The sequence below is a fragment of the Dermochelys coriacea genome, chromosome 2 (assembly GCF_009764565.3).
Source record: "Dermochelys coriacea isolate rDerCor1 chromosome 2, rDerCor1.pri.v4, whole genome shotgun sequence".
NCBI lineage: Eukaryota > Metazoa > Chordata > Testudines > Dermochelyidae > Dermochelys > Dermochelys coriacea.
Genome location: NC_050069.1, coordinates 75016292 through 75120943, shown reverse-complemented (window position 1 = coordinate 75120943; position 104652 = coordinate 75016292). Strand labels below are relative to the sequence as shown.

Genomic DNA, 104652 nt, shown 5'->3' with positions numbered 1-104652 from the left:
CGATTAAAGCAACCTTCATACTATTTGCTTTAAAACATTAGCATAGTTACTGTTCAGTTGTTCATTCCAGATGTCTCACATTCACAATCTTTGTTTAATCCTTAAGACTGTGAATGGCTAGCCAACTACAAAAGCAGTTTCTCCTCCCTTGGTGTTCACACCTCAACTGCTAGAAGAGGGCCTTATCCTCCCTGATTGAATTAACCTCATTATCCCTGATTCTTGCTTGCATATTTATACCTGCCTCTGGAAATTTCCACTACATGCATCTGACAAAGTGGGTGTTCACCCACAAAAGCTTATGCGCCAATACGTGTGTTAGTCTATAAGATGCTACAGGACTCTTTTTGCTGCTTTTAGTATAAAATGCTAATTTTGGAAGCTGAATAAGAGTTTAAATGGGAATCCCCATCTGTAGCAGAATTCTGCCCTCTTAAGTGATGCTGTCGTTTCCCCCAGCTCTCTCCTCTTTTTTTAAAGTTAGGGCGGAGAGATCATGGAAAAATTGCAGCTTGTGGCTGGAGCCTCAGTTGGAGCATGAGCTCTGAATGCTCTCTGGCTTTTTTAATAATTTATTTTTTTCTGCTAATAATCATGAATCATAGATTCATAGAAGATTAGGGTTGGAAGAGATCTCAGGAGGTGATACAGTCCAACCCCCTGCTCAAAGCAGGACCAAGATCAACTAAAACAATTATACACCTAACTGTAAAATTTCACAATTAGGTGTATAGGTTTATTATTATGAGCATAGGACCTGAGTCGCTTGCTGGTTTGAACTAGAGTAAATTGTGGATTCTCTGTAACCTGAAATATTTAAATGAAGATTTGAGTACTTCAGTAACTCAGCCAGAAGATATGGACCTCTTGCAGGAGTGGATGGGCGAGGCTCTGATGCTTGCGGTGTGCCAGAGGTAAGACTAAATGATTATAATGGTTGCTTCTGGTCTTGAAGTGTATGAATCTATGAGGCCCAGGCACGGAGAGCAGTGCCATATGTGCTGTCTCCACTTTTACCTCTTCCAGCCAGCTCAGATGTAACAACTCCACAATTAAAGTTTTTTACATACCAGATTGGGCTTTGTCCTTCAGTGGTTTCAGGCAGCCCCTATATTTCTGATGTTGCTCCTTCTGTATCTGTTTTCTATATCAACTAATTTAAGCTGCATTTCACTCTCTCTGTGTATTCCATCAGTGCCCTGTGGCTCTGCAGCTCTGTTTTTCTCTCACTTGCTTCTCTGAGGCCAGTCTGTAGCACAGTGACTTGCTCTTCCAAGTCTTCAACTTCCTACTTTACAGCAAGAAGTTGTTCATCAGATCATCTCTCATGGCCTTATGCTCAGAGATCATCTCCAGAACGTCTGTTTTGGTTGCCATTTGAGTTTTCTCAGCTCTGGCATTTCTGTCTGATTTGGCTGCAAAGTCTTCATGTGGAGTCTGAGAGGTTTCTCCACGCTGTGAGCCAGAAACACTCTTTTCAGTGAGGTAGGTATCTTTTTAAATTTTTTGATTTGCTTGGCAAATCCATCCTTGCAACTCTGTGCTTTTCTTTTGTGGAATTTAGTAGGTTTTGGGGGTCAGTGGAGACAGATTCCTTTGCTATCCCCTCAAAGCTCAGGCTATAGGCAGCCATTTATTCTAGCTCTCTGCTGATCTCCTCAACACAGATATTTTTAATATAATCTTTCTATTGTTTTCATACAAAAAACGCCTGAAACAAATTAAGGAGTGAGAATTAATGGGAAAAATCTGTTCAAATTTATTTACCACTGTGTGTTAGTAATGGTTACAATTCAAGATGTCTGACGGGTATACAGAAATATTTAAGACTCAGGAAGGGAATTGCTGGTTAATTGCTATGAAATCGTTAACACAAGATCCAGTATTTTATTGTGCACACAGTCTGTGGCAGATCTGGATGTTTCCCATTTATATAGTTGCGTGCCAATAGCCAAAGGAGCCTAAGTGACTTTTAGAAATTAGACTTAGGAGCCCAAGTCATTTTTGGCACTTTTGAAAAAATTGCCCTTGGTCCATGGTTTCATCCTCAGGATATAGTAACTGAATTTTATTTTCCTAGTTATTATGTGATAAAGCAAAGAAACTTCTGGAGGAGCTTTCAGCGGAAGAGTCCCACTGACTACCCAAAGACCTCACTGAATAGAAAGTGCAATGGTCTTACTTATTTTTGCCAGGCTTCTCGGCTAATAGGGCTTCCCACCAGCCAACTGTTGAAATCGCTACACAGCCTGAGTGATACTGCCAGTTGTAAGAACGATTATTTTCTCACTGTGCATAATTTGCTTCTCTCCTTAGCTGACCATGTTTTGATATGGAAAATGAGAACTCCTTTCTTCTAGGGGCACATGTTGTCATTGGTGCAGGGTGTGGAAAAAGTAGGTCAGATTGAGAATGAGGCTTGCTAATGGAAGGAAGGAGAGTGTAAAGTTTGGAAGTTGGAGTACTAGTCAGTGCTGGCCGCAAGGGAAAGGGGATTTGGAAGTGCTTGGCATTGCAGGAGGATTTGCAGACATGCCATCTGTCATGAATTTATCATGAGAGATGTGATTTCTAAGCAAAATTTAGCCTCACTCATGATCTCACAATAGAACTCTCAAATCTCAGGATTTTGTGCAGTGGGGCTCTAGCTGTCAGTCTGGGATGTGGGAGAGGGGACCCCACTGCAGCCCCCCGAAGCCTGGAGAGGGTGAAGAACCCTAAGAGGAGGAGAGGTGAGGCTGGGAGGGCTGAACTATGGCTTGGAGGCTTCAGGGGGGCTGAAGTGAGTATGGTGGGATCTGATGGGGTGGGGGATGGTATTGATGGTGGGTTCTGAGCATATGGAGTGAGTGATGACAGGGTGAGCTATGGGCAGTGAGGTTTGATGGGGTAGCGGGCTGAACTGATGGGGTAGTGATGATGGGAGCTGGGGGCTGAATTGAGGGAGGATGGGTGGGGAACATAACTGATGGATTGGAGGACAGGATTAATTGCTGGGTAGAAGACAGGCAGATGTGGGGGTGAGAGCACCTGCAGCAGGGGTCAAAATCATGTTATCCAGTACAGGTGGAAAAGTGGGCAACAGTAATTGTCACATGCACACACCCTGGTGATGGGAAGGGGGGGGGGCTCAAAAATGAGGAGAATGATCTAAAAACACAATAAAATGGGGTTTTTTTACAGTCATGATTTTTCAGGCCAATCTCATGATTTTGGAGGGTCTCACTCATGATTTTGCTCTCAAAGTTGGCGATACTGGATTTGGCAGATGGAAAAGTGAGGTCAAGTTTAGAGTGCTTATCACTTTGAGGGTGCCTGCTTGTGACTTTTCCTCCTGTTCCCTGACTACCCAGTGGTCTTCCAGCTCACCTCTGGGCTTCCATGCCACCTCCAGAGATTTCCATCCCCTTCTTTTTTCTCCTGACATTTTTTCTAAGTTGGTTTCCCTTGATTTATATTCATTTTATTATTGTACTGGGTGGCAGGGAGGGAAGTGGATATGCATTAAATCTAAAACTATTACTGTATTACCATATTATCTTGAGTATGAACTTGGGCCTTTTGTCTCTGCTGGGCTCTTCTCAGTTAAATCATTGGGTGCTCTATATGTAGTTCAGACTCTAAAGTGTACCAGATTCTCTGGCAACAAGATTCAGAGGGTCCCAAATACCAGTGCATGTCAGAGTGTGGAAAAATGTAATAGAGAGAGGGTTGGGTGTGATGCTTCTTACTGTGGATGTGTGACAAGAAAAGGAGAAAGCGGTGGATTTGTGTATTGTTTAAACTGTATCTCCTGCTTGTCTGACAAGAAGAGTAATGATTGAGATGGAACTGCACAGGAACAAAGGAGCTCTGATACTGTGAAGCATGTTACAGAGAAAGTGGTGAGGGTTGCGGTGCTTTTATTGGAGGGCCAGAAATAGGTTTGCAGACTGTCCTGACCCCTCCAATCCCATTGCCACATTAATATCATAAAAATGTAGGACTGGAAGGCACATTTAGTCCAGTTCCCTGCACTGAGGCAGAACTAAGTATTATCTAGACAACTGCTTCTCAAGCTATCTGATGTGGGGGACCGGCAATTTTTTTTCCCCGATATGCACGCAGACTGGCAGCTGATGGCTCGGTCCATGGACCACCACTTTGAGTAGCACTGATCTAGACTATCCCTTTCAGATGTTTGGCTAAACTGCTCTTAAAAACATCCAATGACTGGGATTCCACAATTTACATAATTTGTTCCAGTGCTTAACTACACTTAGAGGTAAGATGTTTTTCTTAGTGTATGTCTATACTATCCGCCGGATCGGCGGGCAGTGATCGATTCAGCGGGGATCAATTTATCGCGTCTAGTCTAGACACGATAAATCGACCCCTGAGCGCTCTCCAGTTGACTCCTGTACTCCAGTGCCGCGAGGAGCACACTGAGTCGACGAGGGAGCGGCAGCAGTCGACTCATCTTAGTGAAGACACTGCAGTGAGTAGGTCTAAGTACGTTGACTTGAGCTACATTATTCACTTAGCTGAAGTTGTGTAACTTAGATCGATCCCCCCCACCAGTGCAGACAGGCCTTAATGTCTAACCTAAATTTCCCTTTCTGTGGATGATTATGTTCATAATCATCTCACATACACCCATATATGACATGTGCATTTCAGATTTCCAGTCAAACCTTTGTCCCTTGCTAATTCCTTTCATATTTTTTCCCTTTGCTAGTGTCTGATTGCCCTTATGCCACAATACCTCGCTCGTTGCGAACTTGTCAGGACAGGAGAGTGAGATTGAAACCTCTGAGACACAGACCTATGCTGGGGGAAAAGAGTAATAAGGAGTCCAACCCTAATTCTGGGGACACGCAGGGAGAATAGGGACTTCTCTCTGGGAAAACTACTGTAAAATTTTGCAGCTGTCTTGGTGGCAAAACTAGGCTGGTCAAAGCACTGAAGAATATACTATTGGTAGGGTACAGTCCATCAACCTCAATGAGTGCAGGATTAGGTGTTTAATAGGCTTCCATTTTTAACGTCTGTTTCTTTGATCATGGCAAAGATCTGAGTTAGTTTGTAAGGCCCCTTCCCCCATACAGAAAAGAGTTAAAATATACGATGTCATGCCATGAATTTTATGTCTCATGGGAAGTGGAGGAGTTGAGTTTTATTTAAGTATTTGGTTCTACAGAATCTATTTTAAATCAGTGTCCTGGGGTAATTTCAGAGTATTACAATAGAACAAAGGTAATCCCATTTATAAGGGGAAAATATATATATTTAGGTATTATATATATATATACCTATATATATATATATAATATAGTATATAATATAATATATATACTCAGCTATTCTGCAAAGACTGGAGTTCAGTTAATGTGCTCACTGGTAGTATTCTGAATACTGGAGAGGCAGTGGGAAAAGAGGGGGAATATATGGAATGTTCCTACATGAGTGGTCCCTCTGCCATAAAGAATCTCAGTCAAATCAAGAAAGGAAACTGAAACAAGAAGTGTTTTCTTTAGGGCATGTAATAAATATAGTCCTAAAGTTCCGCCTCTCCAGGGTCAGAGGAACAGTGGAGTTCATAGATTCCTTTTGTCTCATGTGACGAGGCAAGGCCAGATGACTATAGAAAAGTAGCCTTATTGGGATCCGGAAAGTGGGCGGGCGAAGCCCGTCCACTGCTAAAGGATCCCCCCCAGCCTAAAAGGGGGATCCACAGGACCTAGATACCCAAAAAAATTCCGGGGGACAACTAATGAAATTAACAGGGACAGGAGTGCGATCAAAGGGTCAAACGAAGGGAACCGGATGGGGACACCGAGCAGAGAACCCCGGACAGCGCCCACTGCTCCTCAAAGGCGTCAAGGAAGTCAGAGGATGCCGCCCAGAGGAATTCTGCCCGGATACATGAATGGACCGAGGATCGGAAATAGGCCCCACAGTCATAGGAGACTCCATCGGCCAACCTCCTCACTCTGGTTTTATAGATGGCCATTTTTGCTAGGGCCAGGAGGAGGTTGATCAGGAGATCCCGTGACTTTGTGGAGCCACGGATAGGGAGTGCATAAATGAGAAGGTGAGGGGAGAAGTGTAACCAAAAACGTAATAAAATATTGGTGAGGAGCCGGAATAGGGGCTGCAGCCTGGCACACTTCAAGTTTATATGTGCCAGGGTATCCCTCACGCCGCAAAAGGGGCAGGTGTCTGGCATTGAGGTGAATCACGCCAAGTACACGCCCGTGCTCACGGCTCCATGAAGGAGCCGCCAACTGACATCCCTGGCGGGCCTTGGGACCAAGGTGGAATATAGGCTGGCCCACGGGGGCTCCTCACCCTCCAAAGGTGGCAAGAGGTCCCGCCATTTTGTATCAGGGCGGGACACGAGGGTGCGGGCGTGAAGGGTGTGGAGCACGAGCATGTAGAGATGTTTTCTTGGCGCGGTTTGAAAGCAGACCGGCTGCATCTCGTGCAGCCGGCTTCCAGTGAAGGGGTCGGTTGGGTCCACGGGGCAGGGGTCCAATTAAAAGGTCCGGCGATCCTGGGGTAACGGGTGGGCAGGGCGTGCCCTCGTGCAGGACCCGGTCGAGATGAACCCGAGTAGCGGGCGGCAAAGCGGCCTTCACCTCCTGAAGTATGCACCGGGGAGTACAAGGTCTGGAAATCCCCATGCGCTGAGCGAGCGTTATGGGATTCAGCCAGTCTCCCCGGTCATAGTCCAGGAGGTCTCCGACTCTTGTGACCTCTGCCAGGACCAACCTCTGGCGCACCGAGCGAGACTTCGCCACCTGCACACAGAGCTGGGGGTTGTGTAGCAGGGGCTCCGTGAGGAGATCTGCCCCCTCGGTGGCCGCCACGGATCTGGTCGTTGAAAAGAGTTTCCAGGTCCGGAGGAGGTCCTGGTAGAAGACCGGCAGCCCGGAGAGGTCTCGCGGAAGACCTCTCGGATGGAGATAAAGGAGCTGCCGGTAGTATCGGAGCCCTCGGAAGCAGCGCAGGAAGGCGTGCGCCAGTATGCTCCACGCCGGACTACCTGCACCATAAAGGAGCCTCTGCAGGGTCTGGAGGCGGAAGACATGGACCTGAGTGAGCAGACATTTTAGGCCCTGCCCTCCCTCCTCCAGAGGTAGATGAAGAACTCCTGCAGGGACCCAGTGCAGTCCTGACCAAAAGAACTCCAGAATCGATGTCCAGAGGTTGGCCAGGAAACCCGGAGCTGGGACCAGGGTGTTAAGCCGGCACCAGAGCATGGACAGGACTAGTCGAAGGGAGAGGCACCGGAGTATTCCTGTCCATTTCCGGAGCCGCTTTATCACCCCGCCCTCTAAATTCTGCCAGTTCTCTGGCGGAGAGGGATGCGTGGCAGAAAGGTAAACGCCGAGATAGAGCAGCAGACCCGTGCTCCACCGGATGGCCTGAAGCGCAGGTGGGAGGGAGTTCGCCTGCCGCCAGTCCCCTACCACCAAGCCAGAGCTCTTGACCCAGTGGACCCGCGCGGAGGAGGCTGCCAAATAGATGGCCTGGCAAGCATCCACCCGCGCCAAGTCGCCCGGGTCCTGGACCACGAGGAGCACGTCATCAGCGTACGCCGACAGGACCAGCCGCAGCTCCGGCTCCCGCAGCACCAACCCTGTCAACCTCCTTCGGAGGAGACAGAGGAAGGGCTCTATCGCCAGAGCGTACAGCTGGCCCGAGAGGGGGCACCCCTGCCGTACTCCTCGCCCGAAGCTGACCGGTTCGGTCAGGGTCCAGTTGAGCCTGACCAAACACTCTGCGGAGGCGTACAGCGCCCGGAGAAAACCCACAAACTGGGGTCCGAAGCCAAATGCTTGCAGAGTGATCAGGAGATACCCGTGATCCACGCTGTCGAACGCCTTCTCCTGATCTAAGGACAGGAGGGTGAACGACAGACCATCCCTACACCCGAGTTCCAAAAGGTCCCGGACCAGATATAGGTTGTCGAAGATGCTGCGGCCCAGGACGGTGTAGGTCTGGTCTGGGTGGACCACGTCCGCCAGCACGGACCCTAGCCGCAGCGAGATTGCTTTTGCCACGACTTTGTAGTCCGTGCTGAGGAGCGAGATGGGATGCCAATTTTGTAAATCGCGGAGGTCCCCCTTCTTCGGCAATAAGGTAAGCACGGCTCGCCTGCACGAAAGAGGGAGGACCCCGCTCTGCAAAGACTCGGCCCAGACGGTGACTAGGTCTGGGCCCAGGACGTCCCAGAACACACGGTAGAACTCCACGGTCAGCCCGTCCATGCCTGGAGATTTATTGGTGGGCATGCGACGGAGGGCTTCCAGAACTCGGCCAGAGTGAGAGGCAGCTCTAGCCGGTCTCAGTCACCCGCGCTGACCGTCGGGAACTCCTCCCACAGCACTCTGCAAGCGTTAGGATTGGTCGGATCCGGGGAGAAAAGGCTTGCGTAGAAGGCTCTCGCCCTCCCGCACATCTCCACTGGATCCGTGAGGCCAGTAGGCAGATGATATGTTTCTTAGCCCCCCTCTTTTTTCTCCAGGGCGTAGAAGAAGCGGGAGCCGCGATCCATCTCCCAAAGGAGACGGATGCGGGATCGAACAAAGGCACCCCGGGCCCGATGGTCCTCGAGGGTCCGGAGCTCCTCCCACTTCTCCCGGCACGCTCCGCAGAGGGGTGGATCCTCGGGGTTGGCGGCCAGGGGAGTTGCACAAGCGCATGGGAGGGGGCATGCACACACGGAGCAAGGGGCTAAGTGGTCTGGAGGTAGAACAGGGAAACCAAGGGGCTAGCTTCAGAGGCTGGGGCGGGGCAAACAAACAAAGGCTGCAGAAGGAAATGGGCGGGGCAGGCAAACAAACTGAAGTTAGTAAGGGGGGCTGCGGCAAAAGGGGGGGCAAAGCTACAAGTGGCAAATGGGGCAGGTAGTAAAGGGCAAAGCTGGGGGTAGGCAGTCCGGGGGGGGGCACGTGCACCCACGAGCGCTTGCACAAGTCTTTTTAGGCTGGCTGCTGCTTCTGGCCCAAAGGGTGGAAATAGGGCGTGGCAAGCCAAGCAAGCAGCTGAGTCCAGAGGCAGGAGCTGAGGCAGATGGTATACAGCCAGTGGGGGTGGTGGAGGGGGCAGCGGTGGTGGTAGTAGTGATGGGGATTGGGGGGACACACAGATGGATCGGGGGGCAGCTCCATGCCACACCCCGTGTCCCTACAAACACAGTCAAGACCCCCACCACAAGAGCACAGTTTGAAAATTACTCAGTCTTAGGGCCCCCTGCACGGTGGTCTGCAGAGACTCTACATACTCCCCACTGGTAGATGATCCTCTTCTTCTCCTCCTCGGGCTTCAGCAGCTCCAGGCAGCGGCCTCTGCAGCAGCAGCAGCTCCAGGAACTCCAGGTGGTGGTCCAGGCAGGCAGAAAGGACCCCTCTCAGGTGGTGGTGGTGGTGTCCACAACAGCAGTGGCTGGGGTCCCTCACTCCTCCTCTCTGGGGAGTGGGCTAGCAGCCCCCTCCCCGGGGCTGCAGTTGGAGCAGTAGCAGCACCCGAGAGTGGGGGGTCCAGCAGCCAGGTAGCAGAGAAAGGGGGGGGGTTGTCTGGCCCAGCCAAGGGAGCAGCTGGAGCAGCAGGGAGAGCTTAGGGCCTAGTAGCAGCAGGAGTAGCAGGTTCCCACCTCCCTCCAAGCTAGAAGGCTATGGGAGAGTAGTAGTGGGAGAGAGAGATAGATTAGCTCCAGGCTAAATAAATCCCTAGTACCAGGATAAGTGAAATGGCAGCTGCTCCAGGTCAATTAAGACACCTGGGGCCAATTAAGAACTTTCCAGAAGGCAGGGAGAAGCTAGGTTGATTGGGACACCTGAAGCCTATCAGGGGCTGGCTGAAACTAGTTAAAAGCCTCCCAGTCTGTCAGGTGGGGGTGCATATCAGGAGCTGTGAGAAGAAGTTGCGCGATTGGAGAGGCTGAGTAGTACACACCATATCAGGCACAAGGAAGGAGGCCCTGAGGTAAGGGTGAAGTGGAGCTTGAGGAAGTGAGGGCTGCTGTGGGGGAAATAGCCCAGGGAATTGTACATGTCATGTTTCTAAAAGGTCAGCTACCATAGCTGATGCTGTTAGGGTCCCTGGGCTGGAGCCCGGAGTAGAGGGTGGGCCCGGGCTCCCCCCCCACTTTGCCCCCTGCTTAATCACTGAGGCTGGGAGACAACAGAGACTATGCAAGGAAGGATAACTTTTCCTCACCTCCCTCGCTGGCTTATGATGAAAATGGCTCAGTAGACTGTGACCCTTATCTCTAGAGAGAGAAAGGTTACGTGGATGGTCACAGTGAGCCTCTGAGGCTCGCAAAATCTGCCAGGAAACGCGGGACCCACGGAGGCAAGGAGAGAGCTTTGTCACACTCAGGATTAAGCAAAACTCCTTAATTCTCTCTTTCTTCTGGGTCAAAGCAAACAAATAAAATCACCCTAAACTCTTTCCCACATCTGCATTTCTCCTTTATTCAGGACAGAAACAAAATTCCCAAGTTTCCCTTTTTGGAGGGGGAAGGGTTAAACAAACAAACTCACAGCTATTTGGCTCTCCAGCTGCTTCTTTCTCCTTGTACATGTTAAGTGAAAACACACCATAGTTTTTCTATAAATAATTAATAATAGACATTTTGAATAAGCAAATACCTGTCCAAGTGCTTTAGGTTTAGCCTGGAGAATCCCAAATGTGTAAACATAGAGGATAGGTAGCACTGACCACAAGGAGGTAGAGGAGTAAGCAGAGAAGGAGCTGGAAATTTGATTTTTGTGGACATCAGTGTCACATGTGTTACAGTGTCGCAGCACAGTAGGCTGGCAAAGTTCCCATTCCTATACAAACTCTGAATGTGAAATAAGTAAAAATCCAGGACTCCATCCCACAATACCCAGCCCTTCCATCCTTAATTCATCCCATCACAGCCTCTTTTAGTATCCCATTTATCTTGATGGCAAAGAAAGGCTAATGGTCTGAGATACATCAGTATGAGATGAGAATCTGAAGTAACGAAATAGATGTAAAGAGTTATTCTTTTTACACCAATGTGAGAATAGTCATGCCTTATAATTGTAAGCAAAAGGGAGGGAAATCCTCCTTTCTGAAACTGACCTCTGACTCTTTTTTTTTTTTTTTTTCAGAGAGCTGGAACACCAAGTCAGTGAGCAGAACTGCACATGCAATCTCACCCAGTTCTGAATGTATGAATTCTTTCTTTGTTTTCAAAATGAATATTCTGAAACTCTAGCCAAAAACTATCCAAGCACAATACTGTACAAGAAAGGCATATGTTACAAATTTAATTCTGATTCATCCACTACTTTATGATTCAGTATATTTCTATAATACTTACTCCTGCAGCTGGGCACTGGGGAAAGGGTGTGTGTGTGTCTGGGCTGTGGTGGTGGTGGTGGTGGCGCAGCGCAGCTGGGGTCTTGGGGGAAGGGTGCAAGTGTCTGGGCCTTGGGGGCACCCTGTGGCTGGGCTCTGGGGGAAGGGGTCTGAGTGTCTGGGCAGGGGGGTCACCCCGCAGCTGGGCTCTGGAGGCTAGTGGGTGCGAGTGTCTGGGCTGGGGAGGGGTGTGCAGCTTGGCTGCGAGGGGTGGGGGCGACTGTCTGGACTTGGGGGCACCCTGTAGCTGGGCTCTGCGGGGAGCGGTGTAGTATCTGGCTCCCTGGCTGGGCTCTGAGGGGGAGGGAGCAGAAAAACAGGCACTGAGTTGTCATATGGGTTTCTTTAACTCTCTTCTGCTGGGGGGATTTTTTTGTCTGTATTGTTACAGATATAGTTGCTGACAGGTATTTTGAAATAAATTACCAAAATAGTTGAAACTGGTATGATTATATACAGTTATTTTGCAAAATAAAATATGCAGAATTTTAAAATATGTGCAGAATTTTTAATTTTTTGGCTCAGAATTCCCCCAGGAGTAATCATTGGTAATATTTGACCAGGAATTTCTAGTACTAATATATTGCCAAATAATATAACAAATTACCATCCTGTTTCCCATATTACCAGAACCCTTCATTGTACAAGTAGAACACATTTAAACAAGTGTCCAGGAGTCCAATATGAAAATGAAATGTTTGCTATATGAGGTTTCATCAGTAAATAGGACTACAAAAATCTTTTCAAGATGAATTGCAATTATCTTGGGTTATGCAAGAGACTGATACTTCAGGCTTGGAGAACCTTTCGAGTCCTAATTTTAAGAGATTGGTATGTTGATATGACAGAAATTACTTCCAAAGAGCTCAATAATTAGAAGATGAATGATAACACTGATGAATGTAATATATGAGAAGAATTTGTTTCATCGAAAGGAAAACATAGATGTACAAGAAGCCACAACATCTCTAAGGGGAATAGATGTGGAACAGTTCAGGATTTAGCTTTTGTAAATCTTTGCTTTTTACTTGCCTGTAGCTTTTGAAATGTTGATGTATAATTTTATATTGTGTTAAATCCCATGAAGACATAATACAAATAGTTCAGTACATGTATTGTATTTCTAAGTCCAAACAACATGATACAGCTTAAGTGTCATAACTGTTCAGTTGTGCAGATGAGTTTACAACTTGTTTGGATACGCAGACCTTTTTGAAAAGGTGTGTGATCCAGTTACAGCTCAGTTAGATAATTTGTAAACAGTCAAATGCTGAGATCTTGACTCATATTTTACTCAAGCAAAACTCAGATGAATAAAATCCAAAGCAGTTTGTTTTTGCTTGCTTGTAAAGATCTCAGGACTTGTCCTAAAATAAACAATTTCTGCAGTCTCATTGGAGTCTATTGTGGTAAAGAATATGGGTTTTAGTCCCACTACCAATCAGCTAACAATTTGAGCTATGTATTCTTACTCTTGGCTGCAAAGCAGAATGTTTTATTCTGAACTAACTTGTGCTTGAAACTCAGGATTTATGGTGGCTGATCACATTGCAGTGTCATTTCTGCTGAGTCATTCTGGTAATGAGGTGTAGAAAATAGTGACTGAGAGAGAGCTGATTTTTTTCCCTTAGTAAGGGGAATTAGCTCAAATGGTAGAGCGCTCGCTTAGCATGTGAGAGGTAGCGGGATCAATGCCCGCATTCTCCAGTAAGTTTTTTTTAAATCAGAGAACATTTATTTCAAAAGGACCCATTTTTTCAGTTCTGAAGAATATGCATATTTTAAGTTACTTCTTGAGGCTTTCTAATTTTATAAAGTGGTTTTTGGGGGGTTTTGTTTTGTGGAAAGGTTGGTTTTGTAATATTCTCCTATCTTGAAGATTATCACTGGTGCATGCACACAAGAGAGAGGTAATTCTTGACAGCTGAAAAAATGAAACAAAAGGACAGCAAGAGTTGCCACTTCTTGCTTGTGATTTTTGTCTCTGATATTTCACCCCTCTAAACATTTGTCCTTATTTTCTTTTTAAAATCTAGATGCATCCTGGTCTTAACATTTTTGTAAGGGATCAAAATACGTGTACATATTAAATCAATCCACCACATTTTAAGAAAGGGATGTGCACAATATGCTTGAATTATATTTTTAACTGGTTATGGAAGATAAACATAATTTTGACAGCACACATTATTTTCTTTTATAAGTACTGAAAGAATGTTCACAATACAAAGGATAATGCAATTCAGCTAAGTTGAGGTATAATAGGTTGAGTTATAGTAGGTATAAATATTATTTTTGTGAAAGCTATGTCAGGTATGATTTTTAATCAGGTCATCCCATTTGCAAATATGGTTAGGACAGGGTTGTGTCATGTGTCTGTTCTTATAGCATCGAAAAAGCAAGGCGACCAGGAGGTATGTGGCAATTCCAAGAGAAACTGGTGTCCATAATAACACCTTTAGCATTATATTAAAGAGGCAAAAAGAGTGAGGTAATTTCTTACTGTGCCATCTTCTTTTGGTGAAAGAGACAAGCTTTCAAGCTTACATAGAGCTTTTCTTCAGTTCAGGGAAAGGTACTCAATGTTACAGCTAACTATGAGGTGGAACAGATTAGCATTATTTAACATTATTTTATTCTTCTATAAACTGTGTTCAATTGTCATGGAATGTGAGCATTTTCATATCTAATACTGAGACCTCGTTCAGCTGATTATCCACCACCATCTCCAATCCTTTTCAGAGTCTCTGCTTCCCAGTATAGAATCTCCCATCCTGTAAGTATGGCCTACATTCTTTGTTCCTCGAAGAATACATTTACATTTAGCCGTATTAAAATGCATATTGTTTGTTTGTTTGCCAAATTTACCAATTTATCTCTTCATTATTTTCATTATTTTTTTATTTTTATAGTTTTTGTCTCATCTGCAAACTTTCAGTGATGATTTTGTTTTCTTCCAGGTCACTGATAAAAATTTTAAATAGTGTAGGTCCAAGAATTGATCACTGTGGGACCCCACTGGAAACATACCTGCTCCATAGGTGCTGACTCCGTGGGTGGGCTGGAGCTGGAGCACCCACGGGGAAAAAATGCCCCACTATTTGCTCCCCGTAACTCTCCCCAGCGCCTCCCGCCCGCTGGCAGGCCCAGTGGATCAGTGCCTCCCCTTCCCTCCCTGCACCTCCCACCTGCTGTAAATGGTTGTTTTGTGGCATGCAGGAGGCTAGGAGGGAGGGGGGATGAGCGGGGACACAGCGTGCTTGAGGGAGGGGGCGGAACTGAGCAGGAAGAGGCAGAGCGGGGGTTGAGCAGGGGTGGGAAGAGGCGGGGCAGGGCTGTGGGTGTGGGGCCAGGGACCTGCTCAAGGATGATATCTCATTTACAATTGCATTTAGCCAATCCATTAACTGTGTGCACGTAGTATTCTCTATCTTAAATACATAGAATGTCTTGCAAACTGGCATGTCTTTTCAAAAATAGAAGAAACTTTTCTTGTACAACCACTGTAATTGAGTTGTTAATTACCAAAAAGAGACCCCTCCTGTGGTCTTGTGATAGGCGTGGCTGGGGAGACTGACTGAGAGTGGTTGCAGATTTTGCTGCTATTGATCAAAGAATATTAAGCCAGTGACACTAACTGTTACATTGTGTTTTATTCTGAGAATAAGATGCATGTTGGTAAACCTCAGTGGTCAAGAGACAAGTGAAAGCAATGCTGTGAAGATTTCTAGGGTCAAAATATAGCCTGCAATGAGAGTAATCAGATGTGCTTGCTTTTAAAGAAGAGAACACTTACTTTTGAATGTGGAAAAACGAATTGAACAGACAAAAGGATGAGAGCAGGTGAAGATGACAGTTGGTGATCTTGATGACAGCCTCTCAGAGGTGACAGAAACATTGTAGTCTTTGAAAGCCTTGTAGTTCCTGAGTAGGCTGAGCAACTATCTGAGAGTCCTTGGTAGTGCTAAATGGTGAATCATCAGACACCATTTTATTCTCTGATTGAAGAGCTTGCAGTGTTTGAAGACAACTGCTTGAAAACATTTTATGAACAACCTAGCCCATAAAAGCCACAGATGGGGAATTAGCTCAAATGGTAGAGCGCTCGCTTAGCATGTGAGAGGTAGCGGGATCGATGCCCGCATTCTCCAGCAAGTTTTTTTTTTGGGTTGTGTCAGGGAAGGGGGCAAATAGCAATTAATTGCAAAACGTTTTTTCTTTACTCTTCCATTTTCTTGTATGTGATGTTTTTTGTTTTAATTTGCATTTCTTATTTCTCAAGACTTGTCTGTGCAACAAACAGAAGAAAATGCAATTAATATTTATTTATCTGAAGAAGGCTCATACACAAACAAAGCTATTAAAACACAATTGATTACTTGATTTTTGTTACTGAAAAATCAGTTAATACAAAATGATTTGTCCCATTGATTATTTAATAAAAATAACTCTAAAACATAATCAGAACTCTTTAAATGATTACACATATCCCAAAAACCTTTTATTCTGCTGTTCTCATCTTTCCCCCATGGCTTAATTCCAAAATGAAATACTAAACATTGCAGTTGTAAAGAAATAAGTGAATAATATTAATAACCTTTACTACCTACTGTTCGGAAGCTAGATAAAAGGTACATTTTTTCTGTTGTGAGTAGAAAGATCAACACAACAGCAACAACACTGAAGTTATGTACAGTTGAAATATGAACTATTACTGTAAAATATATGCTGGAGAAGCACACATTTTTGTGGTTACCAACTGCTTTGGCATACTTCTGCAAAAAGGGGAATTAGCTCATAGGGTAGCCTACTTGCTTAGCATATGGGAAATAGTAGGATTGATACTCATGTTTTCCTGTATGCATTTTGACTGGATTATTTATTCTAAAACTGAAAATCAGTAAAAGAATATAAACACTTTTAACATTAGCTTTATTCAAAGCAAAAACAACTATTTTATAATGACACAGTCACATGCAACTAGCAGAATTTCTATATTTCTTCCTTCATACTGGGGAGGGGGACAAAAATTTAACTGTAAAACAAGAACCAATACACATCTTTGGTATATACCCTAAATTAAGACTAATCATTAACAGGAGAAATGAAAAGCTGTTTTGAATTTGTTTCAGTCCTGATGTGAAGGATTTGTATCTACACTGTACTCTGATTTCTCTTTGAACGTCTGATTTTTATACATTGTAACATGCTCCTGTAAAATTGTTCCAGTGCCAACACAAAAAAATATATTTATGCTTGTAGACATTATTACAATATGAGTGATTAAACAGTCCATCATTTCAATTAAATTCTGCTAAACTAAATAGTTAGCTTTTGAATTTTTATTTGGCCGATAAACTCCGGTGTCAAAGAACTTGGGAAACGCTAACCCTCTACAACCTTTGTCCTGCTAATCTGTTCCTGTTTAAATGTACCAGTTCTCACCACTGTCACCTTTTGAAAAGTGACCATTTCAGGAATGACAAGGAGTCCAGTGGCACCTTAAAGACTAGCAGATTTATTTGGGCATAAGCTTTTGTGGGTAAAAAACCACTTCTTCAGATGCATTTCAGGAATGGTAACTTCATTACATGCTTGTTTTATCCCTCACTATAAAACTACAAAGAATTTTTGTTAAGATTGTAAGGATGTCTACACGACAAAGTTAAGTTGACTTAAGTTACATCAATGTACAGGCACCACTGTAATTAAACTGCTGTGGTGTGTCTACACTATGCTCCTTCTATCAGCGGAGTACACAAAACTGTATGCTTTACAATATGCAGTACACAAAACTGTATAGTGTAGACATGGTCTAAGATTCACTTACAGCCAAAGATTTTTCAGTATTAGTTTACCCACCCAAATCCAACATGAATGGAAGATCAGACAGTGATAAAGACAGAATCATACATTATCTCTTTTTGAATGATGCATTTGAGTATAGTTGCATCACTAAGGTCATGTCTACACTACAGTTTTGTCCACATCAGGCAGCTTATGTTGACCCAACAATGGAGATGTACACATTGTAGTGCTCCTCCCGCCATTTTAACTCACTTGCTACACCAACATAATAAACTATTAGAAGTTAGAGAAACAGTGTCAGTTGCTACCCCAAAATCTCTGTTATGGAATTATAAGGTGGTGACATATAAATAACAGGTTCAACTCCTACCAGCATCTATCAACTGGGAGACTTAGAAATCCTTATGCCTTCCACCCGTGTTGCATTGAAATAAAAGGATAGAGAGAATATAACCTTAAACAGAAAGAAGATTTATTAAGGGATAGTTGCAACTGGGGCCAGGAGGGCAGGTCCACTGAGGGGGATCACTACAAATACCCAAGAATAAATTCCAGCAAGGGGCATAGAGCCCAGACCCTTAAACGGTCCTTGGGTTAAACTATTAAGTGCCCAAAAACAATTACTGTCTCTCTTTCACTGTAGATGGAGGTCACCTGCAGCTGATGGACCATCTCAGAGTCTCAGGAACATCAGAGGATCTGGCTCTCTACCACCGAAGCAGGAGATCAACAGATCTGGGCTGATGGCAAAGTCTTCACTGGATCCTTTGATAGAATACAGGAATCAGATATCAGGTAAGTATCAAAGTCCTTAACAGGTATTAGTGACTGAAGTCTTGATCTGATGCCCGTGCAAAGAAACTGGACGTGGCTGCCTCCATGGTGGACAGCCCCTGTGTCACCGCGGACAGTTCCTTATATGCTCTATGTGGCACGAATTCCTGAAGCACACTCTGGCAGACACTGCCCCCAACCGGTTCCAGCCAGCTCTCAGTCCCTCAAGTTCTGGCAGGAAACAGAGTTTTGGTGCGAAAATGCCATGAAGAAAGGATACCACGATGGAGTTCAAACCTTTCTACAACATGCCCCATCTTGAATTCTTTAACTCCATTTTGAATTGTACCAACATTTATTATAATACATACCAAAAGTATAACCATACACCAACACCACCTTACACAGGGTAAACTCTGCATTGCTTATGTTCCCCTAAGTGGCCTCCAAGGGATATCTCCCAATACCCACCGTGGCCACCATTTTGAACTGCATCCAGATAGACAGGTGAATACCCCTCCCCTGTTAAAGTCCCAGGAAGTTTTGAACTTGCTTTTTCTGTTTGCTTGATGGGGAGAGTTCACATAGCAACAGCCCAGTGAAACGAATAGTACAGGCATCAAAATTAGAAACTAGTGATGAACGGAAATGACATTTTCCCACCTAAACTGCTTTGTTATTCCATTCCTCCTGACTTTTCTGAACTAATCTTATGACACGATGCTTATTTTTATTAGTTCCCCATTTATCCCCTTTTATGAAAGCATTCTATTCCAAGAGAATGGAAATTTGTGCTGTCCCATTGTAATTGCCAATGCTATGTCCTCTAATGGGGATGTGGAAAGTAACTTTAACATTTGTCTTATACCCTTTTGTCAAGGTTCCTTTCCCCCTCTGAACTCTAGGGTACAGATGTGGGGACCTGCATGAAAAACCCCCTAAGCTTATTCTTACCAGCTTAGGTTAAAAACTTCCCCAAGGTACAAACTTTGCCTTGTCCTTGAAGAGAATGCTGCCACCACCAAGTGTTTTAAACAAAGACCAGGGAAAGAGACTACTTGGAGATGTCTTCCCCCAGAATATCCCCCCCCCCCCAGTTTTACACCCCCTTTCCTGGGGAAGGCTTGATAATAATCCTCACCAATTGGTACAGCTGAACACAGATCCAAACCCTTGGATCTTAAGAACAATGAAAAAGCAATCAGGTTCTTAAAAAAAGAATTTTAATTAAAGAAAAGGTAAAAGAATCACCTCTGTAAAATTCCCCCCCCCCCCGCTGCTGGTGATGGCTTATCTTAAGTGATCACTCTCCTTACAGTGTGTATGATAAACCCATTGTTTCATGTTCTTTCTGTGTGTATATCAATCTCTCCTCTGTTTTTTCCACCAAATGCATCCGATGAAGTGAGCTGTAGCTCACGAAAGCTTATGCTCTAATAAATTTGTTAGTCTCTAAAGTGCCACAAGTACTCCTTTTCCTTTTGCGAATACAGACTAACACGACTGCTACTCTGAACTCTGTAAAATCAGGATGATAAATACTTTACAGGATAATCAGATTCAAAACACAGGGAATCTCTCTAGACAAAACCTTAAGTTACAAAAAGACACAAAAGCAGGAATATACGTTCCCTCCAGCACAGCTTATTTTACAAGCCATTAAACAAAAGAAAATCTAATGCATTTTCTAGCTAGATTACTTACTAACTTTACAGGAGTTGTAAGACTGCATTCCTGATCCATTCCCAGCAAAAGAAAGAAAGAATCAATCAATCAATCCACCCACACCATTTGTTTCCCCCCCCCTCCATATTTGAAAGTATCTTGTCCCCTAATTGGTCATTTTGGGTCAGGTGCCAGCAAGGTTACCTTAGCTTCTTAACCCTTTACAGGTGAAAGGGTTTTGCCTCTGACCAAGAGAGATTTTATAGCACTGTATACAGAAAGGCGGTTACCCTTCCCTTTATATTTATAGGTTTCAGAGTAGCAGCCGTGTTAGTCTGTATTCGCAAAAAGAAAAGGAGTACTTGTGGCACCTTAGAGACTAACAAATTTATCTGAGCATAAGCTCACAAAAGCTTATGCTCAAATAAATTTGTTAGTCTCTAAGGTGCCACAAGTACTCCTTTTCTTTATATTTATGACACCTTTTTACTACTTTATGCATAAAAGAGCCTGAATAAGGTTTTCTTGCTTATTATTGATATTAGGAATGTCAGATCTTGGACAGACAAGAGACTGCTCTCCCATTGCTGTGCATTCCATTCTCCATTTACAGCTAAGTTTAATCACGCACATGGCAGGGTAGCATAAAGACATCTTAATAAATTGGAGTGAACATTGGATTAATTGAAAACATAACACTATTCCTTTATGGAGACTTCACATGAACAGAAATTCTCAGTCTGTTCTAGCAACCATTTGTGGAGATACTTATGCCTTTCTCTTCCCAGTTTTTCCCCTTTCTCCTGTATATTTTAGGATTGTTGTTTGTGATGGGAAAGCATTAGTTCATATAGGGAAGGATCTAATCTTATAATCAGAACCTTCAGCAAAGAACACCTTTCAAATACAATTCTAAAATGTTTCTATAATTTTATTGACCTAGTTAATGTGGGACTTGAGAGGTTCTCACCCATCTGTTTGTGTTCACATGTAAGGTGTCACCAATTATTGTGTACTAAGAATAAATTCTTCAAATAGATCTGGTACTTATGTGTAAGATCACATAGAAACTTTAAGAGCCACCTCACAGTAGCATGCAGTGATCTGGAAATTTATTCCCCAGTGCCAGAGAATTTCCAATTTGCTTCCTTCACAGAATAGGGACATTTGAGCAAAAGTATAAGAGTCAAACAAGTGGGAAGCAGCTACCTCTTTCTTCTAAAGATATTCTTTAGAACAGTAAGGATTAGAGGGGAATTATTTTTAGGATAATACATTGATTATGAATGCTGTGAATATGAAAACATAGGCTGAAGATCAGGAAAAGGTTTCTAACAGCTTGATTAGGCTCCAGCTTTATTTCCTAAAATAAGTACTATAAGCCTTACTTGCTATTTTTGAAATGGGGGACAAAAATATCAGCAACTGGAGAGTAGGGAAAACTGCTGAATTGAAAGGGAGCTGAAGTTCAAAAGTTGGAAAACCACATGATTAATTAGTGTTTTGTATTTATTTTAGGGAAAAACTTTCCTGGCAGTGTTTTTGAGAGGCACGTTTCAACATGCATTTTAAGTTCGTTATAGGTAAAATGTAGCTTTAGGTTGTAAGCAAATGAAGCCTGCTATTTCTGTACAATTCTTTCTGTTCTTGAAGACAGATCTTTAGTTTAGGGATTTCTCCTCCTACAGCAGTAACCGGGCATGTTCTGTTTTAGTTCAAGTAAAGACACCCACAACTTTCTTCTTAGTGGTTAAATTTAGAACCCAGCAGCCTATATCAATATTTCACATTATTCCTTCTAACATACTTTCATTCCCAGGCATATATCAGCATTAGTTTTTGTGTGCCTAGCTTAAGTGCTACTGCTGACTAACAGTAGTCCTTTACAAGTTCTGTCCTCCTTGCTATTTACCCCTTTTCAATAACTTAGTGCTGCAGAACTCTGGACTACCCTCCTTAAATTATTTTACTGTACTGAATGTTGACAAATTCAATACAGTAGGATTAAATGATCAGTTTCTAATGTATTGAACTTTATTCATCTTTAGCTTGTTTTCAGTTTTCTAGAGAAACTTTCTTTGGTCATGTTCAAATATGCTCTTGCTCTCGTTTACAGGTAGGGAAGCTGTGCATAATCTGAAACAGTGAGAACTGACCTTATGCTCTGAAAGCACATGAGGAGCATAATTAAATAGCTAAAGGCCACTTTTCCACATATATAAAATGTCTGTAGTAATAGTGTTATGCCTACATGCTGCATCCTCTGATTTACATTCCCACCGCAATAGAAGAGAGAAAATGACCCGGAAGACAGTCTGAGCTGTCCTATGAATTATAAATTATATATACAGCAATATAGGTTTACTGTAGGAAAGTGACCGAATGTGAAACTTGGACATAACTGTAGCTTGTTATGGTAAAAGTTCAAGTTCAAAGCAGAAAGACATCTTTGAATAGCAATTACAAACATTGATGGAAGGAAGAGAAACTAATCTAAAGGAAAAATAGTTACTTGGTTCTTTTAAACTCTAGAAAACAAAATGAAGTCTGCTTGCAGTTGCTGGGCACTGGGTTGAAGTGTTCACCAAGGTTTAGCTTCACTTTTTGAAATGCATAGAAAGGCAAATAAGCTATTAATAAAACCAATGGATTTTAATTTCCAAAAAAAAGTCACAAGCACTAATCTCTCTGTAATAAAAGTACTAAAGCATAATATGCACTGATTTAAATTGCATTTATGTCAGAAAGCAGTGGTCCTAGATGAATTTTGACATTTGGACTTTAAAATGCATAAAAATTGGGAGCTTGTTTTACCAAGCACTTTATTGAAAATACACAAAAATGTTAGTAACCCATTTTATTCAAACAAATATAGCGGTGTGTAATTTAACCTTTTTGCAGTCCTTCAGAATCTAGTTATTTACAGTGCTGATAGTGGTGTTCACCAACAGGTCACCATCATGAATTTTGCCATGGAGAATAATATTCTTAAACGTGATACAGGTCTCAATGGAAGTACTTGGAAAAAAACAGTAAAACTCTGCTGTTAAGTTTGCTGTAATGAAATGCTATTTAACAGTCTTTCCAGTAACAGTCAAAAAATCATCATCAGCCAAGGCACGAAGTGCTTCTTCGAACATTTCTTTTGTGACAGCCTTAAAGAAAAGAGAAAAGTTTGAGAACATATACAAAAGACTATGTTACAAAGCCCCCAACAAAAATCATGGGATTGTGCTTGTCTCACCAACTTCCATATCAAGTTTGCCAAGTTTTAGGTGAAAGTTTTGTCTTCTTAAGCTGTTAAAGTGGGTTCTTTCTGGCTTGTGTATCCTCAATGGCAATAAGAGATTCTGTGATCATAGCTTATGATTTTGTTGATGTGCAAACCAGAATAGACACCTACAGCTGACAAGAATAATCAGCTTATTTTTGTCAGCAAGACAAGCATGTAAGTAAACAAAATCTCTTCTATTCCACAGGTGAAACTTGCGTCTATGAAAAAAAACACTAATTGAAACCAGAATTAAGCTAGTTAATCAGGAACACCTGATGACCAACTGACTAGCAGGCTAATCTTATACCTATTGATGTGTCAGGTGAACAAGTAAATAGATTTCAAGGCCAGAAGGATCCACTGTAAACATTGATTACCTGTATAACAAACGGCATACATACAATTTATAGAGTGTATCTTTTAGAAAAACATCCAACCTTGATTTATAAGTTGTCCAACTTCTATTAGATCATATTATATCTTTCTCTGCTAGATTGAAGAGCCCATACTTAGTATTTATTCCCCATGTGGATACTTAGACTGCAAATCAACTTACCCCTTAACTTTCTCTTTGTTAAGCAATATAGACTGAGCTCTGAGTATCACTTTAAGGCGTGTTTTCTAATCCTTTAATCATTCTCAGGGGTCTTCTCTGAATCCCCTTTAATTTATCAACATCCTTCTTGAACTGTGGGGATCAGAACTGCACAAGTATTCCAGCAGCAGTTGCACCAGTGCCAAATACAGAGGTAAAATAACTTCTCCACTGTTACTCGAGATTTCCATTTAGTTTTCCTATTCAACTGAGATACAACTAGAATCGGTACTGAGGACCCTGCTGAGTACACAGAAGATCCCCCAGGAGATGGAAAAGTTTTTTTTAAAAATCAAAGTAGTATACAAAGAAAGCAGAAACTTGCTGCATCAGACTGTGCACGGAGATCATCAAAAAGCTGTTGGTATTTTAGAGCAGGTGTTTTACCCTTTGCCTGGATAAGCTTCTTCAAGGCTTGAGCCAGCTCCTCCTTACGTTTACAGGCTGTGGCACCTATCCCTTGGAAAAAAGTACATAAAAAGTTACAAAGGATATAATGTTCTGCTTTAAATATGAGAATGTCAACATTAGAAACTGAATTCTTTGTAGCCGAAAGAGGCTAACAATATAGGCTGCTGTATCAACTGTTCGTCTTAGGTATTAGCCATGTTTGGGGAAAGTTTTGCAGATTTCAAATAAAGTTTTTCAATTAAAAATCAGATTTCATTGTAAAATGAATATACTGACCTTGACATAACATCCAGGTTTGACATTTATTACCTGGATTGCTCAATATCCAATCTGAAGCATTTACAAATCCACAAACCAATCACTGAAGATAACATCACCAAACTGAAATAGCATACAGTTTGCTCAAGCCAGACCCATTAGATACTAATTTATCCTTATATGAACACAAACCTGTAGTGAGAATGGATATGTCCACAATGCCAGTTCTTGAATCAGTAGCAGACTGTTTCAGAGCTTCCCGATGGAGGCATTTTGCTTCTTCAACATCAACTGTTTCAACCTTGTTGGAAAAAATGTACTTTAGCATGAGCTTTTGCCAGATGGATCAGAGACTCAAGCTGTCTGGGATATGCAGAAACCATTCCTCTATCACTGCAATCTTTTTCATGTCCACATAAGCCTGAAGGAGAAGGAAGGGGGGAATGTTATGTACAAGTAATTCACAGATGTATTATGTAGGATGTATCCAGACTCCATCCTTCAGAGGATTATCAGCCTGGGAAAAAAATCCAAATATTGTGTATCCCCTTAAACATGAATGCCAAAAACATCTTCACTATTTTCCTTGCCATGACTGACATCTACCACAGCTAGTAGGTCTCTCCTTGTGCTTGATCCATAACAAAGCCATAATAAATTGGGCAGATTATTCCTGCACCCTACACAGTATCTTTGGGGATCATTGTACTAAATTCATGAATGTTGAACTCTTCCAGAGCAGTTCCACTCCTGGTGGTGGTTTGCATAGACTGGGTCAGGCTGTGTTACACAAAGAAAGGGCTTTGATATAAAAGAATGAGCATGACTCATGGCCTTCGTTTTGATTCAGCAAATGAACATAACTCACTGTCCAAGGGGAGGCCGGACCTCTTTGCAGAAAGGTGGAACGGAGATGGGCCCATCAGCCTCCCCATTTGGAAAATTAGTGACCTTTAGTGGGGATTTAAATCTGTTTATTGTTTCTGTTTTCTCTATAATGCTTTTGCCCTGTGGATAAATGTTTGCTTGGAAAAGCTGTGGGGTAACAGGTAAACATCACTATTATTGTCCTCAGAGAAAGCAATGCATGCTGGCTGGGGATATCACAGTAGATGGCAGGGAGCTGTGCATCCTTAATATCCCTTGTCAGAAGGGTCCCTATACAGAGACAGGTGATGGCTGGAGACTTGATTGGGCATTTCCAGAGTGAATCATGGAGAGAGAAATACAGTTGCAGTTACCGTGAAACTGAGACAGTTATTAATGTTAAATCTGGTCTCAAACCACAAAAGAATGTGGAATGCTAAAGCCTATCACTACTATCTGTACAGGTATATCTACACAAAAGCATGAGAAGGTTCAAGTTATACTCAGATTATGTGATGGCCCTGTAAGAGTATGGGAAACCTGCTCAGGGACAGACTAGTTAGCACAGGATGACCTCTGTGCAGGATTAAAAGGAAGGAGAGTAGTCAATACAGAATATAGATTTTAAAAAGATTTCAAGAGCTAATAAAGGAAATGGTGTACACAGTTCTGGTACATTTTATCCCCCCCTTCTTTTTAAATCACGTACTTAAAATTTCACATCCACAACTTTTTACCTCAATAAGGGCCTGACTTGCTTCTTCACTTAGTCTAGGATTAACATAGCTACGAGCATACGCAATGTAATCCCTCAATACTGCCATGTCCATGTACTCTTCTTCCACCTGCTCTTCACTTTGGTAGTACAGCGCAACCAAGTAGTGAGCAAGATGTCCGTCGTAGGCTTCATCTCGCGGGTCCAATATTAGAAAGATCAGATCAAATCTGCATGGAATAAAGATTCAATACTTAGTGCATAAACTTTTTCCACCATTTACATTACTTGGTTTCATGATTTTGATCAACCAAGTGGAAGCTGTGTGAAATCTAAAATCTGACATTTTATTCGTTACATCACGAGTACCGGATACTCTCAGAACGTAAAAAAGGGCGAAAAAAAAAATGTGATTTAGCTTTCAGTCTACAGAGTTGAGTATTTGAAGGCAGAATGTTTTCAGAGGGCTTCCAACCAGGGAATTTTCTCTCATCATGCGCCTAAGAATGTCTGAAGGCTGGGACCTACAAGGCATCACGTAAACTTCATTTATTCAAGCTTCTGCCTGATGAGGTGATGGAGTCTACATACGCTTCTGGTTTGATCTTGAGGGGAAATGTATTTACATGTATTACATGAAGTCTGTCTACTTAATGTATTGAATAATTCCTGAGTGCAACTGTATTCTGAGGAGGATGCGATGGGCATATTTTTAGTCAGATTTCAAAAGATGACAACTACCTGTAATTTATTAAATTAATGGAATTAGACACTCAATCATCCATAGTTACTTATTTTCTACACTGCCTAAGAGAGTTCTAGGTGCCTCATGGTATGAGGTATGGTACATATTTTGAGAGGTTAAAAATCTTAATTTATCATCAATAGGCTCAGGCCTATAAAAGACAGAAAATGGGGTGACACTTGACATTAGAATACAAACCTACACTTGTATATTATTATATTTGGCTTCCTGATTGGTAAAGCGTGCAATGGCTGAAAGACTAATTTTTTATACTCTTCTGAAGATGTGATGCCTCTATCATTGTTCATTAAACACTTACTCCAGCTACTAATACAGCTTGACAGGAAAGAAAAGGCAAGTCAGGATATGTCTACGCTGGAGCTGAGGTGTAACCTCCAGCTTGGGTAGACATACCTAGGTTAGCTCTGAGTTAGTGCTATAAAAAAGGCAGTGTTGCTGCCTTGGCAGAACTGGCTAGCTGCCCGAGTATGCACTTAAGAGTTTCAGATGGGATCATGCTTGGAGCACCTATCCTGTTCCACTGATGTGGCTACACTTCTATTTTTAGCACTGTGGCTTGATGACCATTACAGCAGGTATATCTACTTGAGCTGGAAATTACACTCCACCTCCAGAGTAGACATGTCCTTCGAACTAATGTAAAATACTCAAGATTTGAAAATCCCAGTGCCTGTGCAGTGACAGAATCTTGAAGCAAGCAGAACAATGGACACAACAAAACCTTAGAGACACTGCCGAATCCCATTATTCAATACCAAGCACTATACACTAGAAACGGTCAGCCATTTACAGTCCTCTGCTACAGTATTAGTTAAGAACATTGCTTTTAAAGTCAATTTAGAAAAAAAACCTTTTGCTTTCTACATTGCAAATGTCACCCCCAATCAACATGTTCCTGCACACGCACACTATATACACACACACACACACACACGGGTAGAAAGTTGTTTTGTAAAAACCAAGCATGCAGCATGGAAACATAAGTCTAATTGTAATACCTGGATAACAACGTACGAGGAAGTTGGATGTTTTCAATAGTAGTTTTCTTTGGATTCCACTGCGACTCTATAGGGTTAGCAGCTGCTAGGACAGAGGTGCGAGCATTCAGTTGGCAAATAATTCCAGCCTGTCAAAAGGAAACACATTTGAGAGCAAACAACCTTTCCTAGTGGAAGGAAGATTCCAGCAGCTATGTTAAGAGTCCAAAGACTTGCTTATTCTAACAAGAAAGCCTTTAAAGAATTAACTCTTGCTGGGTTCACCAAAAATGCTTTATAAAAAGGGTTCTCTAGATCAAGAGAACATACCTCATTACAAAAGCTTGGGTACAAAATAGAACAAGGTTATCTGGAAGGAGTATTACGTGCAGCCATATATGCCGAGTCTGCAACATGCTAAATATTATCACTGAAATACAGCTCCAACATCTATACTCTTACTCAACTTTGAGGTTGTATTTCTGTCAGTAGTCTTCTCTCCAGTTCCTACATTACCTTTTCAATTATCTTATTTTATCATTAGGGCTCTCAATTAATCACAGTTAACTCATATGATTAACTCAAAAAATAAAATTGTGATTTATCCCAGTTTTAATTGTACTGTTAAACAGAATGCCAATTCAAATTTATTTAATGTTTTGGATGTTTTTCTACATTTTCATATATAGTGTATTCTGTGTTGTAACTCAAATCAAAGTGTACATTATTTTTGATTACAAATATTTGCACTGTAAAAATGATAAACGAAAGGTAGTATTTTTCAATTCACCTGATACAAGTACTGTAGTGCAATCTCTGTCGTGAAAGTGCAACTTACAAACGTAATTTTTTTTGTTACATAACTGCACTCAAAAACAATGTAACACTTCAGCACCTACAAGTCCACTCAGTCCTACTTCTTGTTCAAACAAGACAAACAAGTTTGTTTACATTTACGGGAGATAACGCTGCCCTCTTCTTATTTACGTCACCAGAAAGTGATAACAGGCAGTTCCAGGGCACTTTTGTAGCCGGCATTTTAAGGTATTTATGTGCCAGATATGCTAAACATTCGTATGCCCCTTCATGCTTCAGACAATCTTTTTAATCGTTTGATAGCCCTATTAATCATCTAACAGATATTAACCTGGGTAGTGTGGTACAATGTTGAGCTAGAGTCTTACCTTGGCAATAGAAAGTCTGTTGTTCCATTACTTCATGCAGTACTGATCTTGTGCTTTCATTCATTTTATCAAATTCATCAATGCAGCAAACGCCATCATCACTGAGAACCAGAGCACCTGTCTGCAGAACCAGCTGCCTTGTCTCTGGTCCTTCATTACATATGCAGTGAGCCATTTCCAGATGTGTACTGGTCACTAGGAACCAGGTTATAGACATACTGAAGCAGCTGTGATTTACTAGTGCCAGAATCACCAAACAGAAGGTTTATCTCAGCATGAAAATTGCCTCTTCTGGTATGACTGAAATCTTTTCTTGATCCCCCAAACAGCTGAAGAAGAATGCCCTATAAAAATAAAAGGAGTACTTGTGGCACCTCAGAGACTAACAAATTTATTTGAGCATAAGCTTTCGTGAGCTACAGCTCACTTGTAGCTCAGTTCATCGGATGAAGTGAGCTGTAGCTCACGAAAGCTTATGCTCAAATAAATTTGTTAGTCTCTAAGGTGCCACAAGTACTCCTTTTCTTTTTGCGAATACAGACTAACACGGCTGCTACTCTGAAAGCTATAAGAATAAGAATTTTTCCAAATCAGACACCAAAGTTCTTGATAATTACATGAGCCAATCTCTGACTGAGTGAACTGAAACTTCAAATGAAAATTCTCTGAAATCATTAACAGAACACATGTAAAGCTGGAGTACTGTTTTCTGTCAGTATCACTAAAAAGGGTCATGGAGTTCTATCTTTGAAGCTTCAAAGATTTTCCAGGTCAAATCTGCTTAGATTACTTTTTAAAATTAAACCGCCAGCCCTGCAAAGTCAATTTTGAATTTAAAACACTGAGCTAGGTTCTTTCTGGATCTCTTATCAACAAAGACTCTACAGTTGGTGTGATGCTGTATAAAAGAAAGGTGACCATGTATGACCCCTGTTGCGCAATTGTGATCAATCTTGTACATGTGTCATGTAAGGTATAATTGGAAAAGTTATAGTCTGCTAAATATGATTATCCGGTTAGTATGCATGTATCATCATTGTATATGAAGTTATGAAACTTAGCTGTGTGTTTGTATCTCAAACCTGTTGTGTTTCTGGGTAACACCCCCTCGACAGATTTACATCAAGGCTAGCCAGCCTGCTTGATGGCCCATTAAGGAGAATCAGCTCTTCTGAGAATCTGCAGCGGCGGCTGCAGAACAGTCTGGATTGTAACAGCTCCATTCCCGCTGCACATACACAAATGACTTTTCTCTGGCTTGCCAGCATGGGCTCAAGCCACATTATAGATTCAATTTTTACCCTGAATAATTTAAAATATTGCTTCCCCAAAGGGGCAGCGTGTGCCAGATCCTAGCTGAGATCAATGCCAAATAGGTTCTATTTTTAGCAAAAACACCAAATAATTTTAGAAGTAACATGCCAGACAGGAAGATGCTTAGAGTGGAGAATTGGAAACATAAGTCCATCCAAAGCAAACTTAATAGCTTTCCATGCAGGTATCTGTGTAGAATATTCAAAGTAAAATGAAGAAATCCTTGAATGGGCACAATTATAACAATACAAATAGTACTGAAAAATAGATGGACTTATTTGGGGCAGCCGATAAAAGGCTACCTACACAAGCATTTCTTTGGCTACCCTAGGGCACAAGTGCACATACAAACCAATAAGCTTTTAAACAGTAAGCTACTCTCAACCTGAACTATAGGTGTGTTACTGCCCCACTATAATAATTAAAGATTTAGAGCCCCACTCGGTGGACGGTCTATAATGTTTCCCAATGTTTGTTAATTGTGACTGCATTTCTCAGTTATCTGGATCCTGTTGCAGAGCAGAGAGATGGCCAAAGAAAGTAGAATTACTGGCTGGCCAGTTTCCTTAAAGCCAGCCAATAGAAGAGGAGAATGAAGCTAAAGGCTTCCTTCCCTATTACCTGAAACCCCCGTTGCATTATCTAAAGTTTCCCGATTCCCAAGGCCCTCTGATAACTGAAACTTACTGTAAATCCCAATTAAAATAAACAAAGGCCTGTGTTTTTTGTTATATAAAAAGACTCCATATATGAGTATCATTTCCAAAGAAAGTATATATTTTAAATGGAGATGTGCATTTATACTATCTAGTCAGGTGTTGCGGTAGGCTTGTAAAATTTTGTTTACTTTTTTGATGTCTTCATGTTCATAAATGCTTGGAGCCAGAGCCAAAGAAAGTCTTTCAAAAATATCTGGTTTTCTGGAGAGCTCTTTCAGCATTTCCACACGTTCCTCTGCAAACATTTTCTGCTCAGTTTCTTCATACACGTTTTGAATCGGTTTTATGGTCATGAATGACATCAATGTGGGTTTTAATAGACCGATTTTACATTGCTCACTCTTGGATTAACTCAAATAGGAACCGCTCTGTAGATACCTAAACCTCCTTCCCCCAGGGAATTACAATGCAGATATGAAATCAAAAATAAGCTTAGTTCAAACGCTGGAGGCTTAAGGGACTTAGCTACATTTTTACTTTTCACTTCAATTCTACAGAATTAGCGACATCATGGAGCAGCAATTCTCTAGAAAGCTTTCCAAAAGTTGAAATACTTTGACCAGGCTATGCTCCTCCTGATGTCAATGTTACTTGTGCTTTTATCATTGAGGCCCTGATCCTGCAAACACTTAAGCATGTGTTTACCTTTACTACCATGTCTCATGATTTCAGATGGGCTACTCATGGTAGTAAAGTTATGGCCTTAAGTGTTTGCAGGATCATCACCTAAAGTGCATTAGAAAATCCTACCCTTCGAGCCTAACTTTAGCCTTCTCGATTTTGGCTTGCACATATAAGAAGTTGACAATTCAGTTGTTTAGACTTTCAGTGCACTAACAGTTTAGTATCAACAATGAAGCAATGATTTTATGCTAGTAAGAGGAAAAAATTATTAAAAAACTATTTTAGTCTGCAAACAAACACGTAAATTTAAACACGAGTAGTACTATTTAAGTACATCGGACTGTTCACATGAGCAAAGTTAGGTACCTGGTTAGGCAACTGCAGTATCAGGATCATAATTTTCAGTGTTTAATTTAAATTTTACAAAACTGCTATAGACCAGACTAGTGACATTAAAGAAAGCACTTATAGTTAATTCATTATAAATTCTAACCTAAAGTTTCAAAAGTACAATTTTTAAATTAGTTTCATAAAGCCGCAACCCAATTTAAATTGCATTAATTGAAATAATTTCAACATGCTTCCTCATCTGTTCAAGAACTAAAAACTCTAAGTACATGTGAGCTTTTCAAAAGCTGTTCCATGATAAAGATGCTTGTTTCCCTTTGAAGTATAGGTTAAGAGATGTAATCATTAATTTTTAGAAATTGTATAATACAAACGTGGCAAAAATATATACGCCCTTCCATCTACACAGACGGTACCTATTGGTAGCTGTAGTTAAACTTTTGTTGATTTAAGAAAGGGGGAAATATTCAGAACTCTAAGGTATTTTACACCAAAACTAAGATATCACTATATAAATCAGACAATATTTCCACTTCACAGTTTTCAGTCACCAATTATGATGTACTCAGTAAATATTCAACAGACACTATTCCAGACCAGGGTGGATAAAAAAAAATCAATGATTTAAAAAAAAAAAAAAATCCAACTTTTTTGATAAAATAATTTGAGGAAAAATAGTTTTAATTAAGATATATCTTTGAGTTATAATGCTTTATTATGGAATACGGATTATACATTCTAATTCTATAGTATGAGACAATATATTCATGTAATGTTTAAGAAAAGTTTTTGTAAATGAGTTCCAATAATTCATGGATTAGGGACCCAATTTTATGGGGTTCCACGGGCTTCTGAATAAATTATTTAGGTTAATCTTTCTATCTACCCAATGGGACTCAGTGCTCAGTCTAGATGATACCATCAGAGATGCTTAGTTTTGCAGTTCTCAAACTGTGGATTTGTGTCTCCAGAGATAACATTCTTGTTAACAGCAAAAATATTTTTAAATAAATAACAATATACAAGTGAGAAACAACAGACCTCAACTCTATTGTCCCTCTGCAAATTTGTGTACGCAGAGTCAATCCCTTACTGCTCTCTAAAAGTGCAAAGTTTCATAAAGTTCAATGAATAGAAGATTGTTGGGGGCGGAAGAGATCTGGACAAGGATAAGTCTGGAGATAAATGTGAGAAGCAAGGGACGTATGCTTGTTTTGTTAAAATATTGTATGTTTGCTGTTGAATACTTAACATTGTTGTTTTAGTTAAATAAAACAATTTAAATGTCTGTCTCATAATGTTCTCCTCCTAATACAGCATGGCAAGAAAATCCTCCAAATATTAATGATTAACCTGTTGAATTGGAGATAGTTTACCGGCCAATGACTTCATAAGTATCTGCTTCAATTATCTGCTTTGATAATTGAAATAACCAAACAATCAATCATTCATTTTCTTATACAGCTGTAAAACTAATCTGAAAAGTTTTCAAAATAAATCAGTGTTTAAAAATGTATAGTGTGTACCTTCTAAAAATGAAACCTACATCTATCTCCGAGTTGTGAAGAGTATGTATTAAGGTTATAACAACCAACAAGAACGCACTTTTATGTAGAAAACCATGATTAAATTGAGTCTTCTTGACTAGTGATTTAAATCATGATTTAAATCTATTTGATTTAAATCAAATCCTCCCTGATTGCTTCATAGGAAAAATTATGAGCAGCAGCAGAATCAGACCCTGGAGCTATTCGCTGGGAGTGGAGGGACTCAAAAGAAAGGCAAGGAAAAGAACTGCAGAGGCAGCCCCATGGTTGCAGCTGTAGCTAGGTATATAACAGATTTAAGACAGGCACAGAAAGACTGATGAAGATCCAGTGACCATTACTTTGTCATTCTGGGATTCAGCCTTGAACTTATTGTCTTTTGAAGCTGCCTGCTCCCTCCACACACCTACATGGCAAAGAGAAATAAGCTGGAGCACTGAGCAGGATCCATGGACTACAAACTGGGAGGAATTCCAGCAAAATCCCCTTTGTCAACAAATTTGGAGAGTGGAATGGGTAAGCGTTCTGAGCTTCTCATGGGAATTTGCTTTGGACAGCACTCTCCCTGAGCTCTCTGGTATCCGTATGTGGTTCTGAAATGTCTGGTAAATATTTTAAGACCTTTATGTAATAAAATATATTTTATGCAGAAGTTTGTATACACAAATGTTATACTATCTTTCTAGATATTTATAGAAGTGCTTAAGCACTGGGGTATGTAGCTATAAATACTGCTCCCTCATTGAGCGATAATCTAAAACAATTACAGACTAATTTATGCTTAAGTAATGCAATTAAAAAAAATTGAACTCAACTAGAAGAAAGCCTTTAAAAAAGGCCTGATGTTACCTGTGGATAGCAGATCAGCTGTCCGTATAGATTTGTGTCAGAAGATCTCAGGTGGTCACAATTTACGTTTAGAAATGGTTCCCCATGTTTAAAAATGCCACATTAAATCACCAGAATTTAAGTCTGAAAAACAAGTTAGTTTTAGCTATATTACAGTAGTACTCCTCAAGTCACTGCATATAGAGTGGTTCATTAAGATCCAAGCCAACGTTCTCTTCCTCTTTAGCTAATGGATCAATAAAATGCTGAAGAAATCTCTGAATATTGAGAATAAGATAAAAAAAAAGTTATATTTAAGAATGCCCAAAGGGACAGAGCTGTGATTTCACTGCTACACCATTCCTACACTGGATGACATTTTCCTGGCTCAAATTACCCTCAAAAATACTCTCTATATTGCAGGTACTCAAAAACTCCCAAAGGGTTGGGATACCCCTAACGCATCCCCCTACAGGATATTTCTCTCATGCACACTACAGATTCCTTAATTCCAACAATATCTTTCAAATTTCATACAGTAAAGCATACCAATCACTTTGAAAAAGCCTCATCAAGCTATTATCCCTTTTTATCGAATTAATTTTTAATAATTTTACAAATACAGGTTAAAAACAATTTTGGGAACAGGATAACATGCTAAACATATTACCATTAAAAAGTATGACATTTTACTGAGGATTTTAACCTCTATTACATCCTAATGCCTACAAACCTTACTCCTGAACCAAAATCCGAACATTGTACAGAACAGAATAAAAAGAGCTTTCCTAAAAAGCTTACCATCCAAGTACAAGACAAGAGACAACAGATGGATACAGACAGGGACATAAAAAGAAACAGGGTAACTGTTTGGTCAGTATGACAGGCAGTGGCCTCAGCACACCAGCAGCCTAGTCGTTATAAAAAGAGAGCCTTAAGAAGAGCTTTAGAGAAGGATAATAAGATAGCTTTATAGATATTTACAGGGAACTCCTCCTAAGTGTAAAGGGCAGCATGGGAAAAAACACAGACACTTATTTGAAAATTTAACAAATGGATGATAGAAGCGGTCCAACTGGAAAAGAAAGTAGACTTTTTCAATAGTTAATGAGAGTTGATGGGTAAGGTGAGGATACGTCATGACAGACCTTGAAAGTGAAGACTAAGTAGCTTATGCTCAATGCAGCAGAGAAGGGGGAGCCAGTGAAGACACGGAAAGAGAGGGGTGATCTGCTCAAAACAACATACTAGGAAAATATTTGTGGCAACATTCTGAACTGGCCTAAGCAGGGAAGATTTGATTTCTTAAGGCCAGAGAAAAGGCTGTTGCAGTAATCAAGAGAAAAGTTTTAGGCCAGGTCTACACTACAGACCTATACAGGAACAACTGCATTGCTCAGGGGTGTGAAAAATTCACGCCCGAGCAACAGTTATTCTAGTCTAATCCCCTGTGTAGACAATGCTATGTCAACAGGAGATCTTCTCCCATCAATGTAGCTATTGCCTCTCAGGGACGTGGATTAACCATGCTGACAGGAGAAGCTCTCCCGTTGGTATAGGAGCACCCCTACAGCATTTTAAGTGTAGACCTGTCCTTAGATGGATGGACAGAGAAGGCTGTATCTTAGAGAGGTTATGCAGGTTATGTTTTCTACATGATCAAGAAACAAGGTAGCTGGGAGAATTTGAGGGGAAGATTAAGAGCTCCGTTTTAGATATGTTGAGTTTGAACTCACAGCTAGACATCTACAAGGAGATGTCAGAGATATGAGCTGCAATTTTAGTTTCAACACAAAGACAAGTCTGAAGTAGAGAGAGGTACAGCTGAGTTTTCTACCTAGAAGGGAGAGCTGAATTTGTATTTGCAGATGAGATTACCCAGAGATAAGGTGGAGAGGGAGAAGAGAAGGGAACTCAGGACAGAACCATTTGGAATTCCTACAGAATGTTGGAGGGAGGATGAGGAGGATCATCTAAAGGACATGCTGAGGAAGTGATTAAAGAGGTAGGAGGAGAACCAGTAAAGGATAGAAGCCATGGAAGCCAAGGAGGACGAGACTTCAATAAGAGCATGGCTGACTGTGCTGAAGGCAGCCGACAGGTCCAGGAAAATGAGGATAGAGTACTGGTTCTGAGCTTTAGCTAGTAAATGGTCATTAGAGACTCTGAGAAGAGCAGTTCCAAGGGATGGAATCCAGATTTATGAGCTCTATGGTGGAATTAGAGGAAAACTCCAGACAACAAATTTACTTTTCCTCCTGTTAAGAACATTGTACGAAAACATCAGTGTTCTTCAAACAACCTGGGATTGATCCTAAAAATAATTCAATTCTGGCATTTGCCAGAATCAAATAAGCTTTTTGTGAAAGAAATGGAGGTATTCACACTTGTTCACCTACCTGGAACTTTTCTTTGCATAAAGCTAATTAACATCTGTTCCCCAGATTACAAGGTTTTGTCCAAGAGATTGTTCAGTTGCCAGTGCATCCTCTGCTGGTTTTGGGAAGAAAAAAAGCCATCAGCATGGATAATATAAAATACATTTTAAAAGAAAAATTACCAGCAAAATCTGAAACACCTACCTATCACATAAGAATGCAAGTCCACCTGCCTGGCTTTGTGGGCGGATCCAAGATCTGGCCTCTGCCTGACTGGAGTTCCTCGCACATCACTCCTTGGAGTACCCTCCAATTTAGAGCTGGGAGTGCCATAGGTCAGAAGTGAACCAATATCAAAAACAAGTGGAACTGCTACAAAGAAAATGTTTAATTATACTTTACTTAATTAGGGCAAAGTGTATTCATTAATATTTTAAACAAGTAGTGTTTGTCATCAGTCAGTGTGATGGCAGACTACCAAAGTTTGTAAGTCTTGTTAATTTTATAACTGTATTTTACAAGGCTGTACTAGCCATAGAATGTACTGTATAGATTAAAATTTTTATTTCTCCAAGCCAGAAGGAACACACTTTGCTAAAATAGTGTATTTTAAACCCCAACAATATTTTAAAATATTGCAGAGCTTAACAAGCAACCTTCACTCAGGTCAAAAAGGGATGTTTTAGGATGAATTTATTGTTACTGGGTGTATGTTTTATATGCTAAAAATCAATTAATTAAATTAAAAGTGAGACACCAACTAACCTGTAATTGAAAACAATCCTTTTAATTCAAAAAAGCCCTTTTTGTTTTTAAATTGACAGCTACATAAAAGCCTACATTAAATCTTTCAATATAGGCCATTTAATAGCCAATAGTACGCAGATATCAGCATTTTGCTCCTACTACCGAGCAGCATACCTGATTTCCGAAATTGTGGTGGGTTGGAAAACAGAACATCTTGAGCATTTGGGCTTTGCCTGTCAACTGCTGGGGAAGTTGGCACTGGCTGTAGATCTCCTGTAGATCTGGAGTCATCTGTTCAACGTTTTTGTGAAGGAGGAGCCTGAGCATCTTCAGTGTGTGCTGGAACAAGATGAAAGCTGGTAAGCAGCTATTTTATATATTAGCTGCAACATTCTATACAGATTAATGTTAAAAGACCAAATCACAAAATAGATCATATGATACAATAGCAAAGATCTTTGCTTTTCAATTTTATATCAGCCAAGTGCAATATTTTGCTGAAATGAAAATGAAGAGTATTTGTGAGATTCCAAAAGTGGAAAATAGCTTAAGACAATTTAAAATAATTAATATTGCAATTATCTTCCTAAATGCCCAAGAAATTAGAGCTGCTACTAGTAGTGCTTTAAAAACCTAGCTCATATAGTGCTTTTCATGAGTAGACTCCTTTGTAAAGTGCTTTGAGAGCAATATCATTATCCCTATTTTCCAGCTTGGGAAACTGAGGCACAGAGAGGCGTAAGCGACCTACATACTGGTGAGTATCAAAGCTTTTCAAGTGCAGTGCTAAGTTTCACACATCATATTTGTAAACTTGCCTCTGTTTCACTTTTGAAAAATCATCCTCTTGCACCAATGCATTGTTGAAGACTAAGGCCGGGTCCATACTACAAGCTATGCCAGTGATGGATGTGAAAAAACATAGCCCTAGCCGTGCCAGCAAAAACCCATAGTTGTAGCCACAGCTATGCTGACAGAAGAGTTTCACAGAAATGGAAAAGACTGCCCCACAGCAAGCTGAACTTACAAATGACATTACCTACTTTCCCGTATAGCTGTGCTGGCAAAGCCCCTGTAGTGCAGATAAGGCCTTATAGAAAAAAACAAGTTTAGCCCAGAGATTAACAAAGATCAATAATGCTTAAGTTGTCGTGCTCCTCTGAAAAGAGTCTAAACTAGTAACTGCTTGCATCCTGCATGTCCAAAGACTTAAATTCTTGCTTTAATGACAAAAGGCTGCTTTTATTGGTCTTCCCAAGGTGTTAATCCTGCAGCAGAAACATGGGTGAAAGTAAGTTAGTCTCCATCTGTTCTTGGGCATCAGCTGCTTAGGCCTAGACTTTCAGGGATGTGAAAAAGCCACACTCCTGAGTATACCTAGGAAGACCCAACCCTGGGTGTAGATGCTGGTAGGTGGGCAGCTACTGTCACTTGGGGAGGAGGAATTCCCTCAGCATAGATGATGCCTATGCTACGGACCAGGGTTACAGCAGCACAGCTACGCCACACCAGTACTGTATAGTCATAAATGATCTGGAAAAAGGGCTAAACAGTGAGGTGGCAAAATTTACAGATGATACAAAATTACTCAAGATAGTTAAATCCCAAGCAGACTGCGAAGAGCTACAAAAGGATGACTGGGCAACCAAATGGCAGATGAGAGTCAATGTTGATAATGCAAAGTAATGCATGTTGGATAATCCCAACTATACATATAAAATGATGGGGTCTAAATTAGCTGTTACCACTCAAGAAAGAGATCTTGGAGTTATTGTGGACAGTTCTCTGAAAACATCCACTCAATGTGCAGTGACAGTCAAAAAAGCTAATAAAATGTTGGGATTCATTAGGAAAAGAATAGATAAGGCGATAAAATATATTGCCACTATATAAATCCATGGCATGCCCACATCTTGAATACTACGTGCAGATGTGACCACCTGATCTCAAAAAAGATGTATCAGAATTGGAAAAGGTACAGAAAAGGGCAACAAAAATGATTAGGGGTATAGAATGGCCTCCATGAGGGGAGATTAGGAAGACTGGGACTTTTCAACTTGGAAAAGAGACGACAAAGGGGGCATATGATTGAGGTCTATAAAATCACGACTGGTGTGGAGAAAGTAAATAAGGAAGCGTTATTTACTCCTTCTCATAACACAAGAACTAAGGGCCACAAAAAGAAATTAATAAGCAGCTGGTTTAAAACAAACAAAAGGAAGTATTTTTTCACACAACTGCACAGTCAACCCATGGATCTCATTGTCAGAGAACATTGTGAAGGCCAAGACTATAACAGGGTTCAAAAAAGAACTAGGTAAGTTCATGGAGGATAGGTCCATCGATATCTACTAGCTAGGATGGGCAGGGGTGGTGTCCCCAGTCTCTGTTTGCCAGAGGCTGGGAATGGGCGACAGGGGATGGATCACTTGGTGATAACCTGTTCTGTTCGTTCCCTTTGGGGCACATGGCACTGGCCACTATCAAGACAGGACACTGGGCTACATGGACCTTGGTCTGACGCAGCATGGCCGTTATGTTCTCCGCACTGCGCACATACCCTTGCTAAGCGCCAAACAGAGAGCGGGGGGCTGCCCACATCCCCCACGCCGGGCACTGCTTGGCCTGCCCAGGCCTTCCCGGCCGGACGCTCATCTCCTAGTGGAGTTCGCAGGGCTGCGGCCGCAGTCAGCTGCCCCCCGCCCAATCCCGACGCACCTACGCCCGGCAGGGAAAAACTGCACTTACGAGTCGGCGGGTTGCTGCCCCGCCCGCGCTTGCTGCCGCGGCGGCTCGGCGTGGAGGCCGGCGAGGACATGACGCTGCTTTACCGGCTGCGGCTGCTCCCTGCGCGGGGGAGAGAGAAACTGAGGCAGCGCGACCCCCCGCCGGCCCGGAGCCCGCACCGAGCCCCCTCGCCCGCGCCCTGCACCGGGAGCAGGCAGCCCCGCTCTGCGCCGCCCCCCGGCACCCGCTGCGAGCCGGGCCCTGAGACCACCGCGTTACCGCGAAGTAACGGCACAACACGGAGCCGCCCTCTTCAGCGCCGCGAGCCCCCTGCCGCCCGCCCCTCGATCCCCTTCGCGCGCAGATATCCGCGGGGGGACATGGCGGCGTCTCGCGCTCTTACCCCCACTTCTCTTCCGCAAGCACCTTCGGCCAGCCCGCGAACCCCGAGAAAATTCCGCGCCAAACCGGTCACGTGGGTGGGTGGGTTCTGGCAGGTTTTCCTACCCTTAGTTGCTCAGGAGAGCCCAACTCGGCCCAGAAAGGGGGACGAAACCAACCGTTTCGATTCTGGGTACGGACGCACGCTCTCTAGGGGTTCTGTGAGCCTCTCTGCAGGGACAGAGCAGACTCTGACAGGAGCCCGATTCTCCCACAATACCGGGAATTCACCCACGTAGAGCCTACATCAGATTCGCAGGCAGGCAGGGTTCCCCTCCCCTGTGGCGAGAGATGGTATCACCCTCACTTGACCAAGTTTCGAGGCACAGGCCCTCCTCCCGCCACTACGCCCTCTTATGAACGTGGGACCAGTGTCTGTTTCTTCGGCCAGACTGGCGAGTTTTGCGGCTGTTACTAGGAAGTGACGCATTGCCCGAGGCGGAGGTGACGTGCGTTGCGCAGGCTCGGGCCGGTGGGAGGGGTTTGGACAAGATGGCTGGCTCTACAGGTCTGTGAGGGGGGCTCGAGATGGGCCTGGGGCGGGTGTGGGGAAGCGGGTTTCCGTTCTATGGGCTGCGAGAGCCCCGGGGTGGGGCTGTCGCTGTCTCTCCCTCTCCTCAGCCAAGGGGAGCTGGTGTCTGGGCTGAGCCGCGGCGGCAGGGCCCGGCGCCAGCCAGAACTTGGGGGTCCGCAGCGGAGCCCCGGTGCAGGGGGCGGCACGGCAGCGCATTCCTCCTCAGTACCTGGGCTAGGTGCGGCAGGACAGGAGTTCCACCTCCGGGCCTCGGGCGGCGCGTAAAGGGCGGCGGGGCGTGGGGGGTCCCATCTCGGGCCCGAGGGCGTCGGGCCTGTGGTCTTCGCCTGGCAGAGCCTGAGAGAGCGGAGCCCGAATCCGTAGGGCGGGAAGGGAGCGGTGCTCGCTGCCCGTACAGAGGGTAGGGAAGCGGCGGGGCAGAGCCACGGGGAGATGATGATTTAGTGCCCGCTGCCGGGGTGTGGGTGCCTAAAAGGCAGGGCCGAGTAGGAGGGACAAAATCCATCTCAGTGCCTAATGCAGAGCGGCTTATTGTACAGTCAAGGGGGATGGGTACCATCTCTTAGTTTGCTGCTGATGGAGACGGACTGTATGGTAGTACTTGGGGATGCGGTATCCCACCTCGGTGACCTGTTTGGGTGGTATGGCGTAGCTTAGTAGCCCAGCCTGGGGGAGCGGAGCACACCTTATTATTCGATAAAGGTATTATTAGGCGCAGGGCGGAGTATAAATCTGGGCTTCAGTGTAATGCCCAAGTGAGGGTTTAGGAGGCAAATGCATCAACGTGAACGAATAGGGGGAATGGCAGGGAAGAGCCCAGGGGCAGGGGAACGAACTGATTTCAGTACTCTATTCAGAGAGTATGGGGGGTCAAGCTGATTTGAGTTAGTGTCTCATCTATTGAGCTTTTGGAGAGCTAGGGTTGCAGACCAGAACCTTGTGATGTAGAACTCCCCTCTGTCTTATGCAGGTGGTGTACAGTGGAAGAGGAATAGAGAATACTAGGTAGAACTTGGGGGAGAAAAGCCCCCCTCACTGTGCCAGATTTAGGAAATAGGGTGTGCATGGCAGATCCTGTAGAAAGGGGAGAGAGCAGCTCTCAGTACCTCAGGGAGCTCCCACTGCAGCGACCTGGTGCAGCTGTACCTTGGCTCCAACGGAAAAGGCTGCATTACCCTATGTGGGCTGAATTGGGGTAGACTGCCATGTGAAATGGATGGGTATTCTGAAGGAACTATATATTTACTTAGTTGTGGGAGAACTGTATTTTGTTACTCTTTGTAGAAATGCCTTCTGGTGTTTGAGTTAAAATAAGTCCCCCCCCCCCCTTCTCCCCCCAAGTACTTTTGGGGTAGAGAGAGTTTCCAGATTCTTTGCACTCTTGCATGTCTCTGAGTTCCTGTAATAAACAGGAAGTAAAGTTGGTTTTGCTTGTGAGCGAATCTTTGCTTCTTGCAACTTTTTGCATTCAAAACAGTTGTTTCATTCTGGCAGTCACTAAAAATTCATGGTGTTGAATCAGAAAACTGTCCTCTTCCTGCTGCGTACTCACTCAGTACTTGTGGCACCTTCGAGACTAACAAATTTATTTGAGCGTAAGCTTTCGTGAGCTGTAGCTCACAAAAGCTTATGCTCAAATAAGTTTGTTAGTCTCGAAAATACCACAAGTACTCCTTTTCTTTTTGCGGATACAGATTAATGGCTGCTACTCTGAAACTGGTCACTCAGTTCTGTAAGGTAGAAATAATAAGCTGCTAAAACACATAGCATTTTCTATCCCAGAGCGCTTTGCATATTAACAAATAGAGGGTATTTTGTAAAGTTTGTATGTGTATATGTACATTTACATCAATTATTTTCATTATTGAAATGCAGCTACTTTTATAGTAAAACATAGTTGGTGCTTAACTGTACGTATATACGTTTTCATCTCCAGAGATCCTAAAGTGCTTTATTCCATACTTCGCTAGCACCACTGAAAATCAGCCATCTTTTCAGTAGAGGGGGCAGCCAGACAGAGTCAGAGAACTGCCAACAAGGGAAGTTATTTTTTTAGGATCTCAGCCAAACACACATGTCCCTTTCCCAGGAAACTGCATGGTACTCTCTTGAGGCAAAACGCACTGCAGGCATAAGCAGATGTGACTCCAGTGAGGTCAATGGGATTCTACTTACTTTGTCATGGCTGAATTTCATCCTTATTTCAGAGAGGAAGGTTGGAGCTGAAACTGCCAGAATGTGTATTTTTTGTTTGGATGAATTCTAGGGGGTGTAATCCTGGCCCCATTGAAGTAAATGGCAAAACTCCCGTTGAATTCAGTTTGGCCAGGGTTCCACCCCATGTATTCCTTTCCTGAGACTTAAACCACTAATCAGCTATCTGAGCACATAGGAAAACTACAGAGTATTTTAGAAGAAGAAGAAATGTTGTTTGACAGTAACTGTCCCTGAATATGCCTTAAAGAAAATATGTACTTCAACATGGTCAGTTATATTGTTGTTTGATAGCATCCTCGCCATAACCAGTTATCTACCTTTCAAAACACCCTCATCTGTTTAGTTCATGTGCAGATGTTATAGCTGTTAAGCAGCTCCTCAGTCTGGCCTTCAATATTACAATTATTTCTGTTTGTAATTAGACCCATTCAGAACCCTACATTAGTTTTGCTGGCAACATTAAAAGCTTTTGAAAACTCAGGTCAAGATGTTTCTTTAGGAAAAGGATGGTTATTGTTAAAGTACACTTAAAATGTTGTGGTTAGATGGGACTCATTGCATTCAGTTCCTTGAAATACATTGTACATTTTTTTGGAGGGCATAAAATTACCAGCCATGGGGAAAAAACAAATATTTAAAGCCTTTTATAAAATTGGAGCAAGAGAGGGGGGGAAACAATGATTTTTATAACCAATTAAAATACACAATATGTAACTATGTTAATACAACCAAAATTCTGGCAATGCAAAAGCAGTCTCTAAATATATAATAAAAAGAAAAGGAGTACCGGTGGCGCCACCGGTACTCCTTTTCTTTTTGCGAATACAGACTAACACGGCTGCTACTCTGAAATCTAAATATATAATCTACACTCTGTTTGCATTATAATAGTTATTAAATATATTATTTTTCAGATACATGTTTTCTGCAACTCTGGATGCACTTGTATCTAAGAGCCATGATGAAATAACTTAACTCACGTGTATTATGATACAGTTATCAGGGTTTAAACTGTGCATTTCTTTAATTTTTTTATATTCTATTTCTAATTGCTTAAAAATACAGCCTTAATGATTGTTTTGCCTTTAATTTATTGGTGATTTAGTTTTTAAAAGGAAATGAGATGGAGAAAGTTATCAGGTCTTTAGTACCTACCAAATGGTAAAAGTCAACTGGTAACCATTAGTTTCAACTTTGTAAACTTATAACTGGTAGGTTTTAGCCAAAGATGGTTGTTTTAGATTTGAAGGCTTACCTCTATATTTAATTAGAGATTTTATTAACAGAGGAAAAGTTTGAAAGTGTGTTTTGGAGGAGTCCAGCTAGCACCTCAAACCAATATTACCTTTCTTTATCAAAATTGCATCTTAAAAAAAAAAGTGTCTCAAAAAGACCTGTTAGAGCATTCAACCTGTTCCACACCACTACATACTCCTGTTCCATTTGCCCTGCCCAAATTGCAGTATCCACACACAATTCTTTCCCCCTAAAATTTGAAAAAATATTAAAAGATTTAAAAAAACCCCACTTATTCAGTTCCCACTGGAGAAATCAGTGTGCAATCATAGCCTAATTTGTTTTTACCTCTTGCATATCTTTAATAATTAGGGAACATAGTTAATTAGGTTGGAGGTGTAAACTGGGGGGGGTGAGCATGAGTGTGTGAAGCATTGTACAGCAGTAGAGCACCTTGCTGAGGGTATTTCTACACTATGGAGAATGTAGCACCCTAGCTGTGTTGGCATAGCCTCATAGTGTAGATGTAGCCTACATTGACCATTTTTCAGTCAAAGTAGGTTTACGTAGCTGTCTACTCTGAAGATCATGCCAGCATAACTAAGAGGGGTGTCAAAACCACACCCAAGACTGATGCAGATATGCTGATAAGACTTTCAAGTACAGACCTAGCCTCTGACACATCTTATGACTCTTCAGAGCAGGTCTCCCCTCCTCTACACTTCAATAAGTCTGTAGGAGGAGAAGTGGTGTTACACTAAACTGAAAACTTTGCATGCTTAAATACATAAAATGTTAAACTTCAAACACAAACAGAAATAAGTCTGCATTTTCTCTTTCCCTCTATATATGTATTCCTCTGTGTTCTATGCCTCTATTCTCTATGCCTGTCTCCTTCCTCCCTTGGTGTTCCTCATTCCATGACCAGGTAGCAATCTCTTCCTGAAACACTGAGGGGGAGATTTTCAAACTAGGTGCCCAGCTCCCATTTCATTTCAATGGGAGTTGGGTTATTTACAAGCCCTTTGTGACTTTGAAAATCTCCATGTGTAAAAACATCCTTACAGCAGCAGAAGTGCCTCTCATCCAGCTATATAGCCCCATGGTTGTTTTGTTGACCTCCCTGAAAAATGTTCTGCAATTTGTGTTGTATCTCAAACTGCCACAAGGTATTTAAGCTGCATAAGCAATTTATACTGATACAACAATTTAAATAAATTTAAACTGTTTGTGGCTTGAAGGTTTTAGGCATGATTAGATGTCAAGAGGACAATCTGTGGGGGCAGCTGTGAGGCTAATCCTGGGGTAAGAGCATACCACTGAAGAAACTATGTTTAGAACAGTCTTGGTTCATGTCCTGTTTCCAAATGCTTTTGCTCATTTGAAAAATTGTCACTAAAATTAATTCAGTGTCTGATTTTTCCCTCCCCCGCCCAATTTGTCTTGGATCTTACTGAGATTTAATTCAAGCCATATTTTGAAGAAAATCAGTGCATAAATACTAACATGAATATAAAGTGGTCAAGCTAGTTTTGAAGAGTGCACACTTTGTTTTTGTAGTCTTTTAAATAACATGTGTAGTACATTTCAAGTGCATGGCTATAAATACTTCTGTTTCACATTTTGAAAGGAATGGAACATCCAACTCTGATTTACAACGGCAGAGCTCAATTTAATTTAACATACAATTAATTAGTTTATCAGTTGTGTCATTGAATTAGGCCTCTCAAAAATGAGGAATTAAACATACTAATAAAATAAACTAGGCAATCAGATAAATTTGCAAGGCCATATATCCTAAGCCCTATATCCCTTTTTAACATAAACAATTGTGTTAGAAATACATTAACTGCAACCAAGAAGAAAAAAGTTGCAGAAATAATGGGGGAAACATTACTGCTCATGCTCAGTATGAAGCTTTTAAATGTTCACAACTTAAGTAAATCAAAACCACCTTTTTCTGGTCCAAGCAAAAGCAATGTCAATACTATGATTAAAGTTTCAAACTTCTTTCACGCTGGTTAGAATTTTTTAAAAAGGAAAAGTATTTATTTTTATCCCTTGCTGAACTCCAATGCATGAAGTGGTTGTGCAAACATTAAATCGTTACACCTTTGATCAAAGGCAACCCATCAGGCCAAAATGTGACTTTCAGAAAGCAAGGAGTACATGAAAATTGGATACAAAGCAATTGTGTTGTAGCCTGGACTGTATAGTGGGTGGTACATAGTTCCTGCTATAGTATTTTTAGGCAACACCTACAATTATGCAGATATATAAATGTTTGTGATCTGTGATTGATTTTACAAACCTAGGTTACGGTTCCATCTGTATGGAAATATAGTAAATGCATATGGGACTCTCCTTGAGATGACTCACTAAGGTTGAGACTTATTATGCTTGCTATTACAGTGATTCCTAATCTATTTAAGCAACTATTCTAGTTTGCTAAACTAAGACCCTGCAACATTATTTGCATGAATGGGCTTCCATTGTGTGTCACTATGAGGGGAGTGTCTCATGGATACAATTTCAGGGTCAGGAATTTTGACTTCTGTTTCCACCATCTAGTGATATCCTTTTCCCATGAAATCTCCTTCCTACACCTTCTCTTAAAAGGATATTATCAGGTTTAAAATTATAAATTGAAAACAAACAAATCTTTACTTATACAACTACCACCACTGTAGATTATTAAAAATGAATTTTAAACTCTAGTTTACTTGTCACTATAGTCCTTGTTTACTTTTTTCATTCTTTATTTGGCCAGTGAAAAGTTGTTTCACTTACAATTTTGTATAGTTGGTTTCAGTTTTAGGGTTGCAATGCTGGAGTTAAAATTTTTTTGTTGGACTCTAAAAAGATAGAATGAAAACATTAAGCTTTATAAACTTTTTTTAAAAAGTTACAAATTTAATTTGATGTCTTTTAAATGATTGGGATGGAGACTGGGCCCTCAGCTAAGCCTTAGTTCACAACTCCTGTGTCACATTCTGCTGTACAAAAATCTAATAAAATTGGCAATTTGCCAAAACCCAGAATGTGCCATTTCGTATACCAGGAATGCAAATAGTAAAAAGCATGGAAATAAGCAGTGAAACTATTCAACATTCCATCTGTGCTACAATCATTAGCTCCTCCTCTCAAACTGTTACCTCCTTTCCACAATTTTCAGCTCACCTGTCTCCACTCTCTTCCCGAACAACCCTGAGGTGTAGAATGATGAGCTATTAAAAGACTTACCTGCTTATTTCCTTGTGGGTTTTTTAGTTTGCATTCCTAGAACATGCAGTATATCAACTTAACTCTAAAGCCACATCAACAGTTAAGTCAACCCAGCTATGTCACTCAGGGATGTGAAAAATCCATAACCTGAATGATGTAGTTAAGCTGACCTACCCTCCCGTGTAGACAGCACTAGGTCTATGGAAGAATTCTTTTGTGGACTGAACTACTGCCTCTTTGGGAGGTGGATTAACTACATTGATGGGAGACCCCCTCCTATTGCTGTAGTGAGTGTCTATACTGAGGCACTAAAGCTGCGCAACTATAACCTTCCAGCTTTGCCACTGTAGTGTGTCAAGTGTAGACAAGCCCTAAATTAACAAAAGCCTTACATATATCAGAAAACTTGCACTTGTGTAATGATATCCATTTAAAATGTAAGATGGATGCATTTAAACAGTATTAAACTAAATCAGTTTAGCTGCCTGCATGTTATGCATTTGCACCAATGTTGCTAGATTTTAGTTCCTTCAGCGAACATTTACTAATAGAGATAAGGTGAAAGTCTCACGTGTGAGACTTTCCCAACATTTTGTCTTTAACTACATCAGAGTAGATATATTAGGAGGCCTGCACCAGTGTAACGATATTGCTGTGGGTTAAATGTCAGTCTTATGCCAGTCCTATGCTTGTTCTGAGGTTTGCACTGGTTCAAAAAATGCAGTATAGATAGAACCTAAATACAGTTATCAGCACTGTTATGTTCATGTGGATAGCAGTAAGCATAGATCTGTATTAGCTGCCTTGCAGTACTCCAGTGTTTCCTATGCCTCTTCGTATCTGTACTCTCGTATTACTAGTGTACTCTCATCCACTCCACAACTTGTTCTTCCTGACCTCCATGTACCCACATCACTATCATGTGGCTGTATATGCATGCCACATTCAGCTTTTAAGCATTATATATAGGATCACTGTGACATACTATCACCTTTTATAAATTGTGTTGGGGTGAAGATGATGTGGTTGGGAGTTGGAACATGGGGCAGTAAGTGAGGTTTTGGTCTCGGAGTGAAGAATAAGGGCAGAGTAGAAGCGTGCTTTCATAAGCTTCCTCCGATTCATCAGAATAGAATTCTGCCAGGAGGTTTGTCAGAGGGCATATCTGCTTTGATGAATCACAGAAGGATCATCAGAACAAAGTTGTTCTCTGGTCCACTTTTCTGAGGCAAGGTGGAGAGGGGAGGAGGAGGTTGATGGTCTGTCCTGCGCAGATCCATCAGACTGGGATTTCCTAATGGTGAACTGTAGGAGGTTTGTCAGAGAAAGAAGCTGCCTCCAGAGTAGAGCTGAATTTTTTCTAATAGATCTTGAACTCTAGGCCTCAGATCTCATTTTCCCCTGATAGTTGTTAAGAGGGGGAATACTTGCAGCTGAAAGGGTGTCAGAAGTGGAGTTAACAGCTCTGCTCAAGAGGCAACTTTTCCCTTTAGCAAACCTAATTGCTTCTGAATTGTTAGGGGAAAAAAAAACTCTGTGAAATCTGAAATTCTGCTAAGACACTTAAAGTGTTCCTTTATGCTAAAGACAAGTTCAGGGCCTCATCATCCTTACTGATAAACTCAAACTCAAAATTAATAGCTCATGCTTTATTTGCACCAATACCATCTTCTAATATATTGAACTTTCACAAGTCAAGAAAGCAAAAACGCTTCAGCTAAGTTATATTCCCTCATCAAGGTTTGTAGTTCATATTAGTGGATGCTTTTGAAAATGCCATCCAGAGATGCCTAGATGCCTAAGTGAAAAATTTGGCCTGTTTATTTTAAAATAAAAAAATCACTAACTTCATTTATTGAAAGTCTAAACTTTTTATTGTTAATACTGAAAGCAATTTTGTTTTGAAGTGATAAAGATTTTCTGCCCCAAAGAGAAGCTTTTAATAAAAATACAATGTTAATGAGTGATGCTGCAAATACTTATGTATGTTCTTAATTTAAAGCAGATCAGTAGTCCTGTTAGTCAGTTGCATGAATTCATATGAGTAAAGTTAGTACCTGCTTAAATGTTTGTAGGATCAGGTATTGGTTTGCAATATTTTGTTTTTTGCCTGTAAAAATTCTGTAAAATTCAAAGATACTTACCAATAGTGACATAAAAACAGCATTTGAAATTTAGTTTTATAACAGTATAAACTTTCAGATCAGTTTTACAAAGCTTCAACTTGATTTAAGTCAATGATTATTTAAATTGCTTGATTTAAAAAAAAAAAAAAAGTGGAGCCCTGTAAATCAGATTGAGTGCCTCTGTAGGTTTTATGTTTGCAAACATTTTCCCCCTCTGCTCCTGACAGTACTACACTAACCCTATACATTTTTATTTAATATTTCCATTTATTTCCCCCTTTTATTTTTATGATTGTTTTTGTGAGTCTAAATAAATTGAAACAAAATAACTTTTCTATTAATTATGGAGTTTAGGAGAATGGAAGATGGGGTGGAGAGGGATGTGAAATGGGTCTGTTCTGTGCTTAAAAATTGGATTGACCTAGCAGTGTCACTCAGGTCTGTGAAAAATTTTGCACCCTGAACACTATAGTAAACCAACCTTAACTTCCTGTGGCTACGAAGTCAGAGCTCTGCTGACCACTGGCTCTGCTCCCAACCCAGCCTGTTTCCAACCCCTTTTCTCAGTTTTTGGTGTTTAGAACTGGCCTGTAGCTAAAATGCTATAAGAATGTATTTGGAGTTTGTAGGGACTTCTTGTTTACCTAAAAGAACCCTATTCCAACCCCCGTTCACCCTCAAAAAATGTTAACACAAGAAAAAAAATGGAGTGCTTGAAAATATATTTTCATTTTTTCTAAAACTATATAGCTTATTTGCCCTCTGGAAAATTATTGTATGAAATTTGGAAATTTTAATGTAAAAGGGATTTATAGTGTAGTGTAAAATTGTAAATGCAGGTTTTACCTTCGTAGTGTGTGTATGTGGGCCCATATTCTGTTGGAATTTACCATTGTTTTTGAATGTTACTGTAAACCAGATCATGATTATTCAATGTTATCTGTTAGGGATATGCATAGTGAAATATAGGTAAAAAAATCTGCTTGTGTGCATTTTTCATTCTTTTTTTAGTACAGTCTTTTCCTTAGGTAGTGTGTGGTATAGGTGCTTAACAAATCTTCTCTCCCTTCCCCCTCAAGGAATAGATAGTGTAAATCAGTAGAGATTGAGTCTTCACCTGCATGAACATTAAAAAAAAATATACATTTATGGTACCAAAATATTAATTTCATATTTTCATTATGCTAAGAAATTTATCCCAAGATAAATAGATGGGAAAGAGACTGCCCAGGAGTACAGAACACTAATCTCGTAACACTTAATTGGTAGCAGTGTTTAGACTGAAACACATCCGAGCTAATTGTGTAAATTTCCCCACAAACCTTTGTTTCATGTCTATAAACTTCTGCTCTGACCTCTCATTCTCCTAATAGGCTGCTATATTCAAAATGTGTAACATTTGTGATTTATTTCTGATATGACTGTTTCACTTTAGGTAATTGTGACCTAAAACTAGATTTTGAATGCTGGATTTAAGAAGTGAATAGTTCTTTGCCTTAACACATTAAGCTACATAACCGGTTTACTGTAAAATTGATTGAAAAAAGATTGAAAAAAAATCTAATTACCACTAGTACCTGTGAAGCATTTCCCAGCAAGTGAAGTGGCCTAACTTACTGTTTTTGCAGAATTTGACCCATTTTTAAAAAACTGAATAATTTCAGTGTAGTTTCAGGAATTACATTTGCCCCAGAAATATCTGCCAATTTTTTGGTTTTAAAATAATTTTCCTATTTTAAAATGTTTTTTTTTCCCCCTCCTGTTGCAATGTAAAAGGCCCAAACTGGAAACTCTAATTTACTCCATGATCCTGCAAACACTTAAGAGTGTGTGTAATTTAATTACATGAGATTAGTTCCACTGAAGTCAATGGGATTTCTTAAATGAGTAAACTTACATGTGTAATTGTTTGTAGGTTAGGAGCTTTACCTGGCTATACAGGAGAACAGTGAAGCTGACTTGGAGATAATAGTGGGTAATCAGCAGAACATGAGCTCGCAGTAGCTTTGTCCAGAAGAGCTAGTGCAATCCTTGGATGCATAAACAAGGAATATCGAGTAGAAATAGAGAGGTTATTTTACATGTGTACTTTGCATTGGTGTAACTGCTGCTGGAATAATATGTCCAGCACTGACGCCCACAATTCAAGGAGGATGTTGAAAAATTGGAGAGGGTTCAGAGAAGAGCCATGTCTGAAGGATTAGAAAACCTGGGTTGTAGTGACAGATGCAAGGCTTAATCTATGTAGTTTAACAAAGAGAAAGTTGAGGGGTGACTTGATTCCAGTCTGCAAATACTTACATGGGGAATAAATATTTAATAATGAGCTCTTCAGTCTAGCAGAGAAAGGTATGACATGATTAATGGTTAGAAATTAAAGCTAGACAAATCCAGACTGGAAAGAAGGCTTAATTTTTTTTTTTAAAAACATTCAACGTAATCAGTCATGAGAACAATTTACCAAGTGTCATGGTGGATTCTCCATCACTGGCAATTTTAAAATCTATATTGAATGTTTTTCTAAAGATATGCTCTAGGAATTATTTTTGGGAAATTCTATTATGCAGGTAGGTCAGACTAGATGATCACAATGGTCCCTTCTGGCCTTGGAGTCTACTTACAAGGTGTTGTCAAAAGCAGAAAATAAACAAACTGAAAAGATAGAGGGCCAGGTATATCAGTGTAGGTTCATTGACTTCAGTGGAGCTATGCAAACTTGTACCAGGTGATGATTTAGCTCAGAGAATTTTGTTTCTTGTAATTCCTTTCACTTTTTTTTTAAGTGTTACTGTTTTTGTGAAGAAAAGTGAGCTTTTTAAAATGTCCCATTTAGCCCTTTCATATTTTAAAAGTTTCTAGCCCACATGGTTCTAAAAACTGAGCAAATTTAAACTGATGTAATTTTGTCTGTATGAGGCTGCAAAGGTAGCATCCATGCTTCTCTTGTTGCTTATAGCTTAGCCAATGACAAGATGCTGGGCAATTTCACTGGAACTGTCAGGAATCCTCTAAGCAGTAGTGAAACTGACAAGAATCATGAAGTTGTGACCTCTGGACATCACTTGTGGCCCACTTCTTTTGTCTTTTATATCAGTCAGATATCATACAATTTTTCAAGCCCTTTTGTAATCAAAATGCCAGTGATAGGTATGTGTGCATTTGGTTCCATATAATTAGATCTCTTTGACAATTGGAATGTTGTTACAATACATGTATATTTATTTTCTGTAATGGCAATCTATTAGGTGCTGGAGTCACCTAGCACTCCATTTACCATGCTGTCCAATGTGTGCAGTCCCAACACTGCTGCTATAATCCTAGCATAACTTCTCTACTCCACCAGTCCGGAACAGTGGGTCTTGGTATTTTCCCAATTTAAGTACAAAACTATTGTTAGCAGTACAGAAAATTCCATAATCTGAATTTCATGGTCTTTGTGGCACAGTAGCTGAAAGCAGCAGGGAGAAATCTGTTACCATATGGTTATTTAGATTTACGAATGTATCTGGTGATACACTTAGACCCAAAGTTACTGTTTTCTTAAACACATTTACATTGGCATTTAAGACTTTATTTGAACATATTGCTACTATACAATACTTAATTATGTTGCAAATCTTGGTGTGTTCAAATAATGACTTAATCTCAAACTGGGTGCCTAAAAATATTTTATATTAAGATACTCAAAATATGCTTTGAGGATTTTTATGACTGAAATGATATTAAATTTGGATGTTTAAGATGTCATTCAGACTATAAATTTAATAATCACTGACTTATGTTTGTTAACATTGCTATTTACATTACTTCACTTTATTTAAATAGTTAAAGTCCCTCGTAATTTTCGCTTGTTGGAAGAACTTGAAGAAGGTCAAAAAGGAGTAGGCGATGGTACAGTAAGCTGGGGCCTTGAAGATGATGAAGATATGACACTTACAAGGTGGACAGGCATGATTATTGGACCACCAAGGGTCAGTACAGTAGGTTAAAACTTCTATTTTTTTGTTTGTGGGTTGTACAAAATCCTATAAAGATTTTTAGAGAAGCAATTCACTTAAGTGTTTAAAATGAAAAATGCATAGTTGCAACGATAGTTTAATTTACAACTGTTCTGTCACAATCTGTCTACAATTTATAACTAATCATAGCCTGATGAAGTAACTTGAGTTAAATATGAGAAGCTACATTCTAGTATGCTCAGATATGTGCCAGCAAGCTTATATTCAGTGTCGGGAAATTATCCACATAAAATTCTGATTTCCTTAAAATCTGTAGAAAGGCTAGAAGGAATTGCACAGGAACATTGCACAGGCATAAGGTTCACATGGTGTAGGCATATATTTATGTCTTCAGCAAAACAATAGCCTGTGTGTATCCACATCTCTCCAGTTATTTTTGTGTCTATTGAGTAACCCGTGTGAAGGGGTTGTGCTTTGAAGCTATTGCTGCCTGGAATAGAGGCACAAGTTAAAGCTGCATATTAATGATGGAAATGCAGCTATGCCCTAAGATAGCAAAATAATTCTATACAGGAACTGTTGTTGGAGTGTTCAATCACTTTTTTGCTACATGGGAGGTGATGTTTATCATATGCTCCTTGTAGATTTAGCTCTACAGTAAAACAAGATCATTAAAAATTGACAGACACCTATAGTATGAGAAATTTACAGAATTTGAGAAAGGATAAGTAGTATTTTCCACTATATCACATAATTCACTGCACATTGTGTGAACATAGCTCATGTATAAAATCCAGCCAAAGTCTCTTTCAAAGACCAGACAATTAACAGTGACCTCTGAGACAAACTAGCATTAACAAAAGTTTAAGTTCCAGCTGAACTCTGAATTTCTTTAGAATATATTTAACAACGAAACACCCTGCAGAAGAACTAGTAATCCTAAATTACTTATTTCTCTTTATACGAGCATTACCGAAAGTGAATAGGCAGGTCTTGGAATGGGGTATTTTTGTGCTAAGGAAATCTGCTGAAAAGCAGCTTCGATGATAGAGTACAAAACATACTTGTACGTAAATAGAGACTTGGGCCAATACTCAAAGTGGCATTGTGCTAATAGGTTACTTTTACTGCTAGAGTTGAGTGACCATGATAGCAGTGCTATAGTTTATTGTGTAGTAAGTCCCTCCCTGCTATAAGTCTTACTGGAAGAAGTAAACTAAGGCTCATATTGATAGTTGAAGGGGTATAATGATGGCACTGTCCAAGCTCCATCAACAATCCAAACTCAGCCTACTTGGGAAACTGGAATCTGTTGTCATTTGCAGTAGATTGTGCAGAGGTTCACAATATCATCACATGTGTTCTGCTGGGCTCTTGAGGTTTGGATATACCAAGGTTAAGTTCCTTCTAAGTTGCGCAGCTGCCTATTAAGCCCTGCTGCGGCAGGAAGAGGCACCCCTCCCCGCTGGCCCCAAGCTGCTGCAGTGGGAGAGGGAGCTGGGGGGAGTCCTCTCTCCCACTGCAGCCCTGGGGCAGCCTGCACCCCAAATCTCTCATCCTTGGCCCACCCCAGAGCCTGCACCCACCTGCAGCTCAATCCTCTGCCCCAGCCCTGAGCCCCCTCTCGCACCCTGAACCTCTCAGCCCCACCCCCACCATATGGATTTTGTTATGTGCACCAATATGAAGGTGGTGTGTCACACATTCCCATATTGGTGCACATAAAATTCATTCTGCACATGGACATAAAAAATTAGAGGGAGTACTGTGGCAAGGGCACAGTAGTTACGTGCCTTGGACACTGATTTCCAGAGTTGTGATGTCAGAATCTAAGCTTTTATTTAAAACCCTCCCTGCCCTAATCTCATGGTTCTAGAGAAGAGCATTTAAAATGTAACCTGTTAACTGATTCAGTAGTATTTGCCTGGATCTGCAGACAGCCTCCAGCTGTGGGAGAAGCAGCAGCCAACAGGAGAGTGCTTCCTGGATCCCTGCTCATTATCAGAGCAGTCTAGACATTCATTACCCCGAGGAAGTGGGCTGGCCTGGTCATGGCAGGGGCTCAGATGCCCCACTCAACTCTGCAGGATTGGCTTCCCTTGGTGGGACTCAGTAGTCCCTGCTCTTACATGCTTTGATCAGTAGTGAACTCGTTTACCATATAGACATTTAAATCATCATCATTGGGCATCTGATTTAACACCCCTAAAAAACAAATGGTGGTGTTAACGCTTGAGCTATACTTTCGAGTTGTCGTGTGTGGAATTAGGCAGATGTCACTTTGTGGCTTGTGCTTTACATTTTGAAGGTTTTCTTCAGTACCATAAGGGCTAGCAATACTTTCTTTAAATAAAGTGAGTTTCTGGAGAACAAGATGACCGCTTTGTGGGAAGAGAGGTACCAAGTTACCAGCCTAGTGTTATCTGCTTCAATTTGAGCCATGGGGTAGACAACCAGCAAACCTTTTGATGTTGATGGTTAGAGTGCAGGAGAGACCATGTGGGCTGGGATGCAAGTTCAAATTCTTAGTTTAAAACTTTATGGTTTTTTGTCCATCAATGTTTTATTATTTAATTAGGGTGCATGGGCAAAGAGTGGTGGTGGACCAAATGAGCTCAGGGGGTTGGAAACGGTAGGACCCTAGTAGGAGTGAGAATTGAGAGGGTGGGGTCAATCCCCTAAGCTAGGAGTTGGAGAAATGTTAAGGGGCTCAGGATGAGGGTGAGCAACTGGGAGCAAAAGGAATGTTGGGGGAGGAAGATTATCAAATTTCATTGATCTGTGCCCACATGAACTGGGGAATACTGGGAACCAGCTTTTCAGTGCTATGATTCCAGTGATGAAGTTAATACCATGGCCCCAAAAAAAAGTATTGATCACTTGGGTCACAAGTGAATAGGCAGTTAGTATTACCCTATTCCATATTGAAAACTTTTGGATGATTGGCAGTCTCTATTAAATAGAGATAGTAATAGCAAGGTTATTGCAGGTCATGATTGAGGTGATCATCAAAATTGTACCAGTTTCCCCAACAGCATTTTTCTGTACTGTTTGGCCCACGCCATTGCTGTTAGTGCCATACTCTTCATTATGCAGAAAATCCTTAGAGATGTTTAAATGTATCTATTTCCCAATTTGTGTGAAAATAAGCAGTTTTATGTTCCATCCAGTGGAAACTGGGGATCAGAGTGGTGCTGTGTCTTCCTGTGCTCTCCAGTGCAGAGGGACACAAACATGCACACAAAGCAGCTATATGCGACTGTGGAAAGCAGCTACACATAATCATTCTTTACCTGACACTCAAGCTAGCTGTGTCATATTAGCACAAACAACTCCATATGCATTTTCAGGGGGTACAGACAACTGGAGGTGATCGAATCAGAGAAGAGCTACAGTAGGCAATGTGTAGATTCTGACAGAAAACAGAGAAAATTGCTACTGTTACTCAGAACTTTAAGAGCTTTTCTGCTTTGAAGATGAAGGTATCTTATAGCTGCAGAGTAAGGAAACAATGGCAGCATGGCCACTGAACAAATGGTGGTTGACCGGTGAATAGGAACATGGAGGGATAGTCATTTCACAAGGAAGTCCTGAGATCATTCGGAGCTGGGATTGATATTCCATGCATGTCCAGTGGTTCTATGCAATTATAAATAAGCTGTGTCCCATTTATACTGCTGCTCCAGTTCCCAATCGGATGATGGATTGATCTGTTTGTCTTTTTAAACAACTAGTTTTATATTCTGTTGTGTGCCTTTTTTCACCACAAGAGCAACTGATTAAACCTAAATCTTTAGCAGTCACATGCTTCATTTCATTCGGCCCTCAGATTTCCAGAGTATCCTTGTTTTCTCTATAAATAATAGAGGATTGTGCTAAATTTTAGGAATTGTAGCCACAAGCCAAAACTACCGATCAATTTCTCTGGTGCTGAATCTGTTTAGAACTCCCTCTTTCAGGGAAGAATATTGGAAAACAGTGACTGTACAGCTTCAAGGTTCTCTTATCTTAATGGAATTTTTAAACTGTCTACATATCAAGACTGCCCTGATTAATGCAGTTGGAAATCTCCTCCTGGCACTGAATAAAAAAATTGTTCCTGATGACACTCAGATCTTTTAGCAGTCTTTCATGCTATTAACTTTCAGGTGCTGGTGATGAAACTGTGGTCCCTAAGAAAGAATCTGGATGCCCCTTGATGACTGTACCCATTCCTAGAAGGGAGGAATTAGAGGGTGGTTATGGGCATTGTCCTGTATTCAGAGTGCCCAGAGATTTTTCCCACTGTTTTTGTCCCTTTTCCTGCTCTGTGTATATAGAGCCCTCTCAGGGGAGATAATCGAATGATATGGATTGTGGTGTTGATGCTATTACCCTTATTGTGTCTATTAGCCTCATTGTGGACAGTCTCTTGGTCACTGGACTAATTAGCTGAAATTTTTGCTTGGAGAGAGTGACAGCTAGCTGTGACCTACAAGGTTAAGGATGGTTGTTTGTAGGTAGGGGAAAGTTTTGAGGAGTATATTGCCATTTTGGGTTCCCATTCATGTGTATATTATATGCACTGGTGAGAAATATGGAACTTGGCTCAACCCTGACTTGCTTTCTCAGGATGGAGGCCTGTATGTCAGTGGCCTTAAGTGGCTATTGCTATCAACAGCTGTAGATTATTCAGAAAATTCAGGTTTCAGAGTAGCAGCCGTGTTAGTCTGTATTCGCAAAAAGAAAAGGAGTACTTGTGGCACCTTAGAGACTAACAAATTTATTAGAGCATAAGCTTTCACATCCGATGAAGTGAGCTGTAGCTCACAAAAGCTTATGCTCTAATAAATTTGTTAGTCTCTAAGGTGCCACAAGTACTCCTTTTCTTTTTTCAGAAAATTCAGTTATTGTAGAACTGACCACAGTCCATGCTTTGATCATGTCCATGCTAGACTGCAGTAATAACCTTCAAATGGGGCTTCTCTTGACATTGTTAGAGTCTACAACAGTTTTTCTTTGAGTACTTGCACGTTTTCATTCCTTTATAGGCGTGTGCATGTCTCAGGCACAGTTGTTAGAGAAATTTTTCCCTCATTGGTACCCCTTGCGATGGCTCAAGCACCCTCTGTCATGTGCCGTTGCTCTACCTGGAGTCCAGACTCTGGGACCTTCCCATCTTGCAGGGTCCTAGAGTTCAGGCTCCAAGCCCGAATGCTTACATCACAATTAAATAACCCCTTAGCCTGAGCCCTGTGAGCCCAAGTCACTTGGCATGGGCTGGACACAGGTTTTCCATTGCAAAGTAGATATACCCTGAGACACATTTGAGGGAGAGTCTGTCACTGGAGCACTCTTCAGTTAAGGAATCACCACATCCAGAGCCTGTACCAGGTCCATCAAAGACGTCCCCCAAAAGATCTCTGGTGCAGAACCATCAGTCATTGCTGCTCCCAACCACCTCAGAGGTATATGCAACTGCAAGGGATCTGCTTAACCTCCCTGTGGCAGTATCCCCAGAAATACAAGAAAGTTTACAGTCAGTATCTATGCCTGCCGTGCCAACCTCTCCATGTCAGGAGCTCATGGTACCATTACCTCCCATGCTTCTGGAAAGGCCGGTGCAGTCAAAGGGCAATGATATCCCCGGTATCACAATCCCCTGGCTCAGGTTGCCTATCCCCAGTCCCAACTTGTTCTGTCCCCCCCGTGATGTCAAACATTGTGACATACCAGGGTACACTCTAGTCTAATGAGCAGCTGTGTCACCCCTGCCCTGCAATGTTAGGTGCCTTACAGTGCCTTGTAAGTAGTACCCACCTGGGCTTCTCAGAAACAGCCTTCCAGCATGCAAGCCAGACCCTGAGTGTCTGTGTGTAACTGCAGCCTGCCAGCCAACTTGGTTTACACTCTGGCTCTCACCAGTTTTGGTTATACTGTAGGGTGACCCCAACACGCCCTCAGTCTTAGATTTCCCCCCAGAAATGTACATCTTGTACTGCCCAGCCTTCTCTTGGACAGTACAAGTGTGTTATTCCTTTGAGAATAATATGCACACAGCTTGTCACCACCCCAAATGGAGTTGCCCAGACACCTCAGTTTAAAACAGTGGATCAGATAAAACAAGTTTAACTATAAAGAGACAGATTAAGTTAATATAGGTAATGAGGCTTAAGAGTCAGAAATGGTTACAAGAAAAGTTAATATAAAATGTTATTGGTGCCTAATTTAACAAACTACGTTAAATTCAAAGCAGAGTTTTCCCACCACGTGCTTTCAGCAGCCTTACAGACCAAACTTCTTAGGTCATAGAATCACAGTAGTGTAGGACTGGAAGGGATGTCAATAGATCATCTAGTGAAGTCCCCGGCACTCAAGGCAGGACTAAGTAATAACTAGACCATTTCTGACAGGTGTCAGTGCCTCTCCCTCCCTTCCACCCCTGAGTCCAATGAATGCTTCCTTTGTTGCTTCAGGCGCAGTGAATGCGATGGGCAGGGAGAGAGAGGAGTACCCTGGGTTGTTTGTCCCTCCTTTTTATAGTTTTGCTCACTTGAAAAACATTTCCAGCTGGGCACCAGGAGACAGAGTCTGTGTGGAAGGCTGTTTACTGCTGGCTTTTTCCTCACCTGTTATGAGCTCTCTTTGTTTCCCTTCCTGCTTGATGACTCTGTTTACTGCTTGAATGCAAATGAAGCAGAGCACACATTCCTTTGTTTAGGAGAGACCTGTTTACCAGTCTCAGTTTGGGCAGGGCTGTGGGGTTTGGAACATGTGTTAATAACATTGTGACAGGCTTTGTACCTCATCAACCCCTTAAGTCAGGGGGGTAGGAGGTAACCCTGCCTCTCTATACCTACATCCGTTTTCTAACTCCCCTCCCCAGGTAGTCAGCACAGTGTGGCCCCATGGCCAGGATCAGTCTGCCTTTTCCCGAGTGGGGTAATGCAACCTAGCAGCCAGAGTCCGTTCAATGTGTTTCTAGGGTAGTGCAGCCCAATGGCCAGAGTCCGCCTAATTCCCCCTCCCCTAGTGGGGTAGCGCAGCCTAGTGCCCAGAGTCAATACTGCCACCTTTGAAGGCAAAACAGGGGGCTTAGTGGCTAGCGCTTGGGGGCCATCACAAGGGGGTGTAGCCCCTCTGGTAGGGGGGCCTGGGACTACCTGACTCCACCAGGCCCCAGCCCAAGGCCCTGCCAGCAGTGGAGCAATCTGTCACAGGGTCAGCGGGAAACACACTGACCTCATAAGGGTGGGAGGTACCACTCCCTTACCTTCCCTGGGTTACTTCCTACCAGCTCTCCTGCAGCAGTGATCCATATGGTATTGGGGTCTCTATGCTCCTCAGCACCAGACACTCCCTAGGTTTCAATAGTGGCAGGCCTCTCATCCAGGTTTCTGGCTCTTCAATTCTCATAGATAAGGGCTATAAGAGCTCCTGGGTTGGAGCCCTTTCCAAGTGTCCTTCCTCCTTCACAGTCAGTCCTGACTGAGCAGTTCTGCAGTCTTTTATACCTGACTTCCAGGTGGAGCATGCCCAGCAGAGCCTCAGGGGTGGGGCTTCCTCTGCTAGGAGGGAAGGATTAACCCCCTCTGTACCAGTGCGGGACTGATCTGCCCCATCACAAACATCATACAGAGTTATCTTATAATTTCACATACAATTGGCTGTACATGTTACCAGGACAATAATAACAAGCAAGTTATGAATCTTCAAATGATACCTCACAATGCTTTGTGTGCTTTGTACAAAGTTTATTACAATAGTGTGTAGGGTGTGACTATATGGCTCTCACAGATGTTTCAGATTCTTCCTCTTTGAACTCAGAAGTGCATTTATCTGTGTCCCATCCAAGACAGCAGGCATGTCCTCCAGCAGAGACTTGGGGACCAAGGGTCATGCAACAGTCACAGCAATAGCCTCTGTATCCTAAGGGGCAATTGCCTAGTTAAAGTTGGATCTGAAGCCAATATCAGTGGTTGTTCTGGACACCCTGGGGCTTCCCTTCTCCTGATAGGCCCTCCTTACAACCATCTTGTTCTTTGTCATTAAGACTGCTCTGGGGGCATCATTCTCTGGTATTCTGTACCAAAATCTGTACCAAGACCTGCAGCCAGAAGTCACTCAACCAGCTTCCCCATCACAAGTGATGGAGCAGCTACCACCTCAGAATCCTGTGGTGTACTCTTCGTCGTCACCAGGTGAGGCTGTTGTGGCAGCAAGTGATTCACCACTGCCAGAGGGCCTTAGGGATCATCAAGATCTATTGAGAAGGGTGGTCTCTGTTCTTGACATTCAGGCAGAGGAAGTGTGTCCATGAGTTGGTGGATATTCAGGTATCGGTAGCATCTGCCAGGGTGCTCTGCTGATTAACAAAGCCATTATGGAACCAGGTCAAGGGGCTGTGGCAGACACTATCTTCCTTATCTCCTATAGCAAAGTGAGCTGAAAGGAGGTATTATGTCCCCTCTAAGGGATCTAGAGTATTTGTACCCTGGTCCAGCTTCCTTGGTGGCTGCAGCTGCTAACAAATTGGAAAGATAAAGGACACCAAGCATCAATGCTGAAAGGCAAAAATGCCAAGAGGCTAGACTTCTTTGGATGCAAACTTTATTCTATAGGGTGTCTGCAGTTTAGGATTACAAAGTAATGGTCACTCCTGAGACACTATGACTTTACCTTCTGGGAGAACTTTTTAAAATTTAAAGACAGGCTATCAAAGGACTGTAGGCAGGAGTTTGCAGTAATGGATGAGGGCAAGCTGGTTGCCAGAACTGCTCTCCAGGACAATTTGGATGGCGCAGGTGTGGCAGCTTGAACCATGGCATTAGCTATTTCTACGTGAAGATGTTTGTGGTTACAGTCATCTGGGCTTCCCCAAGAAGTCCAGCAGACCATCTAGGACTTCCCTTTTGAAGGTCCCTCTATGTTTTCGGATAAGATGGACAATAGGCTCCATAGCCTTAAAGATTCCAGGGCGACATTATAATCTCTTGGAATCTGTACTCCAGCAACAAAGAGAAAGCAGTTCCATCCTCAACATCCATGCAGACACCAGGACTTTCCTCCCTGATTTCAAGATACGCTGAGGAGAAAGGGAGGGAGTTATAGGGCACAACATCCGCTGCCCTCCTCTTCAGCATCAGTGGGCTTATCCCATCTAGCCGCCTCATCCCAACGGGAATTTTGATGTTACTCAAGAGCAATGTACCAGTTATTGTAGTTCCATCTGTTTCCCACCTTTTTGTTTACAAATCGCTTATTCTGCTTCCTGTGTTGGGCCCAAGCACTTAACATTGGATTGGAGGGGTTTTAAGCACAGTGTAACTAGGATATGCCGTCCTGTTCATTTCTACCCCTCTTTCCCCTTCCCCATCCCTCTTCAGGGACAACTCTCGCAGAATTGTCCTTCAGCAGGAGGTCCAATCACTACTTCAGGTAAAGGCCATAAAGGAAGTCCCATTGTGCCTCAGAGAGAGAAGCCTCTATTCCTACTACTTTCTGATCTCCAAAGCAAAGGGAGGTCTCAGGCCTATTGTAGATATGAGAGTTTAATAAAATTCCTGAACAAAATAAAATTCTGCATGGTTACCCTAGTCTCAATTATTCCCTCCCTGGGGGACTGGTATGCTGCCCTTGACTTCAAGGACACTTACTTCCATGTTGCAGTATGGCACAACCATTGGATGTTTCTCAGATTTGTGGCAAATGGAGCCCATTATCAGTTCAGTGCTCTCATTTGATCTGTCTTTCCTTGGATGTTCATAAAATGTATGGCAATTGCGGCAGCAAATATATGAAAATCAGGAGTCCATATGTTCCCTTAGGTGGACAACTGGTTGATTAGAGGTCAGTACGAGGCTCAGGTTTTATCTAGTGTATCTACAGTCCTGTCCACATTTGAGGCACTAGGGCTCCTAGTAAATTGAGACAAATATTCTAAAACCAGTACAGAGGAAAGAGTTTATTGGAGCTCTTAGACTCCACAAAGGCCATGTTCTTGCTGCCATAATCCTGGCACTCTGGGGCTTGGTGCTGCAGCTGAAAGCTTTCACCACAGCATACAGCTGCCTCAACCTCGTGGGTTACATGTCAGTGTGTACATATGTGGTTCAACATGCCAAGCTGCACGTATGGCAAGCGTTTGTACATGCCCCGAGTCGTCATTTGGACAATGTGGTTTGAGTGCCAATGTCATTTTTGTCATTTTTTGGATTGGTAGATGGACCTCTGAAAATCTGAGGGTGGGGGCCTTTATCCCACAGCTACCAAACCTCACTTTAATTAGACACCATCAGCCCTGGCTTTGGGGACCCATATGGGATCCCTGCAGCATCAAGGTCTCTGGTTGCCTAAGGATCTAATAACTCCCAGACATGTATATGAGTCAAGAGCTGTACAACTAGCCTGTTAAGCTTTCCTCCTGATACAGCAGGAAATAATTTGATAATTCTAACAGACAGCTCTGCGTCAATGTCTGTCTTAAACAGAGAGTTGCGAAAATTGTACTCCTCCCTATACCAGGAGGCAGATTGTCTCTGGGATTCTTGCATAACCAGTTTAATTCATCTTGGGGCTGCTTACCTTCGAGGGAAGCAGAACATGTTGGCAGATCAACTGAGCAGGACCTTCACTGATCACCACAAGCAGTTTTTATGCCCAGACATCATCAGATCCATCTTCTAGCTCTGGAGGATTCCCCAGGTGGACCTGTTTTGCAACAGAGTCCAACAGAAAATGCCATCGTTTTTGTTCCTGGGAAGTTGTCAGCCCAGGCTCATTGACAGATGCTTTTCTGCTACCCTGGAAGGACCTCCTCCTGTATGACTTCCCTATGATTCCCTTGCTGCCCAGGGTTGTCTTGTTCAAAGTCAAACAAGACCATGCTCATCTCATCTTTATAGCACTGGCTTGCCCTTTTCAACGCTGTTATTTGCCCCTGCTGACCTTGTCACTCAAGCCTCCGTTGTCCTGCTGGATCCAGACTTGCTTTCTCAGGATCACGGCCACATGCTCCATCCCAACCTGTGAGACTTCCACCTGGTTGTGTGGATGGTTAGTGATAAACGCCTTTGGAGAGATCCTGTTCTAAGAATGTCCTAGAAGTGCTTCTGAATTGTAGAAAACCCTCAAATAGGGGCACTTATGTGCATAAATGGAGGCACTATTCTGTTTGGTCCCAGAAGAAAGGCATATCCCCAATCTCTCTGGTCACTCGATCACAGACCTAAGAGTGGCTATACTTCAACAAAAAAGCTTCAAAAACAGACTCCAAGGAGAGACTGCTGAATTGGAATTAATTTGCAAACTGGATACAATTAACTTAGGCTTGAATAGAGACTGGGAATGGATGAGTCATTACACAAAGTAAAACTATTTCCCCATGGTATTTCTCCCCCCCACCCCACCCCCCACTGTTCCTCTGATATTCTTGTTAACTGCTGGAATTAGCCTACCTGCTTGTCACCATGGAAGGTTTTCCTCCTTTCCTCCCCCTGCTGCTGGTGATGGCTTATCTTAAGTGATCACTCTCCTTACAGTGTGTATGATAAACCCATTGTTTCATGTTCTCTGTGTGTGTGTATATAAATCTCTCCTCTGTTTTTTCCACCAAATGCATCCGATGAAGTGAGCTGTAGCTCACGAAAGCTTATGCTCTAATAAATTTGTTAGTCTCTAAGGTGCCACAAGTACTCCTTTTCTTTTTGCGAATACAGACTAACACGGCTGCTACTCTGAAACCCCAAAGCATGTATCTCTGAGCCTAGTACTTAATTCTCTTCTATACCTAAAGCATCAAAGTTTGGCAGTTAGCTGCCAGATGTCCTCTTACAGAGCTATATAAGTCTTCCAGACATCATTGGATAGTAGATTCCTTTTCTCCAACCCTATCACTACCAGTTTCATAAAGGGCTTGATCAGATTGTACCCACATGTGCAAGATCCTATACCTCCAGGGGATCTGAACTGGCCCAAGCAAAGTTAATGGGACCACCTTTTGAACCCCTTGCAACTTGCTCTTTGCTCCAGGTCTCTATAGAGGTAGCATTTTTAGTTGCCATTACCTCAGCAGAAGGATGGGCAAGTTGAGAGCCCGAGTGTCAGAGCCTCCTGTCATTAGGATAAATTTTATCTGTGCCCTCATCCAAAATTTCTCACAAAGGTGGTCTCTAATTTTTCATGTTAACCAGGAAATCTGTTTGTCAGCATTCTTCCCGAAACCCCATGTGCATAGAGGTGAGAGGAGACTACATTGGATGTGAGAAGGGCTTTAGCTTTCTACCTTGAGTGTACTAAGTCCTGTAGATCTTCCACACAGTTGTTTGTTGCAGTTGTGGACAGGGCTAAGGGCCAATCAGTTTCCACTCAGAGAATCTCATCTTCGATATCCTTGTGCTTTTGTTTAGGCTACCACTTGGCTAATATAGCCCCGCCGTTAGAGTATTGGTGCATTCTATTGGAGCACGGGCAACTTCAGTGGCTTTCTTGGCACAAGTGCTGATCACAGTCATTTGTAAAGCAATATCCTGGTCATCAGTTCATACTTCTTTCTTTTCATTATGACATTTCCTGTCAGTCCAGAGCCAATGCTAATTTCAGGCACGTTGTCCCATAATCACTGTTCAGGTAGATTCTGAGCCCACCTCCGTATTTGTCTGCTTGTGAGTCACCTGCAGTGGAATGGACATGAACAAGCACTCAAATTTAAAAACTGTTACCTATCTTTCTGTAACTGATGTTCTCAAAGATGTGGGGCACATAGAATCATAGAATATCAGGGTTGGAAGGGACCTCAGGAGGTCATCTAGTCCAACCCCCTGCTCAAAGCAGGACCAATCCCCAACTAAATCATCCCAGCCAGGGCTTTGTCAAGCCTGACCTTGAAAACCTCAAAGGAAGGAGATTCCACCACCTCCCTAGGTAACGCATTCCAGTGTTTCACAACCCTCCTAAAGAAAGTTTTTCCTAATATCCAACCTAAACCTCCCCCACTGCAAGTTGAGACCATTACTCCTCATTCTGTCATCTGCTACTACTGAAAACAGTCTAGATCCATCCTCTTTGGAACCCCCTTTCAGGTAGTTGAAAGCAGCTATCAAATCCCCCCTCATTCTTCTCTTCTGCAGACTAAACAATCCCAGTTCCTTCATCCTCTCTTCAGAAGTCATGTGTTCCAGTCCCCTAATAATGTTTGTTTGCCCTCCGCTGGACGTTTTCCAGTTTTTCCACATTCTTCTTGTAGTGTGGGGCCCAAAACTGGACACAGTACTCCAGAAGAGGCCTCGATCTGCTGGCAATGCCCCTACTTATACATTCCAAAATGCCATTGGCCTTCTTAGCAACAACGGCACACTGTTGACTCATATCCAGCTTCTCGTCCACTGTAACCCCTACGTACCTTTTCTGCAGAACTGCTGCCTAGCCATTCGGTCCCTAGTCTGTAGCGGTACATGGGATTCTTCCGTCCTAAATGCAGGACTCTGCACTTGTCCTTGTTGAACCTCATCAGATTTCTTTTGGCCCAGTCCTCTAATTTGTCTAGGGCCCTCTGTATCCTATCGGTACCCTTCTGCATATCTACCTCTCCTCCCAGTTTAGTGCCATCTGCAAAGTTGCTGAGGGTGCAATCCACACCATCCTCCAGATCATTAACGAAGATATTGAACAAAACCGACCTGAGGACCGACCCTTAGGGCACTCCACTTGATACCGGCTGCCAACTAGACATGGACCCTTGATCACTACTCGTTGAGCCCAACAATGAGAACGAGGGCCTACGATCTAGTAACTTCCGTTAGTTGCCGGAAGAAAGCCTCATCCTCCTGGTGGTCTATAGCAGACTCCCTCCCACCACAACATCACCCTTGTTGCTCACACTTCTAAACTTAATCCAGAGACTCTCAGGTTTTTCTGCAGTTTCATACCGGAGCTCTGAGCAGTCATACTGCTCTCTTACATGCAGTGCAACTCCCCAACCTTTTCTGCCCTGCCTGTCCTTCCTGAACAGTTTATATCCATCCATGACAGTACTCCAGTCATGTGAGTTATCCCACCAAGTCTCTGTTGTTTCAATCGCATCCTAATTCCTTGACTGTGCCAGAACTTCCAGTTCTCCCTGCTTGTTTCCCTGCATGTCCATTCCACAACCTGTTCTCCTCCTCCTCCTCTCTGTTAGAGTCTGCCAGGTACACAGGAACTGAGGAGGGTCAGGGGTGGCTCTTCTTATGCAAGCATGCAGTGACATGTGGTAACAGAGGGTGCTTGAGCTACCCCGACAGGTACTGCTGAGGGAAAAAGTTCTCAGACAAAGTGCACACAAGGTGCAAACATGTGGAATGGACATGTGCAGGACGTCTCAAAGAACAACAGTAGTAGGAATGTAGGTAACCAGTTTTTACAGAAAGTAGCTGCTTCCATGGTTGCTCCTGTGTAGAGGAGAAAGAGAGAGTTGGTTGCCAGTGTGAGGTACAACTGAATATCATAATATATAAATCCTTTCATAATCTAGCTGTGAGGACTTGATCATGTCCTCTTTGGCAGTTGGGTTGGTTTTCTTTGTTCTATGTTCAGGCAGAGCTTTCTTACTTATAAGCTATAAATTGTGGAATTTTTTCCTGGAGTAGTTCTACCATAGTTACTACTTAACTGCTTCTACAGGATTTTGTTGCAAATTCCATTTATTTTGGTCTTTGTTCTTGAGTGTTTCTAGGGTTTCCTTTTTGTTTTATATTCATCTACCTCTTCCCCGTCCTGATCTTTTCTGCATTAGAGGATTTACCTTTTGGTAGGGGTGGTTTGCCCGATGGTTTAGGTTTGACCTTGGGCCAGAGTTCAGGGATGGGGAGGAAGCGAATGTGTGGCTTAGCTTTGCCAGTGGGTTAGTCCTCTTTTTCTCTATATAGTTTTTTAAAAGTGTCTTTTGTTTGTTTTTTGTATGTGGTGCTTTCTATACCTATAATAGGTGCCTTTTTACGCAATGATTATTTTAACATAGTTAAATCTTTGTTCAAAAAATATCGCATATTGATCAGCTAATCAAGATAACTGAAGCATTGATGTGTCAAAAAGTAATCAAAGGCCTCAATTGTAAAATAATAAAAGCAGAGTTAAAATCATCCCATTATATATTCCCTCTCCAGAACCCATCTTGCTGTGTTTGTGTATTTCTAAAGTACTTTTTAAATAACAACTTTCAGTAAGATGCATTAATCTTTTTTTGTTTTTCTTTTTAGACAAACTATGAAAACAGAATATACAGTCTGAAAGTAGAGTGTGGACCGAAATATCCAGAAGCACCTCCAACAGTTAGATATGTAACTAAAATCAATATGAATGGAATAAATAATTCCAATGGAATGGTAAGTTCAAATGGTAAAATCAACCTCCTTGTTAATCTGTACTCTGCAATTATTTATAGTAAAAAAAATTCCATTGAGTGTTAAGGGTGGGTGGGAAAGAGCCTTCATATTTAAATTGTACTTTATAAATGATTTCTTTAAACAAAGATTTTAATTTGTGATTTTGTTTGCAAACAATACGCAGGTATAAATTGAAGCTGTTCTTTTAAGTTGAGTAAAAAAGCTTTGTGTTTAAGCAGTTTATGTGCAGCTCCTTTACAGTATTCCTCTTCAATGAGGCTTGAGTTTACCTAAGAATATGGAATGCTGTACTGCTCAAGACTTTTGATATCTACCTTACTTAACCACTAAGGATCATTTACATCTCTGAACAGTTTTGGCTGGTGCTTTCAGCTAATGCAAAGCACTAATTATAAATTACTTTGTGACTCTTGACATTTTAAATTTGGGAAGTACAGAGAATGAAATTGCAGTCTTTAAATATGTTCTTATCTGCTAGCTAAGACTCCAGATGAAGTTCTAAACTTAACAAGCAGTTTTGTTTTGAAAATTGGGGGCCTCTCAATAAATTCCATATCAAATATGCATGGTTTTCAAGTGAAGTGATGGCTTTTTCTAACTGGGAGGCCTGAAAACTCAGTCTGGTTCTGTACCTCTCTCACAACATCACTAAAAGGTTCTCCAAGACAAGTTAAGACTTTAACAACACTTGTGCATTCAAAATGTAAAAACTTAGTTAATTTACAATAAACAAACGTGCCAAATGCACACAGGAAGGAGAGCTGAGTAACAAAATGCCGTTTTTATGTAGTCACTGATCCAAGAAACACTGCATAAACTCCTCCCTAAACTGAAAAGGGAGCAGTCTGAAAACATCTTAAACGTAGAGTTTAAGATGTATGTAAAGGAACACTATCAACTTGAAAATGGAACAATTTAAAAAAAAAATTTTTTTAAATACAGTTTCAGATACTACATCTGCCCTTGAGTCCTTCTTCAAATTTCTGTACATTCATGTTTTCCTGGGTGGTCCCCAGGAAATTAATACTCCAGGAGAAACATTGAAACTGACTTTGCAAAGTGCTATCAGAGTAAAACGAAAAATAATATTTTTTTCTTGTTTCTATCAGAGATGGTGTTTGTAGGAGAAAATTTTTCATATAGAAGGGTGTTTTTTTTCTTTGTTGACAGTGTCATTTTATTGTCCTTGGTCACGGAGTAGTGATAATCTGTGTCTTTACAAACTAAGACCACACTCCTGCAACTCGACTAGCATTGATAGTTCCCAGTACCATTGCGTTGCCAACTGATGTCAATATGACTTGCCTGTGCAGGGCCGTTGTCTAAACAGGGGTTGGGTTAAGTAAACTCAACGGTTGAACCAAATTACAAACAACAACAAAATTAAGAGTTCTTCCTGGTGAACTGCAAAATTGCTGTATGGCCTATGTGGGACTGTAAATAGTAGACTACAGAACCCACTAGCAAGCTTGAAAGTTGCCCTGTCTGATCGTCACTTTTTCAGGTATAGTAACTCGTCTCTAATAGTCTATCTGGGGACTAGAGATTTTCCCTTACATAAGAACGGCAGTACTGGGTCAGACTAATGGTCTGTCTAGCCCAGTATCCTGTCTTCCAACAGTGGCTGCTGCCAAATGCTTCAGAGGGAATGAACAGAATAGGGCAATTTGTTGAATGATCCATCCCCTATTATCCAATCTCATCTTCTGGCCTCAGAGGTTTAGGGGTTCCCAAAGCATGGGCTGGCTAATAGGTCCATCAATGGCTATCTTCCATTAATTTATCTAATTCTCTTATTTTGAACTGGGTTATACTTTTGCCCTTCACAATATCCCCTGGCAATGAGTTCCACAGGTTGATTGTGTTGTGTGAAGAAATATTTCCTTTTGGTTGTTTAAACCCTGTTGCCTTTTAATTTCATGGAGTGACCTTTGGTTCTTGTGTTATGTGAAGAAGTAAACACTTCCTTATTCACTTTCTTCACACCATTCATGATGTTCTAGACCAGTAGTTTTCAAACTGCAAGTTGTGACCCAATACTGGGTCACGGAATGTAAGACCCTGGGTTGCGACGGCTCTGGTCCACACCACCAACCGGGCCGTTAAAAGTCCTGTCAGCAGTGCTGCCGGCTAAGGCAGGCTAGTCCCTATCTGTTCTGACACTGCGCTGCATCCTGGAAGCGGCCAGCAGCAAGTCTGGTGCCTAGGCATAGGGCTCCGCGCACTGCCCCCGCCCTGAGCACCGGCTCTGCACTCCCATTGGCCGGGAACTGGGAGCTGGGGGAGGCGGTGCCTGTGGCGAGAGCTGTGTGGAGCTGCTCCCGTGCCTCTGCCTAGGAGCTGGACCTGTTGCTGGCTGCTTCCGGGGCACAGCGCTGTCCGCGGTGCCAGGACAGGCAGGAAGCCTGCCTTAGCACCCCTGCTGCGCTGCTGACTGAGAGCAGCCCGCATCCCAGCCCTGAGTCCTCCCCAAACCCGGAGCCCCTCCTGCACTCCAAACTCTTCATCCCTGGCCCCACCCTGCAGCCCTCACCCCGGCACCCCAACACTCTACCCCAGCCCTGAGCCCCTCTCAAAACGCTCATCCCCAGCTTTGTTGGGTCACGCGCATCAACAATCTTCAACTGGGTTGCCACGAAAAAAGGTTAAAAACCATATAGACCTTGCTCAAAGCCCCACTTAGTCTGAACAGCCCCAATTTTTAAAATTTTTAAATCTCTTCATATGGAAGTTGTTCCATACCCCTAATAATTTTTGTTGCCCTTGCCAGTACCTTTTTCTCATTTTAATATATCTGTTTTGAGATGGGGTGACCAGAACTACACATAGTATTCAAAGTGTGGGCGTACCATGGATTTATGACTGATATTAACTGTTCTATTATCTTTCCCTTTTCTAATGGTTCCTAACATTGTTAACCTTTTTTGACTGCTGCTGCATCTTGAGCAGATGTTTTCAGAGAACTATCCACAATGACTCCAAGATCTTTCTTGAGTTGTAACAGCTAATTTAGACCCCGTCATTTTGTATGTGTCGTTGAGATTGTTTTCCAATGTGCATTACTTTGTATTTATCAACATTGAATTTCATGTGTCATTTTGTTGCCCAGTCACCCAGTTTTGTGATATCCCTTTAACTCTTTGCAATCTCCTTCGGACTTAATTATCTTGAATAATTTTATATAATCTGCAAACTTTGCCACCTCACTGTTGACCCCTTTTTCCAGATCACTTATGAATATATAGAACAGAGCCTTGGGAGACCACGCTATTTATCACTCTCCACTGTGAAAACTGACCTTTTATTCCTCCTAGGGCTGTCAAGCGATTAAAAAGAGTAATAGAATACCATTTATTTCAATATTTTTGGATGTTTTCTACATTTTCAAATATATTGATTTCAATTGCAACACAGAGTACAAGTGTACAGTGCTCACTTTATATTTATTTTTTATTACAAATATTTGCACTGTAAAAGCCAAAAGAAATAACATTTTTCAAGTAACCTAATACAAGTACTATAGTGCAAACTCTTTATCATGAAAGTTGAACTTACAAACATAGAATTATGTATGGTCAAAAATAAAACAATGTAAACTTTAGAGCCTACAAGTCCACTCAGTCCTATTTCTTGTTCAGCCAATTGCTCAGACAAACAAGTTTGTTTACATTTGCAGGAGATAATGCTGCCTGATGGTTCACAATGTCACCTGAAAGTGAGAACAGGTGTTTGCATGGCACTACTGTAGCCAGCATTGCAAGATATGTACTAGCCAGATGTGCTAAAGATTCATATGTCCCTTCCTGCTTCAACCACCATTCCAGAGGACATGCGTCTATGCTGATGACAGGTTCTGCTCGATAAGAATCCAAAGCAGTGCGGACCGACACATGTTCATTTTCATTATCTGAATCAGATGCCACCACCACAAGGTTGATTTTCCTTTTTGGTGGTTCAGGTTCTGTAGTTTCCACATTGGAGTGTTGCTCTTTTAAGACTTCTGAAAGCATGTTCTGCACCTTGTCCCTCTCAGATTTTGGAAGGCACTTCAGATTCTTAAACCTTGGGTCGAGTGCTATAGCTATCTTTAGAAATCTCACATTGGTACCTTCTTTGCGTTTTGTGAAATCTGAAGTGAAAGTGTTCTTAAAATGAACAATATGTGCCGAGTCATTCTCAGAGACTACTATAACATGAAATATATGGCAGAATGCGGGTAAAGTAGAGCCAGAGACGTACAGTTCTCCCCCCAGGACTTCAGTCACAAATTTTATTAACACATTATTTTTGCATCATCATGGAAGCATCTCCTCTGGAATGGTGGCTGAAGCATGAAGGAGCATATGAACGTTTAGCATATCAGGCACGTAAATACCTTGCAATGCTGGCTACAAAAGTCCCATGTGAATGCCTGTTCTTATTTTCTGACATTTTAAATAAGAAGTGGGCAGCATTGTCACCCGTAAATGTAAACAAACTTGTTTGTTTTAACGTTTGGCTGAACGAGAAGTAGGACTTGTAGGCTCTAAAGTTTTGCATTGTTTTGTTTTTGAGTGCAGTTATGTAACAAAAAAAAATCTACATTTGTAAGTTGCAGTTTCATGATAAAGAAATTGCACTACAGTACTTGTATGAGGTGAATTGAAAAATACTGTTTTATCGTTTTTACAATGCAAATATTTGTAATCCAAAGTAATATAAAGTGAGCCGTGTACACTTCATATTCAGTGATTTAATTGAAATCAATATATTTGAAAATGTAGTAAAACATCCACAAATATTTAATAAATTTCAGTTGGTATTCTATTGTTTAACAGTGCAATTAAAACTGTGATTAATCATGATTAATTTTTTTGGGTTAATTGTGTGATGTAACTGCGATTAATCAACAGCCTTAATTCCTACCCTATGTTTGCTATCTTTTAACCAATTACTGATCCATGAGCACACCTTCCCTCTTATTCCCTGACTCCTTACTTTGCTTAGAGAACAGGACTACTTAGAGTACTTAGACTAACAAATTTATTAAAACATAAGCTTTCGTGAGCTACAGCTCACTTCATCGGATGCATAGAATGGAACATATACTAAGATACGCACGCACGCAGATAGATAGATAGATAGATACAGATAAGTTGGAAGTTACCATATAAATTGTGAGAAGCTAATTAGTTAAGATGAGCTACTTGTAATGATGATCAAGATGGCCCATTTAGACAGTTGACAAGAAGATGTGAGGATACTTAAGGAAATAGATTCAATATGTGTAATGACCCAGCCACTCCCAGTCTCTGTTCAAACCCAAGTTAATGGTATCTAGTTTGCATATTAATTCAAGCTGAGCAGTTTCTCATTGGAGTCTGTTTTTGAAGCTTTTCTGTTGCAAAATTGCCACCCTTAAATCTTTTACTGAGTGGCCACAGAGGTTGAAGTGTTCTCCTACCGGTTTTTGAATATTATGATTCCTGATGTCAGATTTGTGTCCATTTATTCTTTTGCGTAGAGACTGTCCGGTTTGGCCAATGTACATGACAGAGGGGTGTTGCTGGCAAATGATGGCATATGTCACATCGGTAGATGTGCAGGTGAACGAGCTCCTGATGGCATGGCTAATGTGATTAGATCCTATGATGGTGTCACTTGAATAAATATGTGGACAGAGTTGGCATCGGGCTTTGTTGCAAGGATAGGTTCCTGGGTTAGTGTTTTTGTTGTGTGGTGTGTGGTTGCTGGTGAGTATTTGCTTCAGGTTGGGGGGGGCTGTCTGTAAAAAAGCTTCAAAAACAGACTCCAGCGAGAAACTGCTGAGCTTGAATTAATATGCAAACTAGAAACCATTAACGTGGGTTTGAATAGAGACTGGGAGTGGCTGGGTCATTAGACATATTAAATCTATTTCCTTAAGTGTCCTCGCACCTTCTTGTCAACTGTCTAAATGGGCCATCTTGATTATCACCAGAAAAGTGTTTTTTGTTATTTTTTTACTCCTGCTGATAATAGCTCATCTTAACTAATTAGCCTCTCACAGTTTGGTTTGTAACTTCCAACTTGTCTGTCTATCTATATGTTCCATTCTATGCATCCGATGAAGTGAGCTGTAGCTCACAAAAGCTTATGCTCTAATAAAGTTGTTAGCCTCTAAGGTGCCACAAGTACTCCTGTTCTTTTTGTGGATACAGACTAAGACGGCTGCTATTCTGAAACTTACTTTGCTTAGAGCCTTTGATGAAGGAGTTTGTCAAAGGCTTTCTGAAAGTCCAAGTACATTATATCCACTGGATCATCCTTGTCCAGACTTTTTGATCCCCTCAAAGAATTGTAATAAAGTGTTGTGGCATGATTTCCCTTCACAAAAGCTGTTGACTCTTCTCCTACATATCATGTTCGTCTGTGTCTGATAATTCTGTTCTTTACTATAGTTTCAAACAATTTCCCTGGTACTGAAGTTAGGTTTAGCGGCTTGTAATTGCCAGCATAACCTCTGGAGCCTTTTTTTAAAAATCGGCATTACGTTAGCTGTCTTCCAGTCATCTGGTACAGAGGCTAATTTAAGTGATAGGTTACATACCACAGTTAGTAGTTCTGCAATTTCATATTTAAGTTCCTTCAAAATTCTTGGGTGAACACCATCTGGGCCTGGAAACTTACAGTAGAACCTCAGAGTTGCGTACACCAGTTACAAACTGACCAGTCAACCACACGCCTCATTTGGAACCAGAAGTACGCAATCAGACAGCATCAGAGACCCCTTCTCTCCACCTCCCACCCCCAAAAGCAAATACAGTACAGTACTGTGTTTAAAAGTAAACTACTAAAAATAAAGGGAAAGCAGCATTTTTCTTCTGCATAATAAAGTGTCAAAGCTATATCAAGTCAGTGTTAAGTTGTAAACTTTTGAAAGAACAACCATAATGTTTTGTTCGGAGTTATGAAACATTTCAGAGTTACAGTCGCCATTCTCGAGGTGTTCATAACTCTGAGGTTCTATTGTATTACTGTTTAATTTATTGATTTGTTCTCAAACCATTTCTACTGACATCTTAATCTGGAACAGTTCTCAGATTTGTCACCTAAAAAGAATGACTCAAATATGGGAATCTCCCTTATCTCCTCTGTAGTGAAGACAGAAGCAAAGAATTAATTTAGCTTCTCCACAATGGCTGTGTCTTCCTTGAGTGCTTCTTTATAGCACCCTTATCATCCAGTGGCTAAATGGGTTGTTTGGCAGGCTTCCTGCTTTTGATGTATATTAAAATTTTTTTTGCTGTTAGTGTGTGTCTTTTGCTACTTGCTCTTCAAATACATTTTTGGCCTGTCTAATTACACTAATTGCCAAAGTTTGTTCCTTTCTATTTTTCTCAGAAGGGTTTGACTTCCAATTTTTAAAGGATGCTTTTTGCCTCTAAGTTGTTCGTTTGTTCAGCCATGGTGGCATTTTTTTTTTGGTCCTCTTACTATTTTTTTTTTTAATTTGGGGTATACATTTAATTTGTGCCTCTATTATGGTGTTTTTAAAACTCTTGACTGTTCCTTTTAATTTCCATTCAACTAGCTCCCTCACTTTTTTTTTTTTGTAGTTCTTCTTTTTGAAATTAAATGTTACTATGGTGGGCTTCTTTAATATCCTTTCTCTCCTATCCACCCCACAAAGATATAATTAAATTTAACATTATGGTTGCTATTACTGAGCAGTTGAGCTATATTCACCAGATTGTGTGTAAATCAAAAATTGCCTCTACCTTTGTGGGTTCCAGGACTAGCTGCTCCAAAAAGCTGCACCATTTCTGGTGTCTAGAAATTTTATCTCTGCATCCTGTCCATAGGTGACATGTACCCAGTCAATATGGGGATAGTTGAAATCCTTTATTATTACTGAGTTTTCTATTTTTATGGCACTTCACATCTCCTGGAGCATTTCACGATGACCATCACCATCCTGGTCAAGTGATCAGTAGTATATTCCTATTTCTGTACTCTTATTATTCAAGCATGGAATTGCTATCCATAGAGATTCTGTGGTACAGTTTGAGTCATTTAAGATTTTTACTATAATTGACTCTATGCTTTCTTTCACATAGTACCATTCCCCCACGAGCATGACCTACTCTGTCATTCCTATGGACAGTACACCCTCACTATAATGAACCTGGTCCCTGGGTCTTACTTCAAGCCGCACTGCTGCAGCAGGGACTGGTAGCTGCTCCAGCCCGGCTGTCAGCCCTTGCCGCTGCTGGAGGAGCTGTCAGCCACTGGAGCTGGAAGGCACTGAACCTTCTCTACTGGAGGCATGCAGACATTATGTTCTGCAATTCTTAGGCTAGTGCTGGACCTACTTGAGCTCTTTTATTGAGCAACACAATGTGTTAACTGCTAAGCCTAAACTAGCATTGTAAATAATATTTCAGAAATCCTTCAAAATGACTCCTTTGAGAATAATCCTTTGCATAGCAAACAGTTTTGTTGTTCCTCAGAGCCTTTCTATCCCATAAAAGCCAGTATTTGCAACCCAGAAATATTGCCATTTACCGAGGTTGTGGTGTGGTGCATAATAAGCACATGTATAAATAAATGTTGGTATGGGAAGCAGCCAATTTGAAGGTGCCATTTGAAAGAGCTTTAATGTATGATGCTTACAGTGTTGTTTTAGAATCCTCCCCTTAATTAAAACAAGTAATGAGCTCCCTTATTTGGTAATGCAGAACAATACCTTTCCTGTTTGTCTAGGAATATTTATCTTAGTTTCATATGGTTTATAACAAACTTTTAAGTTAGAGTGTCCAATCTAAATAAAATAGAGATGGGTGCAGAAATGTAATTTTGTTTCTTGGAGGATTTGGCTATTTTCAAATTTGGTTTCTTTCTGTTTCAGAATAAAACCCAAAAAATTTGAAATGCTCTGCAAAAGGGAGGCTGGACCCTAAGCCCTGTGGTCCCCTGAAGTGTGGACCCTAAATTCTGGGTTCCATAATTCCAAGGCGGTCTATTTGGTGTACTGCTGCAGAGCCACTGATCCTAGAAACTCTGGGGTCTTCTACTCAGAGGCAGCGCCTGGCAGGCTGTCTTGTAGCCTTGGACCCTGCGATCCCAGGACCTGAAGGCAAGCTGGTAGGAAACCAGGCAGGGTTTCTGTCAGAACCCTGCCCAGTTTCCAGAGGAGCTTCGTTGAATCATCACAACATTTCAATTTCAACAAATTGGCAAATTCTGATGGAAAAACTGTTTTGTTGGAATTTTTCCAACCAGCTCTATAAAAGAATCACTTGTAAAGGCTTCTGTGTATAAATGATTTGTTTTTTAACTCACCAAATAGCCTTAAGTGGCATTAGGTTGAATTATCAACCAAAAACAATACAAGTGATTCGTTTCTGAAATATTACTGTTCTTTATGTAATCCGTCAAATTTTTAGTGTGCTCATCACCTTGGTATCTTGTATGATTTATGGCACAACCCTAACCAGAAGTGCTCCATTTCAGTTTTAAAGTAAGAGGGTGGACTGGAGGTTAGAGCACAGGATTGGGAATCAGATGGTGACCTGAGTTCTCTGACTGGCTTTTTCTCTAACTCACTTTTTAACCTTGGATGAGTGACTAAACTCTCTGCTTAGTTTCCAAATCTGTAAAATGGGGATAACATCATAGAGATGTTGTGAGGATGAGTTCATGTTTGTAAAATCCTTGTAAATCCCCAGATTATGTGGACTGTAGAAGTATATGTATGAATTTAGTGGTTATATTTTTTTAGTTAAAAGTTATTTTTTGTTTGTTTGTTTTTTAAAAAAGTCTCAGGCCAGTTTTAGAATTTAATAAATTTAGTTTAATAAATGTTGGTTTTGAGAGAGAAACACCTGATTCAGATTATTTTAACAATATGCATTTGTATTATATATACATTGTAATTATGGATAAGGTTAGCTAGATTAGGCTAATTCATTGTTTGTATTTTCCACGGATTCAAATTACCACCAGCAGTCATCTTTGAAAGATAAAATTCATCCTTTCTTTTATCTAAAAACGGGAGAGTATCTATGCATTATTTCCCTAAATAAGAATTAGGGCCCTACCAAATTCATAGCCATGAAAAACGCATCACAGACTGTGAAATCTCTCCCCGCCCCAGTGAAATTTGGTCTTTTATGTGCTTTTATCCTATACTATACAGATTTCTCAGGGGAGACCAGCGTTTCTCAAATTTCTGACCCAAAAGGGAGTTGGGGGGGCACAAGGTTATTTTAGGGGAGTTGCAGTATTGCCACCCTTACTTTTGACCTACCTTCAGATCTGGGTGGCTGGAGAGCGGTGGTTAGCCAGGCACCCAGCTCTGAAGGCAGTGTTTCTCCAGCAGCAGCAGTGCAGAAGTAAGGGTGGCAATACCATACCATGCCACCCTTACTTCTGCACTGCTGCCTGCAGAGCTGGGCCCTCAATCAGCAGCTGCCCCTCTCTGGCTGCCCCGTTCTGAAGGCAGCAGCACAGAAGTAAGGGTGGCAATATATACCATGCCATCCATATTTCTGTGTTGCTGCTTCTGCTTGCTCTTCTACGCTGCTGCTCCAGAGCTGGGCTCCTGGCCAGCAGCCACCACTCTCCAACTGCTCTGAAGGCAACGCCCCTGCTAGCAGCAGTGCAGAAATAAGGGTAGCAGTACTGCAACACACCCCTGTCTTCCCCCCATAACTGTGCAAACTCCCTTGCCCAAAAAAACAACAAACAAACCCCCTCCTTTATGGGTCAGGACCACTAAAAATTACAACACTGTGAAATTTCAGATTTAAATAGCTGAAAACACGAATTTTATGATTTTTAAAGTCCTATGACCATGAGATTGACCAAAATGGACTGTGAATTTGGTAGGACCCTAATAAGAATGTAACAGGGTCTTGGGTGGCTGGGTGGCCTAGTGGTGAGATCACCTGGCTTTCAGCCCTCAGCTGGGCTGAGTAGTTGGAGTTCTTACTGCCAGGGACAGGTAGGGGGACCTGACCTCTCCCTGTCCACCAGGTCCCAGCCCAGGGCCGTGTGTATGTCAGCCCTTGAACCGGGGGAGTTGGGAAATCAGAATTCGCTACCCTGGGCTACTTCCTACCAATCTGTTCAGTTTGAGGCAAGACTCCTCTAGTCCAGTCTACCGTAGGGTTCCCTGTTGGGTCTGGTCCCAGGTTCCTTTGGGGGCAGGGTAGCCACAGGCTGGTGAGGGTAAGCTCCACAATGTCTCTGGGGTCTGCTCAGTCAGTTACCTCCACTGCTGGGGGTTCTTTCATAGTCTCCCCTTGGCTGGGGAGATTGCTGGCAGGCCAGTGCTCCATCCCTTCAAGCAGGGAGATGGCTAGCTAGGTAGCTCCTGCCTTTTCGCCAGTCAACCCTGTACTGAGACAGGCTCTCTTCTTTTCTCCCTTCTTCATGCCGTATTGGCTTCAGGAATAACTGGGTGGGGCTAGCTGGGCCCAAAGGCTTTCCTTAACCCTTTCTGTGCTGGTGGGTGGTTCCATTCACCACAAAGAGTCTCACTTAATGAAGTAATCTTGAATCTAGGACTCTGATATGCTTAGCATGCTTCAAATACAACATTATAATATTTAATGTTATAGTATTTTTTTGTTTAATTAAATAGTTTTGGGGGTAAGAAACATTTTTTCCTCAGTATATAAAATGTGCGTACTGATTTAGTAACTATTTGTATTATAGTAGTTCCTAAAGGATCTGCTCTAAATCAGGGCTTCGTTCATGTTAGGCCTATGTATAGATGTATTAAGTGACTGCTCCAGCCCTGAAGAGCTTATGAGCAAGATGGACAAAACAGACAAAAGACATTATTATGGAGGTTTTACTGATGGAAAACTAAGGAACTAAAAGATTTAAATGACTTGCCCAAGATCCCACAGGAAGTCTGGCAGAAACGGGAAGTGAGCCTAGATCTGAAGAGCACATCTTTCCTCTACTTTGTGACCTAAGGTTCCATTCCATTTAAATCTCTCATAACTTCTCAGGAAAATTCCTTGTTGCCGCTTTGTGAGATGTTCCCTCTTGTGACAGTCTCCTGCCCACCCTCCTGACTGGCTGTTCCATAGATCAGCTCTCGTCTCCTTCCCCATCCTGTTGTTCAAGGCTGTAAAATTTGTTGGAGGAGTTGGGACATCAGTCTACGCTGTTTTATCATCAAGCAATCTTTTGCTGCCCAGGCCTCCTGTTGTTGTCATATGCCAGATTGTGTTGTCACTGTGAGGCTTCCTAGCAAGGAAGGTCCTCTTCCAGAAATGTAATACAGCCTTTTTAAATCAGTGCATGGATCCAAAGGTTGCAGTAGCAATATAGCAGGTTGTGGAATTTCTGAATGGAAGGAAACAGAAGGAGCTGTATTTGGAGAAGGAGCTCCTGAAATTTCTAAAACTAATACATTTTTAAAAGACCAAGATTGATCACTTATCCACATTGACCCTCAGTTTAAAAATGCAAAAGCAGAGTTAGCAAAATTCATTCCAGTTGCACTTCAGTTCACGATATAGGCTCCTTTTCAAAAAGGTGGCCACCTATACGGAATATGCGTATGAGCACTTACTCTCATAGTGATCCGTTTGCATATGCAACTGCTGGATTTGTACACAGAATTTGGGAATCTAGTTTTGAAAACCTGGCACAAATATATGAGTAGAACTAGGCAAAACTACTTATTCTCTGTAGAGGGTGTCATGGCCATAAAATAAATTATAATTTTTAATGCTGTGGGGTCTCTCCTTTTAGAGCCTATTGTGTATCATAGATTGATAAAACACAGGTTGTGTTCTGACACACTATTTATTTTCCCATGGTTTTTGAGGATGTCTGTTTTTTTTTTTTTTTGAGTATTCTTTAACAGTCTGTTGGTATCTCACAGGATTTGCAATCACTTCTGTTTATTTAAATACCATTTACAGCTGGAAGTGTTTGTTTCTTCTTTTTAAATACTTGGGATTTTATCAACTATAATTCTGTAAACTCTGTTGTCCAGTCATCATTTTGAATCTGTTTATAGTGGACTAAGCAGTTTGCTACTTTTTTAAAGTTATGCTATTGGAAGCATTATAAACACAGAATAAACTTTAGAAGAATGCTGCAAAATGTTCGATGTTTAAAAAGCATAGAAGAATTCCTTGGTTATTCTTGGATCGTGTGTAATGTTGCTGCTATTGTCATTATTTAAAGATTTATATTGGATATACTGATAGAACAAAACTATTTTTATTTCTCAGTTTTCAGCTTCACTAGCCTTGGGACTTCCCTGGAAATGCTGCCTCCTTATACCTGAATACAATTTTAATATAAAGTGGGTACTCCCTGGGTATTGGGTTTTGAGCATTCCTAACAACACTGTTGGAGCCAATGAGAGAGCCTACTCTTTTCAGATTACTTTATAAAGAGGTATATCATAAGTAGATTGATTGTGTAATCTCTTTACATGTAAAATAGGGCCTGCAATGCAGGGTATAAATAAAACTAAGCCAAAATATTTATTGCCTGCAAGATGTGTTATGCAACAAAAGATGGTGACTTGCCAAAAATAAAGTGGATTGAATTAAAATAACTATTAAGTCATTTTAGTAGTAGTGTGATAGTGCTGAAAATATGGCTAGGCGCTGTGCAGGAAGAGACAGTCCCCGCCTTGAAGATATTTGTCTGTTAGCTGAAAATCCCTAGTGAAGACTAGAAAGCCAATATTTGCACTGGTAAAAATAGTTTTGCTTGAAACTGTAATAAACTCCACCAGTAGAAATAGTAGCTTTGACTGACTATATTAGAGGTGTGCTAGTGCAGCTACATTAGTGGCTGGTCACTGATAGCTGTAAATGAGGCTAATCCCCAGTCTATACATGGCCTAAAAAAGAAGATTAAACAGATGAAGTGTGGGGAAAAGGGATATACCATGCAATCAAAATGCCCATGATGAAAATGGGTATTCATCTTGTTTAGTGGATTGTTAAGTTCAACAGTTTTCCTGTTTGTCTTAGATAGAAACAATCTGCAACTGCCTCTCCAGCCATTTTTTACTTCCCCATCTAACCGTCACCCGCAGTCTCACAATTACATGAAGAATTATTTTTCAAACCCACTGAAATTCCACCTAAACTGTTTCCTTATCCATGCTTGCCTATCTGACCTCCCTTAAATCAGCAAACCTAGGTTCTTGTCACCCTCCTGCTTCTTTATTGGGAATCTTCCTCTTTCCACAGTCAGCTGCAGTCTGCCCCAGCCTTTGACAATCATTTGTTGCAAATCATTTTTAATTCCGGCTTATAAAAATTCCCTATCTGGTAAAACCACAACTTATTACGCTTCCTTAAAATCTACCCTTCTCTCCCTCCTGATCTCCTTCCCAACCAAACCCTGTGCCCATAAAACATGGTGAGCCTGACTTTTATTTCTGTTCTTAGTACACTTCCCTCGAACAGCCAGGTCTTTCCACTGTGCAAGTTTCCTTCCACTCTGGAATTCTTGCCTGGGGAGGGTAGTGTCTTGGGCCCTATGCTGTATTGTGTGGGATATGGAGGGTGGGTTCAAACAGTACCATGTCCAGAGTTCAAATTTTGAAATGAAACTGTGATGTTACTGGGCTCCAGGGCCTCAGTGGCGCATTGCTTCTCTACTGCCTAACAGCAATCAGGGAAGGCCTCTCCTCAGTTTAGCTCAGGAGGCTGGAGGGAGGAACGGTGTATAAGAGGGGGACACTTGTGCCTCAGAGAGAGCGGTCCAGACTAGATGCTGTCCTCACCAGAACTACTACTCTGCAGCTCAGAAAGTCTCTCCTGAGATGGGGGGGAAGGGAGGGTATATTTCTTCTCTGTTGAATTTCGTCCGATAATGGATTGATTTAGTACTTATACCTGCAAACAAATGTTAAGATGGGTGAAAGCTGTTTGCAGTCACATTGGCTTCACCTCACTCCTCAGAATTGCATCTCTAGTTATCTCTAACACATTAGAGCAAATACTTTTTAAAAAATGACCTAGTAATTATAATGGTGGTCTGACCAATGCAACTTTCAAACCTTGCTGTAAAAGATTTCCTTTTTGTTTAAAAAGGTGTTCCTTAATTGGTGCAAAAATCACTGCATAAACAACCGACTGTAGCTTTCCTTTTGACACTGTTTTGCCCTCAGTATTTAGTTTCTTAATGTTGAAAGTAATCATTGGTAATCTTAATCTCCCAGTTGCTCCTGCAAATATAAGCAGCATTATCCTCTGTATTCTGAAACCAGGTAGCTTGAAGTTAAACAATCTAGGTCTCATCTGGAGGTAAAGTTGCTATGGCTAGAACTTTGGCTCTGATTTTCTCTCTCTCTCTCTTTTATTTTTAATATTAAAAAGTAAAACTAACCTACAAAAATGTTGTTTTATGCTGTATATACCATAAAGGAGTGGAAAAGGGCGCACACATTTTCCTTTGTAGTGCACCTTTAAACTATCAAGTGATATGCAATAAAGTCTCTGTGCTTTAAGAGGTCCATAAGAATATTTATCGTAAGAAACAAAGCAGAATTGAGAAATGTCCTGATCTTATGGAACTTTATAAGTCAAATTACTTCACTATTTCCAGTCATATTTACTGGGAGAAGTAAAAGGCATCAGAAGGGCCATATAACAATAAGTATTCAAAACAAATCGCAGTCAAAAGCTATTTATAGTAGGTACATTTTCCTGTATAAAGATTTAGCATAGAATATTGTGTAGCAAATGGCTTTCAATTCTTTATTAGGCAAACTTTGAGAACCACATATTGCATGTTGGTTCTGTAATCAAGTAATACTTTCATATGATTGTTCTGTTTAAATACTAAATGTTGCAATAAAACATTTAAAAGAACTTTTGATATGATGGATTAAAAACCTGCCTAGTTTAAGATATGGCCCCAATTTTGCAATGAGCTATGCATAGATTGACTTTTTCTTGGCCCACCCTCTCACCCACCATTGAAGTTGATGATGTTGAGCATGCTATGCAGGGGTCCAACTGTGTTGGTCTCCTTGTAGGATCTGAATTTATATGTAAGTATGTGCTAAGCGTTCATTATAAATATTTTATGTATTTATAACACAGTTGGGAAGAGCTGAAGAGATTGCAAAAGATGCTACCAGTTTTTAAATAAACTAAAACTAATTCTGCAAGAATTTTGTATTTTATGGTACAAAAACGTATTGTCCTTATTTAACTTGTGCTGTCTTTCTTTGCAGGTGGATACACGGAGCATACCAGTGTTAGCAAAATGGCAAAATTCTTATAGCATTAAAGTTGTACTTCAAGAGCTAAGACGTCTAATGATGTCCAAAGAAAATATGAAGCTTCCACAACCTCCAGAAGGACAAACTTACAGCAATTAATTTTAGCTGATTCTCAAACTTCTGTCTTAAAACAACAACCTTCTACTCATATTAATGTCTTGATTAAATCTCACAATGCAAACCACCCACACATTAAAAGAATTTCAGCTGGTATACATGACCTGGACATTTGTAAGAATATATATATAATATATGTACGCCCAGTATGTTTTTAGGCACTATGGGAGGAAAAAAAGGCAGCACAATTTATTTTTTTTCTCTTATCAAGACACTGTCATTTAAGCATAAGCCTGAAGTAGCTTAAAATTCAGGTTTTACAAGATGAAAGCATGACAGAAAGTGTCAGATTGCTGTGGATTAATGTATGTTTCCGAAAATTAATCTCTCAAGAAGAAAAATTATAAATGGCATGCTTTATCCATCTGGCTTAGTAAAAGAGCTGCAGTTAAAATTGTTTTAAAGTAGCAGATACAGTGAATACTGTTGCTCATCTTGTTTAATTTTTGCTAAGGTGTGGGTGCCGACTACTATTAGTGAAACAAAGTATGTTCAGGATTGTTTTGATACCTGTATTTATAAAAGGGGGAATGGATTCTGTTAAGCGGCTCCTGTGTGTTACATGTAATGGACATGGCAAATATTTGTTTACAGTCTTTGTTCTAATAAACAATGCATTTAAGTTTTAGTGAAACAAACAAAGGAAATAGGTGTATGGATATGTGATTGAGATTAAAGTTAGTCTTAAAATGTAAATAAAATGTGGAAAGTATCCTCTGAGGCTGTGCCATTTCTATAATAATGTAATATATGTATAGTACCTTGCGGAGGTAGCAAAAAGTTGAACACAATATAGAAGTGGGTCTACATGCACCTTTTATTCTTACCACTAATTCTATACGCTTATTTTATTTGATAACTGAAGGTATTGGGATTATTGCAGAGGAGCAAATTCCATAACCTGCAGTTACACTTGTTTGGAAAAACTTGCAGTTCAAAACCCTTTTTAAAAAATAAAATTAAAAAAATTGTTTTAAGTATTCATTCTAGAAATGACATTAACTTGGCCTAAGCAACTTCAGAGCAATTTCTAAACTGGACTGCTGAATTCTGTCCTGCTGCTGTCTTTTCATCCTAGGAACCCTCTTCTGCAGCTGCTACCTTATTTTTTCATGTCACCTTTTTTCCCCCTGCACTTACTTTAACCGCTTTTTTAAATCTTCAAACTGGTTTCCTTTTTGGTCTGTCTCTCTTTCTCCTTACCTCAGCTTACACATAAGTGAGAGACTTCAGGCCATATAATTTTTATTAAAACATCTTATACTACTGTTAAGAACTGTGTGGACACGCCATATTTATTCATCTGCATTCCATGCTTCAAGTGCCAATGGTGCAATCTCATTGGTGAGAATGAATTCTTCCCCTTCAACAGTCGTTCTAATTTTACTTATTCCTTTCTCACTTTAGTTGTAGTTGGTGACATTCATGGGTTAGTTCTGCTATAGGTTTCTCAGTGTTGTTCATATTACCTTGGAAATGAGACACTCTAATCTCTTGTGTGGAAAATGCAAAGATTTGTCCAGTTTACTAAAAAATTGTAACCTTGGGAATAGGTCCGTGACTTGTCATTCAAAACTTCATAAGTAATTCTCTTGAAAAAGTGAATTTAATCAAAAGCCATCAACAGCCAGAGAACTTTCAAGTTTGGTATCCTTATTGCCTATCCCTAATGTGAAGAAAGAATTGTAAGAAAAGCAATAAACTAAGTTTATTTTTTTAATAGAAAGTTTTAGGTGGTGATTGTCAGTATAGAAAGGCTGTATTTGAGAGTCCTTAAACACATCTGACACGTTTCCAGAGTTCACTCAGTGAAATGATAGCTGTCAGTTACCTCATGTCCATGTTATATAACACATCACAGTACATGACAGAAAATTTGACTGAAGTGATTTACCACTATGTATTCCTATTCTCTAATTTTAAATTAATTTAGATGTTTTGGATTCACTAAATAAACTTTCATTATGCTAGTACTGCTAGTCTATATGTAATCTATTAAAATAGAAATGGAACTATGCAGCTCTGTTTCAGAAATAAATGTTAACTTTCAGGAATCTCTCTTTAGATTAAACAACTGGAAGAGATTGAGATTCGTTGCCAGACTGTCATATGGTTGGTGACAGGATTGACAGACGACTAGTGTGAGTGTGGAGCCACTGAGAAACTTACTCTTCACTGAGTCTCTGAATATAGAAGTGTTGGCTTTCTGTTTGCACCACATGTTGTCCAAGTTGACTGTGCAATGTCTATTTCTCCTTGTCTGTTCTTTGATTATGGATCTCTGTGGAAATCTGCATGCTAGTTAGTTTTTGAGAGCAAGATCCATTTTGCATGTTGCAAACAAGCTGCACTTGATTTTCAAATAGCCACACTGGTTGTACAAAGGGGTAGCTACAAAACTACTCATAATAATGAAATCTAAGTAAGGAAATTTTGAAGCAGTATTCCATTTGTCCTATTGAAAAAAGCCAAGAGTTGTAGGAATGTATAGTTTATCATTAAATAAACTTTTAAAGTGGCCATAAATTATTGTACATAGGTCAATAGGTGAGACCCTTAAGGATGATTTTCTACTATTAAAGGATTCAAAACATAACTGCTTGTCCTCCAGTTAGGTCACATTATGGTTTGATAAGTGTCCAGTTTTTTGTCTGGTAATTTATTTTCTGTGCTTTTTTGGGGGGTAACTCTTTAAACCAGGTTTTAAATAATGTTTTATTATGTTAGTATTATGATATAATAGGATTTTTAAGCATAGGTTTTCAATGGTTAGTGGTTTGTAATAAAAAAAAAAATTCTTTGGAATTAACTGGATTTGTGCTTTTTTGTAAGTACAATACTAGGGTAAATAGAGCACCAATTTAAAACAAACCACAGGGAGGAGGAAATTCAGAAGCTCCACATGTAGCACATTTTCAGATTATGCTGGAGAATTGTTATAATAGAAGTGATCTTTAACTGTAACTTAAACTTGTACTGTACTCTGATACCTACCAAATGTGCTAAATTAAATTCTACTGGGTAAATGCATAACAGGAGAAAAATTTACATATGTTGTATTAATTTCATGTATTGTAGTAACTTACTGTTTAAAATGTAATGAGCTGCCCTTTATTTCTACAACCTGTGCTATTTCTAATATTCTGTATTCTTTTATATTTTGCAAGAAAGTGCAAAGTATTGACATAAGGCCTGATCCTGCAACATGCCCGGCGCACTCAAATCTCCTTAAAGTCAATGGTATTTGAAGCTGTGGAGCACCTTGCAGGATTGGGCCAAGAGTGAGAGTCCTTAAACCATTGTAAAGTAGGGTTATGGATGTCCAGCCAGTCTTAAGCGTTCATTGTTACTGTGAATACATGTAAAAATTATGATTAGGGCTGTCGATTAATCGCAGTTAACTCACGTGATTAACTCAAAAACATTAATCGCGATTAAAAAAAATTAATTGCAGGTTTAATCGCACTGTTAAACAATAGAATACCAACTGAAATGTATTAAATAGTGACTTCAATTACAACACAGAATACAAAGTGTCCAGGGCTTGCTTTATATTATCTTTGATTACAAATATTTGCATTGTAAAATGATAAAAGAAATAGTATTTTTCAATTCACCTCATACAGGTACTGTAGTGCAATCTCTATCGTGAAAGTACAATTTACAAATGTAGATTTTTGTTGTTGTTACATAACTGCACTCTAAAACAAGACGTAAAACTTTAGAGCCTACAAGTCCACTCAGTCCTACATTTTTGTTCAGCCAGTCGGTCAGACAAATTTGTTTACATTTACAGGAGATAATGCTGCTCACTTCTTATTTACAATGTAACCAGACAGTGAGAACAGGCATTTGCATGACACTTTTGTAGCCAGCATTGGAAGTATATACATGCCAGATATGATAAACATTCATATGCCACTACTGGCTTCTGCCACCATTCCAGAGGACATGCTTCTATGCTGATGATGCTAGTTAAACAAAAAAAATGCATTAATTAAATTTGTAAGTGAAATCTTTGGGGGGGACAGGGGGCAGAATTGTATGTCTGCTCTGTTTCACCCGCTTTCTGCCATATACTTCATGTTATAGCAGTCTCAGATGTTGACCCAGCACATGATGTTCGTTTTAAAAACACTTTCACTGCAGATTTGACAAAATGCAAAGAAAGTACCAATGTGAGATTTCTAAAGATAGCTGCAGCACTCGACCCAAGGTTTAAAAATTTGGAGTGCCTTCCAAAATTGAGAGGGATGAGGTGTGGAGCATGCTTTCAGAAGTCTTAAAAGAGCAAGACTCTGATGTGGAAACTACAGAACCCGAACAACCAAAAAAGAAAATCGACCTGCTGCTAGTGGCACCTGAATCAGGTGATGAAAATGAACATGCTTTGGATCATTATCGAGCAGAACCCATCATCAGCATGGACACATGTTCTCTGGAATGGTGGTCAAAGCATGAAGGGGGCATACGGATCTTAACTGCATCCGGCATGTAAATATCTTGCGACACCAGCTACAACAGTGCTATGCCAAACACCTGTTCTCACTTTCAGGTGACATTGTGAACAAGAAGCAACCAGCATTATTTCCTGCAAATGTAAACAAACTTGTTTGTCTGACAGATTGGCTGAACAAAAAAGTAGGACTGAGTGGACTTGTAGGCTCTAAAATTTTACATTGTTTTATTTTTGAATGAAGTTATTTTTTGTACATAATTCTAGATTTGTAAGTTCAACTTTCATGATAAAGAGATTACACTACAGTACTTATATTAGGTGAATTGAAAAATAATGTTTTCTTTTGGCTTTTACAGTGCAAATATTTGTAATCAAAAATATAAAGTGAGCACTCTACATTTTGTATTCTGTGTTGTAATTGAAATCAATATATTTGAAAATGTAAAAAACATCTAAAATATTTAAATAAATGGTATTCTTTTATTGTTTTACAATGCTATTAATTAAGATTAATTTCTTTAATTGCTTGGCGGCCCTAATTTTGATTAATGGAGTGTGTGGGTGACATGTGACCAACCATTACAATGCAAGTAATGTATTTTGCCCTAAGCCCAAACTGTAACTTACAATAAGATAAATATTTGGATTATTAATTGGATACTTTTAAATGTGTGGGGGTTTGATTTAATTAGGTGGAAATGTATTTCCCCACTGCAACAGCCTCTGAGAGCATTTAAATAATAAGAATAGAGCAAATATGTGGGACCTGATTCTCTGCTTAAACACTGATGCAAAAGGACTGTAAAACTGACCATCTGAGAATTCTATCAGTATAGAGGCAGTTTAGAAGCTGTACACTAGTCCCTTGGAGCTCCTGATTTAGGTAGTATGGCCAAAGTTTGTCTAAACTCTGGCTAATCTCAGTTGCAAAGGTACTGCAAATCTCTCTCCCATTTGTTCAGGTTGCACAAAGTGCATTCCAGCCAGACCTGTGAAGGGCAATAATATATTGATAAAGTATTCATAAGAAATGCGGCTCTAAAGAATCTGTTTTCAAAATATTCTAGGAATTTAGGAATTGCTATATCAGACGGGGGCAATGGTGTATTTTAGTCCTCTCCAATAGTAATAGATGCTTCAGAAGGATTTTTCAAGTCCTGAAATGTACCTCAATAGCCTGAATCAGGCATGCACACTTTTTTTCTGAACTGCTTTGGTGATCACTTCATTCTCTAAAACAGAGTGCTTGATAACTTGTCTTTTGTATCACAAGATGCTCCTTGGCATGCCTGCTGAACAATTTTTTGTACATTTCAGACTTTCTTTTTCTGTTGCAGAGATTGGTTTTTGGCTGAAATGACTCAAGGCATATATCGTGTCCAAATGTTGAAAACATAAAAGTATCTTCTTTATGCTTCCAAGTTGGAAGAAAATACAGAAAAGGATCACATATGGCCAAGACTATACATTTTATTAATATTCAACCATGCCCACTAAAGGCTTTTTGCATTTCTATTTTTATCTTTTTTGAAACAATATTACTCTTTCTATAAGAATGAATGTGGTGTGTTCAGTGGTTAAAATCAGCAACTTTTTTTATTTTGGTGGTGATGGCATTATTTAGTAAAAATAATAATAATACGTGTACTTAACATGTCTGAATGCTTCAACTATAATGCTAAACTGTTACAATTGAATATACAGTTAATTTCATTCTGTGGATTAATAGGTATGTCATACCTGCTCTTTAAGTAGCATCCTCCTGTTTAAGTAGTTTCATTGATAATTTTTTAATTTCGTTAGCATTTTAACAAATGATGAAACGTAAAGCAAGATCATTTTTATTTATGCTGTTGTCAAACTCTATAAACAGATAACCTAATGGATAGTGCCTGATTAACCATTATTTGCGATTTCCTGATGTTAAGTGCTAATGTATTTTTTCTATACTAATTTATGACTTTCCATCATTTCTTATGGAAACAACCCAACCTCCTGCTTTTAAATATATACAGTATGTATAATATATAAACATGGTTTGTGGTGTGTGTATATATACTGTACATCACAGATAAAAATGCATGTTGTATATCATTTTTACCCTAAAATACCCCTAAGGAGGGGTTATGTAGATATAACCAAGGAAGATGTTTTCATCAGCTGCATTCTGTGTGTATTTTTTTTTTCTTTCCACAGTGATCCTTAAGTTATGTATTTATAAGTAAGTCATTTAGTATGTTGGCTGTCTTCATTATGTGATAAGGTCATTCAGAGGGTATGTAACTTTAAAAAAAATGCGTTAGTGGAAGAAAATAAAAGGTAGCCTGATTCCCTCTTGTTTTAGCTGGATAAAGATTCTCTAGGAAGTGATCCTGGTACCTGTAAAGGCAGCTGTTCAGCTCTTGCCCTAGAGAGAACCCAATCACATAGGGTGGCATCACTTTGATTTTTTTTTTTTTTAAAGAAATATGGTGCCCAGAGGCCTCTGAAGGCCTTGTATCCCTTGTGGAAGGCAAACAGTTGGCTAGGAAGCAAAACTCCAAAACACAACTTGCAAGATTGGGCCTAGTAACCTGTGAATTTCTCATAGTAAAAAATGAATATCCTGAAAGTAGCAAAATCATAAAACACAATTATTACAGGGGTAACTTATGTGGTCTTATCCAAACTATACCACTATGTTTGACAAATAATTTTTTTTTGGACTGAATTTCAGTCCACTCTGAGATGGATATTTTTGGCAGCAGTTCAGTATTCAGCCATATTTTAAAGGAATATTCTCAAGTAATCTAACCACAGAATCTAGCTTTTACTAAAAAACATTACCTTTTAAAAGGCATAACTTTTTAAAATAGAAATAACATAAATTTTAAAAATGTGTTTTGTTGGTAAGGAAATGTTTACACAGCAACATTGTGATTGTACACAAAACCAGAGTGAAACCAAACTGTCTTATTGTCCAAATGGAGTGAAAAAAAATGCGTAAAGTAAGCAAACTAGTGAAAAGTAAATTTTAGATTTTTAAAATTCAGTTTTAATAAACTTGATGGTTACTATTAATACAAATAAGAAAATTTGTATTGTTTAAAAACATAAAGGGACCTTGTCAGATTTTAAAATTAAGAATGGTTGTGACGAGGAAAATGTTTTTCAGGGTTGCTGAGGACATTGGGCAAATTAACTGGTGTTCAGGAAAGATGAAATTCTAGAGGACTCTTGAAACCTTCTTGGTCAAAGATATCATAGCCAACACATCAATGTTGCTTCTTTTTACATTGTCTATAGACATAAATTTTATTGTCCACTCTGAACCTTTTTGTTGTTTATCCTTTAAATTGACACCATCACACTAAAATTTGGGACCATAAATTATTAAATCAAAGTTTTCACTTTTCTGTTGCTTTGTCTGACACTCCAGCTTGAACAGCTTGGGGAATTTCACTTTTTAATTATCATGCCCTTACCAGCATGTTAGTTAATAGTACAGCATTTAGGGGAGGAAAGTGATAGAAGTGCTGAATATTATTAAGGGTTCATAATGGGGGATGGAGGTGAGACTATTCAGGTGTGTCTGTTGAAATAAAAAATATTTCTGTTCAAAACTTAATTTCCTTGCTCTTCCATACTGGGCCTAAACAATAGTTTGTCCCTTTTTAAAGTTAAAGTTGAGACTTTATTTTTTTTTAATTACAAGAAGATGTGTATATTCCTCAAACGTTAATGAAAATTCTTCTCTGCAAGATACCTATTTCTTGAGGGTTTTTGTTTTTGTGTCTTATGTATAGATATACTGGTCAGTTTTGCACATTTCAGGAAGATCCTGACCTTGGGAGCTGCAGGTATCTGGAACAGAGGTCATTGGTAGTGGGCTGTATTTAAGGGGAACCTTGTTGCCTGTGATATAGTCTGCTTGTTTGTTTCAAAGGAAAAAATAAAGCAATTCTCAGTGTTGAATTAAAGATCTTCTAAATAGGCTGTTCTGTGGCTCACACTGTGATAAAATGGGTATTTGAATTCCCTCATTCTGCTGGTAAATAGTGCATTCTATTTGTGGCACTCATTAAAATAACTCCTTTAAATGTTTTCCCCTGGCATAAGGAGGTTAAATACTTAATGTATCAGGTTCGCTGAGGATGAGCAAAAATGCATATGTGAAATGGGGGCGGGGGGAATATTGTTTCCTATATTTGCCCTATTTTTAATTTCAGCATACATTACTAAATACTATAACGTGCCACAAACAAAAGAGACATTAACATAAATTTGCAAGAAAGTTGTTTAGAGCTTTTGGGTGCCCTCTGAGATTGATGGGAAGACTCGTATTTACTTAATGAACATTGAATCAGGCCCTGAAGATATAAAAATACCCTGCGTTCAGTTCAAAACTGAACAAAATAGATTGCTAAGCATCACAGTAATAGGCTTTTCTATGTGTAATTAATTATTCAGACTGCCAAAACATTAGGCAAATAGTCTAAACTAATCTGATTATAACTGGTTTTCAATACCTTCTATAAAGATCAAAGCTTAAATTTATCCATATTGTGTTTCTCTGATATAATTTATAATGAAGCAGTTAGCAGTACTGGAGGAGATGATCTTGAAATTTGAATGTCTAGAGTGGTATTATTTTCAGAAGTGGTGAGCATCCACAGCTCCTGCTAGCTTCATTTAACTGAATTTGACTCTGTATCTAATTCAGAGCCAGTGTAGAGAACTGGTCACCATGTCATGAGCTCATGGTAACAGCTAAACAGATGTGTTGGTGTATTTGGAAAGGTTGCAGCATTTTCACAGCATGTGGCTTCATTCCTAGTTTTGAGTATGAATTAAAATAATCCAGACCGGAACTCATGAAAATGTAGATCATAGTGGCCAAATCTGTGGCTGACAGGATGCAGTACAACCTTTCAGCTAGTCACAAGTAGGTGTTTAGCTATTTAGGCATCCAAAAGGACCCCGAGGCTGCTAGATCAATTTAACAGTACGAGGACAGATGCCCTCATTGGTAGGAAGTGCTGTTGAGTACTTAAGTTCTTTGAGGGACTTCACTTTTCTTAGTAGTATCACCTCTGTCTTGATGCTAGATTCAGCCTTAGCATTAGCCAGCTGCTCCATGTGCTGTTTTCAAAAAAATAGCCCCTGCCTCAAAGAGCTTCTGTTTTTTTGTTCGGGTGTTTGTACAGTGCCTAGCACAATGGAGTCCTGTCTATGACTGTGACTCCTATGCGCTATGATAACACAAATTAATAGTAGTGCTGTTTACATATGACATGAAGGAGATACAGAGCTGGATGTCTTGGTGTGCTTCTAGCACTTCAGGCAGTGTTGTCTTCAAAGTCTTGCTGTGGCACTATGTAGATATTGAATAACGTGGGGGAGAGGATTGAGTCTTGTGGGAGACTCTATGAGGAAGGCTTGAGAGTGAACTAGCATTTTCCTATAACAACCCTCTAAGTTCAATCTGAGAGGATGGACTTGACCCATTTTCCATTCATCTGTTCCACCTTTCAGAGGTAGGACAGGAATATTTGGTTTTCAACATTATTAAATTTGCAGTGAGGTCCAGCAAGATGAAGTTGGGCACATTTAACCTTGGCTGCGGACAGGACAAAGTCACTCCCTAAGAGCAACAATTGTTCTGTGTGCCCTAGCCTGAAGCCTGAGGGAGAAGAATCTAGGATACTGACGAGATGATATTTTTGCTAGTTTCTTGATTAACTTGCTTAAAAAGGGAAGCTAGACATTAAGTGCTTTGAGTGATGGCTTCTTTAGCACTGGTTAGACTTCCATGTTTTTACATGGATGACAGATTCCCCTTGTTACTAGGGGCCCATGAGGTCTCTGTTTGTCTTTTACAGTCTAGGAAAGGCAAGTGTCGCAGGTGGTGGTTCTGATTAGAATGAGTACTTCCATAGCTACTATTTGCATGACTGGGCTGAAACCTTGAAAGGAGGGTTTTTGGTCTTATGGCTGGTTTGTTCCCCTTGGTGGCCCTGAGGCCTTCCCGGATGTGAGAAATCTCAGTGAAATAAGATAGAACCTCTTTCTGGAAAAAAAAAAATGTGTTCCCAGATTGAATGGGGACTGTCTGTCTGGTTTACAAGCAATTTACAGTTATTTTAATTTTGTTTTCTAAACATTTGTTTCTTTCTTCTTTGCTTTCTGTATATGTAGGATTATCTCTTAGCATGGCTGTCCAAACCAAAGAACTTTCTACCAAACCAGAAAAATCTCAGATCTTCTGCCCTGTATTATTGCCCTGAAACAGTACATATTATTTGCAATATTTAAACTTCATGCTCATACCAAAAGTGTTAATTTAACCATGTATTTATATAAAATTCAGCATCATGTGTGAAACTCCACAGGATGAGAATTTTTACCACAAATTTCTTGTTTGATTTTTTTTTTCCTTTAAAAAATACGGTTTGCCATTTGAAATACTGGAAGAACCTGGTTGCAGATTTTCATGCTATTGTGATGTTTGTAGATGTTTCTAGATAATGAGATTTTTTTGTCACTATTATTGATGATATTTGCATTTGTCTGTTAAATTGTCACTCAGCATGTGGGTATTTAACATTGATTTGTTGTTTTTAAATCCCATAATAATCTTAACCTGACTGGTAATGTAACAGATTGGGGTTTTAGTGACATCTTGAATAGATAGAATATAAAATTCAAGCTCTCCATTAAACTGTTTTGCTTTCAATCTGTCAGAGTTATAAGCTTCTAGCACTGCTAACTGACAGTAATGAACATAGCTTCTCAGCAGTTTAAAAAAAAACAAACCACAATATAGTTGAAAACATACTGGATTATCTTCTTAAATTTGATTTGAAACTTCCTTGTTATACAAATAACATAATAAAGTTACATATCAACCTCCAGTGCTCTATTGTATTCAGGAATCAATTCCGCATTCCTTTTGTGATTCATGATCTAGACAGTATGGTGTCAAGGTTCCTTCCCCACTCTGAACTCTAGGGTACAGATATGGGGACCTGCATGAAAGACCCCCTAAGATTATTCTCCCCAGCTTAGATTAAAACTTCCCCAAGGCACAAACTTTGCCTTGTCCTTGAACAGTATGCTGCCACTACCAAGCGTTTTAAACGAAGACCAAGGAAAGAGACCACCTGGAGACGTCTTCTCCCCAAAATATCCCTCCTCCCCAAGCCCTATACACCCTTTCCTGGGGAAGGCTTGATAATAATCCTCACCAATTGGTACAGGTGAACACAGACCCAAACCCTTGGATCTTAAGAACAATGATAAAGCAATCAGGTTCTTAAAAGAATTTTAATTGAAGAAAAAGTAAAAGAATCACCTCTATAAAATCAGGATGATAAATACCTTACAGAGTAATCAGATTCAAAACATAGAGAATCCCTCTAGGCAAAACCTTAAGTTACAAAAAGATATAAAAACAGGAATATACATTCCATTCAGCACAGCTTATTTTATCAGCCATTTAAACAAGACAGAATCTAATGCATATCTAGCTAGATTACTTACTAAGTTCTAAGACTCCATTCCTTTTCTGTTCCTGACAAAAACATCACACAGAGAGAACCTTTGTTTCTTCCCCCCTCCCCCTCCAGCTTTGAAAGTATCTTGTCTCCTCATTGGTCATTTTGGTCAGGTGCCAGTGTGGTTACCCTAGCTTCTTAACCCTTTACAGGTGAAAGGGTTTTTCCTCTGGCCAGGAGGGATTTTAAAGGTGTTTACCCTTTCCTTTATATTTATGACACCCTTCCCTTTATATTTATGACATGTGGGTATAATGATGCACAGTTACTATTATCTGTATTACAGTAGTGCCCAAGGAAGACAATGCACTGTTGTGCTTGACGTAAAGGCATGATCCCTGCCTCCCAAATTCTTATAATCTAGGGAGATAAGTGATATATGGAGAGTGAGGGAGATGGATACAATTAAGTATATACAGTTTTTATATGTACACTATATGTTTCTTAGAAAACATCTCATCTATGCCTGATTTGAACTGGGGTGCCAAGCAACTGAGCAGCTGTCTGGTGTCTGTACACCATCTGGTACAGAAAGCTGAAATTCCACAGGAGAGTCACCTAGATAAAATGGCAATTGGGCACTTCATACCTACAGAGATAGCTGTTGGTGTGCCATCAGAACTATGAGAGTGAACCTTCAGTGGTTCAATATTCCCTAAATCAAAAATTAGAATTATAGCCTCCTAATCAGGGGTTATAACGTGTAATATATCTTTTTGTTTAATGTCTGGAACCTGTTTTATTTCTGTATTTTCAAAGTGAACATGTGAAATCATGACAACAGAACATATATGCAAATCAAGAGTGAAATACTCCCCCCACCACCACACACACTAACATTGGCAATAGTCCATCAACTTCCTTTTCCCACCAACTGGTAAGATTGCCCCACGGTTGCTTGGCCATATCAACTCACCCATCCACCACACCCCACTAATGGTTTGGATCAGTGAGTAGCAGTAGTTCAAGTGCCTCTTTACAAGTCTGCCTCCAGTCCCAAGAGAGGTGCTTTGCCTGGAGGCACCACCACTTGACCCAGTTTAGCAATTCAGTTTTGGGTATGCAGGCCCTCACCGGAGCTGTCTGTCCTCTGTGTTGCCTATCAAAGAGAAGTTTTCTCAATCTGCATTATCACTTGCTGCAGAACCCCTATGTGAATGGGAGACAAGAGAACTTAGGATCCTAGCTTCTTGGAAATGAGCTCCTTCCTCTCTCTGGGAGCAGAGTAACCCCCAAAGTTCATGTATATTTATGGTGATGCCAAGTTTCTGTAAAGGAATTATGGGTAAGCAGCCTATGCACTCTGTGGCAGCACTCTTTCCTTCTGGGGATTCTGACCTTAAGGTTACACAAGCAAGTCTTCATTCTCCTTCCAGAAATCTCTCCTCTGCTCTATTGTGAGGGATTTCAACATCTAATATTGTGGAGGCAATGATGGTAGAATTCACCAGTGACCACCTTCCAGAATTCATTGGAGGAGTCAGCTTTGGAGGAAGGCCTAAGATCAAGGAGAGAGATCCCAGCATGGATTTTGGAGAAGAGAGAATCTGTCATAGAAAGCAGTAGTGCTCTTCTTCCTTGTTCATACTATGCAAGACAAAGATGTGTACCCTAAAAGGACCTTGATTTGAATAAAAGGGAAAATTCATACTCACCCATGTTTTTTAAAAAAAAAAGCAAAGTAGGTGGTTTAGTTGTCTAATCATGAGGTTTGAAACATTCTAGACTCTTTAGGACTCAAGTTTGAGTTCTGACATGGATGAAAAAGCCCTTCATCCTCCCCGTGGAGATCAAACTGAGCTCCATGCAGTGACTTTGGTCACTAAGAAATTTCTTAATTAAAAATTTCCATAGGTTCATGTGGAAGCATATTACAGGGCCTAACCAGTCCTCCAAAGAACTGCCTATCCAAAGGAATTAAGCAGAGTTTTAATTTCAGAAAAGGGACATAAAAACATTGGCCAACTGAGAGTCCCTCGAAAGCACTACCCCTGTAGCGGGTAGACAAGCCCTTTCAAAGTGTTGAATGTTCTCTGTTGCATTACAATTTTTACATCTGCACTGCACTGTGTGACTTCATTAATTTGCCACACAGTTCACCAGCTTTTGGAGGGGTTATGTCTAGATTTAAGTCTGACTGGAAAAGGGGTTGTGAACCTAAAACACCACCTGGCACCTAAGAAAAGCAAAGAGTAAAGCTCAGCCACAGAAATACAGGAGATTGACTGACTGTCTCTCTGTTTATGAGATCACATAGATATAATCTGTTGTGTAAACCAAAAGGTAAACTTGGAATAAGGCATATTTATTCCATCTGTGAGGAACAGCTTGATTTTTAGCCTGATCCCCTTTCTCCAGAATTTGTTGTTTAGGTATGTTCCACTCATTTCTATGCCTGTTCAGTAGATTTTTATCTTCATATACACCGTATGAACATTGTATACAGGGCTATACATGCATGCAAATGTAATGCAAAATATTTTTATATTGTATAAAATTATATATATATATATATATATATATACTCTGCTGCATACAAGATGTACATAAATAAATACATCAGGTGAAATCCTGTCTCCACTGACGTCAATGGGTAATTTTCTTTTTCTTTACGCTCTCTCCTACCGCCCTTCTCGCCATTTTGAGTTTGGAGCAGAATTATAAATCCAAGCGAAAACAGCACACACATTTTAGTAATTAATTACAACATACATTTTATCACTCTGAGGAGCAAAGCCAAGAGCTTGGTTACTTGTGGTCATTAAAGACCCCAATACTCTTTAGGTAAACATCAGGTGAATTCCAACTCAGATTGTTATGCCTCCCTAAATTGTGCCTGCAGTTTCAGTTGGAAAAAATATTCTTCACTCTCTGCCCTGAATTTTTGCATAGTGTTTCTGTGTGCTGATAAATAACTCCTGGGTTCCCCTCAAGTTGGCTGTATTTCAATGCTGTTGATGAAATAGCTCCTTGTTATCATAGCTCTGTCAAGAGTACCTCATGTATTCCTAATGCACTTATCACTGTGATATCCCAGCGCCAAATACACAAATTAAGGGTAGCACTAACATTTTCCCTAAAAGGACCTCATTCTCCACCTCTCTGACTATTCTCCTTTTTCTCAGGGTTTGAGGGAAGGTCGCAATTCTTTGTTATAATCTTTAAAGTGCTTTTGAAAGTCTTGGAAGCAAAGGACCAATATAACGCTCAAATACTAGAGCAATGGGCACATGGTATAAGAAGCTAGGGCGATAGATAATGCAGATGTGAGATCATTATCAAATAGAAGCTATATCTATCTGACTTTCATGCATTTCTTCCAGTTAACCAGAAATCCCACCTAGTGATTCTTCTTACCCCAGCCATTTAACGCTCATTACTTGCGGCCTGACCAGGAAGCATTCATTCCAAATCTGAACAAATCTGCTGTAACTTTTCCATATTATTTTATTGCAGAGTCAACAGTATATAGCAGCTGGAATGTAGCGGATCTAAACTCTTCTGTCCTGTTATGAATTACCAAAAGCCTGCACCACAGAAGGCAAGCACGCAGTATTGTTACTTTATTTTCTGTTTACAGTAAATATTTCTGATCTACTGAAATATATGCAGACTGGTCTGCCCTCATTTGACAATATGTACTGATAAAAATGCCACTACAGAGTGGTTGTGCTTTGCTGATTTCTGGTGGTCTTTTTCTCCCTTATATTAAGTTCACCTCAGACCTGTTTGCCAGAATAGAAATAAATTTCAGGATTTAATGAGTTTCAGTTGAGTGTTTTTCTTTAATAGAAAAAGAAGAAAACAAATATAAATAAAAACAAGAGATACTTTTGTTGCTGAGGGAGCATAATCTCTCTCTTATTTACTGTGTATTTAGAGGAACAAAGAATCTTATGAATTTCTGTTGTAGAGTTAAACCTAAAAGACCTAAAAGTGGCAATTTTTCAACAAAAAAAACTTCAAAAACAAACTCCAATGAGAGACTGCTGAATTGGAATTAATTTGCAAACTGGATACAATTAACTTAGGCTTGAATACAGACTGGGAGTGATATGTCATTACACAAAATAAAACCATTTCCCCATGTTTATTTCTCCCCGCTACTGTTCCTCACACGTTCTTGTCAACTGCTGGAAATGGCCTACCTTGATTATCACTACTAAAGGTCCTGCACCCCCCTCCTCCCACTATCCTGCTGGTAATAGCTCACCTTACCTGATCACTCTTGTTATAGTGTGTATGGTAACACCCATTGTTTCATGTTCTCTGTGTATATAAAATCTCCCCACTGTATTTTCCACTGCATGCATCCAATGAAGTGAGCTGTAGCTCACGAAAGCTTATGCTCACATAAATTTGTTAGTCTCTAAGGTGCCACAAGTACTCCTTTTCTTTTTGCCAATACAGACTAACACGGCTGCTATTCTGAAACCTGTTGTAGAGTTAATTTGTTCATGAATGAAAATTTTTGACCTTCTTTACTTGTGCCATTTAAGTCATTTTTAAAGAAATGCTCATATAATTTTCAAATGTTAAAAAACAGAAAGCATTCTAATTCACTTCAATGCCCGTTTTAGGGGTCTCAAAGAGCTTTAACGTTCATTGTGCCCTGCTGTCAAGATTTGTGATTAAGTAGGTAGGCAGGTGTTGGTGATGAATTTATGTGAAATGAGAGAGACAGTTCAGTAGTTTATAATTAAGCATGTGCCTGAGCTGGACTTCCCCAGTGTTTGGGGATGTTTGGATCAGAAGCTGAATTCTGTAGCATGGACCTGTTTTTGCTTATATCAGGTGCAACCTTTTTATGGACAATGCATACACAGTATGGAGGGTTCAATGTATTGCTTCAAATGCTTCAGCATTCTGTTTTTTTATTATATGTTTATATGAGTTAACCAAGACTTTTGAAGAACACAACACATGTTCAGTTGCCGTTTTTTTTTTTTTTTAAAAAAATCTCTCTTTTTAAAGGCTTCTTATTCACTTGTACAGTCATTGAGGAAAAGCTAGAATTATTTTTGACTTACCAATCCACAACTAAATACCTCTTCGTCAAGTGAATTCTTCACCAATTCTAGTTCATACAAGCTCTCAATGACACAAACAAGCCAGATCTATGTACAGTCACAATAAACCAAACCCACAACATAAGTCAGCCAATCTCTGCTGAACAGGTAGAGTACACCACCCTGGTGTATGTTTCCATCTTTACCCTTCATTGGGAAGCAAAGTGACTAGTGTGTGCTGTCTCAAATAATTCTTGTCAACACTCCAACGATTCTTGGGGTTTTGGAAATACCGTCCCTTCTTTCCTGTAAGAGGTGCATGGATAATAGTGAAGAGCAGATGCTGCTGACAGAAGAAAGGCCTGATTTGATTCATTTTCTGGATCCGAAAATGACTCGATCTGGACTGATCTGCAGATCTGAAAGGAGAATGAAGCCAGGTTTAATTTTCTAGAAAGCTGTTTCCATCAATCACTGTCTCAAAAGACTTCTATTTCTATTAACCAAAATTTAAGATATTTCCCCACATGTCTTGAAAAAGTAACACTGCATGTCAGTTACTATACACCTCTGTAGCAAATTATGGGCCCAGTTATACAACCCCCTACTCTCAGGAGTAATCACACGGCCAATGTGATTTATTGCATGAGTAAGGATAGCTGGTTTGAGAGTCAAATTTTAATACATTGTGTCTTGAAATTGGAACTAAATATGTACATGCCTATGGTAGCAGATATAAATACAGTTCATCTGCATAATGGATAATACAAAAGCAGCTAGAAGGGTGACTTGGATGCCTATGCTTCAGGTTTGTAATGGTTACACATGCTGGAACCAAAGGTACAAATCCTGGTGGAGTTAACTCAGGCTCAGTCTTTCTAAGACAGACAAACTGAGTATCATGCAGTTTATTATGTGCTTGCCTGCTTTATTTATTGATAGATAGGAGGAGGTGTGGACCCGATGCATGGGAAAGAAGGAAGCTGGTTTTTAGTACTTGGCAAGCCCACTGTTAAGAGGTTCATAACAGGAAAGAAGCTTTGCCATCTTGAGCAGAAACATCTAGACATTCTAGGCTGGACTTCGATACCTGAACACAATGACCATAGGTAGAGACAGGTGTTTAGATATCAGTGATGAGCATGGTATGAATACCTAATGTGTTTGTCTCTTGAGAAGTCAGGACTTTGAAATAATGCTTCCAAGGCCTTCTCAGCTGAAGGGAACTTTAAGTACCCCAGGAAAATGCAGAGGTGGACTTGACAGCTACAGGAGATGGGGGATGAGAAGATCAGTGTACCTCTGAGATATGAGAACAATTAAAATGGGTTCCAGTAGTATGACCTATATGATGCTCTGAGTCCAAGTCTGCCAAGAAACTAGACTTTGTCCCCAGGGCATTGTAACTGTCATAGTACTGTATCACAACATTTCCATTTTGTGTATCACTGCTTCCAAACAATAGGCAGAACTCAGCCCACTATCCTTGGGGTGGTGATGGTGTTGCATGACAGTAGTGCCAGAGACCACACTAAGATCTGGGTCCCTTTGTGCTAGTTGCAGTACAAACAAGTATTGAGAGGATTCCTGCCATAAAGACCCCACAACCTACATTCATTATCCAACTATAGAGCAGCTGAGTTCACTTCTGTGTACCTTACCTTCCTGTTTTGCTGCTCTGTACAGTACACTAAAAAAAGACCTGACATGAGGTGCAGACAGGAAGGCTGATGTGGTCTGCTGTACCACTATGATTTGGGAAACAAAGAGGACAGCTTTGGCTTACATACACAATGAATCAAAGTCCAACAGTTGGGGAATTTTATAAAGTACATGGGTGCTGATGTGCTTTTGATGAGTTCTGGAGACAGCATGACTGTGGTTAATCCAAACACAAACAAACAGACCAAAAAACCCCAGCAGACTGCAACATGTTTAAATGGAAAAGCCTGAGTATAAGATATGTCACTTTATTAAAGAAATAACAGAGGGAACTATCTAGATGAATTTATGGTTAGCATTACTGGGTAAAATATAAAGAGTTAATTATTGTAATAGATTCAGGCCAAAGTTCAGGAAAGCTTCATTTGGTATAGTACTTAAGCACATAAGCAATGGGGTCATTGGAACTTGAGTAAGTTCTGTCTTGATTTGGGGCCTTCAGGGAAAACTAAAATACCCTTTGCTATGTTGTATGAGCATGGGCAAATTGGTTTGGAAAACTAAGAGCCACTGTGAACCTTTGCCCTTATCTAAAACCCAGACTCAACCCCATATTTCTGA

General features: G+C 40.6%; 1 protein-coding gene and 1 pseudogene across 3 annotated transcripts; one reads left to right on the top strand and one right to left on the bottom strand.

The window, feature by feature from the left end:
* Positions 1 to 21604: 21604 nt before the first annotated feature.
* LOC119850629 lies at positions 21605 to 40643 on the bottom strand (annotated as a pseudogene).
* Positions 40644 to 40693: 50 nt separating this feature from the next.
* Positions 40694 to 86078, top strand: UBE2V2 (ubiquitin conjugating enzyme E2 V2). 3 transcript variants are annotated; one of them, XM_038389497.2, is made up of 4 exons: positions 40694 to 40854; positions 53511 to 53656; positions 68857 to 68982; positions 85202 to 86078. In XM_038389497.2, the coding sequence occupies exons 1-4, from the start codon at positions 40839 to 40841 to the stop codon at positions 85346 to 85348; spliced, it is 435 nt and encodes a 144-aa protein (XP_038245425.1). In that variant the 5' UTR covers positions 40694 to 40838; the 3' UTR covers positions 85349 to 86078. The 3 variants fall into 3 exon arrangements, with proteins under 3 accessions (XP_038245425.1, XP_038245424.1, XP_038245426.1); XM_038389496.2 differs by having other exon boundaries at positions 40697 to 40854; positions 53511 to 53665; XM_038389498.2 differs by having other exon boundaries at positions 40699 to 40790; positions 53511 to 53665.
* Positions 86079 to 104652: the final 18574 nt, after the last annotated feature.

Excerpts from the sequence above, each read along its gene's own strand:
- UBE2V2 (XM_038389496.2), top strand. Across the intron at positions 53,666-68,856 it reads GACCACCAAGGGTCAGTACA|ACAAACTATGAAAACAGAAT; the intron begins GTAGGTTAAAAC and ends TTTTCTTTTTAG. Across the intron at positions 68,983-85,201 it reads TAAATAATTCCAATGGAATG|GTGGATACACGGAGCATACC; the intron begins GTAAGTTCAAAT and ends CTTTCTTTGCAG.